At 46.7% G+C, this 125,185-nt stretch overlaps 5 protein-coding genes across 12 annotated transcripts; 2 read left to right on the top strand and 3 right to left on the bottom strand.

The window, feature by feature from the left end:
• Positions 1-10,966: 10,966 nt before the first annotated feature.
• Positions 10,967-49,691, top strand: FANCA (FA complementation group A). 4 transcript variants are annotated; one of them, XM_081920157.1, is made up of 43 exons: positions 10,967-11,105; positions 12,616-12,725; positions 13,745-13,823; positions 14,215-14,348; positions 15,096-15,191; positions 16,085-16,158; positions 16,427-16,539; positions 17,438-17,520; positions 18,270-18,303; positions 19,359-19,425; positions 21,300-21,412; positions 22,949-23,025; positions 23,953-24,094; positions 25,246-25,379; positions 26,349-26,459; positions 26,719-26,814; positions 27,080-27,139; positions 29,437-29,525; positions 30,528-30,588; positions 30,816-30,865; positions 32,128-32,204; positions 34,219-34,329; positions 35,240-35,382; positions 35,650-35,720; positions 35,829-35,928; positions 36,286-36,485; positions 36,642-36,738; positions 37,210-37,386; positions 37,821-37,894; positions 38,679-38,807; positions 39,316-39,406; positions 40,843-41,015; positions 42,011-42,116; positions 42,675-42,734; positions 43,517-43,621; positions 44,336-44,448; positions 44,720-44,861; positions 45,020-45,082; positions 45,568-45,673; positions 45,872-45,947; positions 47,106-47,247; positions 48,253-48,345; positions 49,412-49,691. In XM_081920157.1, the coding sequence occupies exons 1-43, from the start codon at positions 11,069-11,071 to the stop codon at positions 49,511-49,513; spliced, it is 4,311 nt and encodes a 1,436-aa protein (XP_081776283.1). In that variant the 5' UTR covers positions 10,967-11,068; the 3' UTR covers positions 49,514-49,691. The 4 variants fall into 4 exon arrangements, with proteins under 4 accessions (XP_081776283.1, XP_081776282.1, XP_081776281.1 ...); XM_081920156.1 differs by lacking the exon at positions 10,967-11,105 and adding an exon at positions 11,674-11,701 and having other exon boundaries at positions 34,222-34,329; XM_081920155.1 differs by lacking the exon at positions 10,967-11,105 and adding an exon at positions 11,674-11,701.
• Positions 49,625-62,242, bottom strand: ZNF276 (zinc finger protein 276). 2 transcript variants are annotated; one of them, XM_081920186.1, is made up of 11 exons: positions 62,026-62,242; positions 58,558-58,867; positions 58,140-58,195; positions 56,362-56,871; positions 55,381-55,459; positions 54,136-54,213; positions 53,385-53,498; positions 53,214-53,289; positions 52,567-52,684; positions 51,499-51,598; positions 49,625-50,415 (listed from the first exon to the last, which is right to left on the bottom strand). In XM_081920186.1, exons 1-11 carry the CDS (start codon positions 62,225-62,227, stop codon positions 50,118-50,120), a joined length of 1,941 nt encoding a protein of 646 aa, XP_081776312.1. In that variant the 5' UTR covers positions 62,228-62,242; the 3' UTR covers positions 49,625-50,117. The 2 variants fall into 2 exon arrangements, with proteins under 2 accessions (XP_081776312.1, XP_081776313.1); XM_081920187.1 differs by having other exon boundaries at positions 56,362-56,868.
• Positions 62,243-62,334: 92 nt separating this feature from the next.
• VPS9D1 (VPS9 domain containing 1) lies at positions 62,335-84,602 on the top strand. 3 transcript variants are annotated; one of them, XM_081920183.1, is made up of 15 exons: positions 62,335-62,516; positions 66,189-66,264; positions 66,963-67,055; positions 67,313-67,475; positions 67,644-67,755; positions 68,795-68,857; positions 71,199-71,251; positions 71,373-71,460; positions 72,127-72,212; positions 74,363-74,871; positions 77,161-77,290; positions 78,122-78,330; positions 78,837-78,921; positions 80,467-80,571; positions 82,894-84,602. In XM_081920183.1, exons 3-15 carry the CDS (start codon positions 66,977-66,979, stop codon positions 82,985-82,987), a joined length of 1,776 nt encoding a protein of 591 aa, XP_081776309.1. In that variant the 5' UTR covers positions 62,335-62,516; positions 66,189-66,264; positions 66,963-66,976; the 3' UTR covers positions 82,988-84,602. The 3 variants fall into 3 exon arrangements, with proteins under 3 accessions (XP_081776309.1, XP_081776308.1, XP_081776307.1); XM_081920182.1 differs by lacking the exon at positions 62,335-62,516 and adding an exon at positions 62,850-63,054; XM_081920181.1 differs by lacking the exon at positions 62,335-62,516 and adding an exon at positions 64,056-64,242.
• Positions 84,603-86,406: 1,804 nt separating this feature from the next.
• LOC309374951 (farnesol dehydrogenase-like) lies at positions 86,407-94,086 on the bottom strand. Its single transcript, XM_081920244.1, has 6 exons — positions 92,678-94,086; positions 92,066-92,173; positions 90,584-90,723; positions 89,464-89,560; positions 88,529-88,653; positions 86,407-87,479 (listed from the first exon to the last, which is right to left on the bottom strand). Exons 1-6 carry the CDS (start codon positions 92,760-92,762, stop codon positions 87,303-87,305), a joined length of 732 nt encoding a protein of 243 aa, XP_081776370.1. The 5' UTR covers positions 92,763-94,086; the 3' UTR covers positions 86,407-87,302.
• Positions 94,087-97,198: 3,112 nt separating this feature from the next.
• On the bottom strand, positions 97,199-122,062 carry FBXO31 (F-box protein 31). 2 transcript variants are annotated; one of them, XM_081920204.1, is made up of 10 exons: positions 121,652-122,062; positions 110,475-110,546; positions 109,703-109,789; positions 104,487-104,563; positions 104,212-104,379; positions 103,985-104,059; positions 102,105-102,214; positions 101,065-101,218; positions 100,132-100,517; positions 97,199-99,412 (listed from the first exon to the last, which is right to left on the bottom strand). In XM_081920204.1, exons 1-10 carry the CDS (start codon positions 122,028-122,030, stop codon positions 99,190-99,192), a joined length of 1,731 nt encoding a protein of 576 aa, XP_081776330.1. In that variant the 5' UTR covers positions 122,031-122,062; the 3' UTR covers positions 97,199-99,189. The 2 variants fall into 2 exon arrangements, with proteins under 2 accessions (XP_081776330.1, XP_081776331.1); XM_081920205.1 differs by lacking the exon at positions 109,703-109,789.
• Positions 122,063-125,185: the final 3,123 nt, after the last annotated feature.

The raw sequence follows: 125,185 nt of genomic DNA, 5'->3' as shown, positions 1-125,185 counted from the left end.
GCTTCAACTAAAAGTTATCTGAAAGCTGTGCACTTGCCCTTTTGCAACACAAAATTATAGAAAACTGCAGCTGCTTTTCCAGACCTGAGTGCTGAAGCTGGTGGAACGTACACCCAAGAGAGAGCGCTGCCAACTACCATCCCCTTAGGTTAGAGAGGGGCACACTTCTTTAGCCAGAGGGACCCATTCCCTTGCCAGGCAACCTCCCAAAGGCCAACTATGTTAATAGTTGGTGGGGCCAGGGGCAAAAGAGGGCCAGGAGATGTGATGCCAGCAATGCAAAAGCCAGATTTCTATACCCCTCTTATGTGTCTCTCTAGCCACAAATGCAAAAGGCATTCCTGCAGTTCAATGGCACATGGTTCAATGGCACATGGTTTGGGGAGGGCCCAGGACCAGAGAGAGAATGGCCTGAAGGCCATAGACATACCTCACTCCAGTCATAGATATTCATATGCAGTTTTAGGAGATTAGGAAGCTGCTTCATACAGAGTCAGACCATTGGGCTCTCTAGCTCAGCATTGTCCACACTGACAGCTCTCCATGATTTCAGACTGGAACAAATTCCCAGACCTGCCTGGAGATGCTGGGAATTGAACCCAGGATCTTCTACATGCAAAACAGATGCTCCGCCACTGCAATGAGCTGCAGCACTTACTGATTAGGGAAAACAAGAACACACCATGGTCTGCAAGATATACATGAGATTTGGATAAATCCCACCTCTAAGAGCACTTGGGGATCATTTCCATAATTTTTATTTTTGTTTTTCAGAAACTGTACTGTTTTACCATTTTGTTTGCTGCCCTTGGCTTTTTTGGGAGAAAGTGGGGGATAGAAATTGAAATGATGATGATAATCATCATAAACGGCTTACTGATAGGACCAGACTATTAATAGCTGGGAGCACAGGGAAATACAGGCATATGAAAATAAATAATTAGAATAAGCCAACAAAAAACAAAGTCCTTTGTCAGGCAGAATAAGGAAGTAGGCCATTGACTCTATGTAAAGCAAAGGTTGAGGAAAAGTAATGATGGCCAAACGTACTATCCAAAGAGCATTTGGCCTAGAACTGCATGATTACAGACTGTTAACGATGCTACATAACTCAAAAGTTTATCTAGATAAATTGGCCCAGCAAAACATAAAAGTAGGATGAACTTGGAAGCCAGCATTGCAACACTTTCCCATACCAGGTGGTTCTCCTGGGCTCAGCTGAAAACACAGTGTGCTAATACATACATACATTACATACATACATACATACATACATACATACATACATACATACATACTTTGTGGGTAGGAAGGAACACAGCAAAGTAACCACCATAATAGCAGCAGCACATACCTACAGACTGCTCCATTCAAACACAGTTTTGCAGATAAGCACCATACCCTCCAACATTCCTGGAGGGTTTGGAGCACCACCTCAAGTTGTCTCAGCTAATCCCTCCCATCAAAATGAAGCTAGGACATTAACGAGCAAATGAAGTTCAGCTGGTTAGCAGTAGCCAGGTTGGAATGAGGCCACCATTTTTAAAGAACCAGGCAGCACATGAAGTGTGAAGGTGGGCAAGTTAGAAGGAGCAAGAATTGTACAGCTCTCGGACTTGAAAGCTCTGGGTGGTGGTCACCACAAAAGAAAGATGGCGCCAAATCCACCCATCAGAGAACTTGGGGTGCTGACAGGGAGGAGATAGGAAGTGGTCACTCCTCTAAGGAAGGCAAATTGCCTTGAAAGACAAAGAACCAGATGGAAGCCTCATGCATCTGTTCCCAAGTAACCTTTTGCTATGGGACCACTTGGGTGAAGTCTAGCCTCAGAGCTGCTTCACATATTGTAAGATGACTGAATGTGCACATGTTTACCCATGGTGTGCCCCACAATGTATGAAGGGGACACACGGGTAGAGCATCAGTTCAGCTTTGCACGCAGAAGGTCCCAGGTTCAACACCTGGCAGCTCCAGAGACCTCTGCATGAAACCATGACAAGCTACTGCTTCCAGACGTAGAGCTAGTGGACCAATGGTCTGGTTTGGCATATAAGGCAGCTTCTTATGTTCCTATATTCCACCTTGCAGTCAAATGACCATCAGAGCTGTTGACAATATATTGTAATGGTACAAATGCTAGGGCCATGGGCCATGGAGCTGACTGTTGTGGGGTGGGGACAGGGACTCCCTGTAACTGCTTTTTTTCCAGCCTGTGGGTGGGGCTAGGCTGGTGATGTTCTGGGAGCTTCATGGTGTATATTGCCAGCAAACCTTGGTCTCCTAGCCAGCAAACATAGAGTTAAAGAATCAGAGTTGGAAGGGACGCTGAGGATCACCTAGTGCAGTGTTTTTCAACCTTTTTTGGGCAAAGGCACACTTGTTTCATGAAAAAAATCACGAGGCACACCACCATTAGAAAATGTTAAAAAAATTAACTCTGTGCCTATATTGACTATATATAAAGTAATTCTCTTGAATAGGAATCAAATAAACACCAAGAAAGTATTTTATAATTACTTTATTATGAAATAGTAAGTAAACAGAAATATGAAAAATTATAAAATACTTTATTTTTAAATCTTTCAAATTTTTCAATTTTTCCCACGGCACACCAGGCAACATCTCGCGGCACGTGCCACTAGTGTGCCGCGGAACAGTGGTTGAAAAACACTGATCTAGTGCAATCCCCTGTAATTCAGGAATATGCATACAGGGTTCAAACCTGCAACCCTGGCATCATTAGCACCACCATCTAACCAACTGAGCTATCCGGGCACCATGTGCAAATACCAATGTGATTGACCAATAACTAATCTTTTATAGAGGAGTACCTACATTAGTCTGTTGAAATAAGTACAACAAAGAGCTTTGTGGCACCTTAAAGGCTAGTAGACTTATTCTGGCAAAACAGACCACACAGTCTCTCTGTATATATTAGATTTACAAAGGAAGAGTACATACTCAGGATCTTTTTAACAGTTAATGCATAACCCACCCATGTTGATTGATTCTGAGTCTGCTGTTGTCTTGCTTAATAAGAACATGAGAAGGTGGTTTGTTGAATAAGATAAATAAAGGTTGATAGTCTGGCTGGCTAGCATTCTTTGCAAGAATCCCAACAACCAGCATGCTTCAAATGGTCCGTTGGCTAGTGGTCAATAGTTCACTGATGGACTGTGGTCTATTTTTTAAACCAATTCTGGCATGACATGCTACACCAAAGGTAAGCATGGTGTGCGTATTGGAGCTGGGAGGGCCTCGTATACAGTGGCAAATCTTGCCATGAGCTTTTATCCAAAGTTCTGTATGAATGATGGCCACATAAATCTACGAGCTGACAGATGGCAGAATGAAATAACATGTTGATAGGACTCACTCAGTGGCCTGCTGGATACTGTGAATGGTGCCAGACATCAGGTTTCTTTTCACAGAGGCCAGGTCTCAAGAAATAACAGGGCACATCCACCTTTTCCCACAGAATTAACCACAATAAAAACAAAGCTCATCTGCTGTGCTCAGAAAAAAAATAGGGCAGTGTTAAACACCACCACCTTCATATTGCAATTAGAGATGGGTGGATATTTGAGTTTTAGTGTCTCTCAATTGCTCATTTTTCCAGTCTTAAGTTCACATTTCCACAAGTGTTTGCATAAAAAAAAAATATGCTCGTTAAGATTTATAAGAGATTTTTTTAGAATGAATGTCTCCAACATATTTTTGTATGTCATTTTCTTAATATACACATTTTTGCAGGGCTGATTTCTCTAACATAATGCATTTTTGTATGTCATTTTCACTAATATATGCTTTTATATGCACATTGATATATGCATTTTTGCACACATTACTTGGCTGGAGAACTGCATTGCAAGACTTGGAGAAGCATAAATTTCAAAGGATGGCTATGTATTCATATATTGTTTCAGAAAGTGTGAATTTGGTAACTTTGTCATTAAATGTGAACTTAAAAATAAAATAAAATCCCATGCCTAACTGTGATAGATGCCTCGGGGCATGGACAAACACCCAGATACATGTGTGTTTATCAGAAGGGGGAGACTGGTGCAAAGAACAACAGGGGACAGGTGAATCGGCTCCAGAAATGTGGCTTTTAACAAACAGCCCTGTGTCAGTTGCTGGCCTCTGCGGGGCTGGGCCAATAATCCTCCAGAAACAAAGACGGAAGCTGCAAGTAGTAAAAATTCCATTCACATGCTGAGTTAGGTGCGCCTAAGGTCATTGAAGTCAATGTTCGAGTGCACCTGAAGCTGCAGTCTTAATCCCACTTACCTGGGTATAAGCTCCAATGAATTCAACAGGATTTATTTCTGAGCAGATACGAGCTAGGATTGTGGTTGTGCTGTTGGTCTGTATAGGCTGTCTAGCTCCAGTCCAATGCACAACCAGTGGGAATTACGGTACTTCGAAGTAAACAGGCAGGGGATTCTGCTGCATGCTGACTGCATACTGAAAACAGGGAGCTGGCTTATTCTGACAGTTCCTAGGTCCATCTAGCTCAGCACTCCTACAGTGATTGGCAGCAGCTCTCCAGGGCTTCAGGCAAGAGGCATTTTCTGCTGCACCTGGAGTTGCCAGGGATTGAACCAATGAAGTAAGGTTTTGGGAACAATGTTTATGCAAATTAGGGACATTTGCATTGGGAAACTTCCAAACTTTTAGATGCCTTACAACGTGGCCTAATAAAGCATGTTTATTTGCTTAATTGTATTTGGTAAACAAAGCCAAAAAGCATTAAAACTGTTAAGCTTGCCCAGTGCTTTTTTCTAAAAAAATGTTTAGGGGTACTCTCATTTTCCTACTCATATTGAAATACTGCCCCGCAATGAGGCCAAACTTAGATTCACAAAATGTTTAGGGGTATGCATACCCCTGCTTCCCCCAGAAAAAAAGCACTGAGCTTGCCTAATATTGCCATTGATTCATTGATACCAACTTCCACCCTGCTAGATTGAACCTGGATCTTTTGCATGCAAAACAGATGTTCTTGTCACTGAGCTACTTTGCCAATTCCTTCTTCTGCTGGCTCTGGGACCTTCCCAGTCCTGATTGCCTTCTTCCCTTTTAGCTGGCTGGGAGATGCATACAGATGCTTTCAAATCAGGTCAACTTCAGTCCCAGATGTTACGCATGAGGTTTGCCAGGAAGCAGACAGGGCTTCTAATCTGCCACCTTTTTGCCTTGCTGATCAATAACTTTCAGATTTGGATCCTGGCTTCCATTTACCCAGCATTGTTTGCAGCTTGGGACAGACCACATGCAGGGTTGGACTAGATGATCCTCAGGCTCCCTTCCAATGCTTCTATGAGATATCTGTGATTTCACATCGCAACTGCCAGCCCTCCAGACTTCCACTGGGTGGGATTCCTGACCATCAGCCCCTGCCAGTGTTGGCCCTCACATCTTACTGGAATCTTGCTGCTCACTCTTCTCCCCATGCCTCCCCATGATGCATCCTAATGTGCTAAAGGAGAAACCAGAGGTTCATTCTCACCCAGTCTGAAGCCTTCTGGGGAAGGAACCGACACAATAGTAGAGCAGGAGGACCAGTGGTCTGCTTGCAAATTAGAGCAATCAGTGACATGCTTTTGTGTCTCCAATCTGCCACTTGGAAAATGGGGAAGCAGCATGCAGTTGCCCGTTAGCTTCACTACTACAAGGCTAAACTGAGAACTCTGCAGAATGGGCCCTCTTCTTCAGTCCCCTGCAAGGGCAGCCTGAAAATTATGTTGCGGGCCTCTCTGATTGGCTTGTGCTTTATATCCTCCTTGCCCTTGCGTAAAAGCCTGTAAAAAGGATGCAGTGGAGATGGAAGAACGGCTCAGCAGATTATTTCTTTTTGCAGCTTAGCTGTGGGGCAGTATGTATCCACATATGTGTTTTACTTGTATCCTCAGTAACAGACTGCCAAGATACTTAATTTCTCGAGCAATGGGGAAAACAAAAAGTTCCTTTTCCTCTTCATTAATGTTTCAAATAAAATAACCCTCACTCCATGCTATTAATGTCAGCATGCATTAACTCAAGAGTTGCTGGCCTTTCATATGCTTCGTGGCCTACCGGTAATAGGAACCATGTTGACCAAATAGGCTGAGGAAAATTGCAAGTAAAATTAAAAATAGATGTCCTATTGTTAGTGGCACCGAGAGCAAGAAGAAACAGTTGCTGCTTCAGTGGGGACAGCGGTCACCTAGGGAGCAGATGCGACACAGGTAAGCAGCAAAAGGTAAGTAAAAGGTAAAGGTACCCGTGACCATTAGGTCCAGTCGTGACCGACTCTGGGGTTGCGGCGCTCATCTCGCTCTATAGGCCGAGGAAGCCAGCGTTTGTCCACAGACAGCTTCCGGGTCATGTGGCCAGCATGACTAAGCTGCTTCAGAGCAGCGTACAGAAAAGGTAAGTAGCAAGAGCCAAATAATTATCCATCACAGAATTGCACAAAGAGGTTGCTGCGAAAATCAGAGTGGAGCAACCTACTTCGTTCCACTCTTCTGGCCTGGCAGATGACCAGGATCCAGTTTATTAAACACTGTCTCTCCTGAGAGATTGAGCTCCAGAAAAACAAGGGGGAAACCCAATGCTACGCGCTTCTACCTTTGCCAGAGAGGACCTATGCCCTGCTTCAGGAAGAAACTATTGTATTCGTAATTGTATCTGCATCCTGTTCTTTCTCCCAGGAGCTCAGGGCAACATGCACAGGGCTTGTATGAAAGGATGAGAGGTGTATAACATTATAAGTGGTGTGGAGAAATCAGACAGAGAAAAGGTTTTCACCCCCTCTCATATTATTAGAAGAACCTGGGAGCATCCAATACAACTGAAAGTTGGAAGATTAAGAATAGACAAAATACAGTACTTTTTCACACACAGAGACTGTGGGATTCCCTCCCACAAGATGCAGTTATGGCCACCAACTTGGACTGCTTTAAAAGAGGGTTAAGGCAAATGTAGTATAACTGGCTACAAATGGGTACCTTGCTAGGAATCTGAGGTGAGATAGTAAGAGCTGCTCACCAGTGGAACGGACTCCTATGTGAGGTGGTGGACCCTCCTTCCATGGAGGTTTTTAAGCAGAGGTTGGACAGCCACCTGTCATGGATGACTTAGTTGAGATTCCTGCATTGGAGGGGGTCAAACTAGATGACCCTCAGGGTCCCGTCCAACTCCACAGTTCTATGATTCTACCCATGTAGTGGTTCCAGTCACGACACAGAGGTCCAAAATAGTTTAATGATGCAGAAGATCAGGCTTCAGTAATATGGTTCCAGACATCGGTCTGTACATACAGCTTTTAGGCTCTGCAGATACAGATATATACAAGTAGGAAGTATTACTTTTCCTCCAGCAATTCAAGACTCTTGAGACATAACGGATGTAACAGACAGACTCACTGAATGACTAATAAGCTGACATGCCTTACTCGCTTATATAGATGGCACTGGGCCATTGCCATAGCAACTGGCTGGTTCAAATCCCAGTGGTGCCTGAAATTGAAGACCCTGTCCATTGTTGGAGCTGTGCAAATCCACGACATGGCAAATATAATCCTAGCCAGTGGTCAGACTTGTTAGATATAGGGATCAATAAACAGCCATTTCCGTCTATTTGGAGTGCCTCTGTGCTGTTTGATGTGGCAAGGACATGAGGCCCCGATCCCCAAAAGCTTGCTTCGCTTTCCTGCAGCACTCAGCCCAGCTTGCCTTCTCCTTGCTGCTTCCACCCATTGGCCCACGTGATGAAATTCCTTTCTCGTTCCATCATCATTATTTGTGGCTGCTAAATATTTGCCAATACTTATCATCTCCTCCCAACCATTGACATAATTGCTTTGCCAACCTACACAAAATTGGGGGCATTTTCTTTTATGAGTCAGGTCCAGGGATTCCAGAACTCTCCCTGGAGCAGGGAGGAGAACTAGGGGTGGCACTCCAGGTGTTGTTGGCCTCCAACCCCCATCAACCCCTCCCTGTATGGCCAATGGGCAGGGGTGATGAAAGCAGGGAGTCTAGCAACATCTGAAGGGCCAGAGGCTATCCACCTCTGCCCTAGACCTTTCTCCCACTTTCCTTTTCAATGAGTACGGTACATCCAAACCCAGGGTCTTGCTGCAGCTACTCAGCAAGGAGCCATCTGGGTTTGTTGCTCCAAGAGTCGTGGTTTGTTTCTTTACCATCACTATGTTCTCTAGGTACATAAGGAGCTGCAACTTCTTCATCTTAGCTCAGTATTATCTACACTGACTGGCAGTGGCTCTCCAGGGTTTCAGACAAGGAACAGTCACAACCTTAGCTGCAGATGCTGGGGATTGAATCTGGGACCTTCTGCTTGCAAGACAAATGCTATACCACTTACCTGTGAACCTTCCCCAAACTGCAACGAAATCTTATGTAGCTGCAAATGCAATTGTGTGCATCATCACTTTTTGCCCTTGTCTCTCCTTCCTTTAGTCCAGCCTTTATAAACTTTGGGTCTCCAGATGTTGTTGGACTACAACTCCCATCATCCCTAGCTAGCGGGGCCAGTGGTCAGGGATGATAGGAGCTGTAGTCCAACAACATCTGGAGACCCAAGGTTGACTCCTGTGCCACACTGTGGTTGTAAGTTACTGGGGCAGGAAGCAACCTTTTTTTGCTTATCCTCCAAAGCACCATGTTCAGCTATAACACCATATAAACAGCTATAAACCCAAGTGAGACAGATTCTCCCTGCAAGAACGAGAACAATGAAGTAAATGGATATCTTTTATTGCTAAGTCAAAGTTTACTGTCAAGTTTGTGGTAACAGCATTTTTATTCCAGGGTGGGGGGGCGATCTGGTTGTCACCTGTATGACATGGACCTGGGCAGTTTCTGATATGTTGGCAGGAAGCACAACAGGTGGGAGTCTCCAGCTCCAATCCTAACCTCACACACCTAGGAGTAAGTCCCACTGAATTCAACAGGACTCACTTCTGAGTAGATGTGGTTAGGTTTGTGCCGCCAGGTTAACTTCGCTACCAGTTTCAGAAAGGAACCCCCACTTCAATCTCAGATGCTGACAGCAATTATTATTTTTAAAAATTTTATTTTCTAAATGCACAGCAACAACAAAATAACTGACAGCAATTTTTCATGTCCCTTTGGTCTAATCCAGCAGGACTCTTCTCCTTGTAGTGGACATGTCCCCAGGCTGAGCCAATGGGGTTCTTGATCTTGCCTATTCACCCTCTCAGAGCCTTAACAGCAAGGAGCTATTTGATCCATGCACACTTCACGACTGGCCCAAGCTGTAGCAGAATATGTGCTTCTCCTATCCTTCCCTTGCCAGCTGCTAGGTCATGTTTTGCTCCCCTGGAGGAATAATACTCAGGGGGCAAGGTTGGCATCCCAAGAAATCAAGTTTCCTCCCAGCGCTCCCCGAGGCATGCTTTGACTGGGCCAGGAGATGGCAAAGGGTCAAGGCAAATAGGACAAGGGAAGAGTCAGGGAAAGGCAATTAAAGTATCTCCTGACAGTTCCAACAGAAGCCAGTTTTCTTAATTGGTCTCTTGGAAAGCGAAACCAAGCCTGTGCTTGCTCCTCAGGACATGGTCACTGGGTTTTTCACTTGTTTGGCCGGTCACAGGCTCCAAATGAATTAGCAGGAATGAAGAACTGCAGCAGCTAATGGGCACTTGGGCCAACCTGAACACATTGCAGATGGGAACCCAGCCAGTCCTGCTGAGAGAAAACCACAGAAGTTATTCCTGCTAAAGCAGCACACTGTGCAGTTAACTACCTTATGGCCTCTTCGGCAAAGTGCCAGAGGCTTCTGCTTTTTCTTTTTTGTGTGTGTTGTGGGGGGGGGGGGTTAAGAAGAAACCAGCTACTGCAGTTTTTGCCAAGCTGTCCCCCTCTAGATCTTTTGAACTACCATTCCCATCAGCCCCAGCCAGCGATGGGAATGGTGGTCCAAAACATCTGGAAAGGGCCAGTCTGGCAAAGGCTGAGCTACTGTAAAGGGACCCTTCTAGGCCAACCAAACTGCAGCAATTGTGTTCTCTTCTCCTGCCTTTAACACACTGCACATGTTTTCTTTTTTTAAAAAAGAAAAAAATATATACTGCTTGATTGCTAAAAAAAAACAACCCTCCATCACTCAAAACAGTTAGAAAAAAATAAAACATTGAACTTTTAAAAAATGTTAAAAACAACTATTTAAGATATTAAAATAATAATTAGATTTAGGAATAAGATAAAAATCAGATTAAAACACATATCAGCATTCTGCTTATTTGGATAGGCTTGCCTACACAAAATTGTTTTTAGCAGGCACTGAAAACAGTAATGGAGCCTGCCTGCCTGATGTCAATAGGCAGGGAGTTCCGGAGTGTAGGTGGTGCCACACTTAAAAGATCGATTTGTTACAAAGGGCGAAAGAGTGGTGCCTGCAACAGTGCCAGTTCCGCATACGCTCAAAGGGCTTTCCTTCCACCCCCGTGCATATTATGTGCTTCTGAGGGTCCAGGCCCATAAACATTTCTCTTATAGGGAGTCACCTTTCATTAAACTAACACGCACAAGCAGCAGCCTCTCAGGCAAGGCGTGCAAATATTTGCACACACCCCTAATAGCGCAGCGGTGGCCGCCCTTTTGATAAATGCAGCTCCAATTCCCAAAGATGCAACAGATCTTTGTAAAAGATTCATAGGCAGAACTCTCAGCCAAACCATAACCGGGGTGGGAAGCGGTGCAATCTTCCGCCCATGCCGTAATTAGTGAGCCTTCTGCTATCCCAAGGCGTCTGTCTTCTACCAGCCCCACCCCTTCCATGACTCACTCACTAATGACTGCTGGACGGGCGCGGCCTAACTCTTCTGTGCCGCCACCACAAAGATGGCGCCTCCCCTCCCTGACCTTCCTCCCCGCCACTCTCAAAATGGCCGCATCTCTGCTTTAGGAAACGGCAAAGGGCATTCCTCCAGTTCTTCTTCCTATTGGGCAAAGGCGCCCTGCTGGCGGCCAATGAGGGCATAAGGCGCGCTGGTTGGTTGGTGCGCGCGCGCGCTCGGAGAGCCGAAGGGAAGGAAGCGATGTCTGCGGGAGAAAGAGCCCTTTCTGCGCTCTTGGGTAGGTTGTAGTAGTTGCACTCTGTGTATGCTCAGAAGCTCTCCTTAGAAGGGCTGCAGCTCTTGCCCAGTGTGTTTGTATCTCTTGTTGTACTTTGTATATGCCCAGAAGCTCTCTTTACTAGGGAGGCAGTGTGGAATGAGCCCTTCTCTGTGTAGGAAGAAGTACTTTGTGCATGTTCAGGGGCTCTGTTGACTGTTATAGAAGAGGTCCTGTGTTGAGCCTCTGGCACAGAAAGCTGATTTGGGGGCTGAACCTGAGGGCAAACTAAAGGTTAACGTTTGTTATGCAACCTTCCAACAGCTCAGAGCCTTCTCACAACCACCCTGAGAGGTGTATTAACCTGTAAGGTGAGCATAGGAAACTGTATCATTATAAAAGGTTTGACAGTTTGTTCATGTAGCCCAGTACTGTCTATTCCAAAAATAGGGAGTGTGTGGTTCTCCAGATGTTAGTTGGACTACAGCTCCCATCATCCCTGATCTTGATGCTGCATCTTGGGCTTTTTGTGGACATGCCTCCACAGTGATTGCTACTCACCTATGTAATGCCCTCCCCAGGATTAGTAAGGCTCTCCCTAATAATGTTGGATTCAGGTAGGTAGCTGTGTTGGTCTGAAGCAGTCAAAATAAATGGGGGGGGGGGGGAAATGTCCAGTAGCACCTTAGAGACCAACTAAGTTTGTTCTGGGTATAAGCCTTTGTGTGCATGCACAAAAAGGTATCTTGGTTGGTGGCGCTGTGGGTTAAACCACAGAGCTTAGGACTTGCCGATCAGAAGGTTGGCAGTTTGAATCCCTGTGATGGGTTGAGCTCCCATTGTCCAGTCCCAGCTCCTGCCAACCTAACAGTTCGAAAGCATGTCAGAGTGAAAGTAGATAAATAGGTACCACTCCGGCGGGAAGGTAAATGGCGTTTTCGTGTGCTGCTCTAGTTCGCCAGAAGCGGCTTAGTCATGCTGGCCACATGACCCGGAAGCTGTATGCCGGCTCCCTCGGCCAATAAAGGGAGATGAGCGCCGCAACCCCAGAGTCGGCCACGACTGGACCTAATGGTCAGGGGTCCCTTTCCCTTTCCCTTAAGGTCCTAATAATGTTGAATAGAGGGGGGTGCTGGGAGAGGGGAGGCTTGCCCAAAATGGGACTTGGATCCTCAGAAACGTTAACTTTAAAAAAACTTATAGAAGAAAAGTTCTCTGTTCCTTACTCCAGCAGCTTCTACAACACCCATGTTGTTCAGGAGGGCCCTGGACCTCTGGAGAGGCTACAGTGGGAAAGAGAGAATCTCAAACTTTCCTTCTATGAACTTCCTTAGGTTATCTTAGGATCCCATCCCTCGTATTTAAAAGTGGCTACTGGAAATGGAAATATTTCCCCATTCTCCATCAGGATGCACAGAGTTCAACTCAGCTTGAACCAATTACCATACCATACCACCTTAGCAAAATTTAGTGGCATGCCTTCTTGGGCTAAGATTTCTTTGTTTCTCTCAATCCACCCTCCCAAAAAAAGCTGGAAGATCCAAGAAACAGAAATGTGAACGTAAAAATGAACAGAAGCTGAAGGAGGCAGCTCTTCATATTTTGAGTTGCCATCACAATTTGGGTGACCTGTTGCTTGAGGTAAGAAAGTAGCAGTGCTGACTTCCAACAGCTTCCTGGTGCCTGCTTTGCTCCCATTGAACTTCAGTGTTGTGTTTATGTTCCTGGTTTAAATTGTGCTTCTGGACAGGAGTCCTCAGTATGCACTGGGGGTGGGGGGTAAATACAGAAAACTAAAAATAAATATCTGGAGTTGATTCTTATTGGAGAGAGAATAGTAAGTCCATGGGGAGCAAAATTGCCTTACAGTGGCAGGCCTAAGCATCCTTACTCAGAAATAAGTCCCACTGAGCTGAGTAGAGCTTACTGCCTATTTATTGTTTGTATTTTATGAGATGCCTCAGAAAATAATCTCTTTAGGCATTATACAAGAAATAAAAACAGCAATAAAACCATACTTCAATAAAAACCCACAATCATCTTAAAATACAAATGGTTGCATAAAAGCCAGTTCTATAAGATACCTTCTCTAAACTCCATAGTAAAAATATAAATTCCCTAGAGGAAAGTATGTTTAGGATTGCAGCCTTAATTTCTTATGAACATTTTCTACACTACTACCTGTTAAGTTTCCTTTAATCATAAAATGATTGTCCTTTAAAAAAGAAAATGTGTGGATAAATATCTGAAACCTGCCGAGGCCACTGGGTGTTGTTCCTGCATTCTGCTTCCTTTGGACATCATCTTACTCTATGAAACGGGAGAAATTATTTGAATAAAGAAATGTGCAGATTTGTCAACTGAGTGAGTCCCCTATCTATGGAATGTTCTCCCTTTCTCTTCACCAACCTGTTTGCCCTCCTGATGTTTTGGACTACAACTCCCATCAGCCTGGGCCAACATTGGCTAGGGCTGATGGGAGTTGTAGTCCAAGGTACCTGGAGGGCAACAGATGAGCAAAGGTTTCCTTCTTCCATTTCAGAGAATTTTGGCATTTCCTTCTGGACTCCAAAATGTTTGCTATACAAGTATGCCCAAGCATTTTGATAACATAAGTAATAAACAAGATGAACATGTCTCTCTGTGTGTTATTTTTACAGGTGGGAAGTTCAGAGTGGAACAAGCAGCTACTTTCCTTTAGTCCAGCCAATGAAGCTTCCGTTCCAGAACAATTTGTGGGTGGGTGCAAGAGATTATCTGTTTTGCCAGAGGGAGCTGCTGAAAATCAAGTTAATCTATTCAGAAAGATAAAAATATTCAGATCAACATTCTGTCTAGTCTGGGACTATCAACAGCAACTGGGAGCAACAACTTGCCAAGTTTTGGGACAATGACCTTTCCTAACCTTGTAGCCTGAGCCTTTTTTTTTAGCTAGAAATGCTGGAAATTTATCCTGGGAACTTTTAAGAACAAGTTGTGTTTTCTCCCTTGAAATATATCCCCTCCCACTTTCTGTTTTGGGTGTTATGGTGCAGGTGCAAGAATGGATAGGGTTATGTTGCACAATCTGTCCTTGCTAACCCTGTTTCCCCTCTCTTTTCACACTTCCATCTCTGATATTACATTCTAGTCTCAGCCTTGCAGGATCAGGCCTTCATGCTGGGTGTGCCAGTGGAAATCCTGTCAGCCAGAATAGCAGCTGGAAACATTGAGAAGATCTCTGCTGAGTCTGGTCAAGCTGTGATGCTGAATGCAGAGCAGAGAGTAAGCAGGAAGGGATTCCATTTCTGGGCATGGCAAGAGTGGGAGAGAAGTGCTGCTGTTGTCTCTAAGTATATACTGTAAATGTTTATTAGAGGAACTAAAGGCTGAGGTTGGCAACCTATTTCCTCACACAGAATGCCACCTCAATTAGAGGGTCTGCAAACAGGAATTATGGCACTCATTTGGGTTTACCTGCAGTTCCTCTGTGATGAAAGTGAAATATTTTTAGCTCATGCTTCATTTGCTGTGGTCATGTCCAGATGTCTTGGACTACAACTCCCATCAGCCTCAGCATCTTACATCTATGCTGCCTGGTCCTGATGTGAACTGTAGTTTAAAACATCTGGAGGGTATCATGTTGGGGAAGGCTGTTGGGGGCAGCTTGGCAACTTCCTTCTGAGGTTTCTGTGACCTACTGATGTCTGATTGGCATTACAATAGGTGAGCTCTCCCTGCAGTTCACATGGGATTTCACTCCCCTCCCTGAAACTGAGAAATAGCTCAGCTCATATCTAAGACATTTTAAATGCACTGAAACCCCCATGAGCCCCCCTGCACTGCTTTCCTTGTATGCTGCCCTCTTATAGTCCATTTACTTCATCGCCCCAAATCCCTTCACTTTACCTGTCTGGTACAAGCAGCTGCAAGGAGAGGGGAAGGAGGGAGATAAAGAGTCTGCACCCTTGAAAGCTGCTGGCTACTTATTATCATTTTTTAAGTAAACAGTACTCTTTTCTTCATTTACAGAAAAAGTTGTCATGCTTGCTTCAGTCTCTGAAGGATTTGTTAACGCACAATGCTTTCTGCCGTTTGCAGTTCGCTCAAGAAACCTGGAAGTTGCAAGTAAGAATGCTATAGAAATATGGGGTGTTAAGAGGGAAATGCTACATATCAGGTATGGGGAACCTGCAACCTTCTGGACGTTAGTGGTACAGTAGTACCTCTGGTTAAGAACTTAATTCGTTCCGGAGGTCCGTTCTTAACCTGAAACTGTTCTTAACCTCAAGCACCACTTTAGCTAATGGGGCCGCGCCACCGGAGCACGATTTCTGTTCTCATCCTGAAGCAAAGTTCTTAACCCGAGGTAATATTTCCGGGTTAGCGGAGTCTGTAACCTGAAGCGTATGTAACCTGAAGCGCATGTAACCCAAGGTACCACTGTACTCCAGCTTCCATCAGCCCCAACCAGTGGTCAGGAATGATGGGAGCTGTAACCCCACCACATCTGGGAGGGCCACAGATTCCCCACTCCAACTATAGACACATGTGCTGAAAAAACATTCTTCATATAGCTTCACTCCTCTTTGATGCCTTAATGCTGACAAGTGCCTTTACATTGTTGGGGAGAAATGCAGGATTCCTCTTCTGATGCCAGCAAACAATTTAAGTAGCAAACTTAAGAGCGCAGGCCTCTTAATAAACTCTTAGCATTGTAGTACTTAAATAATACTTGGCCCTTGCCAGCTATCCTATTGCCTCTGAGATTTATTCATTTTTATTTATTCATGCAAAGTATTTATATACGGATCTCTCACAAAATGTCAGGACAATGGCTTCATAGCTTGCCACAGCTGAGGCAGCAAATGGGTTGTGGTTAGATGTGGGCCTTCAGCAACTACGTGGGCCACACTAATCAGCTGTTGAGCCTTAGCCAAGTGGCTGAGTTATTTGGTTGTGGGTGCTGGGCCATACCTCTTTGCGGCTCCTGAGCTTCATGTTAGCATTATTTCCCCCAGAGCCCACTCATTCTGGAAGTTGCATGGCGGTTACACAGAGAGAACATTGTCAGCCTGCAAGAGCTGCTGGAGAAGTAAGTAGAGGCTGCCAAGACTCGCTAGGATTTTGGGCTTGACATGAAATATGGTCAGCTCTTTGGCCTCCTCGTCTGGGGCAGCTTGTATTTTACACTCATAAGATAAAGGTGCATTTGACAAGGCTGCACATAGAGTGCTAAGCAAGATTTGCAGTGACCCAAAAGATTTGCAGCTTTAGGGTGTGTGGGGGGACGTGTGGGTCAGGGAAGCAGTCCCTAGAAAAAGATAATATTGGGAACTGCAGTTGGTGTTGTCTCTTCTCAGTAATCCAGATGCTGCTGCGTTGGAGGAGTGGTTGTGCAGTTGTCTCTGTCGTCTTTGCCATCAAACACAAGATCCTTCCTTGGACACAGAGACACTGGAGTCCATGCTTACAGGCAAGCTCTGATTTGGAACACAGTTGGTATGGGGCAGTCAGTGGGGCGGGGGGTTGTTAGATGTTGGCTTCTGTGGGGACTAGAAGCAGGTTCCTTTGTGTCTGAAGGCAGTGGCCATTGCACATTGGTAAGCCTAGGAATCCTTCAGAGGGCTGGAAGATGCCAGTCCATCTCTGCCTTCTGTTGGGTGTTCTAGGCCAGGGTTGGGATGGCTTGTGGCCCTTGAGATGTTGAATTCCAGCTCTCATCAGCCCCAGGAACATGGCCAGTAGTTGGGAGTTTTACTCCAGCAACATCTGGAGGGAGAAAAGTTACCCCTCTCTATTCTTGATTTTCATTCCTTCCCTGCATAGTCCTTTAATTGCCTGGGAATTAAACAGAACCTTCCCTAGCTCAGCTGGTCTTTGACCCAGAATATCCTGACTAAGACGATTCCGGGTCTGATGATTCTCCTCATTAACAATTTAATTTTTATTTCTTTAGTGATTAAACTAATAAACCAAAGGTGAACCCTGTTCTGTACAGAAGGGATTTCCAGACACCATTTGTTGCCTTCAGCCTTCCTTTGTTCCCTCCTAACTTCCCTCTATTTATTTATTTATTTATTCATTGGATTTATACACCACCTTTCTGCCGAGGCACTTAATGTGGTTTACAATTTAAGCACTAAAACAAATGCATTTTGTGAAATGAAGAGAGAGTCCTCTCCTGCCAACTGGGAACTGATGGTATATGTGCTCCCTGGCCTGAGCTCCCTTACTTTTGCCATCCTTCAGGGCATGCAGGTCTTCAGCAGCCCTCAGGGAAGATGGGCAAAGAGCTGCCCTTTTAGATTATCTTCCTTTCCCTTTTGGTATGCTGGGACTATGCTGACAGTGGCTTTGCTCTTAATTTGTAGACTTTGTGACTGTGCTCCTTCATAATGGATTTCAGAAAACATTTGAGATGGGAAAGAAGCTGCAGTTGCAGAAAATCTCCAAAGTAAGGACAATGCATAATCACTAAGTGTTGTCGTTCTTAATAAAATGGTTTTTGGCGCACCAGTGAGATGAATGAAACTAGAGTCTCAGCAGCAAGAGCTTAGTTCTCCCTTCATCTTCAGGGAAGACTGGGACACACCTGTCTCTGCATTTCTGGAGATAGGTTGCCAATCAATGTAAACAGTACTGAGCTGGGTGGATGACTGCTCTTATTGGTACATATGAGGCAGCTTCCTGTGTTGCTAGCTTGCAGCCCATAGAGAAGGCAAGTCAGCAGTCCTAGCCCTCAACAGTGAATTTGTGGACCTTGGGAATTTTTCTGAAAGCTCATGCAAGCTTCAGGATACAAGACGATGCTCTCCCAGAGTCACTGCCTTCTATTCAAAAGCCTGCACTTGCTTCCTCATCCTTGTTTCTTTCCTCCATAGAGGAGAGGAAGTAAGTTTTGGCAATTCCTCTGCCGCCATGCCTTCCCAAGAGAGTTCCCCAAACCTCTCAAGTAGCGTTAGGGAAAGGAGGAGGGCCTATGGGGAAAATGACCTCATCCCTTGTTCTACTGACTGATGCCTTCCATCAAGGAAGGAGGCAGCACTCCATTGAAGCCTGTGCACTTAATTGATTGACAAATGTATTTCTCTTTACATTTGAAAGAGGCAGAGCATCTTAGAGTCTGTTATGTGAACATATCTGATGAAAAGCTAATAATTATTATATTTGTATGTGTGTGTGTTTTTTTTTTAAAAAAAACAGGTCTGCTGTGCTGTACTTGAGAGAATGTTGACATGTAAGTGGTGCCCGTAGAAGTAAATTGCATTGGGATCTAAATTATAATTACACCTCAGTAGAGATACTTCTCCCTATTCTGACGGCTGGGGGTGTTGTTGACATGCTGGAATGTGCTGTGTATGTAATTAGCCTTTCCAGATACCACTGCATTTGTAGGGAGCTGGGGATTGCTAATAAAAACGAGCTGTAATGTGAAAGAGGAGTAGCTGGAATGATCTCATGTTTTGACTGCTGCCTCATAGTTGGCACTAATTCTTTTCTAAATGAGCATTTATTATCTGCTGGAGTTTGAGAACGAACCGCAAAGCGTCATGTTGCACATCTCTCTGAATTGTAGTAACACCCCTGGGACCAGGGTTTCATGCGTTAGTGGATGGTTGTGAATTCCAATGTCCTGCAACAGGGTAATCCAATGCAGCATTTGTGCTGGCGGAAACTCGTTGCACAATCTGTTGTGCAACGAAGTTACTAGCAACCTTCTTATGCATTTTCTTGTGCAACAATGTTCTGCTGGTGTGAAACATTTGGCTACCTGCGCAGGTATACCACTAAGTGAGTTTTAAGTTAGTGACTACACTGCATCTGTTGTTTGTTGCCATGTGCTTCAGCTGTTTCTTTGCACGGCAACAGGAAGGCAGGAAAACCTGTAAATCTTTGGGTTCTAGGTCTCCTGGTGCTTTTGTTTGTTCTGATTGCCTTTCCCCACCTGCTCATGTGCAGCTCACGTTCATTTTAGAGGCGCTTGGCACAACAAATCGTCCTGCTCCAGTTACTTCTGGCGTATAAACATTAGGGCAACCTTTCAGAGCTAAATCTGTGCACGTCAAACCTCTTAGAGTGGTTCAATGTCAGGGTTAATTGTTTCCAAGTCTTTGGCTCTTAAGAAATTGTTCATAATAGCTTCAACGTGAGAAGAATTGTTCCTTTCCACCACTCTCCTAAATGAGGTTATCTCCTTAAATGTGTGCCTCCCAAACGGCTTCTTTCATATTGTGGGTGGTCCTTTCCAGCTGTGTTTCCCACTGAGGCTACTTTGTTTTTGTTTCTCTTTAGGGGTGCTCGATGCTGTGGCTGAAAAAAAGCAGGAAGAGGCCTCCACACTGAAGGCAGCGAAGTGCTGGTAAGGGGCCATGCCCCACTCTAGAGGTTTTGCAAAGAACAGCGGGTTATGCATTACTATGAGAGTGGTGAAATCGTCAGGGGGAGCACTTCTTAACTATTCAAGCACATTGTTTAATACAGGGCTGGAGAACTGGTGGTCCAGCAGCCCCAGCCAGCATGGCGAGTGGTCGGGGATGGTGGGTTTTGTACTCCAACAATATCTGGAAGGCCAGAGGTCCCCCGCCCTAGGTTTCATGGAATGTGGCCTGCAGTTTCGGTTCCCTTCTCACCCTAAAGATACATGAGTCATTTGTGTTGTGTGATAACCTCCCTAAGAATAGAACCTCAGTGTCCAGCAGCTGTTCTCTGTAGATTCCATAGATGGTCCACTGTTTTGGTGCAGTGTCCCAGTGCTTATATTCCTTATCTGTCAGTCCTGGCCAATGTGCAACTTGCAAAGGAAATCCTAGGCATTGTTTTTAAAGTCCACAAATCACTGAAGCAGTTGTGACTGGTGACGTTTTACCTTGAGCTTCCTATGCCAGCATTACTCTCCAGGCTGCAAACTGCAGATGCCACCTGCTTTCTCTCCTTATATGCCTATTTATAGCACCCAATTAGTTCAGTTCCTGGAAGTTGGTATGTTTAAACCTTTTCCTGATCATCTGCATTCCTTCCGAGTTTCTTCCCCAACCCCCACTCCTTGCTTTTGTGCAACAGGGTTTGTGTCTATGTGGTGAGGGAATCTAGTGTAGATAGATAGATAATTTATTACGGTCGGAGACCAGCTTATAAAACACACTTGGAGGTACAATCCCAGAAGGAAAACAAATATTTTAAACAATGTACAACAATAAATTTGAAGTTTATAAATGTGATAAGCGTATAGACACTTAAAACTTTAAGATAAGCTACCTCAGAGAGATGACCCAGAATACACTGGGTCTGAGTTTGCGGATTTTCTTAACAAACTAGTTTGAGTCGGGGGATGGTCTGCGCCTACAGATCTGTACACAGAATCTGACGACCATCCAGGTCATCTTATGATCTTTGCCTAACAGGAAAAGGTCGAATTTTTGCTTTTCCCAGAGGTCAGCAAGCCTCACCAGCAGGGGATCAATGGTCTCATTATGTGCCTCTTCATAAAAGGGACATCTAAAGAATAAGTGCTCTGGGCTTCCTATATCCCCTAATGAACAGGTGCAAAGTCTCTCAGCATATGGGACTTTTTAAAAGGATTCTTCTAGGACCGGCGAGGGCAGGGCCAAGCTTCTGGCGAGTGTAAAAGCCCCTCTTGCATTTTTGGATACGAGAAAGAAGAGATATGCTGCCGGTGCGGCTATATCTCTCTCGATTTCTCCAATTTTTTAGTTGGGGCACCTTGTCTCTCGGTGTCTATGATTCTTTGCCTAACTGTAGCTTTTGCTTGGCCCAGCCACAGACTTAGAAGAGCTTGAGGGGCAAAACCAAGTTTCTGAAGGGTGTTCAGGACTGCTGTCTGCCAGCCTGACTGGAACTGGTCGCAGAGGATCAGTGGGGCTATTCGTCGGGGGAGCAGATTCAATGTCAGCCATTTGTAGATTGATGTTAGGCAGATATAAGCCTCCAATCTCATCATCCCCGTTTCTGGTCTAACCCATGAGTTTGTAACGCATCTGGGGACTTGTATGTAGGAGAGCTCTAAGGAGTTTGGACTGAACTCTCTCAAGGGGGGGGGGAATCTAGTGTATTTTTTCTGCATATGTTAAAATGGATAAATATTTACATTCATTTTGACAGCCCTCCTAGTGAATGTCTTTATACTAAGAAAATTAGAGCCATTATCAGCAATTCACCTCTGATGAGTCATTGTTCTTGAGCACTGAGACTTAGAGCTTCCTTTTCCATTTCCAGGCTCTGCGTATTTGGCATGACGGCATCCCAAGGCACAGTCCCTCCGGAGTCTCTGCATCAGTTCTTTAGTCACACCTTGACCCAGGTTCTTACTTACAACGCTCAGTTAACAGGTGGGGCTTCCTATCAAGGGAACTGGGAAACAGACCTGTAGAGAAGATGGGTTTGGAAGTCAGTGCCCCAGTTAGCACTGAGTGTGAATTTAAAACAAAGCTTTTATAAATGGATGTTTAGACACACACCCTTCCCTTAAGATTGCGCCAGATTTCTCCATGAGTTAACGGCAGAAGTGTTGGCATGGTAATTTTGTCTGTGTGGACTTAACTCTCATTTGTTAGAAATACTGCAAAATTAGGGAATACTGGAAGTTAATGTTGACCAGCGTACAATATATGACTGGTTACATTATCACGTATGTTGTGAGTAATTATTAAATGATGTAATGATAATATGTATTTTTGATGTGTTTGGTGATGTATTGCTGGTTTTAGAATGATTTTATTTTAGTTTTTTTTTTTTTTAAAAAAAGCTAGGACTCCAGGGATGAGAGAGGAGTTAATCATACTGGGCATAACTCTTTATGTACCTGATGTAGAGCTGGGTGGTGATTTCAGGAGGGTCTGCTTTTCCTTCCTGCCATGCAACCAGCAACTCCTGAAGAGCCCCCACCCTTTGACCCAGGCCCTGCTACTGTCTCTAAAATGCCACCCTTGTTTGATGAGGTCTTCAGAGATAGGCTTAAGGCAGAGGTGGCCATGCAGCTCCTTGCCTCAGTTCATGTGACCCTCAGCCTGGTTCCAAAACTCCTCTGCCCAAGCTCATTGCAAGGAGGAGAGAGCGAAAAGGAAGGCTGGCTCCCTCCACTTTGGGCTCCGACCCCACCCACTGCCAGCTTTCATCCCCTGACAAATTGTCCTAAAGGCAGTGTAGCCCTCGGACATGGAGAGGTCCAGGCCAGAAAACATGAAGCCAGGAGCATGTGGGAGAAGTCGGGACTCCGGTGGAAGTTGGAAAAAGAACAGCCTAGGCTTGAATGTTCTCACTCCTGCTCCTTAGTCTTTAAAAATTGTATTTCAGACTTCTTCTTTTTAAACCATTTTCCAGCTAAATAAGCCAACCAACTGGCTGACAAAAGCAAAATACACATTGCTCTAATGCTAACAATTACTTTTCACATACTGTAAATGTTACAGTATGTTACAGCCTCCAGTAGAATGGCTGGCTATTAATCAGCCAGGGAGGTTGTCACCATTTAGCTCTTCTGGAAGATAGCAGAATTTCAGGAGTCACCTGCATGCTTACTAAGCCCTTGGAGCATCATGCGGATAACTTGCTTTTCACTCATCCTATGTCGTGTATTTCCTGAAAGGCAACCCTCCATTGCCCTATGGAAATGCAAACACCTCCATCCCTGTGAACTCACAGCTTTTCACTCAGTGCCTTAGCAATGCAGCGAGCAGCATGTGCAAGAGAACAAGTGAAAGAGGCCCTGGGCTTAATAGTTTTAGGAGTTGCTAGAAACAATTGATCTATTTTGCAAGGCATAAGCAAGGGAAGCCTTTGATATTTTGCTATCCTTTGGCAGAATTGCTCTTACTGGTTTGTAAAGTTAGATTTCCCCCCCTCCCCTTTGTCTTCTCTGAACACAGCTTTCGAAGCCATTCATCTGCAGAGAGACTGGAGCTTTGCAAGAACCAGCTCAGTGCTCACCATGCTGTACCGCAAAGTATGTCTCTTCCTTGTGGGATCTGACCAGGAACACCTCACATTTTAGCACAACCCTTGTTTATTATTATTTCCTGGAGCTCGTGCAGCTTACTGGAACTGTACCCTTTGGTACAGTCCCTGTAACATGATATGTGCTGCGTCTGGGTTTTTCAGAAGTAGCATGCTTCAATTATAGCAAAATTGGAGCCTGCTCTCTTTCACGGAACAAAAAAAATAAAAGCCAATAGCTTTGTAAGCTGAGGCCAGGAAACCAAACAATGCATTGGGGAAATGTTGTTTGTGCCAAGAGGCTTGCAAAACAGAATGGGGATATCAAAGGGGGATGTGCAAGCAAGGAGAAGTATCCAGCGTGTTTGCTTGCTTGCTTGCTTGCTTGCTTGCTTGCTTGCTTGCTTGCTTGCAAGGAAGGGAAGCCATTTGGCTCTGGCCTTAGAGAGGATTCATCTCTCCAGGGCAGAAAGCTTGGATAAGAGTTCTTTTCTCAGTTCTGCTTATATATAGACACTTCCCTTCTGTTGGATAGCCTCACGGGCAGCTAGCTTTGAAGGTCCTGCCTGACTCACCATCTTCTGGGAGATGCAGAGTGACACTCTGAGAACTGAGCAGGAAACCAGGCACTTGGTGTGGAGAATTACAGGCTTGGGCAGGGAAGTCTGGATCCAGCGGCTCTTCAGGGGCACTGGCAGTATAGAGATCTCTTGGTGGAAGTGGGAGTTCCTGCTTCCCCAGCTCCTCTAGGTTGGGTTTCAGGTCTGGAATATAGGAAGCTGCCTTAGGATGAGCCAGACCATTATTCCACTTTGTTTAATACTGTCTAACACTGATCAGCAGTGTGATGGTCAGGAGTGAACCACGAATGTGTTCTTGGGTGCTCTGCCCCAGCGTCCTTTGATTCCAAAAGGATTTCCTCCTCCTTCCCTTCTAGCTGTTTGTGGTGTTCAAAGCAGAGGAGCTGACGCATCATTTGCAGCTGGTCTTAGAGACAAGTGAAGTGAATTGGCACCATGTCCTTTCCTGTGTGTCTACATTGTTAGTCTGTCATCCTCAAGCACAACACTTGATTAAAGGTATGTTTGGAGAAGATGTCTGGGCTGCTGCTGGTCTTTCAAGCGCAGAACCAACAGACATGAGAGGAAAATGGCTGGTGTGATTCGATGCTCACAGCTGCTTGTTTGGTGTTTTAGAAATATTCGCAAATAATATTGGCTTCTCTGCCAAATATTATCAATTTGACTTGGATGGCTTTGCCAAGTCTCCTCTCTCTCTCTGAATTTTTAATTTAGCTGTGGGTCATTATGTTGAGACTATTTAAACTGCTATTAATTGCGGCTTAAACTGTCACCTGGAGGGGGCATATGCTCATATGTTTGCAGTACTGTGCCAGGCCCCATTCTGCAGAGAACAGCTTCTTCCATTACCTTTGGAAGGCTGGAAGTGCATGCTCAGGTATGAGCATTAATATATAGAGATTTAAATGTGGTTGTATAATGTTGGAGCTTTAGAACCCTTTAAGTGGTTATGAGATCAGTATGTGTTTGCTTACCTTTAAAGAAAATACACATATCCGGCTCTTCTTCTGAAAACCGATCCCAAACTAAAGTTAGCAAACAGTAAAAACAATCAAATCAAAATGCTCAGTGAAGAGTTAAACTAAAAAGCAACAACACTGTAGCAGTAGATGCAATAGGAGTCCGCAAGAAGAAGAAGAAAAGGACTTCCCCATATTGTAGTAGCAGCATCAGCAGAAATCAGTAACTACTCTCCTGAGAGAGCTGCATCTTTACCAGGCAGCTAAACATGTGTAATGATGGTGATAGGCAATTATTCCACAATAGCCATATCACAACAAAAAAATGACCTCTCTTTCTTATGCGCCCTCCACACATCTGTCAGCTGGGGGATATGAGACAGGAGCTCTGGTGTTGATCATTGGACTAGAAGGGAGACCTACCTTCAGATCCCCATACAACCATGAAGCTCATTGGGTTGCTTTGGGCCAGTGGGAAAGAGTAGCACATTTGCTGCTGTGGCCTGTGAACTGAGACAACAGGTTTGTCTGTTATTGTCTACAGCAATTTCTTTGGCATTTTTTAATTGCAAAAAGAGTATTCAATGTCTTGTTTGATCTTTGAACAGAGGGTTGCCTTTTTTTTTTATTAGCATCCAGGTTTCCCCATAGGTATGTAATATTTTGCAGATCTTGCTGTGCTTCTTCTAGACCTCCTGGATCGCCTGTTGAGAAAAGCCTTTGAGGACTATGACCTGGAAAACATGATCACCGCATTCATAATAGTCCGCCAGGCAGCCTTGGAAGGCCCTGCGATATTCATGTCTTATGCAGAATGGTTTAAGGTAAGAGCAAATGGAAGATGCTTCCCCAAGAAACTTGTTATGCCAGACTCAAGGACGGTGTGTGTGTGTGTGTGTGTGTTTGTGTGTGTGTGTGTGTGTGTTGAAGGGTATCCAAGCCTCTACAGGAGTGAGCTACTGTACCAGAAACTAGGATTTGAAGGTGCTTTGCATTTGGCTGGGATGGGTCTTAAATCAAAATAGAGCAAGGCTGCATTAGCACAGCTGTATTTGGCATTGCTGTTCAACCCACACCATTCATCCAAATGGCAAAGGGAATGTGGAACAGAAAACTCAAAACGTAAATATATCATAAATCAAACTTGGAGCGAAAAGTGGCTGGACCAGCACTGCATAGAAGAATCCCAAGAGTGCTGGGAGGGGGGACCTGAGACCCTACAGAAGATGTTGGGCTCTAACTCTTCTTGGACTATGATGCATTTTGAGTCCAGCAACATCTGGTGGGCCACAGGTTCGCACCCCCCTGCTATAGCCGATTGCAAGTTTCCTACAATGGCTCTCCAGATTATTTTTAAGCCCACAAACAGGACATAAGAGCACAAGCCCTCTCCTGCTCTTTCCCCATCCAGTTGGAGAAGGGCCATAGCTCAGTGGTAAAGTATTTGCCTTGCAAGCAGAAGGTCCCATGTTCAATTCCCAGCATCTCCAGGTTAGGGCTGGAAGAGACTCCCGCCTGAAATCCTGGATAGCCTCTGCCAGTCAGTGTAGACAATGCTGAGCAAGATGGACCAACGGTGTGACTTGGTATAAGGCAGTTTCCTAGGTGGTGTGCAGTAGCTCTAGTCCTACAGGTAGCACAGTCATTGACACCTTTTCCGCCATGCATTTGCCTTTTCTCCTTTTAAAGCTGTCTAAGTTGGTGACCGTCACTACATCTTGCAGTAATGAATTCCCTCGTCTCAGTGATGGGCATAGTTTAACAGTCTTCTGTGTGTTGCTGTCGCTTTCCAGGCTGCCTTTGGGAGCAGCAGTGGCTTCCACAGTAGCAATAAGAAGGCCTTAGTCTTCCTCTTCAAGTTCCTGTCGGAGCTGGTGCCCTTGGAAGCCCCTCAATACCTGAAGGTGAGACATGGACAGGATCTTGCCACCTATTTTTAGATTTTAACTGCTGCTTGAACTTCTAGGAAGTGTAAAGTGCTCTATGCTTTTTTTGTTTTGTTCATATTCATACAAAAAGGCAGCATGCAGTGTACTTGTGTACAATAAATCTTGCATCTGTTCTCTGTAGCCCATACCTTGGGAGGGAATGTGCAAAACTGCTAGGGGCATTCAATGGGCGTGACGACTGTTGGCCTAACCTTGATTTGAACTGTCTCTCTAGGTCCACATCATGCACCCGCCGTTTGTACCCATCAAATACCGCCCCTTTCTTCTGGAATACATCACTCTCGCCAAAACCCGGTTGGCTGATTTCAAGGTCAGTGAAGGGCTTCTTCCATTTCTGGGGCTCAGCCTCTTAAAGAGGGAGGTGCAGGGGCTTAGTCAGCTACCTGGAAACTGCCTCCTCGCTTGCAGGTGTGCAGGGGATGCTGGCAGCATTTGTGCAGGGTAGGAAAGGTAAGATTAGCCCCGGAGCTGTCGGAAACCAGTTCTAGGGATGAGTCTTGTTTTGCACTAAGCCCCCTGCCCTTTTCCACCACCATGCCTTCACCTGTGCTCCTTTTTCTTTCAACGCTTTCCAGGTAGCGATAGAAGACATGGGTCTCTATGAGGATTTGTCTTCTGTCAAGGAAGCTGTGCAGGTACACAAGAACCACCTGGACTGACCCCATAAGTATAATTTCTATGACTTGCTGCTGTGGTAACTTCTCTCAAGTGTAGACTTGACCTTAATAATTGGTTACATGGGGAGAACATTAACAATATGACTTTACAATGTTTCTTAAGGCTTACAACTGCTACCGTGATGCATCTTCAGGTTATAACATGGAGAACCAATGTGAGGGTAGGCAGATGTTGCTGGACTACAACTCCCATCATCCTCCCTGGCTATTGGCCATGCTGGCTGGGACTGATGGTAGTTGGAATTGGGTAGCATCTGAAAGGCACCACATTGGTTGCTTCTGAACTGCCACACTAGCACTGCAACATGCATGCTGGACTTGGGGGTGGAGAGGGGAGTAAAAAGGCTCTGTTGAAGGGTAAAGTGGGCATGTATTGACTTGAAGGATTTCTGTTCCACCCTTCCACTATTTTAAAAGCTGATATTCAGGGTGGCTTACCTCAAGTTTTATTATCATTTTATTTATATTATTGCTTGGTTGCTCTGTAACTCTGCCCTTCCACAGGTTCTCAGGGCAGCTTACGAAAAGTTAAAATCACAATTTAGATAAAAATTAAAGTAAAAACATTAGGGCACCGTAATATAAAAGGAGCCAGTGTAATTAAAAACAGACACCAAGCAGGACAAAAACGTCAATGAGCCAAGGATTAAAAGGCCTGAGAAAATAAAAAGGACTTTGGCTGGTGTTTAAATGACATCAAACACAAACAAATTATGCATTGCTGTAGATAGGACCGGCACAAAGCAGCAGGATCAGCCATTTTGCACTAACCAGGCAAATTAAAAGCCTATCTGAAAAAGGAAGGTCTTAACTTGGGAGCAGAAAATTGAGAGAGTGAGAGGGGCCAGTAGTCCTCCTGAAGAGGAAGGGAATTGCACGATTTAAATGTGGTCAGAAAGAAGTTGCTCAGAGGGAGTGAGGCGGCCGTTCAGGTAGCCGGGAGCTAATCCAAGAATGGGGTCTCTCTGAGCACCATGAAAACTACCTTGCATTATCAATGCCCTTCTTCAGCTTCACATCTGATGAGCAATTACCAAATGTTGAAGAAGGGAAACCCTTTTACTAATCAGAGCTCAGGTTTTTTTTTGTTTTTTGGGGGTGGGGGCACATTCCTCCAGGGCTTCTGCTTCAATTTCGGAGGCTTCCCTTGGGGTCTTTCAAGGGCCTAACTTGATCTTGCAGTCCCACTCATTCCCACCTCCCTTTTCCCCTGCACTTTTGATGCTCATTCTCTACTCAGAATCTCACCTCTCCTGACGCCCGCAGGTCTTAGAACTCATGGCCTTACTTTGAAAGGAGGCAAAAGCTTTAATTACACATGGTCAGGGGGAAAAAGGGTGGTTGACAGCAGCCTTGTGTTTGAGCATTTGCTTGGTAGCTGTAGGTGGGTAGGCTCTGCATGGAGGTGATCTGCGGTGCTCAGCACTTCCTCAGCACTCAGCACTGAAACAGAGGAAGGAAGCCCAGTGTGGAAATACAGCTGGCGGATGAACGAGGCATGTAAAATGTTTGCAGACTGGTAACTTTTGTGCAGTTACGTCCAAGGCAGACAGAAAAGTGTAAGTGGGTCCAATTTTAATCTCCATGACAAAAACGAACCATGACATTCCGGTTCGTTTAGTTCGGACCAATATTATTCTACTCATTTATTTCTGTCTTAAGTCTGATCAGAGATGCTGGAATTTACTGGTGGAAATGCAGCATAACAAATCTTTTAAGTGTGATACATAAAAGCTGTTTGCTATAGCTATGTTTGTTTTCAGGGAGTTCTTATTTCAATTTCTCAGTGTATCCTGCAGGAAAGGTTGTTTTTCATTCTTCTTATGTCCCTGTTGGGCCCCAATCACAGAATGGATTTCCTGGGCTCTTGCTGTTTCTTTGCAGTTTTTATTGTGTCTGCTCATTTGTGCCAGACCCAGAACAGCATTATTTCTGCCTGACTTTACCCAGAGCAGCCATTTACACTTAACAGCAGAATCTTTAAGCCCCAAGGCGTAAAATATATGAAATTTGGAAGATCCACTTGAGTATCTTTTACCTGATTGTGATCTTATTCTGCTCCTGTTATGCTGTCTTAGTTCCCCATCACCAAGTATTTGTTATGCAGCTGAACTGGCCATGTCTCCCATGGCACAGAAAAAGCAGTCACAAAGCACAATAGAGCAGGAAAGAAAGACTTGGATCAGTTGTGCAAAAAGAGATAAAAAACATTTCTTCTCTCCTCTGTTGCTTCTCTCTCTGTGTGTGTATGTCAGCCACACTGCCAGGCACTTCATGATGTTGAAAAGGCCATTCAGATATTTGAAAACACTGGAAAAATCCCAACTAGTGTGATGGAAGCCAGGTATGATATCTTCATCTCTCAGCTCCCCAAAATATTCTGTTCTAGGAACATATCAAACAATATGGTCAGGGGGAAAAAAGGCTTTAAAAGAAGAAGAGCTGGAATTGCTGTCTAAAATAATAATAATAAAACCTGTTGGTAGCTGTTTGTCTAGTGTTTGCTGCTGTGTGTGGAAAGAACGTGGAAGGAGGAAAAGAGTCGAACACCCATGAATGGTGGTTCCCCAACTCTGGTTAAAAAGGCATCCTTTGCAAGCATCCCTCCAAGAACATAAGAAGAGCCCTGCAGGATCAGGCCAGTGGCCCATCTAGTCCAGCATCCTGTTCTCACAGTGGCCAACCACATGCCTCTGGGAAACCAGCAAGCAGGATTCTCTTCTCTTGAAGTTTCCAGCAATTGGTCTGGCACAGTCCCCCTCTTGTGCATTTCCTCTTTTGTTTCAGTGTAGCTCACTCAGGGCAGGGGGGGAATTGTGGGGCTTGTGGCCCTCGGATTGCAGCTCAGAGCTTGCTTGTTCTGTTGCCCTTGAATGGACCCTCTTGCCTTGAGGAAGCTGTCGTGAGCTGCAGCTGAGGGTGTGCCTGGCTCCCTGTGAATGCCCCAATGAAGTAAAAAATGTCATTGCGCTCAGGTCCTGTTTGTAGTCTCCCTTGGGGGCTCCTGGCTGCCCACTGTGAGAACAGGATGCCGGAGTAAGAGGGACCCTTTTTAGTTTGATCCAGCTGCTGCAGGGCTCTTCTTAGATTCTTATTCATTGGGTTCTGCAAAGGCTGCTTTGTGTTGTGTAGTCCTTCCTGTTGTGGAACTGCCCTATAGCTAATCATATCAATGGGTTATCACAACAATATGCCCACATGCTGTGTTTTTGAAGTACTTTTTTCTGTGTGATTTTTTGAAATAAAAACCAGTAGGTTTGTTTTAAGGCATTCCTAAAAATGTCAAGATGCACTGTGTGTTCCAGATGTGATTAATTTCTACCGCATCTGCCTTCCTGTGTTTCAGCATCTTCAGACGGTCCTATTACATTTCGCATTTTATTCCTGCTTTACTTGCGCCACGTGTGGTGAGCATCCTTCTTTTTGTTTCCTCCAATTTTGGGTGGCGAATGAAATTTTTTTGAAAGTTTTGGTTGCTTTTCTGTTTTATGTATTCCTAAACTTGTAGGTTACTGTTCTATTAAGCACATTCACACTCAGAATGAGCTGCAGCATAAAAACCATGTGCATCTAAATCAGCAATGTCAAAACGGATATTAAAACACTATTTTTTATTTTATTTTTTTAATTGCAGCTTCCTGAAACACCCGACTCTCGCATGGCTTTGATAGACTCCCTTAAGAGGTAAGGAAGTGGATTCTGAAAAGCTGCAATTGTTTTTTGGTATTAGAGGCTTCATACTGGGGACGTTTGACATCACCTGATGTGACATCCCATGATGCTCAGTTATCTCTGCACCTGCAGCCACGTAATGCAGTAGTGTTATGGTCTTACCACACTTCTGAATGCCCACAGACCTCTCTGCCTCTTGGGTCCACTGTTCTTGGTCTCCAGGTGTGGTGGTACACTACTCCAGTGTGGTGTAGTGGTTAAGATCGGTAGGCTTGTAATCTGGAGAACCGGGTTCGAGTCTCCGCTCCTCCACATACAGCTGCTGGGTGACCGTGGGCCAGTCACACTTCTGTGAAGTCTCTCAGCCCCACTCACCTCACAGAGTGCTTGTTGTGGGGGAGGAAGGGAAAGGAGATTGTTAGCCGCTTTGAGACTCCTTAAAGGGAGTGAAAGGCGGGATATCAAATCCAAACTCTTCTTCTTCTTCTTCTTTGATTAACTGCATGTGCAAGAAAATATTCCCATGTGGCACAAAATGGTCTTTACAGTGGTGCCCCGCAAGACGAACGCCTCGCAAGACGGAAAACCCGCTAGACGAAAGGGTTTTCCGTTTTGGAGGCGCTTCACAAAACAAATTTCCCTATGGGGTTGCTTCGCAAGACGAAGAAATCTTGCAAGTCCCCGTGGGTTCCCCCCCCCTTTTCCTAAGCCGCTAAGCTGCTTAACAGCTGATCCGCTGATAAGCCGCTTAACAGCTGATCACTAGAAGCTGCTAGACCGCTGTAGCGCTAATCCGCTAAGCTGTCAATGGGCTTGCTTCGCAAGACGAAAAAACCGATAGACGAAGAGAATCGCGGAACGGATTCTTTTCGTCTTGCGAGGCACCACTGTATCTCTTTGGTTGCTTCCATAGTGGAGCCATTTTGCACTTCTTTGGCTGTTCTTTTCTGCACATATAGAGAAGTGGGATGACAGGAGAGGTTCCAGACAGTGCTTTATAAGCAATGTCTTTTCCTAGGGCCAACATCCATCTACATAATCGTGATCAAGTTCTGTTCAACAAAAAGTTTTTTTCCTGATGTTAATTGAAAGCTTCCTGTTTGTAGCTCTGGCCCGTTCTATTGCTTACTTGGTCAGCCAGTAAAAGGGGCAGCCACCTGCATGCCCTGGCTCACTTTAAAACATCATTTGCATGTGACATGCCAACTGCGTCATGATGGTAACTGGAAGCTGGTTGAGTGGTGGCATAAAAACATTTCTGTTTCCTAAAACAGGGCTGAGAAAATTCCTGTGAACATGTACGCCACTTACATTGAAGAATGCAAAGCTGTTAAAGAGAAGCTCTTGCAGGGTGAGAAAGATCTATTTGCCTAGTGGTAAGAATGAAGCAAAACAAATGCTGCTTCTTTGCTCACCTCCTCCCAGGTATTAAAACAAATATGAAGCGTTGGCATTTTCCCAGGGATAGTGCCTCTTTTGTGGTTGTGTAATGGGGAAATGCATTATGGAGGTGCTGGCATTTTCCTTGCTGCAAAGAGAAAGGGGGGATGCTGCTGCTAAACCACAAAAGTGATTCAGTGTGGAGCTTCCATGCCTGTTAATCTGCAATGTGGGCTGTGCAAGATGCTCCCTGTGTTTTCTGGTACAATTCTGACAAAAGATGAACTGGAGCTGATGCGTCCTGCTGTTGCCTCTAAAGAACTCTGGACCTTTCTACTTAATGTGAAAACTCAGGTGCTGTTCTCAGGCTTGGGCAGCTTGAGGTCCTGAGTGCCAGAAATCAAGGGTGAAGTGATGCTTTTTAGCAGCTTGCAGCAATCAAAAGGAATGATTTGTGTTCCAGATAAAGTGGGGACACTGGCCCCTAGTGGCTGTTCCATTAAATTCCTGGTCCTGTAGCAGAAGTGAATAAAACGATTTAGCCTGCTTTTGTCCTTTAATGCAGCTGGCTTGATATTGATGGAATTGCATTGCCTGTTAGCTCTAAAACGATCACTGTCTGTTATATGTAGCCTTGGGGCATCACGCCAGTGAAGCAGGATTAATGAACGGTGCTGCTAAATTAGCCTGGAGACTTCAATGTGCTGAGCTGGCTTAATACTGATATGTATGTGGAGATGAATTTGTTCAATTGCACAAATTCCAGTCCATTCTTTAGGTTGAGTGCCCTAAACCAGACCTAGAGAGGTGGTGCTGTGAGTCACTGTAGGTCAATAGTCTGCATACTGTCTAAGAACCTCGTTAAAAATGTGGGCTGTTACTCTTGCAAATGGTCTTTTGAGGTTGCTCCATCAAAATAGGGGGGCTTCAAGCTGACAGTGTTTATATTACAGGCTGAACTAAAATGCACTTTCCATTGGGAGGAGGGGGTAGCAAGACTATAACTCATTGGTGGAGAGCACACACTTTGCATACAGAGCACCCCAGGTTCAACTCCTAGGTATCTGTGGTTAAAATGGGACCTGTTTGCAAGTGCTGATGAAAGACCTTTCTCTGCTTGGGACCCTAGGGGTGTGTAAGGTTAAGGACTTTTCTATTGCGCCAGGCATTTTGAATGGAATTGTAATTGGAGCTGCTGCTTTCTTCTTCTTGTCCATAGTTTTTAAACATGAGTTTTTAATCTGCTTTTTCATTTTGCTGTTGCTTTTATATTGCATTTATATTTATTTAAACATTTTAAAACTCAACTTGCATAAAACTACAACCGGGTGGTAAACACCATCCAAAATTACAGTAATGATAAAAACATCACTAAAATACTGATTGGCAAAAACAAATTCACATGGCTTGTCCGAATAACACAATTTTTAGGAGATCTCTGTAAGTTGGCAGGAATGATTCCTGCCAAACCTCTAGTGCTAAGGAGTTCCACAAAGGCAGGGCTTGCTGCGCTAAAGGCTCGGTCCCTAACAGAGGCTGACCAAACCTCTGCGGTGTGGGGAACCCCAAGAAGCAGCCCATCAGAGGATCTCTGTGATTGAGGTGGAGCATAAGGAATCAGATTGTTCTTAAGGTACTTGGGGCCGCAAGTTCTTCAGGGCTTTGTGAATTAGCACAAGAACCATGAACCTGGTCCAGCAGCAAATTGGCAACCAGTATAGCTCTCTCAGCATAGGAGTTACCATCAGCCTGCTCCTGTAAGCAGTCTTGGCCATTTATATACAGTATCACAATTTGTATGTTGGGTAAATTGCCTGCACCATTTTGTACGCTGCCCTAGAATCTTCTGAAGGGCAGGTAAGAAACATTTTAAATACAATAGAAGAAAGAAGGTAAGAAACATTTTAAATACAATAGAAAATTCAAGGCTAACTTTACAAATAGCTTGATCCTGGCATAAGACAGCAGCAGCTTCTTGTGTTCAGCAGATGAATCAATGGAAGTTGAGGCAAGTGATCTCAGGGAGCCCTTGGAACTTCTAAAAGCCGAACTTGACACACTGAGGCTGCTTATTACAGACCAGAATAAGCATGATGGTAAGTGAAGGCAATCGGGCGGCAAACAGTGAGAGAATGGGGACGAAACAGCACAGAACATGCCTGCAAGCTGCTTTGGCAGATGACGTGAGCCTGTGTCGTAAGATGTTTGTGGGCCTCACGCATCATCAGCCAACTTCAGGGGTAAAAGACAACCCCAAGGGGGAGACTCTGCAGATCCCTGGGGTAGCTGGTTGGGCAAGTGGAGATGAACCAGGCATGACAGTCCAGAAGGTGCAACCTGGCCTACTCAGGGGGTGGCCAAAGGACAAATGGAACTGCTGAAGTGGAAACTGTCATGCAGCTCCAAGTGGCCCCAACGGGAAGAGGTGTTGCGAGGACTCCAGCAGGGTATTATGTCATCCCCTTCGACTTAACATGGCTTGTTTTGGTCAGTGGGCCAAAGCAAAGCCATTGGGAGAAGCAGGTTGGAGTTGCATCTTGGACCGGTGTGTGTGTGTGTGTGTGTGTGTGTGTGTGTGTGTGCGCACACACACACACACACACACACACAAACACACACACACATAGTTGTCTGATTCACTTTAATTTTCAGCACCTAGTATTTGGCAAATGTTGTGCTTTTTCTTGACTGAAAAAGACCCACCCACTTTTTTGGCTTGCTAGATGCAGGCCTGGCCTAATCTGCTTTAGATGGCTCGAGGTCTGTTTCTAGTACTCAAGTGCATCACTTAAACCTGGTTGCTCCCTTGTTAATGTTATTGCTTGTTAAAACTTCCCGCTTCCTTCAGATGGAATCAAACGCCACATATGCCGGTGGCACTGTGTGTTCTGGGTGGTAGAACAATTTGCGTATGAGGTTTTAAAATAAATTCCTAAAGAACTTCAGCAGCTGGATATACACTCGCCTCCTTTGTCGGCTGTTCTGTTATGTTGTTCTCTGTTGCAGAGGTGCCAGCTCAGATTGCTGTGGTCTCTGATAAACTGGTGGGCGTTCTGGGACGTATGAAAGACGAGGATGAGGCCGCATCCCTGACTCTTAGGATCAAGCTAAACCTTTCCATTCCTGAAGTTGAAAAGCAGGATCAAGGGGTGCGTACAGACGTGCTTTGCTCTAAGTTGCTTCACTGAAACATCCCTGAGACAGAATCATTTTACAGAGATAAAATGTTGGGAACCCATCCAACCAATGAGCCATATTTTCAGTATTTGTTGCGGTCCTGTCAGACAAAATATGAGAATTGTAGCTCTCAGTTCTTCATAATTGCGTAGTAGGAGCTTGTATCTCTGCTTGCTAGACACCAACACCAGATACAAAGTCCCTGGGGTAGAAATCAACAACCAGCCTCTCTCTTTCAGGCTATTGATCTTCTTCTGACATCGTTCTGCCAGAGTGTAATGGCTGCCTCCTCCTTCCTCCCTCCAGACAGGTAAAAATAACATTTGCTAGGTACTTAAAGTTTCTGGAACGTAGTTAAACACAGAAATAATTTTTCATTCTGGCAGCAATATGATGGCATGGTTTGTATTCCTTACAGGCAAGGGGCCTGGCCATCCCTCTTTGTGAAAATGGTTTGTGGGCACCGCCGACTCTTGCCATCCTTGTTGGGCAGGCTCTGCCAGCTTATCTATCATCAGGTGGGTTTCCCAATGCGATGAGCTGATGTCTTAATGCATGCACCCCTCTGAAGAACCGGAATTTAACTGGCTCCTTCTGTTGCCATCACAGAGTGTCGTTCTGCTTGAGGTCCTGAGATAGGCCTCTTTGAGTTCTGGGCTTTACTGCAGGGATAACCTGTGACCTGTCAGATGCTGCTAAATTCCAGCTCCCATCAGCCACAACCAGAATGGTCCAATGGTCAGGGATTGTAGGAACTGTAGTCCAACAACTGATGGCCTGCAAGTTAGCCACTCCTGGTTTACTGATACTGGTATCCATGGCTACAAAATGTATTTTCATGTGCTTTGATTGGGGTATGTTTTGTCTGTTTGCAGGGCCCTTCTCTAAGTGATGCTCATATCATTGGCCTGGCTGTCTTTGCAATCCACTTAAATGAAGCCAAGTCCTTAATTCCTGAGGTGGACATCTGCTCTTGGCTTCCTCACTCTGCATCCAAAAGATGTCTTTCAATTACTGAGCTCTGGGATTATTTATTGGTGTGCCGGACAGGAGAGTCCATTGTCTTCTGCATGAGGTAAACTTCTTTCTCTGTTTCATCTGTTGTGAGAGTAAAATAGGTGGTGGGTATATTTCTCTTGGAGGATGGGATAAAAATACAATAGATAGTATTTGAAAGGGGACCGGTGAATGACCAAACAAAATAATACTTTTTATCTCTCTCTCTCTGTAGGTTTTGTACAGCTGCTCTCTCTTACTACTTCTGCAAATTTCCTTCCCTTTCCAGTGCTTGTCTGTGCTCCTTACTTCATCCTGGTTTTGTAAAAAAGGTAACTTTATAAAATATATATTTAAAGCAAACAACAGTTATCCTGCACTCAGAAGTCAAAATCCGAACACGAATGCATCTTTCCACTGCAGTTATTCCTGCTCAGTTACTCTATAGTGTGCTAACCTGCATGTTTGTCCAGGATTCTCTCTAGATTGATTGCTCAGCATTCTGTGAGCGCAGCGTTTTCCAGCCTGCTTTTCTCAAAACTTGTGATTCCAGATTTTATTATTGTTATGCTCCAAAAAATTTTATTTTTGGGGGGGGGAATACATCAATGCTGTTTAATAATTTGGGGTCATATTTGTGATGAAATCAATAATGTCAGCAAATATGAAAACCCTGTTATTCTATAAAGTCAACTTGTGGATTTGTATATGGAATATAGAAAGCTGCTTATACAGAGTCAGACCAGTAGTCCATCTAGCTCAGTGCTATTTATATTGACAGGTGTTGTTTTTCTGTTTTGTAGCTTCAATATGTTGTTCCACGGCTCAGCTTAGAGGCTCGAGGAAGAGGCTATGATGGAGACCCAGCTGAGATTCCTTGGAAAACTTTATCTCACCCCGCTATCTGTTACCAGAAAGCTGCCCTCTGCTTGTGGAAGCAAACCCAGTTCAAAGAGCTCTTGCAGGAGAAAGAGTTCCAGGTAAATTCAGTGACTGTGCCAGGTTCTCTCCTTGCCCTGTTGGCACCCTTCACTGTTGGGGTGCCAGTTAAGCAGGCATAAGAGCTTGGCTCAGTTTAGCCATAGCTGAGCAGCCCTCTGAAAGTTTGAGTGAAGTGTAGAAGAGCTCTTAATCCATTACACATGAAGGCCTTGTGGTAGTGGTAGGATAGGTTATTGTTGCTGCTGTTAAGCAATGGAGAGTCAGAAATCCTTGCCAGTCTACTTCAAATCATTGAGAGCTCTGCTGGTAAATCCTGATTTTGCCCTGATTTAAGAAATTCAATGCTATTAGCACTTCAGTTTATGCCTGAGGGCCAGAGCAAATGACCTAATGCTTAGCACGGAGGAACAGGCTAAGGTGTCTGGGGGGCTCCTGTTGATGTTTTGTGTACAGAAATTTATCTGTCTTGTAGCTGACCCTCCAAGAGTGGCTGCTGATGGAGCTAGGGGTCCAGCCTGATGAAGACGTTCTTTCTCCTTGTGAGAGGTGAGTGCTGCAGGCTGGCTTTAACTTTAGTTCAAGGTTCAGCCTTCACTGACCTGATGCTCATCAGACATTTTGGACTACAACTCCCAGCAGCCTCATATGGCTGTGTTGACGGGAATTGTAGTCCAAAACATCTGGAGGGCACCAGGATGGTGAAGGCTGATTTTCATTCATGTGAAGAAGCACTTTTGGTCACCTGCAAATGAGCCCAGAAAGTGAAAATTAAGCACTGAGGCTGGTTTTTCACAAGTTGGAATATTAGGCGAGGGAGGCAGTGGTTTTAGAAGGGTTTTTTTTTTTAAAAAAAAAGAATCATAGTGCAGGTGCTTATGATGTGAAAAACAGTGATTTGTATGTGAAAAATCACCCTTTCTCAAGCACCTTTTGTTGCTTATTCTTGATCTACTGTGTGATGTGTGTAGCTACGTTTTCTGAAAAGCATTATATAAATATTTTAATAAATAAATAAAATAGCCCCTTAATCCTTCCAAAGGCAGAGCACAAGATCCTGACACCCTCATTCCTAAAGCTAAAGTCCAGAGAAGGATAATTAACTAAAATAATTCATGGTTTAGTCTCTGAAATGGTTTTGCAAAACTCTCACCCTCTGTCTGTCCCTTTGAGTCTGAGCTTAAAAGCCTTCACTTCTGTGTCCAGCCTTGCGCACCGATGATAACCGTAAGAAGATTTGGCTCAAGGTCTTTCACCCCCACCTTCTCTCTTTTGCCTTTTGATTTGCTGGCAGAAGATCTGAGCTTTTTCTGCCTGTCTCTCCTACATGCAGGCAGGAATTCCATTACTGGGCTTTGTATCAGCACTTTCTTCCTGTGCCTGCTGCTGCTGGAGGCTGTGATGGAGACCTGAGAGAGATGTGTGCTGTTATTATTGGCACCATCCTGGATTTCTGCCAGAGGTAAGAACGTCAGAAGAGCCTCACTGGATCAAGCCAAGGCCCATCTAGTCCACTGTCCTTTTCCTGCCAGCCAGGTCCTCCTTCTGGGAAGCCTACTACCAGAACCTGAGCACAACGGCTGGTTCCCTTTGATTAAAGGTGCTGGTTAAATTGCTACTACAGATGAACAAAGCACCAATTGTTTTTCCCACCCAAATTCTGCCTTTTCCCTCTGCCTGTGATCAGCTGGGTGAAAGGGTGTGTTACTCCTACAACCTACGCAATGCTGATAAACATCTGCCTTAATTGAGATTGTTCCTTCCCCCTGCCCAGGAATGCACTCTATTAAAATAGTTCTGGTTTATCGATAGTGTGTTTCCATGGCATGTTAAAGCAGGTAAAGATGCAAAATTAGCAGCTTCAGGACTTGCATGTGTCCCTCTCCCAGTTTCTCTGGCAAATGCTTCTCTGTGTGTTCAGATATTTCTGGGCCCTGCAGTAGCTCCTCCTCTATTGCTTTTGGTTCCAGGTCTGAGCAGGACAAGCCCAACCACCCAAATGATTCGAAATGCTCCATATCCCCTGGGAGAGGAAGCCCCGATATCCACTGCCGGTTGCAGGTGATGCAAATGTGCATGTTATGTGTTTTCTGTTTGTACTTGTCTTCTTTTCCTTAAAGATTTTGCTGCTTGCTGGGGTTGGTCTTCTGATGCTAGGAATGATATGACAAGTGCAAAGGTGCTTTCTAACCCATAAAGCAACGTTCAGTTAAATTGCTGGAGAGTCAGCCAGTCTTGTGGCTGGCCGTCTTGTGCATTGGCTTCTAGTGATGGCTAACGATGACCCAGTCTCAGGTACCATGCTGATAATAGAACATACACATGCATATTCTCCTGTGCAGCATTGTTGCTAAATACTGCAGCTTGGGCTGAAATGCCTGTGGCCACCACAGGCCACTGCATTCTGCACTTAGTATAATGGTCTTTAAGGGCAGATGGGAATTGTAGTCCTAAACATATGGAAGGCACTAAGTTGAAGATTGCTCTAGACTGAGCTTATGGTAGCTTTATGATAGTGGCCTGCCTAACATTGACCAACTCTGCAAGGCTGTTTTAAGGATTAGGGACATATGTGAAAAGCTTTGAGGGAAAATGAATACAGTATATAATAAGTAAAAGGTAAAGGTACCCCTGCCCGTACGGGCCAGTCTTGACAGACTCTGGGGTTGTGCGCCCATCTCACTTAAGAGGCCAGGGGCCAGCGCTGTCCGGAGACACTTCCGGGTCACGTGGCCAGCGTGACAAAGCTGCATCTGGTGAGCCAGAGCCGCACACGGAAACGCCGTTTACCTTCCCGCTGGTAAGCGGTCCCTATTTATCTACTTGCACCCGGAGGTGCTTTCGAACTGCTAGGTTGGCAGGCGCTGGGACCGAGCAGCGGGAGCGCACCCCGCCGCAGGGATTCGAACCGCCGACCTTTCGATCGGCAAGTCCTAGGCGCTGAGGCTTTAACCCACAGCGCCACCTGCGTCCCATATAATAAGTACTGGGCATTTATTACTATGGAATACCACTATTTTGATCTTTGATCCACTGCTGTGAAGATATTCATGTTTTCAGATATTATTTTGTTTAATTTTTGTTTTATTATTTTCAAATTTATACACTTCAATAATTTTACAATCATTTCAACATTTCGAAACTCAACTTTCTTCCTCCTCTTTCCTTAAATTTATTTTTTATATTTTCTGCATATTCCAAATTAACTTAACTTACTGGTTTATTCACCTACTTTAAATATATACTCTTATAAAACTGTATGTTACTGCAATATGTTTTTTGACATTCTGAACAGTTTGAAATGTTTTTAGGTGGTTTAGAATTTTTAAAAAATATGTTTGTGGTGTTGTTTTGAATTGTTTTAAGTGTTTGATGTTTTCTGCCCAGGGCTCCTTTGGGTAGAAGAGTGGGATGGAAATTTAATAAATAAGTAAACAAACAGGAGTTGAAATGCTGTTCCCCTGCCCTCTACTAACCGGCTGCTGTCTCAATTTCAGGAGATGCTGTTGGAGCTGGAGCTGGAGCGCAAGAAAGCCCCACCTGATTCCTGCCCCAGAAGGGAGGAGCACTTTCTATTCAGAGTTTTTCAGGAGCGGCAAAAAGCTCTGGGCAATGGGCCCTCTGTGGGTGAAAGGCTACTTCGGCAGCAGGAGCTGCTGCTTCAAACCAGGTAAATGCACCATGGCTGCCAATGAGTCGAAGTGGCTTTGGGGATAATTAAAAACACAGCTGCATAGACGCCAATGGAAGGCAAGATTTTTCCCTTCCTGCTTCCTCCTGGGTTATGGGACATAGGAAGCTGTAGATACCCAAGACAGGGCATTCCTAGTGGTGGCACCCCAGCTGTGAAAGTCCCTCTGAAGGAAGACTTGCATTCAGGAATAATAATAATAATAATAATAATAATAATAATAATAATAATAATAAAAATTATTTATATCCCGCCCTCCCCAGCCGAAGCTGGGCTCAGGGCGGCTAACAACAATCAAAATAGTTCAACATTCTAAAAACATTCATTATAAAATTAATTAAAATCAAATTAATGGCAACCATCAAGCAAAATTCTGTGCAGATTGCCAGAGGAGGGGGTCAGGCTGCACCCTGACCAAAGGCCTGGTGGAAGCACGGAAAGACACTGTTTCCAGGCCTCTGGCTATCAGATTTTTCATACTGCTGGTTTTAACTGTTGCCTCAATGTTACAGTGGTGTTTTTAAATGGGTTTTCATCTAATTTTTTATGTTTTGAGACCCTCTAGGCTCCCTTTGGGAAGGAACGTTGGCCCAACATTCAAAATAATAAAGATACAGAGTCAGGCCATTGCTCCATCTGTCTTGGCATTGTCAAAACTGACTGGCAGTAGCTCTCTGGGGGTTTTGGAGTGGGGGGGTGGCGTTTCCAGGCCTCCCTAGTGATGCCAGCAGGGATTGAATCTCGGGCATTTTGCATGCATAGTTGGTGCTCTATCACAGAGCTACAGCCTTCTCTGCTCTCGTGAGGGGCAGAGGGAGGGCTAGGAATAGCCTGATATTGGTCCCAGTTTTGCTAATACTTCCATTCATTGCTTTCATTGGCAATCTGAAATCCTGTCCACAGCAAATCAGACACTATTCTTAAAGCCAGAATGAATATGGTTTTTATCCTGAAACAAACTGCTTCTTGTACAGGATTCTTTTAGGTCTCCCTCCATCGATTCTCATATCAACACAGAAGAGAGGAAATAAAATTGCTCTGGATTGCGAAGACTTCTTCTGTTTTGCAAACACAGAACTGGTGTGTATCCTGTCCCAAAGAACTGCAGTGCTCTTGATAACTGTTCCTGGCTGTGTGTTTTGCTCTCTGGGTGTGCTGTTGCTGAATCTTCCTTCTGGGGCTTAAAGCAGCCTCAGTGAGAGAGCAGTCTGCTTCAGCCGTCCTCAGCCTGATACTCGCCAGATGTTTTTTTGACTACACAGCACAGTTTCATGATGATAGGAACTGCGGCCCAAAACTTCGGATGGAACCACATTAGAGAAGGCTGGTCTACCGCTTTTTAAAGAATGTGGCCCTTATGCTCGCTTTCTGTTTTGGGGAAGATCGCTTCCCTTGGAAAGCGACCTGATCCCCTCTCTCTGTGATATCACTCAGATCTCCTGCCTGCTAACTTGAGAGGAGGAACAAACCCCAAACAACCTGTGCTGCCAGCAGCCAGAATTAAACCATCACAATCTTGGGTGTGGGCACCATTGAGTCAGGGCGCACCTACATTTATGTGCTGATTTTGGAGTTATTATCCAGATTTCCTGGGATGCTTTCCTCACTTTCTGAAATTCCTTATTCACGTTTTTACAGAGGAATATCTGCTCCAGAGGCTGTGTGCTCTCCTACGACATCACGTCTCATTTCTTCAGGGTAATGTAACTGCAAACTCACCTCTTGTCTTCTGAATTTCCCCCAACAATATGGGGTTGCAGGGAAGCAATTTAGTCCCCTGGCAATCCTATGTAGTCTCTCTGTGTGAGTGCTGTGTGATCCATTTAAAATGGCTCATGAGGGATGAATGTGGGCTTGGAGTACATTTTTTTAAATCCTCCCAAGTGGTGTTCTCCACTGCTCGCACTCATGCCAGTGGGACAGCTGAGGGACATGGCCTTTGTGCTGCCTACCACAGGCTGATTCCCCCCAGTGGTTTTTGACAGCAGCCCTCTGTATCACGCTGATGAGAGCTGTAGTCCAAAGCAGGTTAGCTAAGGCTGCCTTAGTGAAGCGCCTTTGCTACCTTAAAGGTAAAGGTAAAGGGACCCCTGATCATTAGATCCAGTCGTGACTGACTTTGGGGTTGCGGCACTCATCTTGCTTTATTGGCCGAGGAAGCCGGCGTACAGCTTCCAGGTCATGTGGCCAGCATGACCAAGCCACTTCTGGCAAAGCAGAGCAGCACACGGAAACGTCATTTACCTTCCCACCGGAGCGGTACCTATTTATCTACTTGCACTTTGACGTGCTTTTGAACTGCTAGGTTGGCAAGAGCAGGGACCGAGCAATGGGAGCTCACCCCGTCGCTTGGATCGAACCGCCGACCTTCTGATCGGCAAGTCCTAGGCTCTGTGGTTTAACCCACAGCGCCACCTGCGTCCCTTTCCTACCTTAGTGCTCTAAAATCTACCTTAGTGACTGTCCTTGCTGTCCTTCAGGGCTTGTTGAGCGCCAGCTTGGAGTGTCACAAACCTACGCAGGAGGTGACTGCCGTTCTCACCTTGTGTCAAACCACGTGCCCTATAATCCTGTGTTCTGCAGCGGTAAGAGGCCCGTGCTGTTGATTTACTTTTCTGTATGTCTCCTTGCAGTTCCAAAAGCTCTTGGCTCAGCTGGTAGAGCACAAGACTCTTAATCTCAGGGTCATGTGTTCGAGTCTCACGTTGGGCAAAAGATTCCTGCATTGCAGCGGGACCAGATGACCCTCATGGTCCCTTCCAACTCTACATACAATTCTATGATAATATGATGCAAGTTCTCTTAAGCAGGAGCTTGATCAGCCAGGGTGGTTCTGGAGATCATAGAGGTACACTTTTTGGGGGAGGGTGGGGTATTTCTAACACCATAATAGCCCATCCTGAGCAAATACTATGCCGAACTACTCAAAATAAATTCTTGGTTGAAAATAGCCATATTAAAACAGGTATGTTTGGTTTCTTAAAGCACCAGTCCTAATTCTGCCTGCAGATATTTAGGTCACACAAGAGCCTTCTGTATTAATAACAATAAAGTTTTTCTGTTATGCCTCATGAATATTCCTCTTGATGATCCTAATGACTTCATATGCATCCTTAGAAAAGTAGCTAGTTGGGGCCCAGAGTACAGGGCGGGGTGGGGTGGGGGGGACACTTGATTCTACAACACTGCTCAAATAAAGTTGGTGAGGAAACCCTATGTAAGAGTGGCATGTAAATACATGGCATTGATGCAATTTTAAGAAGTGGCTGATTTGAGCTCTCTGTCTTGACTCCATGAAGTGCTGGTGGCAGAGGTTGGAGCCCGTGCTTTTCTCGGAGTGGAACAGACTCTTTGGCGCTCCAGTCGCACAGGGATTGCAGAGCCTCAAGGAGTTGCAGACCTCTGTCAGCAGGTAACTCCAAGGAAGCAGCTCACACCTGAGAAGCTGTTGAGCTTCTGTGTTCCCTTCATGTCTCCCACTCCAGCCATGAGAAGAGATGGGGAGGGGTTGCATTCCTATTACCTTTTTAGCTCTCACCTTGAAAAACTTGTTTTTCGACTTCTAGGTGTCTCTACATATTCTCTTCTCAGCCATGTCACACACCTGATTAAGGAGGGCTGTCATCTTTGAAAAGGACCCTGCTGGCCTTTTAACTGACAACTGTTTTGTCTTTACCACTTAGGTTCCTCTCACTGGAAGCAGCTTCCCTGGTCTCTGACATTCCATGGATCTCTGCTGCCTTTCTACATTTCACTGTTCAACGGCAAATGCTGCATGAAAAGATGGCTGAAGGGCTGAAAAGGCTGGGGTCTGAAGCAGAGCAAGTAAGAGATTACATTTTGCATTTCGCTTTACCATGATGTGTCCATGATGGCACAGAGGGCGACACTGGCTTCTGCAGACTAGACCAGTGGGTCGACATCAGGCTTGAGAAACTCACTTTGTGTGATGCATGCATTTATTTATTTCTTTTACCTGACAGCTCTTGGTGAACCTCTTCTTCTTTTCAGTCGTGGATTTCATCTCAGCGAGAGTAACCCCACAGGTAAGTAGATTTCTCAAACTGCCTGGTAGACCCAGGGCCTTCATTTGTCGCTGTTCAACTGTCACATAAACTTGCAAAGGTGGAGAGGAGGCGGATAGCTCAGTTGGTTAGAGCATGGTGCTGACAGTGCCAAGGTTGCAGGTTCGATCCCCACAAGGGGCAGCTGCCTATTCCTGTATTGCAGGGGGTTGGACTAGATGATCCTCAGGGTCCCTTCCAACTGATTCTACGAGACATAAAATTCCTGTACTTTTAAGTATGCGATGATTGTTACGATCTTTGCCTGTCTGCTGCTTATCCTGAAAGGAAGCCTGAGAAGTAGGAAGCTCCTATAAACCTGTTCTTTATAGATGGGTAAACTCATGGAGAAAGGTAGTGGGGTTTGCTCAAAGTGACCCAGTGGCTGTTCCCAGTGGCTCTGGTAATGCCTCCAGGGTGTACAAAAGAGGGGAGGTACGTATGTGCTTTTCCCCTGTAACTTGCAGGAGGGCGTGGATGCTCACAAAGCCTTAGATTGGAGCTCAAAGCTGCTTCAGGGCTTGGAGGAACGAGGTGCATCCTGGCTGGCCGTCTTCAGTTCAGCAGTGAAAGGTATGAACGCTCCTTTATAAGCTACAGCCATCTGAGGGTTGTAGCCAGCTAAATACTGCTCAGGCTAGACTATTAACAGACAGACTTTCAATGGATCTAGTGGAAATGAGTTGGATACAACCCCCAAGAAAACAACTGTGAGAAACGTTTGATTGAAAGCTGGCACCCAGCTAAGATTTGTCTCTTTTGGCATTGCAGACCACAACCCTTACCAAATCCTGCATGGTACTATATCACATCAACACTTGAGGCTGTTGCCGGTTGCCTTCTATAGGTAAATTTCACAAATGTATTCTGCGTGTAATGAATATACTTGCTGAGAAAATCAAGGGTACCAGAAACTTGTCAGGGCCACTTTATGCACCTGCTTAACTGATACATCCAACCACCCAGTAACCCCAAGTTAAGAAAGAAGCACCATTAATAGCCTGTATTTTGTCGAATTTCTGCATCCTTCCTCCCGCCTTCATTTAATTTTTTCATTTTGATGTTTTAGTGGTCTTCACCAGCCTTGTGCCTCCCAGCTCTTCTGCCTATAGCTCTCAACCATCCCAGCCAACACGGGCTGTTGGGAGTTGTATATGGTAGTAGCCACTTGGGAGTTTTGCTCTATGAAGATAAAGTGGGATGCAAAAACAAGCTAGAGGCTTCCCCTGCTGCTTTTTCGCAGGACATCATCACAGCCTCCTTTTTTGCTTTGCTGTCCTGACTGGGCAGGGGGCAGTGTCTGTTGCCGAATTCAGAAGACAAGAACTGCCATTGTGGGCCTAGTGAACCGTCTCCTTTCAACACCCCGCTACCTACCACAAATGGGCAGAAATGCCATGAAAGTTACAAGCAGGTCACAAAGGCACACCTCAAACAGTATCTGGAGAGTGGTCTTTTGGGCTATCAAGGCCAAAATCTATCAAATTTGGCTTTCAGTTTGGCCTCTAGTCCTTCTTAAAAGGCATTTGTGCTAGTTATACAAACCAGCCCAGATCCATCAGAGGCCCTTCTCTGTGTGTCCCACCTGAGAGGGGTGTGAAGTTGGTCACACAAGACTGGACCTTTTTCGGTGGTGGCCTCTTATCAGTGGAGTGCTCTCCCCAGGGAGACACACCTTGGGCCATTCTTGTCAGTCTTTAGGTGTCAGGCTAAGACCTTTTTGTTCACTCAGGGTTTTGTATCGTTGCCTTTTTGTGGTGCATTTTAACCTGTCAAGTCACGTAGAGACTTTTCATTGTGTTGAAGTGACTTGATACATGTAGGTAAGTCATCATCACCATAAAACCCTTCTAAACTTGTCTTGAATTTTCAAGTCAAAAGACACGGCTGAGTGGCTCTGCTGCAAGTCTGCCTGCAGACGTACATCTATGCAAAGCAAGGAGGGAGCCTGACCTGGTCGCACTTGTTGCCTGCTTGGTCTACTAACTTGTTCTTTCTTCTGTAGCCTCGTCATCACCTTTGAACCAGGACACCTTATTAAGGAGCAAACATTCCTATATGTTGCCATTGACATGTACACACAGTTGCTGCAGCTCTTTATGGATGGGACAACAGCAGTGGGACCAAGCCTGCATTCCATTGAGCCTGTGAGCATCTCATCCCCTTCCCTTTCATTTGTTTAAATTAGCCCCTCTGCTTCCTTCCAAAGTACGGAACCATCCTGTTCCCTTTTTGGCTAGCCACAGCCTTTATTTGAATATTGTGTTGACTCTATGAGTCATTATTTGGGCAGCACCCACCTCGTACTTGGGAGCACCTGGAACAGATTAGGGCTCAGTGATGAAAGGGGGATGTGTGTGAGAGAGAGTCTGCAGCTGTTCTGATAAACAGCCATGTCAGTCAGCTTTGCATTTCTGTCTTTGCTGGCTTCTGGCAGTATATATAGTTTTACCTCCAAGCAAAGTCACTAAAGGAAAACCAGTGTGGTGTAGCGGTTAGTGTGTCGGACTGGAACCTGGAAAAACCAGGATTCAAATCCCCAATCAGCCGTGAAGCACACTGGGTGACCATGGGCCAGTCATTGCCTCTAAGCCCAACCTACTTCACAAGGTTATGGTGGGGATTAAATGAGTTGAGGAACCACTGATACCACCTTGCACCCCTTGGAGAAAAAAGGTGGGATATAAATGCAATAAATAAAATAAATAAAAGTCTGAGTAAGATCAGTCTACAGAAGTATTATTCACTGTTTCCATTCTGAAAATGTGTTCAAAGCAGAAGATTTAGCTTAGATACCAAGAAGATGTTTCTAACAGCTGATGGATTTCAGTACCAGCGAAAACTGCCCATGGGCGAGAATCCATTTGAGAAAAGCTACACCAACCAGGGGTTAGAACAGGGATGGGGAACATCTCTCAACCGTTTTGAGCTCAACCCTGTTGTTGGGAAAGCAGAATACAAATATTTAATCTAGATCTGTGGTCCTCAAGATGTGGTTGAATTCCAGCTCCCATCATCCCATGCCATGCTAGCTGGGACTGACTTCCTTGCCCTTGGATGAGATGAATCACCAGCTGCATCCCTTCTGGTTCCTGCAACTCTTAAGCTGTGGCTTAGTTGCAACATTATTTAACGGTGCCTGTCTTTCCCAGGAGGAGTCACTGGCGCTGATAAGAAGAGCACGGCAGTTCCTGCTACGTGCAGTCCCCCAGTGTCCTCAAGGGAGCTTTTCCAGCCTTCAGCAGGTGGGTGAAAGGTCTTTCTGCTACCTCAAAACTTGGGAAATCCAGGGCTGCTGACAACACTGTGGATTGTCCTGTTGATCCATCCAGCAATCAGTTCAACAAAGCCAATGGCGACTGGCTCAGTCTTTCAGCTCTCTACTTCACACTTCCTTTGCAAAGCTCTTCCTATTTTATTTTATTTGGATATGGCTTTGTACAGAGGTCAAATCCAGCATTTATTCTAGGAGAAGGGGACAGAAACTCAACTTTGCCATTTTAGAGGGGGCGAGCAAAAATGAATAGTAGGACTTTTGAGGAAGAAAAAGTTGAAATGTGCCCAATTTTGGTCTGGCTGCACCCGAAGACTGGCCCTTGCTCTGTATCTCCTAAAGGCCTACTTAAAGTGGAGGTGTTTTCCAGCCTGTCTGTGGGTTCCATTCACTGGAAATGCTGGGATTGAACCCATGCCTTAATGCTTTGCATGTCTGGCTCTATATCTGAAGCACAAGCCCCTGAGTAGGATCCTCTGAGGCTCTCGAGCAGTTATTTCCCATTCTCCAGTCGTTTGGTTGCTTCCAAACTCGTGTTACTGGCAAAAGAAGGGCAAGGAAGACCGTGCCTTTTAAAACTTAACAGTCGTAGTGGGTAGGAACCCTAGCTCAGTGGTAGAGCACATGCTTTGCATCCTTGGCCACTCCCAAGAATAGAGCTGAGAAAAGCCCTTTTCTGCCCAAGAACTGCCAGCCAGTCTGACCTGGTATCCGGCAGCTTCCTCTGCTCCTAGCCTTGCCACCTGTGCGCTCCAAGCAGGAAGCAGCTGTGCCTTGACTCTTTGCACACCTTTGGCTCCTGCTGTCCACAGGTATGGTAGATTACCAAACACTATGACCTGTGCACTCCTAGAAATGACATGGCCAGGCCAGAGATCTGTCTTTTCAGAGTGCTGCTGGCTGACTGCAGCGAGGGTCAACCGGTGGCAGCCTTTCTTTACAAACTCGACGTCATTGTGCTGTCTGCGGACAGTCTGCCCAAGGAGTTAGCTTCAGAGCTGTAGCAATGCTTGACACCAGACTCTTTTCCTTCTTAGCTGATGAATCTCTGTGAAGACTTGGACCCAGAGATGAAGGCTGCCCTTGTGAACTCCAGTGATGATGGGGATCTGCTTGATGAAGAACTTCTCCTTTTCTGACAGCGGAAGTCCAGGCAGGCAGGCAGGCATGGGGCGATTCCCTGCCCACCCAGACAAAATGCATGGACAGGGAAAAGTGGACACGCCTGCAAGGGCTTAATCTGTTCAAAGTATGGTGTAAATAATTTATTACAAGCATGACCATGACTTTGTAACAATAAAAACCATGTTACAAATATTCTGGTTCGTCTTTCTTTTTCAGATTGGCTTTGGAATTTAATTTAAAACAAGTTGTCTCGGGCTTAAACTGGGCTTTCCGTCAGCTTGAGAGCCCCTAAAAATGAGCCTGTGCCTATGGCCAACACACCTTTATAACAGGTGCGATACCTTATCTGAGCTCAACCAATTGCCACATCAGAGGGAAGGCAGGACAGCCTGCTTCCTTTGGCGAGACGGATATGGCTCTGTAAGACACTGCTACGGTCTTGGACACAAACACACACACGGAGAATAGTCACAGCAATGGAAAGCTTTTCACCAGCAAGCAGAAGCGAGTCCCCACCCCTTTCTGTTTTTGGGGGAGATCCGTTAAAACGTACGTTTAAAACTCCCACTCAGTGTTGCTTTATGCAAAGCTGGATCAGGGCTCCCATCCAGGGCTCTTTCAGGTGGGCTCCTGCTGCACACTCGGTTCCAATTTTACAGGATGGTTCTCCGCAGTCTCTGAAGCCTCCGACAGAGCCTCTGGCAGAGCCTCTTGCTCCAGCTCAGCAGCCTTGGCTTTGTCCTGCGTCTGGGTGAGGGGATGCACCATGGACATGTGGACGTTGAGGTTGTGGGCCTTTTCAAAGCGCTTCCCACATTGGTCGCAGGCAAACTCCAGCTCAGTCTCTGCTTTGTGTTTGGTCATGTGGTACTTGAGGGATGCTCGCTGCCTGCACTGGAAGCCACAGATTTCACACCTGCAGGGGGGAAGCAGAAAGAGGACCTCAGACCAGCCACACGGTCTCATCCCCATGAAGGAGGGGGAGCAGCAGCGCAGCCTCAGCCTTGGAAGAAATAGATCAGCTGCTCTCAGACAGGTGAGAGGATGCTTCCAATAACCAAGTGTCTTTTATCTACTAAGAATCCTGAATACCGAGCTGCACTTGAGACCATTGCTGGGGCAGGAAACATGCTTCCAGATTTTAGTTTGGATGTCCCGATCAAAAATCCAGGACGCTGGTGGAACTGTGTCCTCTCTCTCTGTGGGAATGGAATATCCTATAGAAGTGGCAGTTTAGCTCTTGCTAGTCAGACACTGCAAACTTGTTCCTCTTATAGACCGGAGTCAGCCCTCTGTTAGGGACTGGTGCTTAACAAGACAGACTTGTATGGCATTTTTCTCCATCACTGCAATTGCACTAACCTGCATAGATGTTTTTGAACATCTCACCAGCAGCAGCACTCCTTCACTCTGAAGTGCAGGAGAGGCCACAGTCCACCAAAAGAAATCTGAGTGCTGCTCTCCACTATGGCAAAATGATCAGTCACATGTACAGTCGTACCTTGGTTGACGAACACCTTAGCCGTAAACCCAGAAGCGAGTGTTCCAGTTTGCGAACGTTCTTTTGGAAACCAAACGTCCGGTGGGGCTTCCGATTGGCTGCAGGAAGCTCTTGCAGCCAATCAGAAGCTGTGCACTGGAAGTCAACTGAACTTCTGGAACAGATTCCGTTTGGCTTCCAAGGTAAGACTGTAGTTCTGCATTGAGACAGATGGTTTTGCAGGAAATGTTTCCCAAACCAGTCCTAGAATCATCATTTCCCAGACTACTGGACGTATGAACCAAAAAAACAATCCCAGGACCCAAAATGTGTGTGTGTGCGCTTGTGTGCCACATCTTAATTTGGAAGTGTCATTATTGGCGCATCTGCAAGGGAGATGACCTTTCTTCAACCACGTTAGGGCATACTAGTTTTCAAATTCAGCTTTGAGTAATCTTAAGATACCCCATGAAGGCAACACAGCTTATCTGTAAAAGGCCATAGGTAAAGTGTGCTTACTGGAGAGGCTTTGCTCCTGAGTGGCGCATCTGGTGAACGGAGAGGTGTTTGCGTTGCTTGAATGTCTGGCCACATTCGTCACAGATATAGTTCCGCACCTCTGCAATGGGAGAAGGGAACAGGGTTGAAAATCACAATGACTTGGGTGGCTGTAAAAAAAGTGGTTTAGGAGAATTCATGGAGTAAAAGGCTATCAACAGTGAGTGCAGTACTAAGCCCCCCCCCCCACCTCGGCATCAAAGGCAGTCTGTCTCAATACTAGCAGCTGGAGAATGTGTGGAAGTCTGATGCAGGCCATTGTGGGAGCTGCGAGGTGGGGATGCCCCTCTGGCCTGACACCAGCAGCCCAACCTCTTCTTATGTTACTGGGACTCTCTCCATCATTGACACTCTTGGAAGACTTTGATTAGGGGCTTCTGATTGCATTTTGTGTGAACCTCTTAAAGAGACTTCATTACATTAAGCAGTAAATAAGTAATGAAAATGAAATGAATAAAAAGAATGGCGACAGAGGAGGGGAATAAGATGGCAATGTTTTCTGCAGTTCCCCCCCAAAAGTAACTAGAGCATTTTCCAATGCTTTCTCTGTGATGATACAGAGGTCTGCACAGTTTGTGGGCAGTTTAACTGCAGATCCATGAATATCAACATTATTTTTATTTTTTAGTTTCTTAAGTTGCTTCATACAAAACAGCTTGCAAACAACCTAACTTAACAAAATAAAAAACAGATAAAATTAATTAACAGCCAAATTAAAACAATAAATTTGCAATTCAAAATTCCTAAAATTTTCTTCCAACAATACAGGAAGAACGACAGTTTTTGTCCTATCCAACTAAAAGATGAGCACCACAGTAGAGGCTAACTTAACCACCAGAAGCCTGGGCTAAATAAAAACGTCTTACAATGATGGTGCCAGGTATGTCTCCCTGGGAAGAGCATTCCAGATGGGGGCCCACCACTGAAAAAGCCTGTTCTCCTGTGCCATCTGTGATGCCTGATTCTGGCCAGGGCATTTCTTTCTCTTCCATGCAAATCCTCCATCATTCTCTCATAAGCGCAACATACCTGTATGAATGAGCTTCACATGGCGTTGAAGGTACCGGTCAATCATGAACACCTTGTTGCAACCTGGATGTGGACAGGGCCTTTCTCTGACCTCCTCATGATGCTCTTTGATGTGCTTCTAAATCCAAGAAGAGAGATGGAGATCGTCACAGAGAGCCACCCTTTCACTCCATGCAGGTTTGCGGGCAGTGACAATCTGACCACCTATGGCAGGCCTGGCTAACTGGGGGTCCTCCAGAGGTTTTGGACTACAAGTCCATGTGCTGGCTGAAGCTGATGGGGATTGTAGTCCAAAACCTCCTAAAGGCAACTGGTTGGCCAAAGCTACTCCATGGCAGCGATCACATAAACAGAATGAGAAAGGAGGACGCTGCATCCATTTCCTCAAACTGGCAGCAAAATCTGGATCAAACGCTTTTAAAGTCATAAGCTTTTCTCCTTGTTTTTCTCTTGTAAGCTAGGGTTACTCCCTCCCGTTAGGCAGGGCTGTCAATCATTACAATCTTTCTTGTGATTGGTTCACTTCCACCCAAAGGAACTGGGGGAAGGTGGTGGCAGGGAGAGAGAGACACTTGTTCCAGAAAGTAAAGTCCCGCTGTGGGTCTGACGAAGCCAAAGCTAAATGTAGCTAGTAGTTATCCACATACCTTCATGCCATCTGCACCTCTGTACACAGCTGTACAGCCCTGATAAGGACACTTGTAAATGGTGGGCAGCTCTTCCCTTAAAAAAAGCAGAGGAAAGAGTAACGGGTGAGAAGGTCGGACCATTCTTGGGGGCGGGAATCTCACACCTTGGAAGCTTTGGGTATATGATACCTTTCACATTTGATTTTCTTTTTCCAGCCAGGTTTGGGTCCTGGCTTCTTCCTTATTTTGGGCTCTTCAAGCTTCTTTGCTTCTCTGCTTTCAACTTTCCTGTTGTTGGATACCCTAATAGAGGAGGAACAGGGAACTGTTGCTGCATGTCAACTGAAGTTATAAAACAGGGGGGAACGACCTCCCTACCCCTGTTGAGGGCTGCATCTCCCTATTTCTGCCCCCCTCCCCAATGCCTACATGAAATTAGGCCAGTGCAAGGCTCTCAGGCTGGCTACCCATTAATAAACACAAACATTTGAAAGCCTTACTTAGAGACTAAATTGTTGAAATAAAGGAAAGTATACACATCACTCATTTCAACAGCACAAGGATTTGCACAATGGAACATTCCCACCCTCTCCTTCCCCTGTGCTCTCCACAAATCTGCTCAGAGGGTTGAGGGAGCCACTAAAACAGTTTGAAGGGGCTTTTAGGGGTCAGGAGAATATTCCTTTGTACAAACCCTTGCACTGACAGAGCGTTTGCATAGCTCTACATAAAATACAATTCTAAACAGATGGACGCATTTGCGATGAGGCTGAAAAGAAACCTGCTGACTCCTAAGAAAAGAATGTGCGAATGTGCGGGGAATGGATGTGGGCCTTTGCCCACTGAGAGTGGAAGAGGGTGCAAAAGGTCAAATTCCTTCGAGAGAAAGAAGCTACCACTCCTGTCTTTTGCCAGCAAAAGGACAAGAAAAAGCCCTCACCTCTTTTCTGGGTAAGGCTCAAAGTAGTCGTCCGAAGACTGCGCTCTCTTGTCGTTCTCGTCGTCACTCAAGGAGTACCTGAGAAAGTAAACAGGCCCTTTCACTAAAGCAGATGGCAGGCAAAGCCTCATTGGGCCTTTATGTTGACAGTGGAGGTGGGGGGAGCTCAAGAGAAACTGCTGCAAGTCCAGCTGCCCCAAAGTGACCTTTCCTTCTTCAAGAAAACAACATACTCCAGACAGTGGCCCAGAACCACTCAATGTAAAGGCCACTATGCTACAAAAAGGTGAGCAGAGAAGCTGCCCTACCATGTGGGTTCCTGGGCATCAAATAATTGGAAGCCCTGCCTTCGGAGTCTTTTAAAAAGCAAGTACCCAGCTCTAATCAGTTCCATGCTTAAAAGCTGAAGGTGGTGCCTGCAAAAGGTTTCAGGCCAAAGTAACGTAGAGAGCTGCCTTACACCAAGTCAGACCAATGATCCATCCAGGTTGGTATTATACACTGACTGGCAGCAGCAGCTCTACAGAGTTTTAGGCAGGGGGCATTCCCAGCCCTACCTGGAGGTGCTGAGCATTGAACCTGGGAGCTTCTGAACGCAAGTCAGAGGCTCTACCACTGAGCTATAGCCTTCCCCCACAAGATCACTTGCTAAGACTCCCCCCAGTTCTCTGTCTAGGCACCTCACCTGACCACTTTTTTTGCCAGCTACATTTTTGTAAATCACTTAGAGGTGCTTTTTAAAAACAAACAAACCCCAAAACCCCCAAAACCATCAAGTGGTATATACATTCTATTAAATAAGTAAAATAGTAAGACTGCCCCAAGTGACATCCTTTGGGATCACTGCCATAGGCAGTGTGGATTTGTATCTGTCCACATTCTGGCCCATCAGTGAGAATAATACATCCAGTTTCATAAAAAAACACACAAATACTTGGGCATCATTTATAACCTTTGTGAAGAACAAAGGTTATAAACAGAGACAATTAATTTGAACTAAACTTAAGGTAGTATTAAGGAGTTGTTGTTACAATTAATAATTTTGTATTTTTACTATTGGACTGCATTGCTTGTTATAAAGGCCACAAAACTGCCCTTTGTGCTGTCCTGACCCCTCCCTCCACCCCCTAAACAAGCCGTCTCCAGTGACTGGACCCTCCAGTGAGGAATGAGATCCACTCCCGCCCCACAATCATTATTCATGCTTGCAAAGGTGGCATTTGAATCCCGCTCTTCTTCTCTCACCCCTCAAAAAGGTCACTGAACTCGTCTTTTACCCGCTCATCCGAGGCTGCAGAGGGAACCGGCTTCTCACTCAGTGGCCCTAGAAGACGGAGAAGAATGCGTGTTGCAAAGGGCGCAAAGGAAGGCACAACAGTCGTCAAGGCACAACAGTCCTGAGGCACCCGACCCAGCGGAACATAAGAAGAGCCTGTCTGCTGGGTCAGGACCACCCAGCCCAGCATCCTCTTCTCGTGGTGGTCAGCCAAAGGATGTGGGCCTGAGCTCACCTTGGCAAAAGCCTGCTTCACCATGAGAAGACGTGAGTGTCTGGGCACACTGGCTGGAGGGAAAGCCAAGTTAACGGGGCGGAAATTAAAAAGCAACAAGAATGCAAAGGGCATGCCTGGTCCCAGACAGCTGAGCTATAAATCAGAAATGCTGGCACTCAGCTCTGTGAACTGCTTCCACACAGGCTTGAACAGCTGAACACTCAGAAAGTAATAATAATAATAATAATAATAATAATAATAATAATAATAATAATAATAATTTATTTGTACCCTGCCCATCTGGCTGTGTTTCCCCAGTCACTCTGGGCGGCTTCCAAGAAAGATTAAAAATACATAAAAATGTCACACATTTAAATGTCACACATTAAATGTCTTTTAAATGTCAGGTACTTGTTTATCTCTTTGACATCTGATGGGAGGGCGTTCCACAGGGCGGGCGCCACTACCAAGAAGGCCCTCTGCCTGGTTCCCTGTAGCTTTGCTTCTCGCAGTGAGGGAACCGCCAGAAGGCCCTCGGCACTGGACCTCAGCGTCCGGGCAGAACGATGGGGGTGGAGACGCTCCTTCAGGTATACTGGGCCCAGGCTGTTTATGTGTATATGTGTATGTATATATGTGTATATTGTGCAAAGAAATGTGCAAAGACCTGTGTGGAGTTGTGACCCACAATCCCCATGACATCCTGGAGAGACATCCTTGGCATGCCACTTACCTGGACTGCCATTCAGAGGGCAGTCTGGCTGCGGCAGGCTTTCCTCCTGCAAAGGAGCTTCCGAGGCATCTTGGAAGGAAGGCAAATCCTGGCTCTCCGACACCCAGCTTTCTGTGCTAAGCGCAGGCGGAGGAGTCCCGCTTTTTGCAGGTTGCTGGTCGGCTGCCGTACGAGTGGCGCCACACTGGGGTTCTGGCGGTGCTGCCGCAGCCACAGTACAGTCAGTCCCCACCCCGTTGCCCGTCACGTGCGTCTGCTGCGGGGCAGGGCCCTTGTTCAGTTCCCACTTGACGGACAGGGCGTTGTCCACCAGCAAGGTGCTGCAGTCCGAATCTGTGCTCATGACATAATCATGACCCTCTTCGCAGCCCCACACAGCCTGGATGATCCCGCAGTACTCCGAGGACAAGACGCCTTGCAGGCTGGGAGCAATCTGGCAGCTTTCGGCGTGGTTGTGGGTCCACATCACTAAGCTGTGGAGGCACTGGGGGCTGGATGTGATCAGGTCTGCTGTTGGAAGGGAGAAAGACAGAGGGTAGCAGAGACCAGGCATGCCACTGAAACACCTGCCCCGCACCATAAGCCCCAGAATAACTGGCTGGCATGGACTATGGCAACTGTGCTAGGTGGTAACACACACACACAAAAAATCAAGGTTGTTTTATTTAATTTATGGAATTTATAGTCCACCCCTCCTCCTGAACACTGAACACATTGCTTTCTGTTAGGCAGAGTTACCTCTTGAAATTACACCACCTTCAGCTCCTTGGAGGAAAGATGGACTAGAAGTGTAATAGATGAACAATAAAGCCATGCTAAATACATGCAGCTTTGAATCTGCTGAAGACAAGGGATGATGAGCTGCTGCTTCTTTATACTGAGCTTGGAAGAAGGAAAACCCTACTTGAATATCATCCTGCCTAATACTTGGTTTGCAGAGAGACTGACAGTGGCAAACAGTTGTGTGGGGCTCCTTGTGCAGAAGGGTTTATTTAGTGTGCTGTGACTTTGTCTCATACACAAATCAGGGGTGTGCACAGCAACGCTGATCAAAGCCTTTCTTCAGATGATGGATCAGAGACCAAGTACAAACTGTCATATTATTATGAAGTATACAGAAAAGATCCATGTTCCCAACAGATCTTAGAAATATGCTTGCCTACACTTAAAATGGAAAAAAAACATTATTTACTTTGTTTATTCATATTCCACCCTTCCTCCTGAATGTTGAACACATTGTTTTCAGTGAGTAATTGCAAGATGCAACTGTGTCTATTTTATTTTGTTGTTTTGGTCTTTGTATCTTGGAAATAAAATTCAAGAAAGAGAAAAAGAGTCTGCTTGAACCTGTGATCTGGCAAAAGAAGCTGGGGAGCCTTACCTAGAATTGCACATAGCTGGCTCATTGGCACTCAAAAGATGAGTTTTCCCTTTCTGTAGCTGATGCTGAGTTATTTTATTTTGGATCGGAGTTTACACTGTTTTTATTTTAGATATCTTTGTGCTTTCATACTGACGGTATCCTGACTTGGGACTTCTCATGAAGGGCTGCTAACAGAAGTTTTAGATAAATAAAAATACTGCCTTCCCAGGCGGACACTGGAGCTGGCCCTAGAGTGCAGAGATCACCCTGGTCCCCACTAGTCATAGGGAAATTGCCAGAGACTGAGCACCACATCAGCTATAAGCATAGGCAAAATGGAAACTGTGGAAGCAACAGGGCAGCCACAACTGACATCAAGGAGAAAATTCAGAGGAGCCAAAACAATCCTACTTACCTAGAGAGGGAGCATCTCCTTTTGCAGCAGGAAGAGGAGGTTGGGCAAAGTTGTCCCTGTACACAAAACAGACGGCAGAGCAAATCAGATGCCTTCTAGGGAGGACAGACTCAGGCAGCATGTGCACCAGTTTCAAAGTGGCAGTTTCACAAACAAAAAATGTGCACAGGCAATTTCCAGCTGCTGGAAACTGGAATTTTGGCCTTGCAAATAAGGTCACATACATTATGAACCCACAAAGTATTTCCCTAGCCCTCTGTACGAAGTGCAAGTCATTAGTAGGACATCAGCAGCCTAACCAAGTATTTTGTATACGGCTCATAAATGTCTGCCTGCTTGGGGACCAAGTCTTGGTGGCTACCAAGACAAGCCACAAGCAGCCCAGCCTCCCGCGAGTGGAGAAATCCGCTCAACCTACTTTCCGTGTGGCTTGAGGTGGCCAGTGGGAGACAGGTTCACCTTCTGGATGAAGGCCTTGAGGATGCTGCGGCACTTGTAAAACTGGGCGTGGCACTTCTTGCAGACAAACTGGGGGAGGGCCGGGTCTTGCCGGACAGCCACCCCCACCAGCCGCTGGAAGTCCGTGAAGAAGACCTGGTCCATGCGCCGCTGCTTCTCGGAGCTCTCCCCCACCACAGGGACCTTTCCAAAAGCGTTCCGCAGGCTCCGAGAGGAAAACTTCCCGTGGCAAAGCCGGCAGTAAGCGGTGCTCACACCCCGGCCGAATCCTGCAAGGATTTCAGGAAAAAAAGGAGGTCACTCTGAGACTAGCATTGCCTTTAGAAGAATAATGAAGGTACAAGGCAGGCAGAGGGCCTTCTCGGTAGTGGCACCCTCCCTGTGGAATGCCCTCCCTCCAGATGGCAAGGAGATAAAGAATTACACAACTTTCAGAAGACATCTGAAGGCAGCCCTGTTAGGGAAGTTTTTGATGTTTTGAGATATGCTGTAAGTCACCCAGAGTGGCTAAGGAAACCCAGCCAGATGGATGGGGGTATAAATAAAATTATTATTATTATTACCATTGGTCTACCTACCTCTGTATCATCTACAGTAACTGACAGCAGATCTCTGGGGTATCGAGCAGGCAGCTTTCCCAGCCTTGCATGGAGATGCCATTGGGGATTGAACCAGGTGACTTCTGCATGCAAAGCAGGTGTCCTGCCACTGAACTGCAGCCCTTAAAAGACTCCTGGGCAGAGCAGGATGGCAAGAGGCAGGATAGAGGAGAAACAAGCCCAACTGTTGTGTGAACTAACTCCCAGAGCATGAAAGCGGGTGGCAACCAGAAAAACACTATTAAATGGTCCTTGCCAAACACCCAGGAACATCCTTTTGGGGCATGGGGGGTTGAATTTAATGTATTTGTCCTCTGATTCCATCAATCAAACTTTCCATGATCACAACACGTAAATGAGTGGCATTCTGCATCAAATGCATAACTCAGCATCCAAAAAATTAGGAGTTTCTTCAAACACACCCAAGGTCCTAGTCCTCATGGATGCAAACATAAACTGTGTTAGTGAACACAGGAGCAACCTGAGCTGGAGTAAAGCATCAAGCTGAGTGTTCACCCCTGCTGTTGCAACCAAGAAAGGCAGCCCTGGTCATATTGTCACTGCCCCCCACTCCAGCCCTACCTTCTGGCATCCCTTTGCCTTTTTTGTCTTCGGCTCAGAGAGCAGTCCTTGCTTTGAACCATCCAGCTCCTGCTTTGCCAAGAACTGTGAGAGAAACAGGAACCAATTTCTTTTGTTTTCCTGTTTGCTTTCAAGCAAGTTCTGCTGTCTGTGCAGGGACCTGGTTTGCAAACTGCCCACAGCCCCTCTGCAGCACTTCCTGACTTGGAAGAGCCACAGAGATGATGTCAGCAGTCTTTACTGTGGCACTGGCCAATCAGGCGACTCGTTGTCTCAGAGGCATAGCAAGTCTCCTCTTGATCATGGGTGGTGGCTCCAGCTCAGCACCCAGGACCCTTTTTCATCCAGGACTCCTCACTCCCCCGCCACCAATTCTATGAGAGAGCAGAGCTGAATATTTTAAAGTAGAGAAGGCAGACAAATGAAACTAAGGTGCCACAAATCAGACCTAGAAAACATAAAGCATCAGCTCTCTGTTTTGGGGCTGTTCTGCACATTTTCCAGGGAACCAAGCTACCTGTGATTTCTTTTCATCCCTGCAAAAAGGCCCTCCAAGCAGCACAAATGTTTTCTCCTCAGCCTAGACTTCCCCAGAACTGTCTCTGCTAAGCTACATTAAAAAATCCATTCACTAATCAGCTTTCCCATGTAATAGTAAACACACTATACTTTCAAAGCACATTCAAAACATCTTTCCAGGCATTGTAGTTTAAGAGTTGCTGGGAATTGTAACTCTGGGAGGGTAGACAACAGTGCCCAGAATTCCTTCCCTCAATAACCATAAGGAAAAGTAGGGGAGCCTGCAGTCCTCCAGATGTTGCTAGACTACAACTCCCATCATCCCTGACTACTGGCCATGCTGGCAGCTTGAGACTGCTGGGAACTGGAGTCATAAGACAGCTAGACTGTGCCCGGTTAGTGAAGGCAATGGAAAATTTAAACAGCCACATTTACCTGATCTGAGGCCAAGAACAAGGGTTACAGATTAACACGACACAAAACCGTCCAACGTTTCAACAAGTACATTAAGTACAGATGTGTTTTTGCTATGGGTATGGAGGTGCAATTGCAACCCACGACCCACATGTTGGCATATGAACTGTCAGTGAGTCTGGGACTATCTCCATGCCAAATCAGTTCCGCAAATGTGGAACAAGATGGTGTCCAGGTTATTACATCTGTAGAAACCATTATCCCACATGTTGGGGAGCAACACCATCGTGGTCTATCTAGCAGCATCAAATATGTATCGTCTTCCAAAGAATTATCAGCAAAAGGTAAATATAAAAAAATGCAAGTTCCTGTTCTAAGACTGCAAATTTGTGAGTGAACCCCATACAACCAAATCATGATACAGGGAGGAACGATATATGAAAATGGATGAGAATCCATTTGCTGCTAAGGAATCTGGGAGCTAAAGTCCATCAACCTCTGGAGGAAGGCCAGAGGTTTGTGTCAAGTCCTCTTCCTGGTTCATCCAACTGGGACCTCTCCATGCCTCTGATGGGCACTGGTGGCTTCAAAGTGGGAAGCCAGAGCCTTTGTCACCCCTGCTAGGTACTTGTCAGCTCATTGATCAGGGCCTACCCACTGCACGGACAGCCTAAACAGTGAGATTTAAGGAGGCCCAGCTCAACCTGCTGCCCCAGCGCCCTCTACATCTCGGCAGTTGCACGATGCTTGCGACTACAGTTACCCGGGATGGTGAAAAGTTTTGGGTGCGCCTTGTGGGTGGCGGAGCAGCTAACCTAGGCTGTGCATGGAAGCTCTACAAGAAACCCACGTGACTGGACTCCAAAGCTGCCCTCTGGAGAGCTCCAGGTGGCAAAAGGCACGGACTCCCGCAGTTAGCATTTCAAACGTGACCGATTGCGAGAGCAGAGCGTTGGCCGTTTGCGCGCTCGCGCCTGCCTGCCTGTTTGGCGCACACCAGCGACGGATGTGCTGACCCAACGAACAGGAAAAGGCATTCTGCACGCGCTCTGTTCACTGCTTTTCACATCTTAAGGCCCAGCCCCGGCACTAGAAGCAGGGCCAGCCTAGCCCAGCTCCGCCGCCACCCGCTGGCCAGTCCAGCCCCGGTGCCAAGGCGCCTCCCGAGCGCGCGCTCCCCGTCCGATCCCTGCCCGGCACACTTCCCGCGAGGAAGCGCGGCTTCCTTCCGAGCGCGCACGCGGAGGATCGGGCCGCCCGCCGGGTCCCCGGAAGAGTGCGCTGCCGGGGTGTCCCTGTCCGCCTGCGCTCACCCGCTGCCGCCGCCTCCGAGGCTGGCGAGGCCCACTGCTCGGGCTCCGGCTCGGGCTGCTGTTCCTGCTCCCGGGAGGTGGCGGTGGGGCGCCCCCGGCGGGCCCGGACACTCTTGGCCTCGGCTGGTGGCGGCGGCGGTTCTGGAGCGCCCCTGGCCGCCGCGCCCGCGGGTAAGAACCGGCCGCGCCGATCCCGCTTCATGGCCGTGCAGAGCCCGGCCCGGCCCCCGCTCGGCAGGCTCTGGCTGCGGCTCCGGCAGCGCCTTGGCTCGGCTCCGGCCCGCAGCGCCCCTGGCGGACGGAGGAGCCTGCCCGGGCAGGAGCTCCGCCCGGCGAGGGGCTCCCGCTCGCCTGCCAGCGGGTGGCGGACCTGCTGCGAAAGCCGCCTCTTCTCGCCCGGAGCGGGTCTGCCGCGGGCCTAGAGAAGGGCTGAAAGCGGCTTAGTAGGAGCCGCGCCGTCTCCGCTGCCCTTCGACGGATGCGCCCGCAGGGTAGGGAGGGCGGCGGTGCGCCTGGAGAAAGACTGCTGGCAGGGGCGGGCACCGGAAGAGTTTTGCCTTTTAAGTCAAAAGGCTGTTTGGCATCAGGGCAAATAACGAGCGCCAACTTGATTAAAATATTGGGGTTGGGGCAGGTAGGTCCTATCCCGCACAATTGATCACAGGACATGGCACGCGCACACCATTTGAATAGCAGTGCCCATCAACTTTGGGGGACCCTAGTTGGCTCCTGCGATGGGCGCAAAGTTCTGGTGTTAAGAAAGAGGGACAAAAAGTTTTCTCTATCCACTTTCTGAGCTTTCCTGAGGAGAGCATTCAAGTGAGCACATGAGGGGAGGAGGCTCTGAAGACGGGCAGGGTCCTGTAGAGAGTAGATCCTGGATCTACAGAAAGTAGATGCCATTGTGGTGCTGGAAAGGAAGCAAGCAAGCAAGCAGACAGACAGACAGACAGACACTCCTCAAGACAAGCAACCCATCCTTTACCACTAGGCCCCAGCTGTTACTTGAAGAAAAGCCTCTTTGCATAGGTAATATTGTTTATTATCACCACTGTATAATAAATATTTAATTTACTACATATGTAGTGTACCTTCTAAACTGGGCAATTTTACCCCCGAATCCGGGGGGGGGGGAATTAAAGCATTGGTGGCATAATAAAGGTGCCTCGGAGTGTGTTCTGGGTGTTCTATGCATGCTTAGGGGGGTAATAAGGAACCTGAGAAGTGCAAAGGATAATTTTCGTACGTATTGCAAAAACTGTGGGTTTTGTAGGTGCATAAGCATATTTGCTATGTGTGTTACTTGTAAGACTAAGCCTGCACACACCAAACATTACGCATGACTTCTCACAAAGAATCTTGGGAACTGTAGTTTACTCCTTGCAAAGCTTCAGTTCCCAGCACCCTTAACAAATCAGTTTCCAGGATTCTTTGGGGGAAACTATATTTTTTAAATGTATATTGTGTATGCAGCCAAAAAGTACGCTACTACCCCCAAAATACCCTTTGCTCCTTTTGTGCTCTCCTCCCAAATATTCCCATGTAGCACCCCACTGCAAGGGGACCAGCCTGCGATATTCTTGCTCAAATGAGCATAATGCTAATGTGGTGAGCCAATGCAAAATTACGCTTGCCATACGTCAGGAAAATTTCTGACATGTCCTGGTGTTCGAGTGTAAAAATGGTGTCATGGGGGAAATCGGCAAAATTTCAGGAAAAACCTAGATGTATGGCAACGCGATGGAAAAACCAGCGGAAACAGTTTCAAAAGCTCAGCAATGTTGGGGTCCAACTTTGCGGGTGTCAGGAATTTTACTTTTTGAAATATGGCAACCCTAGCAAAATCCTTAACAACCAAGGCCCCAAAGAGTCTTTCAGAGCGTCTTGCGAGCCCAAAGGTCGCGCTCGGGAAAAGCGACGAGCCTCCCTGCGCGCTGCCGGCCAATGGCAAAGCAGACGGTGAGCACTGCTGGCAACAGCTCCGCCCACTTCTGACCTCATCTGCCCCGGCTCCGGTGCTCTAACTCATCCGGTTCTGCCGTGCCCGTTCTCTATTCTTCCCGTCCGGGCGGTGCTCCCTAGAGGAAAGGTTCCGGCCCAGCCATGGCCGCCTCGGCACCCGCCCCGGCAACCCCGGAGCCAGCGGCGAAGCCGCTACAGGGCGCCATGAAGCTGGCCAGGGGCGCCCTCGAGCTGGACTCCGGAGACCGGCCGCGGGTGAGACGGGATGGGGGAGGGGCGGCGAACAGCTCCCCTCCGGCTTTACAGGAGAGGGGAGGTTTTGCTCGGGTCGGAGTACGTGTGAATGCGCATTCCGTGTTTGCTGCTGCTGGGGGTTTGGCATGGCTTTGAAGAGGGGAGGGGTTGAGGTGCCTTTGGATTGAGGTGCCCAAGCCCCTCTTTGCCCGACGTCCACGGGCCCGGGCGGGGTGGGGCTCTTTCCTCTGCGGCGGACAAAGACCCTGCGGGGCATCCCGCTCCTTCTGCGCCAGGGGCCCATCCAGTGGTCAGCGCTGCCCAGCTCCCCACTTGGCGTCCGGCCCCCTACCCTTGCTTTGGAAGCGCCCTTGCACACGCCTCGCATCGCTTCAAGCTCCGTATTGCAAATGCCGTCTGCGTCCGTTGCTTTGTTCCACGACTAGATTGCTGTCTTTAAAAACAACAACACAAAAACGATTGTTCATGTGGTGCCATCAGTGGGTTTCCTTTACTGTTTTCCTTAGGAGGATTTAAATGCACCAGGCTGGTGCCTTCCAGATGTTTTGGACTACAACTCCCATCAGCCCTTCTTAGGGGCTGATGGGAGCTGTAGTTCATAAGACGATCCTGCTGGATCAGACCAATGACCCATCTAGTCAAGCATCCTGTGGCCAACCAGATTCCTGTGGGAAAGCAGGGCCTGAGTGCAAGAACACTCTCAGCAAAGTGTTTTCTAGCAACTAGTATTCAAGAGCATAGCTGCCTCCAACTTTGGAATTCAAAACATCTGGAGGGTACCATGTTGGATCAAGCTAGGCCATGCCCTTTCACAAACACTCATTTATTTGGCTTTAAGTTAGGATTAGAGCCTGCCACACCCCTTTCAGGGCCAAGAGTAGCATTTCTTTGTGGCCAACTTTTCAGGTGTTACATGTCAGGGGTGGGCATGGCCAGAGGCAAAACTGAGCAGAGCAACAGATGTGGCGTCATCACATTAAATGTTCCTGTAAATGGCCAATTGCCAAGAAAAGCCGACATGGCCACATTTTATTTCAAAAAAGGAAACTTCTCCCAAATGGGATTGGTAAAAATAAATTTGAAAGGCAAAGTCAAGAGATCCAAATCATTCCAAAATGCTTGGGAGATGTTTAAAAACATAATATTAGAAATTCCACTGGAGTGTATACTGCAGATCAGGAAGGTACCACGAGGTCCAAGAAGATGCCAGTGCTGTTAGAGGCAAGGAGGCTTCCTTAAAAAAGTGGAAGTCTTGTCCAAATGAAGGAAACAAAAAAAAAAAGCACAAACCTTTGCACAAAAAGTGCATGCAGACAGCAAGGAATGCTAAAAATATATAATGAGCACATTGCTAAAAGCATTAAGACAACTACAAAGTAGTTCTTTAAATGTATCAGTAGCAGGAGACTTTCTTGGCAGGTGGTTGGTCCCTTTGGCACATGAGGGAGTCAAAGGTGTGCTAAGGGAGAATAAAGAAATTGCAGAGAAAGCAAATGAGTTATGTGGGTCTTGTCTTCACTATGGAAGATATAGGGCAGACCCCATGGCCTGAACTAACTTCTGCAAGAGGGGAGTATGAGAAACTGAGGCAGATGACAAGCATTTGAATCCTGCTTGCAGGTTTCCATAGGCATCTGGTTGGCCACTGTGAGAATCGGATGCTAGTCTAGATAGATCTTTGGCCTGATCCAGCAGGCTCTTCTTATATTATTACCTCTGCTCTATAGCACCCCAAGTGGCAATATTTTCAGGGCTGACAATGCAAATAGCACACTGCCTGAGACACACCTCTGGGACAGGATTCTGACTCATGCCTCCCAAATTGTTGCACTCCAGCCAAGCATCTTGGACTGGTCTTGAGGATGGGAAGAGGAGGAGCTGTGTACCAATAGTGGGGACTTGCCCTGCTGAACTGAATTTCTCTCTTGTCTCCCTCTGCTTGGCAGGAAGCCTACGTGGAATACCTGAAGAGCATCAGCTACATTTCCCAGGTCCTGTTGGAAGAGGCGGCAGCAGGCAACGGTGTGTCTAGGGTTTTGCTTTGCAGCTTAAGTGGTTGCTCTCCAGGCTGGTTTATGTTTCTCGTGGCTGGAAGGTGCCACTTCCCAAGGTGGCGATGGGTGCGTGTGGATTGCTGAGCCCTTAGGCTGCCTCCGTGGCTCTTAAGAATGGGTTCTACAGGGGACTAGGAGGACTATTAGGAATAAGCAAACACGTCTGGATACTCAGGACCATAACAAATATTTGTAGAGCTCAGAGATAACAACCAGTGTATTTGCTTAGCGAGTTGTGAACTCTGCTGTGCCCCACCCCACCAAGTTTTCCTGCTAGTCAATAACATCCCTCCTCTCCTGGATAGTGAAGACTGGCTGGACAAAACTGGGCAGATTTTATGGCTCCATCTGGCATGGAGCCTTCAGAATGTCGAGGTGGAGGGACTCTTGAGAAGGCCCTTTGTTAAGCTGCTCTTGGCTGGAGGCACATTGCCAATTGCTGCAGTTCTTGAGTGTGTTTGTGGAAGGCTTTGGGGCTGCTCTTTCCTGATGCGGTTCCTGCAAGATGGGCTAATTGTTGTGGAACAAGTATGGAGAGTGTGGCCTTCCTGGCAAGATGGGGGCAGGGAAGGTGACCTTGTGGTTGATGATAGTGAGCCTGAGGATATTTGACTTCCAAATGTGACGGGGCTGAGGCATTGCACTTTTTCTGTCCTTTCCTTACAGCGGATGGAAACGACATGACACCTGACACTCCCAAGATGCTGAAAGTGGCAGAGCAGTGCCTGGAAAGAGCCAAAAGCAGCATTGCCAAAATGGGTGAGGGGTGTTCCCCCCCCCTTGCTTCATTTCTGTTATTAATTTTGTTGTTGTTAAAATGTGACTTTGGGCTGAAATTCCAGGATGAAAGCTAAGGAGGGGGCTGCATGTATAATATTCACATCAGTGAATTGATCATAAATTGCACAACAAGTTATAACAGCTCATCGCAAATCCTTCCAGGGATGGGCCAGGGAGGCTGTGTGGTTCTTTGCTTTGCCCAACGCTGAGCTGTTGTCTTTTCTCCCCGACACCAGGGAAAACTAAGCTGAAGCTGGCAGCAGCGGAGAGGATTTTGGGGCCTGCTCCTGTCTCCCGCCATCGCAGGGTCTTCTCGGATGAAGGTGGGAAGCTGTCGCCTTTCCTGCCTCCCGAGATGTTCCAGAAGCTGCAAATTACAGAAGTGCAGTGTGCGAAAAAGTAAGGGGAGCCTTCTTGGTGTGCTGGTGGCTTGACTTGGGGGGGTAAGGGAAGGGTGGTGGCTGAAGCTCCCAACCTTGTGCTGGAGGTTCCTGGGATAACCAGTTCTGGGCTGAGAGTTTCCTCTGTTTCTGCTGACCCTTTGAAGCGTTTCTGCTTCCTATGCAGGGAGCTCACCCCTCTGGAGGAGGCATCGCTGCAGAACCAGAAGCTGAAGGCCACCTACGAGGCTCGGCTGGCCCGCCTCAACCCCAGTCAAACCATGCAGAAGACATCGCTGGCAAGTGGGGCTTGTGGGTGCAGTGGGTGGCCTGGAGGATGGGTCCCAATAGGGCTGAGTACAACACCCCACCCCACAATCCGATCTGGGGCCCCTTCTGGCACCTCAAATCCATCCTGATCCTGCCCAGGACAGTCTGGGGCCAAGCTGACCCACATCTGGGCCCTGAATTGATTTGGGGGTCAGCCCATATGTTTAATTAAACATGTGGTCTGAAGGAGGAAAAAGGAGGCGTTTCCTTCAGTCCTGCTGGGGGCTGCTTCGCCAGAGTGTTCCCTGCAGGGAAGTGCTGGTGAAGCAGACCCCTGCAGAGAGCAGGACTGAACCTTCTGCTCACCAGCTGGTCAGTGTAGAGTTCAGCCCTGCTGGGTGCTGCTTTGCAAGTGGATTTCCTGCAGGGAATGTGTTGGCAAAGCAAACCTTGAAGGGGCGGCCTGCCTCTCCTCCCTGCTCCCCACTGCCCAACTGCTTGCTTTTCAAAAGGCCTGGGGATGGAGCAGCATAGGGATTTTGGGACTGGGAACCTCCTTGCACAGCCTTGAAAATGTGGCACTGGGTTGGTGGTGGAAGCGGAAGTTGCAGCTCCTCTTCCTGGCTGATCCCTAAGTGCAGCACAATGCAGACCCCTACATTGTCCGTCTGGCTCCCCCGCTCTGGCCATGGCTGTGGGCTACTCCCCTGGAGGTGCTTAGTTGCCTTCTGGTACCCGGCAGGCTGTGCCTCTGCCATCTCCTGTTTTTTAAGAAGCTAATTTCAAGGGAACGACCCACCTGCCACCATAGCAATTTCCTAACAGTAGTGATGGTGGTGCAGTTGTGCATAATGAGTACACAACACCATCCATTGACAAATTGTACCAGCAGTGACAACATGCATGTGAAGCTCCAGGCTACAGAGGTGGGGGATTTGGGCCCCCCGCAGTTTCTGTGCTTGCTTTGTGGAGGAAATGTTTTTGGTGTCCTTGTCCTTCTTCTTTCCCCACTCCTGGTCCAAACAGTTCTGTGAGGTGTAGCCTCAGTGCCATTTCTTTGCCCTACAGACGCTTTCCCTTCAGCGCCAGATGATGGAGAACTTGGTGATTGCAAAAGCACGAGAAGAGACAGTATCCTTTTCTGGGGGAGATGCTTAATTGCTCTTCAACCATCCTTGGAGGTGGCCAACTCAGGGGGACACGACAGTAAGAAGTTTGGCAGGGACAGTTCCTTGCAGGTTCTCAGATCTGTGAATGGGATTAAATCATACCTGTCTAATTTTTCAGGGGTAGCCAACCCTGATTCCCTCCAGGTGTTGACTACAACTATTGTAGAAACAGATGACTGACAGCAGTGGTTCTCCAGGATTTCAGGCAGGAAGACTCTCCCAGCCCTACCTGGAGAAGCCAGTGGGAATTAAACCTGGGACACCTTCTGCATGCAAAGATGCATTGCCTCCCTCATCATTCCTAACTGCTATCCGTGTTGGCTGGAGCTGAGCCCACAATACATGGAGGCTACTGTCTAGACTTCCCCTGTCCTAGTTATTCAGGTGCTCTACTCAGAGTGAAGGTCTGGATCTTTGTGCAGGAGATGATGGTTATTACTGGGAGATCAGCTTTTGTGTCTCTGCTTTACTGAGATTGTCAAGTTGGGAGAAGAATGCTGGCAAACTGGAATGCCTCCAGGAGCGAGCTGCAGGGCAAATTGTAAAATGACAACTAGCTGGAGAAGTCTGGGTGCAGAGAAGGAGGAGGTGGCTGTTACTGGGCCTAAGGGTGTGCAGAATAGTCCAGGCCTTGAAAAGGGAATTCTTGAGCAGAATGGCCAGAGAGTAAGCCAGGAAGCAGGGCTGGCCAGCTGTCACCAACTTGGTGCCCTCCAGCTGCTTTAGACTACAACTCACATGAAGCCTGAGGTCATGGACGCCACAGCACTGTTGGGATCGGGGAAGGAAAAGGTGGAGAGCTAAATTGTGAGAAACTGGGTTGGAGGAAGCAGGAACCTCCCCTTTCCATCCTGATTTCAGTCACATTGGAAGGGAGAGAGGGGATGCCATCTCTTCCCTCTTGACCTTCCTGCGAAGCAGAGAGCCTCAGTGGAAGCTGGGAAGGGCTTTAATCAGCCAAGGGAGGGGGCAGAATGACTGAACAGGAGTCAGAACCAGGCCCCTCCTACGCAGATGAGAGCAGACCCAGCTGCCCTCGGAGCATGCACTTGCAGGCTTGACCTTCCCTTGAGGCGAGAGCATCTCCTGAGTGTGCATGCCTTGCCTTTAAAAGTGTGGCAAGAGGGGTGAGCAAACTCGTTGGGACATCTTTGTTGCTTACACTTGATGCTGAACTTCTTGCCTTGCTCCTGAATTCCTGAATCATTACTTATGAGCCCTCATTCTCTTGCTGAGCCTTTCCCGCCACCTGCCTGAACAAAGCTCTCTTTCTTACGTTCAGGGAAGAACCTCTGCCTGCATATGTTGTGGGGGAGCCAGGTTGTCCAGCTAGCATGGCCGTACAATGACAGGCCTGATGGGAGTTGTAGTCCAAAACAGCTGGAGGGCACCAAAGGCTGGCCTAGTCTAGTGTCACATCTCCCACAGTGAGCCAGGCAGATGCCTCTGGGAAGATCGCAGTCAGGACCCAGAGGCAGCAGCCTCGCCTGTTTCTTTGTGTAGCGGTTAAGAGCGGTGGACTAGTAATCTGGTGAACTGGGTTCAATTTCCCACTCCTCCACATGCAGCTGCTGGGTGACCTTGGGCTAGTCACACTTCTCTGAAGTCTCTCAGCCTCACTCACCTCACAGGGTGTTTGTTGTGGGGGAGGAAGGGAAAGGAGATTGTTAGCCTCTTTGAGACTCCTTAGGGTAGTGATAAAGCGGGATATCAAATCCAAACTCTTCTTCTTCTTCGTACCCAGCAACTGAGATTTAGTGGCTCTGACCCTGTAGGTCAAATCCCACCCCTCCGTTAATAACCAGGGACAGACCATCACATTCTCCTCCATGGATTTGTCTTGCTAGCTGGTTGCAAACCTCTGCCCCTGATCTTATTTTTAAAGGTGAAAGCAGTTGGACAATCCTGCCATTGTCCCCGTGTCTTTCCCTGCCCCCTGTTCCAGGCTAGGCATGCACACTTCACCCAGACTCCCCTCCTTGGATTTACCCCCAACACTGTTTCCTTCTTTTGGTAGACTTTGGAATCTCCCCCCCCCCCCCGGCACTTTGTATGGATGTCTGTGAGGTCATATGCTGGTGGCTGGGCTCCTCTCTTCCCCTCCAGTGGCTCCCTTCCCCCCCAACTGGCCAGGAGGACTGGAGTTACCGGATGCCTCCTATGTTTACCTGCCCGTGAGCATGCACTGCTTGCAAATGGAGGAACAGGCCTCTTGTTGGTCTCTGGGGAGATGTGGTCACTCTGGCAGAGGCAGAGGAAGAGGGAGTGTTGCATTGTGAAACCTTAACTCTGCTTCCCTCCAGCTCCAGAGGAAGATGGAGGAGCGTCGGCTGAGGCTGCAGGAAGCAGCCAACAGGCGAGTCTGCCCTGTGGGGGCCAAGCAAAGCCTCCTTGTGCCCCCAGATCGTGGCTTGGAAAGGGAGGCCTGGGTGCTCTGCTCCCCCACTGACCCGAGCCTTGTGCTTGCATCTCCTTAGGAGGTTTTCCAGCAATGCGGTGCTGACCCCAGAAGAGCAGGAGCAGAGGGCCATTTACGCCGCGATCCTGGAGTACGAGCAGGACCATGTACGTGCGAGGCCAGTGATGGGTGGTGCAGTTGGTTGCGACAGCGCAAAACCCAGTGTCCTCTACCTGGTGCCTCTCAAGGTCCAGCTCTGAAAGGATGTGGTCCTTTACTGGAAGGGGCAGGGGTGACAGAGAGCCACCATGGGGAGCCTGAGTCTGGAAATGGGGCGGAGAGGCTAAATCCACCCAGCATTCTTGGTTGTGCTTGGGGGATTTAAAGGGGAGAGCTGCAGCTTGGCGGGAGAGCATGTGCTTGGCATGCAGAAGGGCCCAGGTTCAGCTCCTGGGGTTGTATTTGAGAAAGGACCCGCTGCCTGGAAAAACCTGGAGAGCTGTTTCCGGTCAGTGTTGGCAATACTGAGCTGGGTTGACTTGGCCAAAGGCACCTTCCTGTGCTCTGTGCTAAGCCTTCTCTTTGCAAATCCAGAATCATAACAGGAAGGGAATCTAAGGTCCCTTAATGGGAAGTCTCCCCCCTCCCCCTGGCTGAAGGCTAGACTACTTATCCCCTTGCCTAGGCAGGTCAGGCCCCTGAGGGACGTCCCCCTCAACACACACACAGCAGCGGGAATGGAGGCGTCAACCAGCACCATGTTTGCAACTTTTGGTATTTGCAAAGTGGAAAGGGTGGCTGACCCAAGGTGATGGTGTTCTCTGCTCCCACAGGAGTGGCCAAGGTTGTGGAAAGCCCAGCTGAGGAAGAGCCCCAACGATCTGTCCCTGGTGCCCAAGCTCATCTCCCACCTCCTCAGGTAAGGAGCAAATGGTTGTAACCTGTGTGGGCTTTGCTAGGAGGCCTTGGGCAGGAGAAATTACTGCAGCGTGTAATATGTGAGATTGCCTCTGAAGATGGTACGGAAACTTCAGCTGGTACAGAATTCGGTGGCCAGGTTGCTCAGCGGGGCAAGACAGTTTGAGCATATCACACTGATCTTGTCCTGACTGCACTGGCTGCCAATCAGTTTCGAGGCCCAATTCAAAGTTCTGGTTTTGACCTATAAAGCCATAAGTGGCTCAGGACCACAATATCTCAAGGACCACCTCTCTCTGTATGAACCCAGCCAGACCCTGAGATCATCCTGTGAGGCCCATCTTCGTGTGCCTCCTCACAAGAGGTCTGGAGGGTGGCAACACAAGAATGGGGTTTTCTCTGCAGAGGCTCCCCAATTGTGGAATGCTCTCCTCAGGGATACTCACCTGACGCCTCCATTGTATATCTTTAGGTGCCAAGCAAAAACATTCCTTTTCTCTCAGGTCTTCGGCTAATTAAACAATCTATGGCCTTTTAAACTGCGTTTGGCAGGTGGTGGGGTATTGTTTTTGTTTGTTACTATGTCTGTATTCTTGTGTTTTTACATTGTATTTTTGGATAATAGTTTTATTAGTTTTCAATTAAAGGTAAAGGTAAAGGTACCCCTGACCGTTCGGTCCAGTCGCAGACGACTCTGGGGTTGCGGCGCTCATCTCACTCTATAGGCTGAGGGAGCTGGCGATTGTCTGCAGACAGCTTCTGGTCTTGTGGCCAGCATGACTAAGCCGCTTCTGGCAAACCAATGCAGCGCACAGAAATGCGCTCATTATAGCAATATCAATTTATAATACAATTACTAATGCCAATTGTTCAAATACTGAATTATATAATTTAGATAAGGTGACCCCCTTCATGCTAGAATTGATGGTTTGATGATTTTCTCTTTTTTCTGCGTTCCAAAATCTTATTAATTTCAATTACATTCTGGTAATAATAATAATAATAATAATAATAATAATAATAATAATCCCTTATACAACAACTGCAGTATTTACATTGTAGTAACTTACATTGTAAACTACTCTGTGACCCTCTGATGAAGGGTGGTATAGAAATTTAATAAATAATATTTTTTAAATGGTGGTAGTTGATTGTGGCCCAAGCGGGGGGGGGGGGGGTCTTGAGGTTGCCTGTGAGTGCCCTTCTCAGCATTGCCCATGCTCCTGCCATAAGAGACGGTAAGGGAAAAGCATTAATCAGCTGCTGGGGAACTCCCTGCCCTGTGACTGTCTTCTGACAAGTCATTGCCTGAGCCTCTGTCAGAAGCTTTGGAAGGTCTTTTCAGGAACGACTTGTGAGGTGCATAGTTAAGTTGTTGCCTAGCTTGGATTTTCAGCCAGCTAATATTTTGGCTACTAGCACATAATCAGACATCTGCTCTCCTCCCAATATGCCTTGCAGAATCTTTGTGGAAATAAACTGGGGGACCCTGAGCTCCTTGGAGGAAAGCTGGAGAAATAAAGGCAGAGTTGTCACCACCTAACTTCTACTGAGAGTAGACCCACTGAAATTAATAGACCTAACACAGTAATGCCCATTAATTTCAGTGGGTCTGCACTGAGCTTCACTAACAGTAGATACAACACAAATCATTTTGTTTGGCTGCGCATTCTTACTTGCTTCCAAATGACCTTGGCAAGCAGTGGTGGAAGAGCATCTGTGGGGCCCTCCAGAGGTTGGTGGCTCCCACTCCCCTCTCCCCCAGCATCTGGCATGGTCAATGGTCAGGACTGATTGGAACTGGAGTCCAGCAACATCTGGAGGCCCCCCAGATCTTCCTGCCCCTACTGTGTAAAGGGTCTGTTGCTAATTTCTTACACCCACAGACCCCAAACCTTTCAGGAGGCAGCTGCTTCAAAGCTTACGATGGTAAGGATGTGACCCTGCATGAGTTCTAGAACCTTAAACCCTTCTCGGTTATAGTCCATGTCAGCTCTTGGGCAGCTGACTTCTCTGCACCTGTTGGCCAAAGGTGGCCTCCTTGTTCTGTTCTGCCCCAAGAAAGCAAAAGAGAAAGTGGTGCAGCCCCCAAAGGGAATGGGTCCTTCCTACCATGATTCTCTAACAAGTCCCTTGTTTCCTTGCCTCCAGCTTTGCGGATCACCCCATCTGCCAGCTGCTGCGGAAGCTGCAGTGCTCGGCCTACAGCCGCGTCTATCCACTCGTGAGCTGGGGCAGAGCAGATGCTCGAGCCGTAGGGAAGGTCTCCCGAGGCCTTTCCCTCTCCTCCTCTCTGGACGCCGAGGCCTTCCTCTCGCCAGCCCCCGAGGGACGGAGGCTGCGGTCCTCCCAAAGCATGCACTCCATGTTCTCCGTCCAGGAAAACAACAAGCTCAACCTGCGGCACAGTGTTTCCAGCAGCCCCCTCATCGAGGACCCCAGCCTGAGCACCCCGGAGCGGAGCCTGCCTCGTGAGGAGGCAGCACCTGCCCTGGCAGAGAAGGAGAGTTCCTTCGAAGACCTGGAGCAGTTCTTGTCTGCCTCCGAAGCCTGGCCTTCAGGGCCCCTGAGAGAGCCCCAGGGCCAGCCGGCCGGCCGGAAGCTATCGAGCCAGCAAGAGCAGCTCAAAGCAGTCGTGAAGGACATTCACAACTCCATTGGTGAGAGCAGCTTAATTTGTTTGCAAGAACGAAAGAGCCTTTTGCATTTATTACGGAGTAAGGCTTTTGTGCGTTAGGAGACCGTTTCGTCCAATGCATGCAGTTTCGTCTCGTGTTGCGAACACATATTATATAGATTGGGGCTGTAAAAAGCAAAGTAAGAGGGAAATGAAACACAGAGCAAATCAGCAGTGGTGGCTCACAAATCTGTTTTGGACGACGCAGACATCCTGGCATCAGTACGCCAGTTAATACTCATAACTTTTTAAAAAAAATTAAAATCCTTTCTCTTGGTTCAGGTTTTTTTTAATGTAGAATACCTTCTATCTATAAGCTCAGAGCAGCTTACAAAATATTTTCACAATAAAAACCACCACCAAGTCTTTTGCATCGGACACAGGGCAGGCAGCCATGGCAGGGAGGGGTGACCACTGACCTGGGGGAGGGAGGGGTGCTGTGAAAGTAGCAATGTAAAGGTAAAGGGACCTATAGGTCCAGTCGTGGCCGACTCTGGGGTTGCGGCGCTCATCTCCCTTTATTGGCCGAGGGAGCCGGCGTACAGCTTCCGGGTCATGTGGCCAGCATGACTAAGCCGCTTCTGGCAAACCAGAGTAGTGCACAGAAACACTGTTTACCTTCCCGCCAGAGTGGTACCTATTTATCTACTTGCACTTTGACGTGCTTTCGAACTGCTAGGTTGGCAGGAGCAGGGACTGAGCAACAGGAACTCACCCCATCACGGGCTTTCGAACCGCCGACCTTCTGATCGGCAAGTCCTAGGCTCTGTGGTTTAACCCACAGTGCCACCCGCGTCCCTGTGAAAGTAGTAAGGATGTGCCAAATCCTACAAAGTTGCAATGGGCAAATATGTGAGAATTGAAAGTCGAGGATTTGCCCTCAGCTTCACCCTCCCACTTCACCATGTTCTTTTGATTTTTTTAAAAATCAGAACCGGCAAGCGAACCTTGGGACGCTATCCCATCTCTGCTGAGAAAATCAGCAGAGCCCCGCAAGTCCTCTTTTGAAACCATCCAAGCAAGCGGGCACTATCCCCACTTCCTGTGGTGGCAAATTCCATCAATCAGCCTCCCTGCACTGCTTGGCCTATTGCCTTTCAGTTGTTTTGGACTAAAACTCCCATCAGCCCCAGCATCATATGACCATACTGACAGGGGCTGATGGGAGTCGTAGTCAAAAACAGATGAAGGGCACCGAGTTATCAAAGGCTGCTTTGAAAGATTCATCTTCTGTGGCTCCCTGGGGACCACCAGAAGAGGGCAGCACTGCCTCCCTGGAATCCTTGTCTCCGAAGGCTGTAAGATTGCTGACTCTGTACCTTTCTCCTTAAAAGGGGCTTCCTGCAGTCTTGACCACCACCATCTCACTTTCATTAGCTGACTGGTCCACAGAACCTACAGTCTTCGGTGGGAGAATAGAGAAAAATCCACACACATGTGCTGAAAATGTTGGTTCACTGGTGGCTGTTGCCCATTGGGACAGGAGGCAGGGAGACCGATAGAATGCCAGGAAGCTTCCTCCTTCTACACAGGCAAGACTTGAGATGGAGCAGGAGGAACCTGCCAGCCAGTTCACACAGGCAGGAGCTGGCTAAGGGCAGATGGAGGTTTTCGGGGCAGTGCCCCATATGGTGCCCCCAATGTATTATTCTTTTAGAGCTCAGCAATACACACACACACACACACAAAATGGATCTGCTGCTACACATAACAGGATCTTATTTCCTTGCATTATTCTGATATTTGATATTTGCCTTGCAAGCAGAAGGTCCCAGGTTCAATCCCCAGTATTGTCTCCAATTAGGGCTGGGAGAGACCCCTGCCTGAAATCATGGAGAGCCAATCAGTCTGTAGGATACTGAGCTACATGGACCAATGGTCTGACTTGGTATGAGGCAACTTCTTGTGTTCCTGTAATCTAAGTTAGCAAAAAGAGAATAACAAAATGGGAGAGTGTGGAGTGCAGTGTAAGAAAGTTCTGACTTTCCCCATGAGTGCTATTATTATTACTACTACTACTACTACTACTACTACCACTACTACCAAATGTCATTATTTTTAGTGCCCCTGCTTTGCTGGTGTCCCAAGGGCGTGCTCAGTCTGCCTTATTGGCTAATTGAGCGCTTCCTTAAAGGACTGGCCTCACTGTGTTGGTTTCATTTGCTCCCCACCCTGTCGGTCCACCTCCTGGGCTGCCTTGTGGAAGTGTCCTGCGCCAGTCGCTCTCTGGAGCCTTTCTGGCTTGCTCTGCCTGAATTGTTTCTCTCCCCAGACAGGCTGCTCTCCCTGACTTTGCTGGCCTTTGAGGGCCTGAACACAGCGGCCTCCAAGGACCAGTGTGTGGCACGTTTGGAGGAGGCCTTCTTTGCCCCCCTCTGGGGGCCTCTCCTGGCTGTGTACAGGTAAGGGGGCCAGGCCTTTTCTGGCGGAGATCCTCGTGGCGGGACTTTTCTCAGCACAGCAGGCAGGGCAAGAAAAACCCTGCCTTGTGGACAGTTGTTTCCACTTGGGAGGGAGGATATTGGGCCACCTACCTGGTGGAGGGGCTGGCTTTGCCTGCGATGACTTGTTTTGATATATTCTTTATTTCATAACATTTATACGGCACATGATTGTAACTCTCAAAGTGGTTTACCAAAAAAGCAATTAAAACCGTAAGTTGAAAACAGCTACTGAAAACATTCAGATGGCAATTAAAATCAGTGCTACGCTACAAACAGATTAAAGCTTATGTAAACTTATCTGGTTAGGCTTGCCTAAGCAAAAAGGCTTTTAGTAGGTGCCCAAAAAAGGGTCATACAGTGAAGGTGCCTGCCTGATTCAATCGGCAGGGAGTTCCAAAGTTTCTTATGAGGGTGGAGCAGATGTTATGTTGTACCTGCAATAAGTGGTGGTTCAGATTGAAGCGGCTAAGTGGGCTTGTATGAGGCAAGGTATTCCCACAAGTAAACTGGTCCCGGTTAAGGGCTTTGTATACTAACACATTGAATTTGGTCTGGTAGCAAATGAGCAACCAGCGTAGGTTTCTGAGCACAGGTGTTGTACACTGAAAGGGTCATCACTCTCTCACCACTCGTGCTGTGGCATTGTTGTCTGTGACTTAGCAGCCAGAAAGCTGTTTGCTGTTGAATTAAGGGTAAAATTAAGGTTGGGGCCTGTCAGTTTGGGAAACCCCACAACGTCCATCCAGGCTGTTCCTTTCTCTCCCCCTTTGCCCCCCACCCCACACACAGGAATGTCTACAAAGCCCGGGAATCAGCCCTTTCCAAGATCATGGAGCTGCAGAGAAATACGCCCCCCTCTGAAATGGGGATCTCTTCCAAGCTGCTCCCCCAGGGGAATGCCACCTGGGGAATTGGATCCTACCCGTACTGCGCCGCTGTGCAGGAGCTGATGCTGATTCCTCTGGGCAGCTGCCCTCAGAAGAAGCTGGAATGCATAGGTGAGGCTACCTGAGGCAAGTGAGGAGCTGAGCACCCAAGCACTGGAGACCTGTGCAGAATCCAGAACCATCGGTGCATTAAACACTTGGCAGACTGCATGTCTGTCTATCTAGAGTGCTGGTGGGGAAGAAACCTAGGAACAGATCCGGGCCTTTGGCCCATCCAGCTTCATGCTGTCTTACACTGACTGGCAACAGTTCTCCAGAGTTTCAGGAAGGGAATACTCCCCCACTGGGGTCTGAATCCGAGCATCACAGCTCTTTCACCTCCTGTGGTTTCCAGTGACTGGCATGCGGAAGCATCACTGCCTCCAGCCGTGGAGACAGAGCACAGCTTTTGTGGCTAGTAGCCACTGAGAGCCCTCTCCTCTACGAATCGGTCCATTCCTCTTTTTAAAGCCATCTAGGTTGGTGAGCTGCATGGACCTGGTAACTGACTTTGTATTGTGTTCCTATGGCACCTCTTTTTAACACACCCACTGTCTTTTGGCTGCCGTTTCCTGCAGTGCGGACGTTGCGTGTCATCTGTGAATGTGCTGAGGAGTACTGTGGGGGCCGGGAGGGCCGGCCCCAGCCGGCATCGTCTGCCATGTAAGTACTGCAGCCCAAGTCCTTCCTGTGGGGAGAAGCATGCAGAAACCAAGCCCTGGGTTGGCCCTGGGTGGCAAGAGGCTTCCTCTGTCTTGGAGCCTGCCTCTTCCTCGAGGCGTGGGCTGCTTCTTCCTTCCTTCCTTCCTTTGCACAGGCCCTCCCCTCCCCTCCTCTGCTGTCTGGAGCTCCCGGCACTGCCATTGACTCACTCTCGCTGGCTCCAGGCTTTCCGCTGCCCAGACACGCACCCAGCAAGGGGGCTCGGCCGTGATGGATCCCTTCCGACAGCGGGGCTCCCCGCTGTGCCCAGCCTGAGTGCCGGTCCCCGCGCCTGTGGACCGAGCCCGAGTCTGCCAATTAAGGAGCTTGGATCTGTCAGAGGGACTTAGCCCGCGAGCTGCAGAAGGGCAGTGGGGAGGGAGGGAGGGGGGAGCGGCTTCCCAGCCAAGCAGCGCTTAGCCAGGCAAAGGGGGAGGGAGGACTGTCAAAAGAATTAAAGTGGGCGAGGGCAAGACAGCCCAAGGGCTTCAGGGGCAGAGCTCCAGGCCAGGCAGGAGGGGCCCTGAGTCTTGGGACAAGTCTGCCAGGCTCCCCGCTGAGCAAGGGGAAGGAATGCAAGGGTGGCTGGGGCCTGCCTCCAGGGATGCTTTGTCTCGCCTGTTCCCCACATTCCAGGGCTAGGCAAGTGGGGAGCTGCTTCCTCTCCCCTGGCCGACTTGCGTCAGAGCGCCTCCGACCACCGGCTGCTGGGGAAAGGCCCTGGCATCTGGGCAACAGCTGGCAAACTGACCAGCTTCTCTATCTCTCTCTCTCCCACAAGAGTTACAATTGTGGTGCCAAAAAAGTCTTCTTAGGTTGTATGAGTAGCTTGTTTTGCCTGCCTTGGGCTGGCTTGCTTCCTTGCCCTCTTGGTCACACCCATTCTCATTTCCACCCCACAGTGTTGTTTGCTAAAATGCATTCTAATTTTTTAAAGTTTGCTTTATTGTTTTCTTATAGACTTGTTATAGAATTCTAGAGTTGGAAGGGGCCCTAGTCCAACCACCTGCCATGCAGGAATCCCAGCTAAATTGGCAAAGCAAGCAGTATTAGAACAAAAGCCCAACTTTCCACGCTTTCCAAAGATGTGAGGTCAGATTGCATCCCTTAAGTTGTGCCAACATTCATTCTGCCCACCTTTAGCAAGGAGAAGCTGGGCCCATGAGCAGAGCCTTCTCTGCAGAGGCCCCCAGCAAGAAGGGCTGCCTTATGCATTCCCTGACAGGTGTCTTTCGACACAGCCAGACAACTATGGGCTTGCAGTGCATTTCGGGGGACTCTCATGCATTTTGAGTTCTCATGCACTCCGCCCCCGCCACCCACACCCCCCCGCAATGCTTTGGCCGTCACTAGTGTGCTGGGTACTCCCTAGCTGCCTCTTGCTGAGCCAGACCAAGCACCTCTGGGCACTTCTTGTGCTAAATCTGCCATCAGTGGGGCCCCTGAGCCAGCCCTCCCCTCCCTGCAGTGTGGGCCACAAAGCTGATGTGGAATTTTGTCTTGCAGTGGTGCTGACGATCTCCTTCCCATCCTTTCCTATGTGGTCCTCAAGAGCAACCTGCCTCAGCTGGTCTCGGAGTGTGCTGCGCTGGAGGAGTTCATCCACGAAGGGTAGGCAGCAGGGAAGAAGCGCCTCTGTCGGACGCTGTGACAAGCAGGGGCCAACCTCTCTCTCGAAGAGAAGGCAGGCAGGCCAGCATACCAAAAGCATATCCCAGTTGAAACCTGCCCTTAAATCTTAAGAACCAGAGGCCAAGTTTGGAGCTCTCCTGGACAAAATCACTGTTGGAACTTTGTGCATCAGGCTTTGTAACCAGAAAAGATGTGGTTTGGGGTGTAATTTAATGGTTGGCTGATTCAGAAGTCATGCTTGTCCATTCCTGTATGTTTTTAGGTGCTAAATGCATACTCTGCAAGCCTTATAGCAAGTCAAACCACTGGTCCAGCTAGCTCAGGGTTGTCTGCACAGACTGGCAGGGCAGATCTCTACAGGTTTCAGATCATGCCTGTGTGTATAAATATTTTCTCAGCCCATCCTGCAGATGTTGAGAACTAGAGCTGCATGCAGAGCGAGTGCTCAGCCACTGAGAATAGTTGAGGGCATTTCCTGCCACAGCAGCTCCTAGTCACCGGGCATAGTTCTGCCCCCCATTCCCTGGGTGGTTTGGGATGGATTCCTTTGCTCCAGAGGGGATCTAGTGCCTCACTCCATCCCCTTCTCCAAATTTCTGGAGCCATGAGCCTTCAGCCACAGGCCCACCCAAGGCAATACAATCTGGCTGGCGACAGACACAGGCACCATTGCCTAAATCTGGCCGAGTCTAGCTCTGCCCACCCACAATCTCCGTGCCGCCCGCCTCCGCGTGGGGAAGGAGTCCCTCCACCACCACCTCAGGCTGTCGGCTCTGCTTACACGGCCTGCCAGCTTTGGAGTCTGAGCAAGACGCAGCCAGCATGTGGGTGAAGCAGCCAAGGCATAATCAGACTGGACAGGCGCATGGGGATCGCGGCTCGGCTCTGGAGCCTCTCCTCTCCAACTTGCTCTGTTTTGACTGGGAAATGTCCCCATTTCGAGCCCAGAGGCCTCCACAGATAACCCAGAAGCTGCCTAGTGGCCCGGTCACAGCCAGGCATGCAGCCAATTGCAAACTCCAAAAAGCTCTCTTTGTTTTTCTAACTTCTCTGTTTTCAGTAGATACTTCTGTGACTTGTTTTTTGTCCCTGGAGGGACTCAAAGCCTTCCTAGCTGAGCTGGTTCATTATCTGATTGACTGTCTTTTTGGTTTATGCTGCTTTGTCTCAAAAGACTGCAGGGATGAGCACTGAGAACAGCACCCAGCCAGCATAACTTTACCGCCATTGTCTCATTTCTGCTCTGTTTAGGCTTTGAACATTTGCCCTGAGTGCAGAAGAGATCTGGGTGACTCCAAAGCTTCCTCCAAGCATCTTAATTATGAATCCATCTTTTTTTTCTCCTTTAAAAAGTTTTGCTCTTTCCCGCTGCCTTCAGTAGACGAGTCCTGCAGGTGGCTGAGACCAGGATCACCATCTAGTTCATCGTACCCTGTCCTGCAGTGGCCAGCCAGACATCCCAATAGGAAGCCCACACAGAGGAGAGAGAGGAGGACAGTAGGCCTTCTTCCCTGAACATTTCCAGCATTCAGAGCCAGACTGCCTCTGAATGTGGAGGTTCCACCTGATTGACACAGCATCCTCCATGAAATTGGGCAGCACATTCAGGACAGACAAAAGAAAGTACCTCTCTATGCAGTGCATGGTTATATTTGCTCCCACATGAGGCAGTGATGGCCACCAAGTTGTGGGGCTCTAAAAGAGGAATAGACCAATTCACAAAGGATGCGGCTACTCCACATGATGGCTATCCTCTCCCTCCACTGTCAGAGCCATCTGCCTCTGAATGCCAGTTGCCAAAACCTCAGGAGAGGAGAGGGCTGTTGTGCTCAGGTTCAGGTTGCAGGCTTCCCATTGGGTGGCCTGGGGGCCACTGTGAGAAAAGGATGCTGAACCCGAGGGGCCATTGGCCTGATCCAGCAACAAGGCTCTTTTTTGTTGTTGTTGACACTTTCATTGTCTTTTCGCATATTACCTTATTTAGTCAAGAAACACAACAGACTGCAACAAGAATATAAAAACAAAACATGCATAGTTTGGTTCTCTTCATATGTTCATTTAAAGTCGCCCAATTCCATAAATTAATGCAGGGTTCTTGCCCATCCTAATATGATGGGAGAGAAAAAAAATACATCTCATTTTCTTGCTTGCATACCTTCTACTACAGGTGTTGCCTGTTGGCTTTAAGGCCCTGAGAGTTTCAGCTTCTCCAGCCAGTCACTTGGACATTGCCATCTGCCTGATGTCTCTCCCTGCAGATGCTGAGCAGATCTTTCTCTGACACTCTCGTTTCCTTGCCAGGTATCTGATTGGCGAGGAGGGATACTGCCTGACCTCCCTGCAGAGCGCCCTCTCCTACGTGGAATCCCTTCGCCGTCCCATCCTGCAGAAGTAGCTGAGCTCTGCCCTGGGGTGCCAAGGCGACGGCCTCCCCCTCTCTCCTTCTCCCTCTGGTGGGGACACTCCTGCCCCCCTCCTCCAGTCTGCAAGATGACAGCTTGCGGTGTTCTCCCGAGGGGCCACCCTTTCCCCCCTGCCTGCAGAAAACCAACCTGCTGAGGAGGAGGAGGTCTCCTGCCCCTCCCTGGACTCTGTGCAATATGGGCAGGGGACATCTTCATAGCCTTTTGTATTAGCCTGAAATGTTGGAAGGGGGTCCCTGCCTTGCAGCGTGGACTGGATGTGGGAAGGGGGTGGTATCTGACACTACCCTGGCTTTGGGGGAGGCGCCTCTCCTGAGCCTCGATTTGCTGCTGACTCTCTGCCTAGATGCACTGGAGGGGGGGACAACGAGAATCAGGCTGTTTCCTTCTCCTGTTTCCTTGGCTAAGGAGAATCCTCTGTCCCTGTCCCTCCCCAGATCCATTGTATTTGCTGCTGGGTCCAAGGAAGCCAAGCCCCTCTGTCCATCGTAATGCGGGAACTCCTTTTAGCGTCTGCAGTGATGGGCACCTGCCTAGGCCAGCATCTCCTGCCACCACTTCCACCACCACCCAGCCTGCATGCTCCCTCTTGCATCCTTCCTTTTGCTACATGGGTAGTCTGCAGTGGGGAATCAGGAAAAAGGGGGCAGGGGGCAGAGATCCTGCTGGGATTCATACTGTGAGGTAAGAGAGGGGAGTCTGATGTTGTGTGTGTGTGAGAGAGAGAGGCGTATGGATGTTACGTGCATGTATGCTTGGTGAAGCAGGGTAAGACCGGTTCTTATCCACTCCCACTCACTGAAATCATGGGATCGGTGCAGTTTTTAGAGGCGGTTTGCACTGCCTCCCAAGTGCATGGATTTCAGAAAGGAGTGATTGTGTGAGAGTGTGCGTTTGTGTGTGTGTGTGTCAGAATTTGCACGATCTACTGAAGATAAGCTTTGGGCCAGAGTGGAAGCAAAGCCCTGGACCATGAGCATTTGGAGGCCTCTGGATGAATTTGCACAAAGCCCCTGCAGGTGTGTTGCCTGAGTTGCAGTTGAGCCACGCACTGGCAGGACTTCCCTCTGCTACGTTTTCCAGAGGAGTCAAACGGGACTTTGGGAAGGGAGGCCCTTTGATACCTGCCTGAGCCACACCTGTGCTGTAAGCCCTTCCAAGCTGGGGGGAGGTTTCGATGAGCGGAATGGGGAGCAACGGGTCTGATGGGGGTGATCTTCCTCCTACTGTTATTATTATTATTGTGAATATTTATTTATGATCACACTCCTCACTCTTTCCTCCAAGGAGCTCAAGCTGGCTTACGTGCTTCTTCCATGCAAGCCTCACAACAGCCCTGCGAGCTTGGCTAGCCCCTCTGCTGCAAAGACACATTGGCTGCTGTTAAAGGCAAGGAGCAACAAACATTGTAAAGCAACGGGGGTCCAGCTGCTGCTGTTCATGCTCAGCGCTGCCTCTTCTTGCAATGCTCCTGCCTGGCCAGCCATGACTCCTTGAGCCTAAATTGCTGGTTCCTTCCCTTTCCACTTGTCCAGCTTTGCTCTTGGTGGGCTGTAATAAACACACTGTCTTCTGGCTGCTCAGAAAGTCGTGTTTGTTTTTTAAAGCGGGGAGGGGGCATTGATGGTTGGGTGGAGACATGCTTTTATGAGCTCTTCCCCTCCACTCAACATAGCATCTCTCTACATGCCCCAATTCAGTTTTCTCCCCACTCTTCGCTGGGTTCCACAGAAATGGTAGAAAGGATGGTCCTGGCTTCAGGATGTTAGGGAGATGCAGGGCTGAGAGAGAGAGAATATGCAAGGAGAAAGGGCAGTGTTCATTGCCCTTGGGTCCTCAGGTGTTGGACTACAATTCCCATCATCCCTGACTAAGCCAGCAGGGGATGATGGGTGTTGTAGTGCAACAAAAGCTGGGGACTCAAGTTTGAAGAGCACTGGTCTAGAGGAATAGGAGGTGTAGGCAAGGTGTGTTTGGGGGTTCAGAGATGAAAAGTGGGCCAAAAGAGACTTAAAACCCACTGAGTTAAAATGGTAACAAACATTCTGTTGCATGCACCCAAATCTCCAAGCAGCAAAACTCCAGGGGGTTCCTGTGCTTACCTAGGGTTCTGTTTCCTTTGAATGAAGGTTAGCGGAGGCTGCAGTGTTTTTCAAGAAATATGGTTTTATTTAACACTCCAGCAGGTCTTGCTTTCCCATTTGGTTTCCAGAGAAACCCCAAACCACAACTTTGGGTCCAACACAGAGCAAGACAAGCCTCTGTGTCTCCAGCTTCCAATATCAGCCGAAACACACCCAGCCCCACTCCACACCTTTCTCCCTCCTAGGATGACTTGGCATCCAGCCAGGTGAGGTGAGAAAAAGCCCACCCATTTGTGTCTATGGCATCAAGACAACCTCTTTGGGCATGTAAATGGCAGTACTTAGCTAGCCAGTTAAGACCATTGCCTTAATGAAGGAGCTGTCACCTTTCTCTTACCCCACAGACACAGAATCACAGGTTTGGAATGGACCCATGGGTGTCATTCAGACTGAACCCCCCCCCACCTTCAAAAACAACCAAACCCTATAAGAGTTCTTTGCTACTGCAACTGAAACAAAGCCACATGGCCCTCTTGAATGTAAATGTGATTTGAATGGTTCTGCCACCATTGAGCTGGACTAGGGCAGGGGACAGAGGCAATTTACAGTGAGTCTCAAAGAGAAGTTTATATTCATTTAAGATCTCTCTCTTCATAGGCCTGTAAGAAGGACCTTAACAAACATCTTGTGGTAGCTTAACAAGAGGGATGTGTTTTCTAAGACAACAATCTGCCCTCTGGGTGGGGTTTTCCCGACTCCCCTCCAACTTCTGCATGTATGGCCCCTTTGTTCTTCGATAGAAATCGTTTAACACAAAAACTCCTGCCCACCAGAAAGGGAGATGAGATGCTTCTCATTCTTTTTTCTTTCCTTGCAGAAAGGCACGTACTTTCTCTGGAAAGGAGGGGGCCTTGGAAAACAGCTAGTGGGAGCCAGGCAGGGACCTTCGGTGCTGAGCTCTCCCAAATATGATTGCATTGCTGCAAAATCCTTGCTTCGGAATGGGTTGGTTCATGTGGATTGAAAACGTGCTTTGCTTCATCTAGGAGAGGGGTCCGAAATGGTGCCTGATTTCTGCCTGGATTCAAAAGGGTCCTTGCAACACCCCCTTCTCCTCAGTGTTAACCCTTGCAAAGATCAACTGGGGCTGCTATTCATTGCTGCTTTGTAGTCACCCACCCCAAAAGGCAGATGCCCAACCAGCACCCCCCCCCACAAATACCTCCTCCAAAATGCACTTAAAAGAAAGAGGGAGAGCAAGAGAAAGGAAAGGAAAGCACAATAGATAGTATTAAGGGTTTATTAAATATAATACAATGTTTAGTGAAAGGCGCAAATGAACATGGCAAGACGGGGACAGGAATGTGCAGCGAGTGCTTGGCTGTTGGCATCTCTGTCTCTCTCTTGCACCCTCCTCTCCAGGCTAGGTGGGCCACAGGCCATTTCCAAATGCTGGGCTGCACTTACAATGGGGTGAGGGGGGAGATAGAGAGACTCAAGGGCAGGGTATCTTTAGCTCTTCAGAGCAAGGAAACTAGTGCCTTGGAGGTTGGAACCATCTGCCTGGAAGACAGGACATCGTCAAGGTAGTCCAAAAGGGTTGGGTGGGCTTGTAGGACACACAGCGAGTCCCCCAAAGCAGGGGTTGCCTGGTAAGCTGCTCATAATTTTGCAATGGTTGTTTTATTTAAAGGCAAATCTAACACAACCCATCTTGTTTCTGGGATGAGAGGGGCCCCTCTGAACCAAGCCACAAATGCCCAGCACCCCCCTGGCCTCCTTAAACCCTCTTTCACGACCACTGGGACTTGATGTTTCTCCTTTTCCCTGCCCAATCTTGCAAGCCCACCCACCACAAGACTCTCCGGGCAGGCTGTTGATGTGCAACCAGCTAGAGGACCAAAGCTTCCCTGGGGAGGGTCAGGTTTGGTTGCTCAGAGGAGCTTCTCCCTCTCTCAACCAGATCCACCACCAGATGAGCCACTACCTCCCTGAAGTGGCTCGTGCTGGTTTCTATGTGTGATGTTGATGTGCCCTCTCTGTGCACATCTGGCTCTGAAGAAGGGCCAGAGCAGGAGAGAAGGAGCCTCAGGGCTGAAAAGCACCCTTTCCCTACCAGTCAGGCACCAAGGAGAGACACAGGGAGTGGCATAAGGGGAGAGACTATGGGTGGGTATGGCTGGCAAGTCTCCTAGCCGGCGCCTCAAAGCTTCCCTTCCAGCGCCAGGGTCTTGAGGTCAGCAGGCGAGCTGGCGCTCAGCACCGTATGTGAGACGATCCTCTTGTGCACCAGGGAAGCCACGGCCTCGCCCACCTCCAGGTGGCTCACGTACCCGGGGCCCAGGCGCTCTGGCGTCGTCACACCCATGTTGATTTTCACCTGCCGGGAAAGCCAAAACAGTGCCAGAAGAGACATGGGGGGGGGGGGAGGCTGCGCCAGGCGCTCACTGATCCGCACACAATTGGGAAGCCCCCCAGACATTGTTGGATTCAGACTCCCAGCACCCAACACAGCCACTGGTCAGGGATGATGGGAGTTGTAGTGCAGACACATTTGAAGGGCGACTGATTCCCCATTCCTGCTGGATGGACCCTGCCAGCCAGAGACTTGCGGCTCACTGGGATCAATTAAAGTCAGCACAGTGGCCATTTCATTTATCCCAGACCCATGGTGAACCTCTAGCAGCACAACTCGGCACCTTCAACTGCCCCACCTGCAGTCCGCCAAAGTCTACTGAGGCAGGCGGATGGCAGCAACACCCTGCCTAATGGGGTTGCTTTGATCTCAGTCATTCCGAAGGTGTTCCCCAAAGTTCTGAGTGAGTTAAAGGTTCCGCGGAAGATCTGCTGGGTTTGGTGCTAGAAAGAGGCTTGGAAGGAGCTGTAGGGGGAGCACTGAGCATCAGGGTTGAGTCTGCCTGGGGACTACTACACACACACACACTTCACAGAGAAACCTCAAAGTCTCCAGCTCTCTCTCCTGCAAGGGAAACCAACCCCACAGATCAGTAGCCAACATGGACTACATCCTCATCTTCTCTTATTATTGAGCCATGCTGGGACTGATGGGAGTCAGGACCCAACAGCATCTCCTGGGTGCCACATTGGCTACTCCTGCTGTTGATCTGGCTACTAGCCATGCTGGCTATGCTCTGTCTCTATGGCTGGAGGCAGTATCCTTCTGAATCCCAGTTGCTGGCAACCACAGGACAGGAGTGTGCTCTTGTGCTCAGCTGTTGCTTGCGGGTTTCCAGTTGGGGCAGCTGTGAGAACAGGATGCTGGACTAGGTGGGCCTGTGGGCCTGATCCAGCAGGCTCTTCTTATGTTCTTAGATGCTGAACACCCCACTCATTACAGCCCTGGGAGGGCAAAATTACTCCCCACGTGGGTAGGGAGCTAGCTGACCCACCAACAAACCCGGCACTGACCTCATTCAGCTTGCAAGGAACGTCTGGGTACTCCTCACGGACCATGAGAGAAAAGGCCAAGGCCCCCGCTGCCCCCAGTGTCAGGAAGCCTGTGCCTGGCATGAGGAGGCGCTCGCCAGCCCCTCCTGAAACAGAGAAGCTGATTTAGCTGGGAGGGAAGGAGCTGCCATCACCACCAGTGGCTGAGTCAGAAGGTCCAGGGTTCAGTCCTCGCTCTTTCCATCTAAAAGGATATGTTGGCAGCCAATGGGAGACCTCCCAGACAACTTTGATGATGTAGAATATCCATAGCTGTCAACTTTTCCCTTTTCTTGCAAGGAATCCTATTCGGAATAAGGGAATTTCCCTTTTAAAAAGGGAAACATTGACAACTATGAGAATATCTACTTTGATGAGACATTTCCCAGTGCATTTCCCCATCAATTCCCTTACTTCAAAAAGTCCAGTCTTTGTGCGGGGAGCAGGTTTGTTGTGCAAGACTTCCTGGCCAACTGTAATTGCGCAACCTGAATTTGTTGGTATGTGATTGAATCCCACCTGGAAACAGTCTGGAAGTGCCTTGAGACCACTGCTAGTCTGAGAAGGCAACACTGGGCTAGCAAATCCGATCTGGTAAAAGGCAGCTTCTTCCCATGTGCCTGGGTAGCTCTCAACAGGGCAGCTTTTGTGCCAATGATGGCTCAGTCCCTGCCAACCTAGCCCCACAAGGCACAAGCTGCTGCCCCACAAATGCTGGTCATCTGCCCACATGCTCAGGCATGCAGGACTTAATTGGAGGGAGGGTATGGAAAGGAAAGGTAGAAAAGCAATGAGGGCCTGCGAACTGAAATGAAAGGTGCATTTCTATTGCTACTGGGCAAGAGAGGCTGACCGAAGCCCCAGCAAAAGTTCTCTCCCCAAAGTTATCTTCTGCAGACCAACCCAGCTCATCTCACCAGTGATGAAAGTGTAGGTTCCATCTGCGTTGTCCTTCACGAGGGGGAAGAAGGCCTTCCAGGCAGTGAAGGTGCTGAGAAGGAGGGTGTCCAGGACCTGGGGGAGAGGAAACAGAGGGACACCCGTGTTCATTGTCCCAGCTGAAGTATCCCAAGATTCTCCAAAAGAGGTGATCCACACAATCCCACCTCTTCTGCAAATGTGATCAAGTTACAGTTTTCTTAAAATTAGGAATCCGCCTCTCTGCCACTACAAACCATGATCTATGGCCAGTTATTCCTGTCCCAGCTTTTTGCATTGCTTAAAAGCACCAGTGCCACTTCCGGTGTTTCTATCAACATTCTACCTGATGGCTGGCCTTACCCCAAAGCCCTCAACCCTGGCTTGGCCAGCATCAAGGAGGAAGTGCTGCTCCAATGGGCAGAGATGCGTTGTTATTAAAAAGGCTATAGCACTTTCCAGTATAGAATTGCCAGCAAGACCAACTCAGGGGAAGAGTACCATTATCATAGAAATGGCCCCCAAAGCCAGCAAACAGAATCTATCCATCAGAGAGAGGGAGAAGGAAAGAGAATGGGAGAGGATTGATCTGGATAACTTTGGGTTCAGACAATCTGTTTTGCTTGCACAAAGCTTACACAGAAGTTATACAGTGTCCTATCTTATTTTCTTGCAGGCAGGTCATATATGAGCATTGAACCTCATATCCTTGTGGGGTCTTTATGCATCTTCCCATTCATAGGAGCCAACTCCTAGAGGCCATGGGGGCTTTGGCCCTCACAATAAAATATTTGAGGGGGCCAGGCCCCCACAAAATTGATGGGCATTCCCATTCAAATGGTGTGTACACTGTAAGGGCTTATTTGGGCCCCTACAATATTTTATTCAAGTTGGTACCCCTGTTCCCATTAATGATTTGTTCATCCCACACTTTTCAATGCATTTCCCCATCACTTAATTTACTACAAAAAAGGGCCAGTTTTCTAAATTTAAAAAAGTGGATTTGTTGTCTTAGGGTGACAGAGCACAAACCTAGATTCCTGGTATGCACTAGAATCCTTCCTGCAAAACAGGGACAATCTAGGGGCACCCCTGTTTCTGATCTATTTCCCTGCTCACCCGGTGCAGCTCCTTCAGGGTCTGAGCGAGAGGGGGACCCCCTTGCCACCAGCTGAAGCCCAAGGAGGACACCACATCCGTCACCTTCCCAGTGCTCTTCAGCAGAGCATCCTTGGCTGCCTCTGCACCTTCCTCAGAACCTGGATAGACGGGATAAATTTAGGAGCAGAGATAGCGAGAGCAGGTGGCTGCATCCCCCAGCATTATCAATCTGTACTCCCAAACAGCCCAGAGCCTTTCCCCTCCTGCCAAACTCATGGAGGAAGAAAAAAAGCAAGGCCACCCAAGGGTCTTCACCTACAGGTGGCCTGCCAATAACAGCATGATGCCTGTATCCTGCAGATATGAAATGGCCCTTAAGGATTGCAGCGACCCAGATTACAGGCTGGTGCATCCCACGGCTGGGGATTCATCTTCAAACCTCAAAAAAGAGAGAGAATTGCCCTCACCTGTCAGGGCTTCCTTAAAAAGAAAAGAAAAAGTAGGCTTGAGTTTCCTTGCAACAATTTGAATTTGTATTTTCCCAAGAGAATTCAGGTACTTTCTGCTATTTATTTTCTTCTTCTTCAGTGTTCCCAGTTTTGGACCATCACCTTCCTCACTTTTTATTTATAAAGTACCTTGAATTCTAAAGGCTATAGGATTGCATGTGGTGCACATTGCCGCCTTCATTTTATCACAATATCTTTCGATGCTGGCCGGCAAAATGCAAATCCCGAAATGCTTCCCCAGATTCATGCAAAGGCTGCCTTTGGCTCTGCTTTTCTCAAGGCAGCCTTGATCAGTTCTTTGCTGGAGGGAGCCGTACAACCGCCTGCAGCGTGAAGGCTGCCTGTCTGCTGGACGCCTTCTGCCTTCCCTTTTCCTAGCTCTGGACACCTTGATAAAATTGTGCTCCCTCCACCATCCAGCCCAGCTGCCGTCCCGGACATTATGGAGATACCGTTCCAGCAGGGATGGAAGGACCTGTTTGTTTCGCTTCTCTCGGTTTCTCATTTGTCTAAACTGAAATTCAATTCTCCACACTTTTGCAGAAATTAGAGGGTATTTTTTAAAAAAATCCTTATGAAAATTCGCCAGCATTTTAGTGTTAAGTTCTTCTAATAAGCACATTATTATATGCAGTTTTGAATAATGTACACTTTTTTTGCAAGCAGTTTCCCTCAATATAATTTATTTTTTGCATCTTGTTTTCTGCATTCTAATGCACACTTTCCCCTCATATATGCATTTTTGTAAACACAGGTGGTTGGAGAACTGCATTTGGATAAATATCAGCTTCGAAGAACAGTTGTGTTTTGGTTTGGATATTAGTTCGGAAAGTGCAGATTTGACAGAAGCACCTTTAGATACAAACTAAAACAAGTTTCTCCACCATCCATACATTTCCGCCTCCACTCCCTCTGCCCAGTGTTTCCCCACAGCAGCCCCACACTGGCCCTCAGAAGCACCGCAGCCGAGGTCTTACACACAAAGTCTTACCTACGTCCCCAACCAGGGTGTGCAGGCGCTGGCAGGCTGATGGAGGCAGAAACTGTTTCAGCTTCTCCAATCTGCTTCTGTCTCGAGAAATGACAGCAACCTGGAAGCCTGCACAGATGACAAAGGATCAGAGGAGGCAACGCCCTGGGCACAAGGAGGAGGCATGGATGCCATTGTATCAGTTCCTATGTCTGATTGATGGCGGAAGAGCTGATGAAACGGAGCTCAGCCTGGACTTGGCAACTGTTTTCAATGCTAGGGCTCACGCCTTGGGCACATGAGTTGATGAGAGAGACACAAGTGGCTTCTGGGTGCGTGCAAAGTGCTTCCAAAAAGCACACTAGTCACAGATACTGTCAACACACACACACGCCTGATGTTAGAATATCAGGACTTCCATGGTATATTTGGAGCTCATCACCGCTTGGTAGAAACAAGCAATTGGTAGCAGGAGTCAAACAGATCAGAACACTATGGAAAGATAGTTGAATGTGCAGCTGCTGGACTCAGACCGCCCCAAGTATATGCATTCAGGCAGACACACACAGACCCAGTCAATGAATCTCGACCCAGGCTCTTGCAAGATGGAAGGCACATCAATGTAAGCCTTACCTTTCTCCAGCAGCGCCTTGACAATGCCAGAGCCCACCGTGCCAGCTCCGCCAAGCACCACCACTACCCGGTCCGATGCGGACATCCTGGCAACGAGAGGCTGTTCAGAGGAGAGTCGCCAAACGACAAGTGGGGCTGCGGTTTCCACGCAGGAGAATAAGTAGGGAAAGCAGCACCTAGGAGTCCCACCTCCAAGGAAGCAGAGCCCAACCCACCACCCTGTATCTCCACCTCCTGGTCCTGTTCATGCTGCACATCTTCAGCCTCGGGTCTCACAACCTGGCAGGCAATAGATCCTTCCCCGAGATGGTCTTGATGAAAGAGACTGCCGGCCTCCCAGTGTCCCACGTAAACTAAGTCGCTTTGGCTGCAGTCTTGGCTGGTTATGTAGGTGATGGGCTCAGCACATGGCTTGTGGGGTGCCGTGTGCCATCGTCTCTGTCCTCAAGATTACGGCAAGCTAAGGTGCAACGAACTTTCTCGAGTCTCTGATGGAGGGCTCAGCTGGCTACATATGTCGCCTCTGACTTGAGTTCAAAGAATGGAAGAGAATGAGGACCATGTGGGCAGGCAAATGTTGATATCAGTGGTGGAGGGACATGCTACAAAACAGACAAGTACATCACTGCCCTCTTGCACAGTCAATCTACGCAGTGAAGAGAGCCACAGATTGTGTTCAATAACCATCCAAATATTTATTGCGGGGAGGAAGGAGTTTTGATCACTCCCTCTAACTCCAGCTCGCTCATGATTTGGGAAACTCCATGGTTCTGCAGTGCATTCAGAGTGCATTCCTTGCACTAGATACCCCTCATTCCTGCTGGCCCTCTGGCAGAGTGGAACCAAGCTAAGCATTGCAGGCGCTGAATTATTGGCCCAAAGCGAAGCACCAGGCCACGTGTATTGCAATAAGTGAAGATAGGCTTATAAGTGAATGCACAGAACAGCCTCTCTCTGAGGGGCTGACCAGGAGAGGTATGGGGTAAGGTTGGGGTACATTGGAAGAAAGCACTTTGCTCATGAAGATTTGCAAAATGAATGCAAAATGAAGAGCACCAGTCCTGGCCTGGCCAGATGTTTTTGTGGTTTGAGTTGAACTGCAGTGGAGCGACAGGAAGTGTGAGTTGGGAAAGGCATCCGTGGCAGAGCACCTGCTTTGCATGCAGAAGGTCTTAGGTTCAATCCTCTTCAGGTAGACCTGGGAGAGACCCACGGCTGAAACCCTGGAGAGGTGCTGCCAATTATTTTTGACAATACTGAGCTAGATTGACCAGCGGCCTGACTCACTATAAAGCAATTTCCTGTGTTCCCATTTCCTGGGATGGGAAGTTCCTGGTTGGGCAACATAATAATCTGGTGGCAGCATCCCTCCCTGGGCCTGTGGCTCAAGAGTGCCACCTTGTGTTCTTAGTTTGAAGCAACACCACTGCAGGGGCCAGAACAGTAGGCAAGGTGAGGAGTCATTGTGTGGGGAAGAAGAGGTAGGCAGAGGCAACTTCAGTGCAATCTGGCTGCCGGCTGGGGGTGCCAGGAAGAGGGTAAAAATTAAAACCAAATCTCCAAAACCAACAAATCACTGGCCACACCCACCTCTCTACAGCCTGAATTGTAAAAATAAATAAATAAAATTCCTTTGTTCCTATAGCTTGGAGTTTGCAAAAGTAAGGGGGGGCACATTTTTTAATGTCACTGGGTGGGGTGGGGCTCCTGCTGTAGGTTGCTTAAATGAGCCTGAAGCCAGTGGGAAACAGGTGTGGAGGTTTTGCTCCTATTAACAGGTGACCTGCTGTTGGATCTCAGTAACTAGATAGGGTTTAAATGCACAGTTCTTAGGGAGTTACCCTGCCTAAGTGAACACAGTGGGTTTCCATATAGTCATGCTTTGCAGGCAGAAGATCACACCTGAAATCCTGGCAGGCCCTGCTGGCTTCAGGGATGGAGTGATGGGGAAAGTCTCAGCTAAAGCCCTGGCAGAGCTGGTGGTGCCTGTCTAAAGTACACAATATTGGTCTGAATGGAGAAATTGTTTGACCTGGCCTGAGGTTCTGAATTCGCAGTATCAGAGAACACGAGTCTCAAATTCGCAAAATCTCTTTTTATTGTCATCTGAAATTGGAAAAGGCTCCTTGGGAAACAATAAGCAGGTTGAAAAGGAATATGTAGACATGGAGCTTGCATATCTGCCACCCAAAAAGCAGTGCAGGCTGGGCCACTGAAGCTTCATCCCCACACCATGGAAGGGATGAGAAATAAAAGTCGGATGCCACCCCTAGAGGATAAGGTGCCAGGCCCAACTTTTTGTACATGGTTGGAAGGGACGAAAAAGAAGTTTTCAATATTCTTCCATTCGGCCGCCCAGAGCAGGGAGGCTCCTTGGCACATCAACCTCTGCACAGACGGCTGCAGTACCAAGGGCATGGGTCACACAGACAAGGCCCCGCTAACTCCAGCAGGCATACTACGCCGTGGCACAGCCTATGGCAAAATGAATCCCCTCACACACATTCAGCACAGAAATAGCTGTGGCCTCAGGAGCTTGAAGGACCAGCTGCTTTAGAGCAATGGCCATTTTTCAAAGGGGATAAAACAACAGCATCTAATAGTACAGGCAGCTGAAGGACTACCCACAGAATAGTGCCTGAAACAAGATCCAGGACTCATTAGTAACTGATACAAAGCCTAAACATCCAGGACTGTAATTTGCATGTGTTCAGTAATGCTCTCGGGGCAGGAGGGCCTCCAAATGCAGCAGGGCTGAGTGGAATAATATACCCTGTTATTTAAAGTGCCCCCACAAAGTCTGAAGTTACCTAAAAGCATCATGGCATCTACTGTAGTCCTCTCCTGCTGTGCTTGTACCTCATTTGTGTGTTACTTCCCTTGCCTACCGAAGCATAACTGTGAGGTCCTTGGGGCAGGGACCTGTGTCTTGTCTCTCCTATTACGGTACTCTGCAATGTGCCAAGGACACAGGTGGGCACTGTGCAGAAGAGGCAGCTGCCAACGTTCTGTTGTGACCAGGAAACAGAACACAGGCCAGGCCTGGGCAGGGAGAAGCGGGCAAGATTCTGCATGGCTGCAATCAGCTGGGGGCAGGGAGCAGATTCAGTCTCCAGCCCATGTCAGTGCAAAAGAGTGAGAGAGTGTTGTACCTGGAGGACCTGTGATGGTGTGGGCAAATCCAGACTTGCCTCCTGTCGATGCTGCACCACAGAGAGTTGCAAGCATGCACACACATGTGTCTACACACACCTGTAAACATACACACTTAGCCCTCTCATAACCCATTTCCTCCAGCAACTTACCTACTCCCACCTATGGCTAAATCCAGAGGTGATAATCAGGGGTGGGCTACAGAAGTGAGTTACTTTCCAAAAAAATCAATGAACAGAAAGGGTTTAGGACCCCCTCCCGCTCTCATTGTACCCATTTGACAAAGATAAACTTTACATCTGAATTTCACTTTATTGTTGCTAGCTCATGGTCCTACCTGACCCACCTGTGGGCCTAGCTATATGGAGCTGTATGCTCCCTCCCTTTTCCTGACATGTGAAACTGCAGAATCAGCCTCCTTTATCCACACATCAGCTCTCACAGCTACGTAAAATGCTCCATTTGCAAAAGGTTCAGGCAAGGGACCGAGGAGTCAAGACGCCAACTGCACACATACTGTAAGAGCAGCTTAGTAGTCATGCCTGGGTTGATCAATAACAATACAACTGCAACACATCATTAACAATCCTTAATCAGGATTGGTGCTCATTTATAATGTGAATTGACAGGTCAGCTACGGGAGGCAAGCAAACACACACACACCCCTCCTCCCTTCCTCACCACTTGTACAACTTGCTGAAATTCAACCAATTTGTATTTCTGCTACAAAGTTTGGAAGACACTTTCTGTTTTCAAGCAAATCATTTTCACACCTCCCAGTAATCTCGTCTTGTGCTTGACATTACCCAGTCCTGTTCCTTTTGCACAAGCAAACCTCTAAAGAAGTGAAGAGGACAGAATGCTGAAAAGGAGTGAAGAAAGTTTACAAGAAACCACGGCCCCATGGGCAATTCAGCCTATGGCAGAAGACAGAGGTTTCCTTCCCATGCCCTCACAGAGCACACGTTTCTGGCTCCAATGCCTGCTCCCTACCAAGCCTGCACAGAGTATATAAAAACCTCTTGCAGCCAACCTGTATGTTCAGCAGTCTCTAATCTGCATGCAGATTCCCTTCTGCACTGATATGAAGATCTCAAGAATTCTAGCCTTGTCCCTTGAGGCTCTCCTTCTATGCTTTTTCACCTTCCTCTTGTGTTTCCCCAGACCTGGCTAGCTGCTTCAAGCATTGTCGATGAAAGTTTTTACCTGTTTCCAGCAAGATCTAGCTTTCTCTTCTCTCCTTACCACATGCGACACCCCCACCCCACCCCCCACGGTCGAGACCTCAACCTCCCTTTCATCCTCTTCTCATCAGTGGATTGAATTCATGAGTTTATATATGGCTCCAGTGTAGCTTTGAAACCCTGATAATACAAATAATGGATTTATTGCTGTTGGTGCTGTAGGAAATGAAAAAGCATCTCCCCCGAGAAAGGGTTATGTTAGACCTGCCCAACCACCCTCCTTGCTCATACAGAAAGATTACAATTCTCCCTTCGTAATGCTACAGCAACTAGCCATGCATTATATACGGTGATTACAATGCTGCAAAAAAGCTAAGAGCAGATTCTTCCCTCCCAGTGGATAAACCTCAACAATGGAAAGATAGTTTTTGTTGTTCATGTTATAATTCCTGTAATCCTATGATTAGGGATACCCAAGGGATTTCTGCTGGAGCATCTTCCAAAGATACCCAAGAGGACTCCAGAAGAAGTTGCATGAAATGTGGTATGGTAAGAGAGTGCAGTGGTTGATGTATTGCTCCTTCAAGGTCTGAGTTGTCCGTTTTGGACACTCTCTGTAGCGATTTCATGGGAGTATGGTGGTTGGTCATTCTTCTTTCTCAGCTTTCCTTCCAGGCGGCTGGAGGACTTGAATATTTTGCAGAGGATGGGTGTTCAGAAGAGCTGGAAAGCTTTCCAAAACTGTAACGGTGGGGCAGAGGGCAAAGGAGAAAGAAAGCAAGAAATACAAAGATTCTGCAAATTAGACATATATTTGCAAGCTCCAGCTGCTTAAAAGGAGGTTGTTCCCATGGAGGATCCCTAGGTAGAGTAAAGGGAAATTACAGAACAAATTCTAGAATTGCATGAGAATCACACAGCTTCCCATAAGGCTTGTAGAGGGTGCAAACCGGAATGAGGGCACCGGGTATTAGTTGCATTTTGTAGTGCATACATGGCATGAAGGGAGAAATGTTACAGCTCCCAAGAATAGGTGGCTTGGGCCCAAGTAAGGCCAGAACTTGGCAAGACCCACTTAAAGTGCCCAAAGGTGGCAGCCATCTTGATTTCCATCAACCAAACCCCAGCAGCTTTTCCGATGATCTACTCCTTAAGCAAATGCTCAGCAGCAAGAGAAGGAGGCCAGGGCACCAGTGTCAAACCCTCACACAAGAGGCACAGTGGCTGAATGGCATGGGAAGGGAGAGAACAGGAGGGAACATCTAGTGTGTTGTGGAACTTATAATTTTTCAAGAAATAAAATAAATAATAATCATCATCATCACATCAACAGGCCTGAACCTGCAGCCACATAATGCTGTAAAGTTCTTATCCAAGTCACATGATGGGCTCAGAGACATGGGGGGAAATAAGAGAATATACAGCAAGGGTACCTTCTACTCAACTGCTCCAGAGGTCTCTTTGCCTACCCTAATTTCAGGTGGAAAAGAAAGGAATGCAAAGGAGCCTGTGAAAAGGTTAGGAAAGAGGCAACCAGGCTGTGTTGCATGGTCTCTCTCCCTTTCCCCACATACCTCACTCACACAGAGTTGCCCAGTGGGAACTCTCACATTTAAAAGAACGCTTTCTGATGAGAAAACTAACATCTGAATCTCATGGCAGTTAGCCACAGATCACAATTTTTAACATGATTCTTAAGTGAGAGAGGCATGTTCAGAAAATAAGCCCAGGGCAACAGAGCCGTGCTGGAGAACAGCTTCCTGGCTCAGGGAGGATACCGAGTGGCTGTTGCTCATGTAACACACACACACACACACAATTATTTACACTGTCTGCAAAGTGCTGGTTTTGGTTTGTCCCCACTCAAGCACTAAACTTCAGGGGGGCAGGGAAAGAAAAGCAAGCATGCTAAGCTGCTACTACCTCGGCCAGCTGTCCTCCAAATATACAGACCTATGTTGCAAACTATGCATAAAATACTGTGGAAGTTTCATTCGTGTGTTAAGCAGTGTGTGTGTGTGTGTGTGTGTGTGTGTGTGTTCTCATTTTGGTAAAAAGTCCTCCTTGAGAAGTGCATTATGTCTCGAGCTCTCGTGGCTCCAAGGATGAGTGCTTTGCCCCTCAAGATGGAAAACATGAATCCCTCTCCCTTCCAGCTGCCAGAAGAAGCCGCCATCATGATGTAAGTAACTGGATGTTCTTCAACATTTCATCAAAAGCCTCCTGCGAGGGAGCATCTGCGTTCTGGAAGGAGTCCTTGATGCGGCTGTAGAGACTAAAAGACTGCAGCTCCAGCCAGATGAAGCCAAAACGGTCGTCATCAAACAAGACAAAGACCCCGGGTGTTCGCTCAGGGCTAGTGAAGCCATGGCCAGCTATGAGCCCCGTGCCGTAGAAACTAAGAACAAAAGAAAATAAAGGATCCAGTGATATACCTTCCACAGGAAAATCCAGGCATCACACACCTTGCCCCATCAAACAGAACTGCCAGGTTACCTGGATACAGAGATTTCCAAGAATTAACATATCCTTGCAAGGCCTATGCTATGCGACTTCCAGAGTTTCAAGCTCCCTATCTCCTCTAAAAAGCATTAATCCAATATATGCTAATAGCTCCAACCAGAAGTTCCTCCCTGCTTCACACCCTGATAGAGCAGCAGCTCTTTTCTTGGAAAAATTGGATCTCCTGGAAAGGGCTGGAGGCAGGGTTATTTTGTGTTTGTCTTTCTCTCTTTTCAATAATATTGTATTTGCTGCATTAAACAGTTTTTATTTCCACCAGATTATTATTTTTTTTTTAAAAAAATTGTGCTTTATTATTGCTTTGTTATTTTCTGGTGTTATAATGTTATGATCTGGTAGTGCTTTCATCGTACCTTGGGTAAATTTTCTTTTTAAAGGGCAGGACAGAAATCATAATCATTGGAGCTTCTGTCATGCATTGAATTAAATAAATGAGGAGAGGGGAGAGAATATTTTCTTTTCTGGGAGCAAATACTTTATAAAATATTGGGTCTGGCTGAACTGGACAGAAGCCCAAAGAATATTCATGGGCAATTTGCTCCACATCCTCCAGGGATGCCCCTTGAAACACAACTCTTGGCTTTTCATATTTACCATGCTCTGCAGGTCCGAGGGTAATCCTCATTCCTGGATGCAATGCCACCAGGCAGCACAAAAGGGCATGAGGCTGGGGGAGATCCCTGGGCCATGGCTCCCTCTTCAGTTGCAGGGCCTTCTGCTCCTCTGCCTGCTTCCTGCTGAGAGGGGCCTGGCTGTGGCTCCTCCTCCTCCTCTTCCTCTTCCTGGGCCTGCGGCTGGTGCTCCTTTTCAAGGCCACCCTCCTCCTCCTGCTGCTGCTCTCGCCGCACCTGCTCCTGCACTTCCAGGACAATGCGGGAGAGTTCACTGAAATTGCTCAGGTTTTCAATATCAGGCAGCTGGATGGGATGCGCCAAGTCAATCTCCACTGTCTGCTGGCCAGCTGGGATGTTAGGGTCACCCTGGAGGATAGGCAGGAAGGAAAGAGAGCGGAATGACTTTGCTATGAATGCTAATGGCCACTGACTCCATCCCATTCCAGTGCCTCGAACAGCCTCCTCATCCTTGCCAAACCAGTTTCTCCTTGTTCCCTCCCCAGACCCTCATTTGAAACAGAACACATCCTGAACTACTGTGCCTTGCCTTGCCTGTATATTGTGGTACTAGCAAATCTCTCTTCTCCACTCTGTTCATCACTTTCAGTAGGTCTTGCCCACTTCCTTTGCCCTGCTAGTCTAAGAAGCTGTACTATTTGTTTACTCATTGAGAACTGGTGTAATGTAGTGTTTAGTCATGATCTAGAACTTGGGAAGCCATGCTGTACATTATGCTGTACATAATTTTATAAACTTCTATCTTGCCACCTCTTACTCACTTTTTCCTCAACTAAAAAGTCCCAAACGATGCAACCCTTTTCCTCAAATGGGAGTTGCTCCACTCCCTTGATCATTTTGTTTGGCATGGCAACAATGACAATACATACTTGAACAGAGAAAGCCAGATGCTCACTGTGATTTTAGTTCCTTTGGCCTTTTTTCCATGGAAGCTGAGCATGACTATTTCAAGACCATGGCTCCCATATGTCCCCTTGAAAAGGCCTGGCTTGATGAGATCAATGGCACTCCGTGGAGGGAGGTAGATGCGTCTGTATGTCAAGCAGTTGCTGGAATATTAAAAAGAACCACAGCTTGATATAATGCAGGTAGGCCACAACCTGTTTGGTGCAATTTCTGACTCACTGACAAGGCATGCAGTTTGGCATCTGACTAGATCACCTTTCCTGTTTTAAAAGCAATGATGCCTTCAAAAATCAAAACTCTAGCTCTCTTGCATGTTGAGTGCAGCTTTGCCATGAGTGAGCAGAATCTGAAAGGGACTCAAATTAGCAGAGTGAGTTTCTGGTAGGGAGATGATTGAAAACCATGTTGCTGCGCACATTTGGCCTTCCCTCTGTACCCACCATAGCTACTATTTCTTAGACTCAAGACCCATCTGCTCCCTCCATTCCTCATTGTTATGGTCTCCATTCACTGTCATTCCCTTGCACCATTCCAGTTCTTGCCAAAGGCATCTACAGCTTTTGAAGATGGGGAACAGAATTTGCCAAAACAAACCAATTCATGGTTCTAGCATTTATTTTTATCTGTAAGCTTCCTTGAGTCCCACTAGGTAAAAAGGTGAGGTAATTATAATGATAATAATAATACTTCTGCAAACCTTTGGGCTCACCCAAGTCTGCTGATACCTCCTGATCTTGTGAATGGATGGTACTGTTTGGGGTACATAAACAATGGCATGTAAACCAGAACATTGGAACTATAAGGAATTACAATGATTACAAAGGCATCGTAAGTCTCCACTGTTCTCTGAAGCAAAAAGCAACCACACCTAGATAGTGCACCCCTTCCCTTTCAAATGTTATCACTGTTTGGGAAGTTTGCAACTGTACTACTTTACTTGAACAATTTGTTCTAAAAATACAGATTTTTCTCTCTCTTGTTGACTGCAGAAGCAGCAGAAGGAAAGAAGGGTCCTTCCCCGCCCCTTACTCATATTGACTGGTATAGATGAACTTCATCAAGATGAGCTCTTGCATGTGCTCATGGAAAATGTCTTCCAGAGTCCGCCCCCACTCCTCTCGTAGCCATGTCCGGAACTCCTACAACAGCACCCCAAAGAGAGAAGCAAAGTCAATGAGTTGCAATTGCCTGGGACCCCTTCCTCCAATAAGAAAGCACAGGTAGATATGGACAAGAGGCAATTGTTTTCCTCTAGTTTCATCAAGCTGCTCACCCATTAAATGCCCCTTCCCGTTACTGGACTACAAATTCTAGAATTCCAAACAGATGATCCATAAACTGATCTGTTTGCTGAGCCAAAGGCAGAATGATTTCACACATTTAAACACAATAACTGGGTGCTTCCAGACACAAGCCTTCTTAAGGCCATTGTTTGTTGACTGTGAAACCACAGCAGATCTTCCAGACTATTGTAAATGAATCCCCTGCCCCCAACAGTTTTTTTGTTTTGTTAGATTTTCTATGTTTCAGGTGGTGGAACAGACAGGTGGAGGAAAAGGCACACAGTACTTTCAGAAGTATGACACCATCATGTGGCGTCGCAGTAGAAAACACTGAACTGTGGAGAAGCCATCTCTTACACACATTTCCAAAGCTTTCTTTCAAGCATTTGCTTTAAGATGGAAGAATAAAAAAGAATCTGCTTCTGCAAGCATGGCGTCGTTTTAGTGTTACGATACGCATTGAACCCTCAGCCTAATTCATCCTAATGATCTTGCTGCAGACAGCATGATTACTTGTCAGCCGTGGAAGAGGATTTCTCACCCCACCCCCAGAAATTCCCAGCCCTGCTTGCTTCTTGACAATGAGCTGCTCGATCATGAGGCATATTCGTGCCAGAGCACAGAAGCAGCATTTCAGCCTTAACTCTGCATTGCCAACTGTGACTTTAATCCCCCACCGCAGATAACTGTCTCTTCCTCCCTAGTCGATACAGGGCAACAGAGCCTAATTCATCAAGCCTCTCTGTGTGCCTGTGAACATGCCTAGGCCTGCACATGTGCAGTAAAGACCAAAATAAAACATTATGTGAGCTAACTTCCTTCCCAGTGGTACTAAATTACCACATATGTTGAAAAAGCCCTCTCTCATATGAACAGTTGCTGGTGGTAACCTTTGCTAAAGGCCAAGTTTTCAGTGCTTACATCAACAATGTTTATACAAAGAAGACATCGGAAGCTCATCTCAGAGCAGGTCTCCCTTCTCTTGGAACCTTCATCTCAAGGTTTTCCTGGGAAAGGCGAAACAGCATTTTCCTGCCTTCTCTATTTTAAACAGGAGTGCCCAAAGGTCACACCAGAGGTTGTGTGCAATCTCTCTCTCATTCCTCTGCTCCATTTTCAGAAGCAGCCTTATATTATTAAATGAGGTGGGGTCAAGGCATACCACCACCACTCCTTGCAAACAGATAGTTATGTTCCATGTGCATTTCTCCCATAAGCTTTGAAAGTTGTTTGCCACGCAGTATTGGGAGAAATGCATATGGAACATAGTTTTCTGTTAGTTGCACAATCATTTGGATCGTGTCCAGAGCAATAAAAGTTTCAGGAACTCAAGGAAGCTATAAGTCACTCCCTGGCTAGCAATGAAAGCACAGACCACACTGAATGGCACTGAAGCACCTGGACAGCAGCTGTCAGTTGAATCAACAAGTGACCTTTGGCTTTCAGGTGCTGGGGGAAGAAATCTAAGTCATGGGAAGTTTACTCAAGAAACCCTGAATCCTACCCCTGCTGGGGCTAATGGGCATTAGAGTATACTATATGGGGGGGCCACAACAAGTTGACAACCCCTGCTTCATCCAACAGGCTGAAAAGCAGCTCAGGGTATCTTCATTACACAGGGCCTACCTCTTGCCTTCCTCCTGACATTCGGTGGTGATCCGTCTGGTTGCACTTTGTTGAAAACTCATCCTTTTTCACAATCTGTACATATTAAACAACAGTATTAAGCATTACAGGGCATAAATCCTCAATGAAAACAGACCCACAAACTGGCTAAAAATTACCCTGGCACAGAAGACCTTAAAAAACAAGTGTCTGTTTTGCATGTGCAGCAGAGTGGATAGGTAGCTCACCTGAATATGCCCACTGTGGGGTCCCTTGTGGCCATACATGCACTCCACTGTGGCACTCTTTCTTTCCATTAAGTGGATCCTGAAGAGCGGCTTGACTCTCATTGGATCATCCACATGAGGGTCATGTGGGGGTAAGTACATCCAGCCAATAATGAACAAGCCATCTACCTGTCACAGACAAAGCAAGGAGAGTCAAAACCTGCTTTCTTTTCAGTCTTTGTAGCACCTTAAACAAACCCCTGCTCTATGCAACATGGCAGAGCCTCTATACTCACCACTACGTTCAACAGCCCCCCATACGGACCGATGTCTGGCTGCCAGAGTCCCAAGATGTGCCGGTATCTGTGGAGCACTGGAGAATTGAAGAAAAAGCAAGAGATAATCAAAAGGCACACAGAAAGCTAAAGGGAGGGGAAATGCTGAAGCAAAGGGAGAGTTTCAGTGGTGTCAAAGAGCTCCCTGTACAGAAGGGCTGTGTGTACTTGGCAATAAATCCAGACACCAAGATTCTATGCCCTGGGTGTATCATACAAATTAAAGAACCTTTTGCACCTATTCTACTCATTTTGTACAATTTACTCCAGTTCTGCAAAACACAGGGAAGAGGAAGGACTGCAGGACAGTCAAGACCTCACTTCAATATTAATGGGAATCTCAGAGATAACAAAGGTGTATCTCTCAATTTAAAATGAGAACTGAGAAGCAGCTTGGGGAACAAACTGGATCAGAGCAGCAGAGTGTAGTGGTGGGGAAGAAGATTTCTTAAAGCCCATCCCTCTATGTCATTTCCCTGGTTAACCCTTCCCTCTACTAATAATTTTGCTGGGTGTGTAAGAGACAAATACACAAATTTCTCTTCAGTATGGCAAATAGCAGTTGGGTGTGTGTGTTTGATCAGAGAACATCCCCTCCCACTGTGCTCCTGCCTTTACCTAACTGAGCCCCTTCCCCTACCACTGCTTTTAAGCTTTGAGAAAAGCCATCCAAAGATATGGTCCTGGATTTCCCAACTTCACACTTTTCTTTTTTAGCCCCTGCTTTGGCTTCTTCAGCTCTGGCAATGGGAGAGAAACGTTGCACCAGGGAACCTTCCTGCTTTTCCCTCTCTTTGCCCCAAATTCACAGCTTGTAGCACTGCCCTCTTCAGTAGTGCCTCAGTCATGTCTGAGGCAGGGAGAAGGGTGCTGGCACTTGATCCTTGTCCAAATCATCCCTTGCCTGCCTGTCCTGCAAGCTGGGGGAGACTCCACAGAGAGCCAACACTGAGAAGAGGAAATGGGCTCCTCCCCAAGGAGTTTAAAGGGCCTTCAAACTATGCTTCCACCCCCAAGGAAGAAATCTCACTAAAGTAAAAGTAAAAAGGGTAGAGAAGGCTCTTTCACCACCACTGCAGTCATCAGAAACATATTTTGCATTAAAGAGGTCAGGGTGTTATCATTACACTACTCAAGGGAGACGCCAGTTAAAGCAGTGCCTTGGTCAAAATAAGGGACACTTAATGCCACATGCCCTTTGCAAGGGAGGCCTCTGCAAAGGAAAAGGCTTTCACCAAAGGGATGTTTATGAGCTGCTTTCTAAGAAAACTGACAATCCTCACAGAGAGGGTTTGCTCAAGACAATACGTTAAGTCACGCAAACATACCACTGTGAGTATCAAAGTCCCCCTGAGCTTTTGAGACACTTCACTGAAACTCTCCCTCTCACAGCAGAATGGAGTTAAGAAGGAAGGGGTTATCTGGAGCTATTCTGCCCAAAGTTAGGGAGGAATGAGAGGCAGCTGAACACAGGACAGAACACAGTTGTAGCTGTGGAAATCAGAAGCACAATTTCAAAATAAAAATATTAAAGTGAATGAGACAATGCATTATTTTGATGAGCACTCTGTTTCAATAGGTCAGCAATCATCTGGGCAAGGGCAAGGCACTTATTTCTGTTTTTATTTGGGATTCCCAAGCTGGAAGAAGCAGCTGTCAAATACTAAAAGCTTTGCTTCTAGCATCTGTAATGCTCATTGGTCAAACAGAGGCAACTGCTGTAAAGCATCCACTTTGCATGCAAAAGATCCTAGGTTCATCTCCAGGTAGAGCTGGGAAACCCTGAAGAACTACTGCCAATTGGTTACAGATAGGTAGCCGTGTTGGTCTGCCAAAATCAAAACAAAAAAATTCCTTCCAGTAGCACCTTAAAGACCAACTAAGTCTTTAAAGACTTTAAAGACTAACTTAGTTGGTCTTTAAGGTGCTACTGGAAGGAATTTTTTTGTTTTGCCAATTGGTGTAGACAGTAATAAGTGAGACTAATGATCTGATTTGGTATAAGGCAGCTTCCTATATTTCTGAATGGTGACTAGCCTCACTTTCCAATTCCTTACAGGAAGTGTGACTGAAGAGTCACTGGAATGTGAGTCTACTCAGAGAAGACCCACTGAAACTAATAAACCTAAGTTAGTCATGTTTATTAACTTCAACTGGCCTATTCTCGGCAGAGTTACTACTGGATGCCACCGACTGAGTCAGCATAGTTCATATCCCCATATGACTGGGATCAGGGGGAACTAAGCAAGACTGAGCCTTAGCACTTTTAAAATAAAAAACTACCCATGTAAATCAGTTCAGAGGCTATCATCAAGCTAAAAGAAAGGTCACCTCAGAAAACAGCATTCCAAATATGTTCCTGTCATGCACACAACAGTTTAGCTTATGTCATAAGGAAAAAAGCCCACTGTGCCATTGGAATAGTCCCATTCATAGAAACATAGGAAGTTGCCTTATACCAAGTCAAACTCTTTTTCCATCTAGTTCACTGTTGTCCACTCTGACTGGCAGCTGCCTCTGGCAGAGGTCTTGCCCTCATCTGCTTTCCTAATCTTTTTTTTTTACTGGATATGGCAGGGTTTGAACCTGGGCTCTTTGGCATGCAAAGATGGTACCCTGACACAAAGCTTTAGCTCAGCCAATGTCAGGAATATGCTTCACACAGAACTAATGCACTGAGCAACCCAAGTTTCAGATATACTTTTGCAATTATACCTATAGAGCCTTAAACAGCTCAGGACCGCAGTACCTCAAGGATCGCCTATTTCCATATGAACCTACCTGGACTCTGAGATCATCTTCTGAGGTCCTTCTTTGTGTGCCTCCTCCACAAGAGGTCCAGAGGGTGGCAGCAAAAAAATGGGCCTTTTCTGCAGTTGCTTCTCATTTATGGAATTCTTTACTCATGGCATCTTCATTATACACTTTTAGGCACCAGCCAAAAATGTTCCTCTTTAACCAGGCCTTTAGCTGACTGACATCCAATGCCCGTTTAAAATGTGTTGCGGAGTAGGGGTATTATTGGGTTGTTTTTGTTTTTATTATATATTTTGTGTTTTTATATTGTGATTTCATGTTGTAACTGCCCTGAGACCTACAAGTATAGGGCGGCATACAAATTTAATAAATAAGGCAAGGCAAAATAAAATAAAATAATGTGGTCAGGGGGATAAATGGCAGAATAAAGGGTTAGGAGCTTGTGCACTTCTAAATGGGACCTTTTACAAGAGCACATCTGTCCCTCTGCACAGCTCTGATGCATTTCAATCTTACTGGCAGTGTTTATTTCTTTAAGAGGCAACAATTCCAGAGATGCAGCCTTTTCCAACACGGCATTTCCAATTTGGGGGCAGCTGTGTATGTTAAATGGTTGCCCGGCTTGCAGCTCTTCGTTACCCAAATTAAAGCCACAGACTATTCATCCTGAGGGTTAATTGGCATTTTGGGGAACCCATGACCTAGAAGCATGTGAGCATCACATGGATGGAGCAGAGTGAATATAATGTGAATTTCTGAGCAGCTGCCTAGGACAGAAGGACTTGTTTTCATAAAATAAAGTTTCTATTTCATAGTGTCTAAAATCTTCAGACTGTTTAGACTGTGCTTCTTTCCTTTCACTATTATTTTACAGAGCTGAATATGTAATAGGCAGCCTCAAGATCCATTTTGGACCAAAATGAATGTACCAGCAGTGACTCTCAAAAATCCACTGATTTATTTTCCAATCAAACTCACACAAGAACCAGATGACTCAATGAAGAACTCACTGAATGAAAGCAGCTTACCAAGGGCTAGGAATACAGAGTTGCTGCTCAATATTTTTTTCCTTCTGTTTTTTGGTTTTAAAAAAAGCTACATTATTTCCAATTTCAGAATTCCAGTTTATGTTTTAGGGACTGCTACCCATGCTGAAATGGAAAAACAGCACACACTTACATGGGAAGACCATAAGTTTCTGGCTTCCCAGCATGGATGTCACAATTTCCCAGAGCTTTCTTTGCTGCTCTAGAGGATCCTGAGTTACTGATCTACATCCCTTTGAATCTCTTTTTGGGATGGCAGAGATGCTTTGTCAGAAAGGAACTGCTTTGGGATCCAATTCAAAAGGGTATCACGCTACAGGCAATGGCTCTTTCCTCTGAACTACAGTGGTACCTTGGGTTAAGAACTTAATTCGTTCTGGAGGTCCGTTCTTAACCTGAGGTACCACTTTAGCTAATGGGGCCTTCCACTGCTGCCGCGCCGCTGCTGCGTGATTTCTGTTCTCATCCTGAAGCAAAGTTCTTAACCTGAGGTACTATTTCTGAAGCATCTGTAACCCGAGGTACCACTGTATTGGAGACCTGATCAGAAGCAAGAAGTTTTCTCACTTGGCTTAAAGACAGCAGTATTCTTGCTACAGCCAGGAAGCAACTGGGAGGGACTTCCCAGTCAGGGGTCCTCAGATACTGGCTTAGCTTACTTAGGTAGGCTCTTACTTCTGGTCCCATCCCCTGGCAAGGAAAGGGGGTTTGGGAGACAGGCCAGGTCTTCTCTCAATTGTGCAAGGTAGGGGGAAGGTCAAAATCAGCAGCAAGACTCCTTTTTCACTGCTCAGAAAAGGCTCCTACTATATCTTACCTGCTTGAAAAATGCAATGGAGTGAGGTCTCTGAGGTAGGGATCTACAGGATGTTAGGTGTCCACCTTGCCAGAGGGGTGGGCAACCTTGCCCCTCGTGAGTAGATTTGTGGATGCCTTTCCCTGCAATAACCTGGCATATAATTCTATCAAACAGCTCCTGACTTGATGCTTCAACTTTTCAGCAGTTTCTTTTGAGATGCCAACATTTCATCTTCCTGGGTCTCATCCCCTTCCCCTAGTGTTGATACAAAACTCTGTGAGTGGGACTACAAGGCTCTACCCAAACTCTAGCCACCCTCAAGACGGTGCCATCTACTCCAGAGACCCACAGCTACTCCTACCTTATTTGTTTCTAGCACTGCTTACTCCTATACCTTGACACAGCAGTGGTGGTTAGCATTCTTTCTTAGTCTGCTGGATTTGGCATCCGCTGCTCTCAAAACATATCCGTCCCGCAAATGGCCCTGGGAAGCTTAGCTTGTCAATTAAGTGGTGAAGCAGGCACACTCCATGCTAACACAACGCAAAAAACATTTGCCAACGGAAGGTACATACGGCAGGTGTAAACATCTCTGTATTCCATGTGCTCGTAGTCGGGAAGGATTTTCATAAAACGCCCTGATTTCACTCGTGGATTTATACCTGAGCAGACACAGCAGGGTGAGTATGAGAACTCTGGTCCTCTTTTTACCACCTCTTCTTACCACCACACCACCAGATGTTTTCAAACTTGGCATACTATTGTAGAAATGGAGGGTGGAAGAGGCTGGTCTGAAATAAGGGGCATCAGGGATGATCTCTTGCAGAGTTGTTGTTTTTTTAATGAAATAACAGGAAATACTTTTAAGGGATTCTCTTTAAATCAGCAAAATATGGCTTACAGGATTGACTCCTTCAGCTCATGTTGCCAGTTGAAGGGTTGGGGATATTCAAGGATCTATCCTCCAGACAGTAAATTCAGTGTGTGTCCCTACAATGGAAGCACCAGACTTATACATCACTGGGGAATGGGGAACTGCTAATCCTGCTAATCATAAACACTCATGTATAAAAGAGTCACACAGAGTGCTGATGCCTTTTAAAAATGTATTTAAGTTTAGAGAGATGGGAAATAGAGGTAATGCTGTTCTAAATCTTGACATTTCTGGAGTGCATGTAAGTGCTAAATGAACTAATCTCAATATGGATTTACAGATAAGAGAAACATTGCTATTGACACACAGCTCTGCTGCGGTCTAGACTATTGAGTTGCTCAAGTTAAAAATTCACTTACAAATTCACTTTCAACAATGAAACTCAAAAATGATCCCAAGTGCTTGACACTTACGTTTGGCATACACATCTCGACAGGACACTCCTGTGATCTCCAGCTTTCGCAGGTTCTCGCAGACACCATATTCTGCAATTAAATAGGTCAGGTCATACCATCTGCTGTCCAGAGGTAAGGATGTCCAGCAGCCTTTTCCATTAGAATCCTTGGAGCTTCCACTTAAGAAAGCCCTTGCAAGCTTCCACCTTGATTTTTAATCACACTGGCACTATCAGCTCTAGAATACAGTCAAAAAGCAACAAAAAGCCCATCATCTCCATGTGTTTTTCAATCTCTGTCCTAGCAGTCATATTTGTTGTTTTAAGTCCAGAATATAAATTCAACTTTTAAAAATGTTTCCTAATAACTGCTGAAAGTGTAAACAGGTAGATGGATTTTTTTTCATATGTGGTGCACTTGCAAGAAAGCGAGGGTAATTTGGGAAGTAATACATGACAAAATAAAAAAGATGTTTAAAATGAGTATATAAAAAAAGCTCGAAACATTTCTGTTAGGAATCATAGCGGCAGAAATCCCAAAAAATGTTAAAGTTGTTTATCAGCAGCTAGGATTCTATATGTGCAGAAACAGAAGATGTTCCAACCAAACAAGAATGGATAAGTAAGATAATGGACTATGCAGAACCGGCAAAATTAACAGCAAAATTAAGAGAATCTAATGATGAGTGTTCTATGGAAGAATGGATGCCTTTTTTGGACTATTTAAATAAATATTATACTATGATGAACATGCGAGTAGGATTTGAGCTATGAGCAGCAGAAGTAATTTGATTATAATATTGTGATTTAATACATAAAAGATAGGGTGCAGCAGAAGGGGAGAAACAACAACTCCATGGAAAACGGGGTGGTGCAAATGCTGTGGAGACAACATGAATTGCAACACAATATGGACAGGAAATGGACACTGGCTTAGAGGAGTGTAGACTGGAAAAGTGAAGATGAATAATGACTGAAAGGTGATGGATAGTGGAGAAGATAGACACAGATGGCAGCACACGCAAGATGAAAAGAAAGGAAAGCGGCTTGTCTTTGTTATGAGAAAGTAAGGGTTCACAGGGGTTTTTTGAATCACGTGTTAAGGAAATCACTATATGGTGTATGGGATAAATATGGGATAACCCTGGTGGTTATCTCCACTTGAAGTCTTCACAGGAAAGAAAAAAAAAACATGAATAAGAATTGGGCAACATATAAAGATTTATTAGAAGAGGATAAAACCCAGCTAAAACTGAAAAAATCTTACAGGTTAGTTACAATACCACCAATTGGAAATCTTTAAGGCTGATAAAAAAATAGGTTTTGTGATGGAAATTTTGGAATTAGAAAAAGGTTTATTAAAAAATAAAGAAAAACAACTTTCCAAAATGTACACATTATTATTAGATTGCGAAGTAAAGGAAGAAGAGGTAAAATAAGTCATGGTTAAGTGGACGAAAGATTTGGTTACAATATTCAAATGGAGGAATGGTAAAATTTATGGAAAAGGGAATTGAAGTTCACAGCCTGCTTCACTATAAAATAAATTTTTATGAAGATGCTATACAGGTGGTACATCACCCCCAACAAACTGTCCAAAATGTACAGAACCAACTCAAATTTATGCTGGAGGTGTAGAGAGTTAGAGGGCACGATGTACCCCATGTGGTGGGGTTGCAAAAAAATAAAGAGCTTTGGGGAACTTATATACAATAATTTTTTTTAAAACTGTTCAAAATAACGTTCAATAAGAAACCCAAAACCTTCCTATTAGGCATAATGGCATCAGACATCTCAAGGGGAAAAGAAGGAATTTTTTTAATGCAACAACGGCAGCAAGGATGCTGATTGCCAAGGGATGGAAAGGAGATAAAACTCCATCAAAAGAGGAGTGGCAAGTAAAAATGCTTGAATACATGAAACGTATATGACAAAAAAGATCAGAGATTGATCAACCAAAAAGTTCAAAAGCGAATGGGAGATCTATAGACAATATTCAAAAGAACAGTGTCCCCATAAAAAAAAAACTTTAGAATGCTTCGAATAACACTCAGAATTGATTAAGGTATAAAGAAGTCAAACAATATTTAATAAAGACAGAGTTTATTGAAAAATAGAGGCAAGTAATTAGGAAAACAAAGAGCCCATATCAAGGAAGTTGGAAGTTGAAGGTCGGAACATTTCTGTGAATTTGTGATGTATTGTTCTACTGTTTTTTGTTTGTAAGAGATGTATCGTGCTGCTTTTGTTTCGTCTCCTTTCCTTTTTCTTTATTCCTTTTTGCAAGCTTTTGTTGTGTGTATGTTTTGATTTTAAACCAATAAAGATTAATTTAAAAAAGAAAAAAAGAAAGAAAGAAAAGTTAAAAGTGGATAACCTCTTTTGTACTTTAAGGGAATAGGTTATTGTTATGTAAATATATGAGCAGGAATTGATCAAATAATAATTAATAATTGTAAATTGAATATAATGTAATTTCAAGCAGCAATGGGAAGGAAAGAGGACACACCTAGGACGAAGTATGGGAAGTCAAGTTTCTGGGGAAATTGTATTAAATTTGATGTACGGTAATTTGGCACTGATTTATTAAAAATTGGGGAAACTAATAAGAAAAGGAAATGAAAAAGGAAAGGAAAACAGGGTGGGATGTTGATAAAAATAAAGAGAAAAGAAGAAATTGCATCTTGATTTTATCGATTAAAAATATTGAAACTTAATAAAACTCATGGGGGGGGGAAGCTTTTAAAACTGGGTTATTCAGCTTCCATTTCCACTTCTATAAAATGACAGTAATGGCATACCAGTGCATTTTGGAACAGACTCTGCCCGCCCGCCCGCCTACCCCGTCATGCTACTGACTCCACGTGTATATGACTTAATATGTCTTGTTTTACTATGGCTGCCAAGATGTGCAAAAAACAAAACAAAATCATGGTGTAGCAGGGGATGAGAATGTTAGGCCACAACACATGGCTAGTGAGCTGCAGTTGACCTCCAAATGAAAACATTGTGGCAGCTGCTCTTTACTGTAAATTTAAACAGGACTTGTTGGGGGGGGGGTGCGTGATCACATTTCTAACCCCCAGCATCAAAATTCTAAGCATTCAGCAGGATTGGTCCCCACCAATCCCATGTAATGAAGGATCCCTGAGTGTTTTGGAACATGGGCACAGTGCAGCCTGCTCCCTTGCCAATCAATGCCATGGCAATGGCACCCTCTCAGTTCATTGCACTGCGTATTGCTGGATGTTTCTAAACACACACAAATTGCTTTTGCTACATTTTGAAAAAGAAAAACAATTCACAGGAGTTAGGTCAATTTACAAAACTGCTACAACCACCATGGGGGAGGAAATAAATGACAAAACGGAAGGCACCCACAGCCACTACAGACCACATGCCCGTCTACCAGTACCAAGAGTCTATTTGTTCCAGGCTTTAGATGTACTAGTTAAAATCAGATCAGCTTTCTAAAGTAGAAGATTTAAACTGCAGTTTTACACTTCTAGCACCTGCTAGACATCAGACACCAAAGATCTTCTGACACAAAGCTCATCCAAAACTACAGCGGCTGGGGGTTTACCCATTTCTAAATTAGTGATGACAGCCTCTGACTTGCAGAAGCCATTTCAGGGTACACCATATGATGTGTTTATTTGCACATACCTCTAAGAGAGACTGTCACCCACTATTTTAAAGAGAACCTGGATTAGAAATGGAGATATGAAAGCTAAGAGCTAAATGGGACCTTAAACCTACGTTATGGGAACAACAACGGAATGTCTAGGTGCACTTTTTTTTATAACAATACCTGTAATTTTGTTGTTTAGTCGTGCCCGACTCTTCGTAATACAAAGCTCAAAATGAATGAATTGCAGCTAAAATACAGTATTATGTCCATTTTTCACATGGTCTAGTCCTTCCCCTGCTCACCCCCTAATATTCTTAAGGGGGGTCTCTTCTCCAGTCTTCAGAGAGAAGCTGGAAGTGGGGAGGCAGAAAAAGGTCCTCCTTTCCTTCTACTCTGCAGTTTTAATCTAAAATCTTAGGTGCAGTACTGTGCCCAGAGCTCAGAAACTGCTCGCACTAATGAAATTCCCTGTCGCAAAATGCGCCTAGAACAATGGGAGTTTCAAACACTGAGCAGAACTATAACACAACTACAGGTTTCCAAGATAAGGGGCAAAAGACTTTTAGATCTGGGTGCAGGTTAAGACAAGCACTCTGGGCATTAGTGAGTAAGTCCCTTAGCAATGGCTGGCAAGAGGAACAATATGAAGTGGGAAAGGTCAATTTTTAAAAAATTGTACCAAGAAGCTGATCCAATCAAATATCTCTCAATAGGCGCAAATGCACACAGATCACCCTTATATCTGAAAAGTTACTCCTTTAACTCACACCAAATTAAAAAAAAAAAAAGTCTGTATTTATACAAGAGTGAGCTATCCAGTACCAAGACAACAGTCCTCAGGCTTTGCCAGTCTTGCTTTCTCATGATTCAGATTTGCTCTGATAATTCAATAGCTACAAGGGCCACCAGTATTGTTAACCCAGCCCTATTTTATTTTTAGAGTAGTCAGAAGTTTAACTGAGCAATGCGACTTCCAGCTGTGTGTACAGGATTGCAGACTTAATCAATGTATGGCACATAGCAATTTTAAACATGTTAAAGCAGCCTTTTCCAATCTGGTGAACCATTACTGTTTTTCTACTATGCAGGATTGTTGTAGGGTTTTAGTGAGATAATGTACGTTAAGTGCTCTGAATACTGTAAAGCCAAGTATAATAGTAATTTATTCTGGATACCGGGGGTGGTGGGGTGGGGACTGGATACTGGGGTAAAAATCTCAGCGTATTTGACATAGCTACAGACCTCTAGAAAAATCAATATCCTTTTTGCTTCTTACAATAGGCTGTTGCTTTTTTCTGTGATAAATACTGCACTGTTACCCTTAAGGCTATTAAAACACACAAACAACCACTCTCGCTGCTGCAAATCACCAGAGAAAATTAAATATTAAAGCTGTTCTATGCAGATAGAAATGTATACTCCTAGCAACAAACAGAAACAACATACTACAATCTGGACATCTTCCGGGGAGATTAGGGTTCAAACCCCCATTTTGCAAAGAAGCTCACTGGGTGACCTTGGAGAGGAGAAAAATACCCGCTTCCTGAGCTCCTTGGATGACAAAAATCTGATTAAATAAACAAAATTAGAGAAAATAGCCATGCTTTAAGTCTGTACTAGCAGGAAAGGCTGAAAACACCATATAGTTTAACTCCCTGTTCAAAGGCAAGGTTACTCCTGCCACAGTCTGGACCCTCCTCTGCCACAAGCAGGTGCCCCACAGAGATACTTGCTCAACAAGTAGCTCCAGATAAGTCAAAGTGAACACTGCATACTCGGATGGGATGGGCAGAACACATCCAAAGTCACTGCTAGTCTGACCTGGAGTAAATTCCTTCTTGGTGTGAGGAAACACCTTTGCTTATCTACTCTACATGAGCCAAGGTCTAACTCACTAGGGCATGGGTAGGGCATGGGTAGGCAAACTAAGGCCCGGAGGCTGGATCCGGCCCAATCCCTTCTAAATCTGGTCCACGGATCGTCCGGGATTCAGCGTGTTTTTATATGAGTAGAATGTGTGCTTTTATTTAAAATGCATCTCTGGGTTATTTGTGGGGCATAGGAATTCGTTCATTCTTTTTTTCAAAATATAGTCCGGTCCCCCACAAGATCTGAGGGACAGTGGACCGGCCCCCTGCTGAAAAAGTTAGCTGACCCCTGCACTAGGACTTTCCTATTAGCTATCAGGTGTGGGCCAGGCTTATTCCCTCCATTTCAATGAACAGCAAAGTGCTTGCGGTCAGGGTGGAACAGCTGGTTCAACTGCAGTCTAATCCTAATAGCTTCAGTCACCCTGTCTTGCATTCTAAAGCTACAGGAATCTGCAAAGCAAGTTGTCTGTTAGCCATTCATGCCCTCTGTTGAACTCAAGCCACTATTCACTTTGCCAGGAGGGCTCACTGCCACACCCTGGACACTTTCTTTTAAAGACAAAGGTCAAATCACTTAGCATTTAAAAACAAACAAATGGAGCATGGAAACTGTTGATTAATCAAGGTAAGCTGAGCTACAGGGAGGAGAGAGAGGCGCCAATTTGCTTCCACGCCCAGGGAACAGTCAGTACCACCTATTTATAGCTTTGCCCGAAAAGTGAATTGAAATCCACAGCTCCACAAAAATCGCAGAATCTGCTTACTCGCAAACTCCAAAAAAGTAAAAGGGAACAAACATACAGACAACACAAAGTAGGCAGTTACCAGCATGACCCACAAGTGTACTCCAAGCCGTCTGGAATTGCTGCATTGAGTGCCAGCTGCCATGGTCTAGTTCAGGGGTCTGCAACCTTTAAGACAAAAAGAGCCACTTGGACCCGTTTCCGAAGAAAAAAAACCTGGGAGCCGCAAAACTCGTCATTATAAAAATAACTTTTTTGTCACTTTTTTATTATTTCTTTGTTTGACCCCTCAGAATTACTCCTCCTCATAGAAATAAATGTTAAATTAACAAGTTACCTTTGTGTGTGTGTGTGTGTGTTCTTCACTCCCCTTCAAAACAGTGACCAGCGTACATGCCCCCTTTCAATGCAGTGACCAGCGTACATGCCCCTTACAATGTAGCGGGCGGGCGGGAAGGTGACGTCGGGACGGTGCGTGACTAACGCATGCACCGCCCCATGCGACGTCACAGCCAGTACAGCGCCCGCCACAGTGGGGAGTGTCGAGGCGCACAATGCGCCTCGTCCCCTTGCTAGTATCCACCCCGGAGCCGCGGCAAAGGTGTAAAAGAGCCACATGCGGCTCCGGAGCCGCGGGTTGCTGACCCCTGACCTTGTTGCCCACATGTGCTATGAATCATCTAGTCCAATTCCCTGCAATGCAGGAATAGGTAGCTGTTCCATATGGGAATCAAACCTGCAACTTTGGTGTTATCAGCACCATACTCTAACCAACTGAGCTATTCAGGCTAAGTTGGACATGCTTGGGGAAATCTCTCTCTTCTTTATGAACTACAAGAGAGAAACAAAATTTAAAAATTCCTTCCAGTAGCACCTTAGAGACCAACTAAGTTTGTCATTGGTATGAGCTTTCATGTGCATGCACACTTCTTCAGATACTGTAACCAAAAGAGAGAAAGGCCATTAAAAAAACTTGTAATTTCTGACACATGGCAGAGCTTGGGTTTTTAAGGAGGGAAACCCTCTGAGGACAAAATAAGGCCATAATAAGATGCTGCCACATTTAATAGTGGGCAGTGGTGAAAAAGAAATAAACATTTCTGTCTTGGTGATGATTGCAAACCTGACTACAAGGCAATTAGGGGGCTTCAGAGACAATGTTACCTGCATGAATGGTATTCTGTCATAAGAAGCAGAATTAGGCAGCATCTGCAACATGTGGCTTCTATATAAGCACTTATATTAGTGCCATAATACAGCAATACAAAATGCTGTATTGAATGGCTGTGAAGATGGTAAAATCACATTCTTTGAGGCTAAAATATTGAGTTTGATCATCTCACACTCAAACATGTGTTTCTAAATGGAAAATAAACAAATAAATAAACATGCACCACACTGGATGGCAACCATGTCTTATCTGACTCCAGCAGCTTGCATGCCAGTAACCCAAAACCTATTATCCCACCGTCTGGCATCTTAGCTCTGACGTCAACCCAAACCAGAAGTTAAAAACACCAACTCCACCACTACCAACAACTGTGCAATATCAAAACTCTCTAGATGTACCTGTGGTTTGGGTCTGCCAAGCATGGTCTGTTTATGTTTATTTGCTGCTTTCTTCATTATTTTCTACATTAGGAAAAACATACAACAATCCAAGCCTTTCTCATAAAAGAAAATGGCTGATTAGTTCCAAAAAAAAGGGTATAAAATTATATCCAAGAACAGACAATCCATATTTAACCATAAATTACGTTATGGTTTTTGTTATCTATTTTTTTCCTAGCTCCATACAAGAAGGTTATTAGATAATAATCTGTCTTGGCAGAGCAGATATTAAGACCCTTGAAGATTTAGATATTCTGTTTTATGGATGGGGGCTATATTAGATTTAGACAACCAGGAATATCCCTTCCAGCTACAGAAAAGGCTTAAGGAAAACAGAGCTTTGTACCCAATTTAGAAAACTGATGAGGCCTCTGTGTACAACTGCCATGACATTCAGTGGCACAAAGAAAGATGCCACCCCTTTATTTTCCCCAATAACTGTGATGGACCTAAGATGGCACTTGCCCAAAATCATGCCAGGCAAGAAAGAATGCAGCAAGCTGAGGCAACATGATGCAAAATCCATTTAAAGTGTGTTCCAAGCCTATCCACAAGGATGAGTCAATGTTGGCAAATAGCCTCAAATGAGGCTATCAAACAAATTAGAAATAAGTTCTTGCAGCTGCAGACAGCATTCTTAATGTACCCAAAGTCTCCGGCTCACCCAAATGCAGTTGCTGGCTGCACTCAGATGTCCAACCCCAAAGTTCTTCTTGGCAAGGCCAAGAGGCATGACTTCATAGCTGGCAACAGATACAGCTGGTGTGGGTCCTCACTAATGGGCCAGAGGGCATGAATCTATTTGCAATATGAAGAAGAGGAACGAAATGTGCATGGCAGGATGTGATCTTGCTGGGAAATGTTCAATAGAGCAACAATTGAAGCAGGCAAACAATCCCCTTAAATGTATTGTGGTTGGGGTTCCCAAATTTAGCAATGCGGGTACAAGATGCATGAATGACACCTGCCATTAATGTATCCTTCATACCACAGACTTCAACCTAGTCTTTGAACTCTCAATATCATCTTGCCCCTCATATTTCCCAGGTGAGCAAGGAAGCACTCTTCATCCCAAGTGTTGATTTGATAAAACTGAGGAGCTACTAAGGGATACCTCCATGCCTGGGTTCATCACTCTCAATCCAATAGCAAGCTGAGATTGCTGGCTAATCATCTTATAAATAAAAGCTGATGGGATGGACCCTTTAACATGTAAACAACATGTATAGTTGCCTCATGTTTTGCCAACTTGCAACTCACCAAACCAAATGACTCCCATCCAGGGACAGCTCAGGACACTTTGCCACTAGAGGCAAAACAGAAAATGCTGCCACTGCATGCCTGTTGTGACCCACCTGAGTACCCACTGCCACCCTGTGCCACTGGATGGGTGTGCAGCAGCAGGCACACAGGGAAGGAGGCAGCAGCTGGAGTTTGCCACCCTAAGAAAACTGCCTCATGGGCAGGTTGGCCCTGAAGCTACTGAAGGGTAGCTTCCTTGTGTTATCTGCCACCTATAATAAAAAAAATATAATTGGGGAGATGGCCAAGTACCCAACAGTTCACAGTACATAGTTGCTGGGCTGTTCTTAGCTTGCTGCAACACAGTTGTACAGGCCTAGTTTATGCCATTGGTTTGTGATTTACATGTATTCGTACCTCATAAGACTGAAGTGGAGTTCTATAAATGCCAGCATTTTACATTACTAGAGCAGTCTATAAAAGAGTTGATGTGAAAACTAGTCTCTACCTATTTTCTGGATAACTCAGTATTCTATAAGTATTTTTTTATCAGCAATTTTTCTTGTACCTCAGTTTACAAGCTAGATACAGCAGAGCCTTCCGCTGGTCTACTTCACTTTGTACTGAAGCCTAAGTTTCTAGACTACTTTCTTTCCCAGTGGCTCATAGGATTTGAGATCCATGTTTTTGAGAAGAGCTTCTCCTGAACTTCCTGAATTCTGTCTTAACTGTACTTCCACTAAATCTTCCCAAATCCACCTATGTTTCCATTCCTGCTCTCTTCGCTCTCGTCTAATTTATGCTGCCCATTTTTAGGTATGCGCCATGCTGCTGATATGCTCAATCTCGAAACATAGATGTGAATGGTATTACAAGAATTACAGAATCACAGGATAGGGAAAGACCAGGAGGTCATAAATCAATCTACTATGTCAAGGCAGAATCCTCCATGCCTCAGCTCCATTATCCTTTTAAGTTTGTGTGTTGCACAGTTCTTATGCTGTAAACTGTCTTGCAACCTTCTGTTGAAGGGGTGGAGTAAATCATTTCTAAATATCCCTTCACAAGTTTCAAGTTAGGCTACAAACAAACAAACAAACAAACAAAAAGCTCTGGTACTTTAGAAGATAAAAGGTCACAGTGCAAGGCACTCCTATGCCTCAAGTCTTTTAAGCAAATTTCAGCTGCCCTGCTTCTAATTCAATTACCCTGATGTTTTTAAAGCTTTGACTTTATGGGTTTCCCAAGATACAGATAGTCCCTTTCTTTTAGAATGCATTTTTGTCTGAACAGTAAGAACTTCAGAAAAAGTAGCTCTGCCTGTTGTTTGCACTGCAAGAGGCAGTACTTTAAAAACTAACAGATTTACTGTGGCAGAAGCATTTGTGAGTATCAGCTTTTGATCTGATTAATTCACCTGTAGCCCATGAAAGCTTTTGCCACAATAAAAATCTGTTTGCCTTTAAGGTGCCACCAGCCAACCCTTTGCTGTTTTTTTCCATCTGAACTACCAGCATTCATTTCCCAAACAAAAACACCAGTGCCACATGGTATCCTCTTCTGCTGGCATCATCTGACCTAGCCAGGCTGTGAACATACCATATATTTAAATCACATTCAAAGTTCCTCCCTCTAAGAATCCTGGGGACGGTTAAGGCCAGGTATTGATAATTGAAGATTAACTTCTCAGGATTCTCTGGAGTGGTGGAATTTCCTTTAAAGGCACAGTGTGTATGCAGCCCATGACCCCCACTATTGTTTGGTGAGATTAATGAACTCACCAGATTTAAGGCTTCCAACTCTCTGCAACTTGAGCCTTATTTTCCTCTATTTTGAGGCTTTGCCTCCTTCCTTTAACCTGCACCCCTTCTGCAGCTCCTCCACCCAAATCAGCTCTCTTCATTACTGCTTCCTCCTCCCACCTTAAACTTCTCCAAGCCTTGCAGAGATCCAGGTCTGCGCATCTGTCTGTGGGCATGGACAAAGCTCCCCTTGTACTCCCGTGCTATATTGGGGGGGGGGGAGAGATGGGGAGCGAGGATTCGGGTCGCCTCAGAAATGGGAGCGGGTTGCTACGTACACACGGAGGGAAGCTCACCTTCCTTGCACCTCCGGCGCCAGATGGTGTCGGTGCGGAGGATGCGCCTAAAGGCGCTGCAGACGAGGGCCAGGTTGGGCAGGTCGGTGCCGGGCAACGAGCCGAATATTTGCACCAGCAGCTCCGGTGGGAGGTCGAGGAGCGAGAGCGGAGCCCGGCCGCGAGGGCTGCTCTCGGCCAAGGCCGCCCCCTCGATACGCTCCTCGGCAGCGTCGTCGTCCTCCGCCGCAGCCGCCTCCCCGCAGCCGCCGCCGCCGCCTCCCTCCTCAGGGTCCGTGTCTGGCTCGCTGCTGTCGCCCGCCGTCCCCTTTTGCTGAGCCCCCCGCCGCCGGCAGCCCCGCGCCGGGCCCACGCCGCAAAGCCGAGCGCAGACCGCCATGACAGACCGACGGGGCGAGCGCCTCAGCTGCGCTTTCTCCTCGCTCTCGCTGACAGTCGGGGGTCGCCGGCACGCGTCGGGCCCCGCCTCCCGGCCAATCGCAGGCGGGATCCGCCCCGTGGCCTGCAGTCCTCCGCCAATCCAGCGCGCCCTTCCCGCGCCCTCATTGGCTGGGGCCTTTCGCCAATCAGGGCCGCGGTCTGCCCTATCCTTCAGGCTCCAGTCCGGACAAGGCCGTCCCAGCCCTTTTCCCTTTCCCTCAGCCTTCCTAGTCGGTTGTTGGCTGTCAAGGTGGCCACGCCCTCCAGAGCTGCTATTGGATGAAACGCAGGCCCGCCTGGCTACGCCCACCCGGCCGTAATAGATGCACTGCAGAATACGCCCGCAAAAAGGGAATCGAAAAGCCCCGCCTCTTTGGCCTTGTAGCTCCGCCTTCTTTGTTTACTCATACGGCTAGTCCTGTTCTTATTATCAATGGAATTTTTAATTATTTTTTGCAGAAAGTGAAAAAGCCGAGAGGGAGAGAAGGCCCTGTAAATAATCGACTTTGCATCATTAAAACCTTTCATTTAGTGATCCAGTGCTAGCCTGTTTTTGAAGCGGAAAAGATGGCCAAATGGTTGAAGGGCGGGGGGAGGTGGAATTAAAAATAAACTCGGAGTTAATATTTCTGCAATTACCTAAATCCAGAGCATGGTTAAGTAAGTTGATGTCCGAGTAGCATCGCCGTGTGAACTCTTTCTACGCAAAATGGCACAGCCCCAGTGCAGCCTTTGCGCCACATCGTATACACCTTTGCGCCACATCGTATACATAGAATCATAGGCGCATCGAATTGTCGAGTTGGAAGGATGGGCGTAGCGGGGCAGAACCTCTGTTAAGTATTTTTATTGATTTACTTGATCGGGAGGAGCAGGAATCACAGTTAAGCATCCGTGCTAAGGTTATGTGTGCTTGTTGTCTTCGTGGAACAGTAAATTCTCCTTTGCAGTTGCGCGCTACAAGGGGTGGGGCAATATAGAGGCAACAGTTAAAATGTCGCATTCTTCTCCTTTTTACGACTCTCCTCCATAGTTATTTCTTACCATGAATGGACGGCAGCGTTTGCCACCCCCGAATCCACCAGCATTGATGACTAACGGTAAACTGAACGAGTAGCTGTTACGGGGCAGAAATAAAGGGAGAATAAAAAAGTAGGCTTGCCCCGTGTGAGGCTCGAACTCACGACCTTCAGATTATGAGACTGACGCGCTGCCTACTGCGCCAACGAGGCTCCTGCGAAAAGCGGCTCGGCAGAACCTTCTTGTAAGCCACCAGCAAAAAAATAAAATATGGGTGAGTTTTAATCCTTGTGTAGCTCGTATGGGTTTCGTCAAACCTCTCCCCCGAAACTCCAAGGCATGTAAAAGCGGCATCCGGATTCACAGCTCTACACTACAAAACAGTTGTCATTGCAACTTTGTGGTTTGAAAACCGTTACGAAATCCCTGACCAGGCAAATACTCACCATTTTCTTCTTACATGGCGACATGGCTCAATGGTAAATTATAAAAGTTTATATTTATAATACATATCTGCATATAAATAATATATTTTTTCTTTTTTTTTAAAAAACCCTCCACTTTAGAAAGATTAGTTGTAAGACTTTTAAAATATTGACTAGCTTGGTGCGGTACAATTCTAACAGGTTTCCTCTGGGAAGAACCAGCACACCACGATAAATAATGCAAGGAGTGTGAGTGTGTGTGTGTGTGTGTGTGTCTGTATATGTATGTAAACACACACAAACATAATAAACTATATAGATATATATCTAATCTCTGATATATAACTGTATCTCTATCATCTGTCTGTCTGTCTGTCTGTCTATATCTGATACAAAATTAAACAAGTAATAGTCATTTATTAAGGTTCAAGGCGCAGGTGTCCCATCAGAGATATTGTTATGAGTTTGTGGGTGCTAGACCATTATAATCTCTTGAATAAACTAGTGTTAGAAATTAATCAATGCTTGGAGTGTTAAAACCAGGACTCCTGCGTATTACGCCAGATCCATGTGTATTAAGCTGTGTGGTAGACAATACTTTGAATCAGCGAGTGTTAAAAGCTAATTAAGCAAGGCTAACTTCCTCATGCCTGTTGTCTTCGTCCATGGAGTTTTCTTGGCAGGGATACTGGAGTGGCTTGCCGGTTCCTGCTCTAGGTGGATCACGTTTGGTCAAAACTCTCCACTATGACCTATCCATCTTGGGTGGCCCTGCATGGCATAGCTCATAGCTTCTCAGAGTTATTCAAGCCCCTTCACCACGGCAAGGCAGTGATCCATGAAGGGGATCACTGCCAACAAAGGTCCGTATAGTTACAGCTATGGTTTCCCCAGTAGTGATGTATGGAAGTGAGAGCTGGACCATAAAGAAGGCTGATCGCCAAAGAACTGATGCTTTTGAATTATGGTGCTGGAGGAGACTCTTTGAGAGTCCCATGGACTGCAAGAAGACCAAACCTCTCCATTCTTAAGGAAATCAGCCCTGAATGCTCAGTGGAAGGACAGATTGTGAAGCTGAGGCTCCAATACTTTGGCCACCTCATGAGAAGAGAAGACTCCCTGGAAAAGACCCTGATGTTGGGAAAGATTGAGGGCACAAGGAGAAGGGGACAACAGAGGACGGGATGGTTGGACAGTGTTCTCGAAGCTACCAGCATGAGTTTGACCAAACTGCGGGAGGCAGTGGAAGACTGGAGTGCCTGGTGTGCTCTGGTCCATGGGGTCACAAAGAGTCTGACATGATTAAACAACAACAACAACTTCCTCATGAGGCGATAGCCTGGGGATGTGCCCTTAAGAACAACAAAGGACCACAGAACTCTGTCTAAAAAGGTAAATGAATGAGGCCTCTCCCTCCCCCTAACAGATAAAGCCACACAGCTAAGAGAGAGTTAGCAGTTATGTGAGCAAGATGCTAAGCAACAGGCAGAGCCGTGGCTATTGTCTGTTTGAATCCAGGGCTGCACATATGGGAAAAGCAAGACCCTCATGGAGTGTTAATGTTGTGAACCACTCCATGGTAGGCTCAGGTTATATGTGTAAATAAGCCATGTATCATAAAAACACCACAGTCTCCACTGTGTCACCTTTCCAAAAGGAAACACAGACC

This window comes from Podarcis melisellensis, assembly GCF_964234715.1.
Source record: "Podarcis melisellensis genome assembly, chromosome: 8".
Taxonomy (NCBI): Eukaryota; Metazoa; Chordata; class Lepidosauria; order Squamata; family Lacertidae; genus Podarcis; species Podarcis melisellensis.
This window is presented reverse-complemented; position numbering and strand designations above follow the sequence as displayed.

What these genes read in the sequence shown, in the direction of transcription:
- FANCA (XM_081920157.1), top strand. Translation starts at nt 11,069, where the DNA reads ATGTCTGCGGGAGAAAGAGCCCTTTCTGCGCTCTTGG. An exon ending in AAGCCCCTCAATACCTGAAG is followed by an intron (nt 26,460 to 26,718) that starts GTGAGACATGGA and finishes CTGTCTCTCTAG; the next exon opens with GTCCACATCATGCACCCGCC. An exon ending in ACTAGTGTGATGGAAGCCAG is followed by an intron (nt 29,526 to 30,527) that starts GTATGATATCTT and finishes CCTGTGTTTCAG; the next exon opens with CATCTTCAGACGGTCCTATT.
- ZNF276 (XM_081920186.1), bottom strand. Translation starts at nt 62,227, where the DNA reads ATGAAGCGGGATCGGCGCGGCCGGTTCTTACCCGCGGGCGCGGCGGCC. An exon ending in CACCTCAAGCCACACGGAAA is followed by an intron (nt 58,196 to 58,557) that starts GTAGGTTGAGCG and finishes TTTTGTGTACAG; the next exon opens with GGACAACTTTGCCCAACCTC. An exon ending in TCAGGAGCAAAGCCTCTCCA is followed by an intron (nt 50,416 to 51,498) that starts GTAAGCACACTT and finishes TCCCCCCTGCAG; the next exon opens with GTGTGAAATCTGTGGCTTCC.
- VPS9D1 (XM_081920181.1), top strand. Translation starts at nt 64,129, where the DNA reads ATGGCCGCCTCGGCACCCGCCCCGGCAACCCCGGAGCCAGCGGCGAAG. An exon ending in AGAGGCGGCAGCAGGCAACG is followed by an intron (nt 66,265 to 66,962) that starts GTGTGTCTAGGG and finishes CTTTCCTTACAG; the next exon opens with CGGATGGAAACGACATGACA. An exon ending in TGGAGTACGAGCAGGACCAT is followed by an intron (nt 71,461 to 72,126) that starts GTACGTGCGAGG and finishes CTGCTCCCACAG; the next exon opens with GAGTGGCCAAGGTTGTGGAA.
- LOC309374951 (XM_081920244.1), bottom strand. Translation starts at nt 92,762, where the DNA reads ATGTCCGCATCGGACCGGGTAGTGGTGGTGCTTGGCGGAGCTGGCACG. An exon ending in CACCCTGGTTGGGGACGTAG is followed by an intron (nt 90,724 to 92,065) that starts GTAAGACTTTGT and finishes CCGTCTATCCAG; the next exon opens with GTTCTGAGGAAGGTGCAGAG. An exon ending in CCCTGAAGGAGCTGCACCGG is followed by an intron (nt 89,561 to 90,583) that starts GTGAGCAGGGAA and finishes CCTCTCCCCCAG; the next exon opens with GTCCTGGACACCCTCCTTCT.
- FBXO31 (XM_081920204.1), bottom strand. Translation starts at nt 122,030, where the DNA reads ATGGCGGTCTGCGCTCGGCTTTGCGGCGTGGGCCCGGCGCGGGGCTGC. An exon ending in GGGGGCTGTTGAACGTAGTG is followed by an intron (nt 104,380 to 104,486) that starts GTGAGTATAGAG and finishes TGTCTGTGACAG; the next exon opens with GTAGATGGCTTGTTCATTAT. An exon ending in TGTCAGGAGGAAGGCAAGAG is followed by an intron (nt 102,215 to 103,984) that starts GTAGGCCCTGTG and finishes GTGCTGTTGTAG; the next exon opens with GAGTTCCGGACATGGCTACG.